Source organism: Tyto alba, unplaced genomic scaffold (genome assembly GCF_018691265.1).
Source record: "Tyto alba isolate M040663 unplaced genomic scaffold, T.alba_DEE_v4.0 Super-Scaffold_27, whole genome shotgun sequence".
Classification (NCBI taxonomy): domain Eukaryota; kingdom Metazoa; phylum Chordata; class Aves; order Strigiformes; family Tytonidae; genus Tyto; species Tyto alba.
In genome coordinates this window covers 32,815,019-32,931,958 of record NW_024881301.1, presented here as the reverse complement: position 1 = coordinate 32,931,958, position 116,940 = coordinate 32,815,019, and the positions used below count along the sequence as shown (strand labels likewise).

Below are 116,940 nucleotides of genomic sequence, written 5' to 3'. Positions count from 1 at the left end.
CCATACTGACTTGAAATAAAAAGTGCTTAATTACAGAGTAGTCAACAACTTCTCTGAAACATGATATCCTCTGCATATAGCCACATAAGACTCTCCATTTTACTGAACAAGTGATGTCTGAAAAAGAAATCTGTTCTTTGAGGAAATTCAGTAAGATTTTTAAAATGGAGTCTACTGTTCCAGAAGGAGTAGAGAAAAGGCATACAGATTAGCTCCACAAGTAAACCAACATAGGAAAAACTCTAGAAATTTGTCAACCTAGTTACCATGGCTGATGTTAGGTTTTACCACTAAACAGGGAGACAGAAAGGCATGTATAAATCATGCAGTGTGAATAGTGAAAGTAATAGATTTAGATATATGCTTACCCTCTGTGATGCCTTCCTTCCTAGTTCATAGAAGCAAACCCCACCTTTTATAAATATGTTCTTGGAGGGTTATATATTCTTTTCAGCCAGAGACTGATGAATGTATATGCTTCCTCTATGTTTGGTGAGATTCTGAATTAACTCTCATAGACACACCAGCCAGGCTGCAGGACTTTCACACTGGTTTTGCAGGAGTAGTGCTGACCGGCAAGGCCAGGTCTCCACTCCCCTGTGACCAGACATATGCACACACCAACTATTTAGACTTAGTTTACCTAGCAATCTTCTTAGCAAATGTAGTCAATGGCAGAGCCTGGTTAGCTAAGTTGCATGCTTAAGCACAATATCCATTCTGTCAACAGACAAAATGAACTGGAAAAAATCCTAAAATCTTCCAGGACCTGGCTGGGATAAAGTAAAAAACCCTATTTTTTCAGCCTTGTAGTGCTGCTTAATAGACCTAACTGAGGATAGCTACTTCCACAGATAAGCATTTGATGGGAAAACTGCAATTCTTGATTCTGGCAGCAGCAGTTATTCTTGTCTGTAGTTAATTAGTCCATGTGAGGGAGGTGTGATGATCTGCTGATACAAATCAGTGGCCTCAGAGCTTGTTCTGGAGGTCTTGACCATAGTTCTTTATACTTGAATTTAATCACATATGGCATGATCATCTGCACACTGTAATCCTCCTGCAGTGTTGCTGCAGATATCTAAGGGAGTTTTCTATTCAGGCTAAAGAAAAGCTGTTTTCAAACTGCAGGAAGTTCCTCATGACTTATTACAGGAATTGATAGCCCTTTAGCTAAAAAGTGGGTGAACAAGTGTTAAGCAAAAAGGATTTCAGGTGTAACGGGTTTAAATTGGAATGTCTGCCTGCTTGACTCAGGAATATTATTGGGAAAGCTGATGCCCTGCCTCATGAGTATATGCTTCAGGGGTGTCATGGACTGAAAAATAGGACAGCTGCTGTGTTATTGCATTGCTTCACTATGGTAGTTACAGTTTATTTTCAGCAGAAATTGTTCAAGTTTTTGTTCTTTATCATTAACTGTCTCTCTGTGCTGCTTTCCCCTTGAAAAAGGGATGATTTAATAGATACAAATATCACACTGAGAAATGGGACAGTAAGAGGAGCCAAAACTGGTTATGCTAGTTTTATTTTCACTTCTTCAGTCTCTGAGTAATAGGTAAAGTTTTCCTAGGCACCAAATAACTTGACTGCCTAAAGTTCTAGTTTTGATTTGACTTCAAGCCTTGTATGCCACTGACTTTTAGTAAAGCTGATTCCTAAGAGCTAGTTTTATAGCACTTCAATGTCTAGCTTGGTTAGTGGACTTTGAATGTGTCACCCAGGATCCTTTCTGTTGGATAGTCCCTTCAAACCTTGAGAATGGTCAAGCACAAAGAAATGTGTAAGGCAAGTCTTTAAGAGATTCTTGGGCCCTACATCTCCTTTGCTGTGAGTTTTCCTCCTACTTTGTTTTAATTATGGTTTTGTCTCCCTTTAAATAAGGAAAAAAAAAAAGGGGGGGGGGAGGAAAGTCACAGTATATAGGGTGAATAGGGTAAAAAAAACCTCATGAAAACAGAGCCTTAAGTGAAAAGTTCACATTGATGAGCAAAAATCTAAATCCCTCAGATTATATTTATCTCCAAAGAACTGTATCCGTCTTGAAATAATTCATGTCTTCCCTTGACCTTTGCAGGTTTCCAGAAAAAAGCTACGCAATCTGGAGAGTTCCAATGCAGGTCATGTAGGAATAATTCAGAGGCTCTATTTAAGGAACATATGCTGCATCCACTTATTTCAAAGAGACACAAGGATAAAAACTTACCATCCTGAACAGAAAGAATGGGAGAAAAAGTATGATAGTGGGGAAAAAATTGAAACTTTCAGGAAAAAGAATACATCACATTAAATTTCAGCAGCTATCATTTTTTTTTTTTTAATAGAGAAAACACTGCTTAAATTAGTAGGCAGTGCTTTCTTATTTTAAAATATGACTAATGTTCTTTCTGTTTGAGAAACAAGAGTTCTCTCTAACAGAAGAATGATTCGGATCCTTTGCACATGTATATAAATCAAGAGAAATAGTTCACCAGGAAGTAGCTGTGCCAGGTTTACATCACCACATATAGGATTGGATCTGTTCTGTTTTCCTCCCTGTCTAGAACTACTAAGGAATGATGAATACTGACTCTTATTTTTTCCATTAAGTGATGTTTAAGAAGTATAATTCCAGCCACTAGTGGATTAGGACAAGGATAGTATGGATAAAAGCAATCAGAGATTATAATATCCATATCCATAAAGAGTTTAGGTTTGTAAAGCCTCCTTGGAAGAGACCTTGTGCAGTGAGCTGCCTTCTAATGTGGGTGTGAATGTGTACTGAAGTAAGAGTGGCAGAAAATTTAAGAAGGGTGGGGAAAATAAACTAGGATTTTCCCCTTTGGTTTTCTCACCTCTTGGTTGTATGATTACAATCTCACCATGTTTCCATAAAAGCAGCAACGCCCAAAGGAAGCTGTGCAGTCTCCAGACAGCTGGACAAGAGATGCTGTAGGGTTCAAACAGGTTAGAAGGCAAGAGAAAGTTTGAAAATCAGTTTGAGAAGTCACCAAGTGCAACAGCTGGTGCCTGAGAGCATTCTGTGATCCATACAGTGCTCCAGCAGCAAGGCTTGGCAACGCAAGCAACAGAGCTGAGTGTAGCGAGGAATGTAACACGTTGAGATGCCACTTAATGCAGCTGCCTTTATTTTGAGACACAAAGGCTTTACCTGAAGGCACTGTAAAAACCATTCAGCGGGATCGATGCTGTCTGTCACCTAATCTGAATCATCACAGTCATCAGTGACTGTGTGCTGTAACTGGTACTTAATGGGCTGGAAAAATCAAGAGAGGATTGGTAGGATCACTCTACCTTTTCTTCAAGTTCATGCAGAACACAAAACACACAGTTTTTAATTTTAATTCCAGTTGCTGCTCTGTGTGTTTCTGAAGGACAAAAGCAAGTCTTACTCATTATATTATTTGTGTGGCATATTTTTTTTCAGTATCTTTCATGCCAAATAATGACTTTTTAATTTTTTTTAAATCCAGTCACACATTAATCATTATGCCTGTACTTTGTTTTGCAGACATACAGGGGAATGTGTATACATTTATGAATAATTTTCATATCTGAAGTGTTTAAGCAGAAACAACAAAGACTGGCTTAGTTTGAAACACCATTATGGAAACAGAGTTGTTAGCTAGGTTACCTTTATACAGTTACTTGAGATCTTTTTTCCATACTAGTCAAATATATACATCACTCAATACGATAAAATACTTTCAGGATGTGCCCAAAGTTTTCTTGTGTAGTGTACATATTTTGGCTCTAAAATGCTTTATATGCACCACAGTTAAATTTTGTGGTAAAGAAGGTTTTATTTTCTTATCCAAAAAGATTTTGTGCCTGGCTGGATTAAAGCTAGTTTATATGGTCTATTAGTGTGATGGATATCATGTTCTAAGGGTAGCATTTGGAAACCATTTGTGTAAGTTTATGCAGTGCCCAAGGGTGACAGTTCAAAATTTCTTAGCAAAACAGCAAATTCATCTTCCCAAAGTGTGCTCTTTAGCCTGAGTCACCTTGTCAAACAGGTGACAGCAGATGAAAATACACTGGTGTTCAGTTCCTTGCCAAACAAAATCATTGGCTCTTTTTGCTGTTTCAGAGTTCAAAGCAAACAGGCTATTTCCTTTTTGCAAACCTCTGCAATCCTACGTGGTCAATAGTCATAACACCTTGCTCTTTGACCATCAGTGGGTTTCTGCCATATCTCCCTGTTGCCAGCATCCAGGGAGAGCACTGGAGGGAGGTAAATCCATTATTAACATAGATTAATGGGGAGGAGGAATTAAAGGTAAATCTGAAAGCATTTAACCATGACTAGAAAAACTACAAAAGCTTAAAACTGTAGACATGGGACAAACCTAATTAGAGGGGTGGACCTATAGCTAACTGATTTTACTAACCTTTCAGCTTATTTTTTCTGTTGGAGAATGACACATTTCTTTTAATACAATGCCTTAAGCAATCTTGTGAAAGGCAATGGCTGGGTTTTAACACAGTCAGAACCTGTAAGTTCTATAACCTCAAGTTCAAATTGAAAAGAAATTGTAGAAGTATTTAATAAGTCTGGTTAGGAAGTATTTGACTTCAGTTTTGGCTGTGTTTTCTTAAGTTGGACTTTCCTTTTTATGGAAAAAAAAAAAAAAGCTGATTTCAGTAGCAAAATATTTTACTTTCCTCTCAGATATGACATTTTTTGTAGAGGACACAAAAAAATGTGGATATTTTAAGGAAAAAACTGTACAGAACTGTATAGGAAAAGGGCGATCCAATATCTTTTGGATATTCTTGAGACAAAAAATCATGATAGCTTAAGATGTTCCTTTTCACAAGGTGCCAGTCTAAGAATGAGATGGTCCTTTTTCACAGTGTTAGAGATTTCCTCAAACAAAATTGTGGACCAAGATTTACTTGCTTGTTGAAGGGCAAACATGTAACTCATATAGCTCCATTATAAATGATAAAAGGATACATGGCATAGATCCATCCACAAATTTCAGAAGGGCAACTCTGTTCATCTGGAGGAGAATTCAACCTTCCATGAAGCCAGAATATAAAATAACAGTACTAAGAAAAGTCAGTAGCAATAGAGTATTTCATCTTTTTCTTTCCAAGAGATTTTTTTTCTCTAATAAATCCCAAGTTCATTTAAACTGCATAGCACTGAGAGTTACAAACTTATATTGGAAAGTTAAAGTACTAGAATGTGGATTTGCCAGATAATCAAAAGCAGCTCTTTATGGTTTAAACAAAATCAATGAAAAATACTTTAATAAGCAGTCAGCAGTTTTAGTTTCAGTAACTTGCCAGATGTTACTGTATACGTATATATTAGCTGCAATAAGCAGCCTGAATCAATGCTTAAATGAGCATTTGCCACAGGCAGTATGGAGAAACCGTACACTGCAAACTATGTTGTCATGGTGGTCTTTGCATGTCAAGATAAAACAGAATCAGAAAGCTTTTCTTCTCATCACCTCATAGATCAGCTATCTGCTCTTCCTTAGCTGAGCTGCATGAAAATCTGCCCTCCCTTTCTATATCTAGAAAATACATGTGTGAGAGTAATCACACTTAAAATCAAAATTTTTGTTGTGTAAAGGTCATTTACAAACTTAAAAGTCCTGGTTTGCTGCTATAAGCAATGGGTGGAAGAGATTTAGATGGTGAATCTTCTACTTCTGTGGGAAAACGGTGAAGCGTCAAACTCATGGTGGATAATCTCTTCCTTCAGAGTAAAATTGCAAATCCCCAGCATTATGACTATGGAATAATAAACTAAAAGCTTATGCAGTTTTCTACCTTCTTATCAGTTCTTCTTGTATTTCTTCCAGAGATTGTTACAGGTTCATTACAGTGGAACTAAGGAGGTTTGCTTCCATCTTCTCCTTTAGAGCACTTGCTTCTGATCAGTTTGTAGCACAGGGCATCAGGAGCTGGCAGCAGTCAGTGCACAGTTAACAGCTGCACTATTGTCATAAGATTACAAATAGTCACAAAAAATGCCCTTTGATCTCCTCAGAGCTCACCTGGGATAAGGATTTAAGAAGTTAGGACTTTTTTCTTTCTTTCTTTCAGGGAGGGGTTTTAGTAATCTGAATTGGTTTTTAATCCGTTACAAGTGTTACTAAAGTCTCCTGTTGCTCAAAGGGATTAGAAAGCAAATATTTATCTCTGTTATTTCAGTTTATTTACTTTGTATTTGACTGAGCTTTGAATATTACCAATTTCACAGAAAATTACTACCCGCTGGCAAGAACCAGGATCAGAGGTACTAGCGATTCCAGCTGTCACAGTTCTCCTGGGAAGCTCTGGGACAATGAAGTTGCTTTTTGCCCTCTTTTGTGAGCTGGGCACATCACATTAGAGAGCCATTGGGATTCCTGTCACTGGCTTCTGTGGTTGCATGGGCAACCCTCCTCCAATCTCACCACTGGGGACATCTGCCCTATGCTCGTACCTCATATGAGAGCAACAGCAGGTAACATAGACAGTAGGAGAAGTGGGCAGAAATCCCCTACAGACTCCTAGAAAAAAGGCTAACATCAGCACTGCCTCTTTGGCTTATCTTCTTTGAGGAGTTTAATGACTACCTTATTCCAACACAGCAAAGCATTTTTCACACAGACTTAACTCTGGGTGCTGGCATAATTCAGTGGAAATCAGACTACTCGTATAAGGGCACACTTGTAGAAATTAGCTTAGAGCTATCTTTGTGTTAAACCAAAGGCAAGCTTCTTGATCAGCCAAATCCTATTTGAAATTCTCAAAGCCTTGTAGATGGTCACAATAGGAACTGCTCACAATAGGCACTAGCCACATCAAAGTGCTGCTGTCTCAGAAGCAAACAGGAAACATTCTAAAAGAATTGAAGTAGTAATAAATAACATCACGATCTTGGGATTTTGCAAGGGCAAAGAAGGAAAATGAGGCACTTCCCTTCTGCAGGAATTATTGCAAGGAAAGAGACTCGTTACATCTCCATTCTTTTTCCTAGAGTCCTCACATGAAGAAAACAAACCTGCCTAATTGCAAAAGTAAAGCTAGGTGTGGCTGGAAGTCTTGGAAGGATTTTGGCTGAAGATACAAAAACCTTAGCAAGTTCTGCAAAGTATTCCAGCTGGAATCTCCTGGAGACATGCTGAATGTTTTGTATTCCGCCACCTGGCCCAAGCCCACCTAACATTTAAACTGAGCTATATTAGTCAAGAAGGAATTAAATTATTTGATTCGAAACCCGGAACACCGAGCACAATAAAATGGAAAAACAGGCAGCTATAGAAATGCTGCTGTTGTCCTTCTCTGCAGACATGCAATGCCTGACTTCAGTGGAGCTACTAGTGAGAGAGAGCAGCACGTTTTATATATTGCCACATCTTAGAGTGTTGAAAATTGAGGCAGCTCCATTGAAGTCAGTCATTGCATAACTGTAAGGTGAGACAAGTGCTTCCTGACACCTGCATGATTAAAAGACAGCCACCTTGTGAGTACTGAAGTCCTAATCTAACACTACCCTCAGCAGAGATGCTGGCAAATATGAGAGATATGGAGTCTTTTGAAAAGGAATGCACAACTGCTAATTACTATCTTGTTGACCCTATTAAGGTGCTATAGCTGTGCAGAAATGTGAGCAAGGCCTTCAAACAAATGCCAAAGAAGTTTGTTGGATGCATATACAGCATTGCTAATTCAGAGATTTATTTTGTTGCCTATTAATTGGGGTTCCTTGTTTTAAAGGGAAAATAAACATTCATTTTTGTAAAATTATGCTTGTTTGCTGGAAATTAATTTTTGTTTAGTTATAACAAAAAGAATTGTTGAGGGCAATACAATAATAAGTGTTGATGTAAGTTTGAATAAAGAGATTGAGACAGCAAATAAGAATTGTAAATTTATCTATTAATTGATGTGGCTATTATAGGTTTAGGGAGTGAACAAGATATGAAATATGAAAAGATATTGAAAGGAGAAATTCTTTGGACCATTTGTCAGTATAGTTTCTGGTATGTGAATTCATTATATTTCTCTCTATCTAGCTAAAAAGACAAACTATTTGGTTTTTTTTGCAATTAAAAGAAAAAAAAAAAAAACAAACTAACTCTCCCTCAGTTTCTACTTAACTAAACCTTTGACTTTATATAATAGTGGTAAAGTGGCTGGTCAAAATTAAGCTAGAAGCTACAACTATAATAGTAAGGTAAATGTGGCAATCATGAAATTTTATCGATGCAACTTTATTAGAACTATAATGCATCTCAGTGCACAAGTTAGCACAAACAAGATGATGAAATCTTATTCCAGTCCTGTGTAGCTGTTTAATTAAAGTCTGAAAAAAATATTTTTTCTCTTTCACACAAATATTGTAAAAATAGTATATATTTTTTTAAACAAGGTGTTATTAAAATTAACCAAGAAGCCAGCTGGATTCCTTCTTTAACACAATTGTTTCCCTCCTTCACGGATGTATTATTTTTAAACATTAATAAAAAGATAAGGATTCTGAAAAAAAAATAATATTCACAATCATATTTTACTCCTCTACTGAGTGGAGAAAGAAATAAAAAAAGGGTACATTATGTCTGAGATGTGCTGTACACACAGCTTGCTCTGAGAGCTGCACTCCATGATAGCATCCTGTGTGTGTACAGCACCAAGACAGAGAGCAGTCTTATGTAAACCCAGCAGCAAAGGTGCTCTACATGATATCTGCTGGGACCAAGCCCAGACAAGCAAACATGCTGGTGTATGGTTTGGAACCTGATTAAACCAAGAGTTTAGAAACCACCTGAAAATCCTGCTGAGCATGTGACATTTGTCAAACAAAAACTCCCCAGTAGCTGTGCCAGCACTGCTCCAACTACTCCCCAGACCAATACCCATATCTGCTTCTACAACATCACTGAACCATAACAAATGACAGCTCTTCATAAATAAATAATGGTAATAAACCAAAGGCTTGCCTAAAGCCAGCTGCCACCATGATACTTACATAGCTCTGCAAGGAGGACTGTGAGACCTAGGAAACACATTGAGATTCAGAGCTCAACCTAGAAAAGAGAAGGTTAAGAGGTGATTTGATCACAAGTTATATGCAAGGAGAGAAGACCTCTTATGCCGGACAGCACTTTGATTTAACAGATAAGCTAGATAAAATGAAAATGAAACAAACTTAAAATGCAGATGTGTGAACATTTTTCATGCTAGTCTACTATTGGAAGAGATCTTGAGGTATGTGACAGTTTACCCAGCTCTTGAATTCTTTAAATCTGAGAAGCTTGTCTTCCTATGAGATGTAATGTAATTCAAGTACATTGTCATTAGGCAGGATGCATGATTCGTTCAAAGGAATTTTATGCCATGCCTTTACAAACTTTAAACCAAGTGATCATAAATGTTCCTCTCTGGCATTAACATCTGTAAATTGAATTGCTGCCCTGATGAAGTCAACAGCAATTTTCACCCTGCTTTCTGTTGGAGCAGGATTTTACTCCACAAATGCATAAATGTTTGCTGTTTGTGTTCTTGACTCCGATGGCTTGATATCACCTAACTATAATTGGTGATTGCTTATCTACTAAATTACAAAGTGACTCTGGTGATGCCTCTTAACCATTACAGAAGCTGATTACTTGTATGCATGGCCCATTACAACTCATTCCTTTTTTACTACGTTCACCCTTTTCCTCTCCCCTTACTAAGATATATGTTAATACGTTGGTGAAGATAAGAGTGGTTCATTGGACCTCATATAAATAGCTTGTAATGGAATAAAATTTACTTAAGAACTTTTGAAATTGTGTTACTATTAAAAATGAAGCATGCCCATTATGTTTACCAACTTGCTGGTAGCTTCACTTGAGATCCAGCTAAATCTCTGAGATTAAAAGTTCCCACTAGCTGATTTGCTCTTGACTTTTATCTCACAGTTCATGTCATTTGCTGTTCTGTGAAGTTCTGAAGTAGTTTTTACAGAACAAAATAGCCCTCCAAGGCAAAAGTGAATGCTTGAAATAATAGACCAACTATGCATTTCTACAGGTGCTAGCTAGGAATAATGTGAAGGAACATCATTAGAAAATGTAGCATGCTTGTGAATGGAATCCCTTCTACCAGTAAGACTATTATTATGGGCAATTAGATTTACAAAGCTATTGACTGGTTGCATGAAAGGTCTGCTTTTTTTCTCTCTCTGACTACCAGGTACATGATGGACGAGGCAGGCGTGCACAAAGCACAATACATCATTAATCTTTGGGTCTAATGGGGTTATAAGTACTGTGTCAGTACATCAAACTCACACATCCATCTGCCTATCAGAACAGATTACACACTCTACAGCACTCAAGAGACAGAAAACCGATACCAACTGATAGGCCATCAGGACATCTTTAAAGTCTGGCATAATTATCTTACCGCCACTTAAGTTATGTTAGTCTGTAGCTTTACTTCTTCAGGAATTTGAGAGGAATAGAGCTAAAAATGAAAAATTCCATAAAATCATGAAGTCCATTCTGCCAAAGAAAGGAAAAATCCTTACTCATAATTTTTATTATTCTGAGGAAAAATAATTCTCACAGGAAGTTTTTGCAGAGTGGTATGAGATCTATCACAGATATACAATATAAACCATATGAATGCAATGCCTTGAGATATGAAATCAATAATTACAGGATAAGCAAACAAAAGGAGAAAGCTTGTATATTTCTTTACTCCTATGTTTTACCATGCGTAAATCATAGAGGTGATTATTACACTTAACAGGAAACCTTAACTTATATTTTAATTTGATATTTTACAACTGTCCCTGTTTAAAATGCCATGTAAAATAAGTGTTATTTGCTTTAAACACTACCAAGATGTTATGCTAGAAATGTACATGATCAGTGTAGTTTTTGCATGTACTTTAGGAGAGATGGCATATGAATTTAAGGTACAAGACAACACAGCAGTGCTTGAGCTACTGTCTGTTATAACAGTGTTAATAGTGCTCCCTGGGCATAGTGCCATAACTCGTAATCATTTTGCTTCCAGTTCATCAAACTGGCTTAAACTGGGTCTTTGAATGCTAACTCGCATTTCTATATATGGCACTGCAATGTGTCACATGCTTTAAGTGGAACTGCTAGATGTTGGAAGGGTAAGAGGAAAAAAAGATGCCAGGTTAGACACAAGATAGTCACAGTGCTGAGTCTGTTAAATATACGGTGAAAAAGCTGACCAGAAAAGTAAGTGGAAAGCAAAGTTTATAGTCAATGGATTGCTATTAATGTCCTTATTTTGATGTAAAATATGAGTATGGGATTTTTTTCATTGATACTTGATTTTTATTATTCTTGAAAATAAAATTGATTGTCAACTAACATATTTCTTTTATTTTGTTAATGAAAAAAATAAATTTGATATTCTCTGTAGATCCCCATGCTGTGTCAGAGATTACAGGTATGTAATCTCTGTGCATACTTTTTTGGATGACATTTTATTTTGGAGGACAGAGTTGTACTTTCTTAAGTTCCTATGTAGTCTAATGCTGAAATTAACTGCATATGTAGAATTTATTTCTTATTGGTCTGTTTTAATAACATATAATATTTTCAAGGTTTTTTTTAATTTTGTTTAAATAATAATAACCAAGGAACATTCTCTTAGGTCTGCTATTTTGGTCTTCTAGATCATATATCAAGCATAAAATTGATGAAGATGAGTGACCTCTAACTTACATACATGCATCCTAAATTCTGCAAGTTAGTCTAGCTGAGTTTTGAATAATAATAAAGATTCTATTCACTCGGGTTTTTTTACTTACTTTTTTTGCTTGTATTTACAAAGTCAATTCCTATACTATGTGCAATCTGGTTTAGCCATATTTAGACACATTTTTCACTTTGTGGGGCTTACTGAACACAAGGGAAGGATGCAGATTCAGGCTGACATTCAATACTGACATTCTTCCCATGTGAAATTTTGGAGATGCATGTTACGCTACACTGAATTTGAGAATTGTTTCTCTGGTTATTCAATGCAGTGAAACTGTGCATTAGAGGACTTGGGAATGAAAAGGAGTGGAAAAAAACCCCCAAAATTTACACATTCCCTTTAGTTCATAATACTTGATGCACCATCTACTGAATATATTGTGCCCACTCCCACCAATATTATATTAACCTGTTTCTTTATTATGCATACCACAGTAAGGATACATGGGAATATGGCATACTCTGTAATATCTTCTAAAAAAAAAATACCTTTTATAGTCAGTCCATCCTAACAGTTACTTTCACAAGTGATTAATATTATGGATACTACATGGTACATTTTTTATCTCAAAAATCTCTTGTTCGTATAGCTGCTTTTTAATAATAATTTTGTTGAAAAATTCTTTCTCTTCTTCACTTTGACTTGTAAAAAACACAGTTTTTTCAAACTTTGTCAAAAATACAATCTTAAAAACTTTCTCACTTATTTCCTGCTGGTCCCAATGTGGAGTATTGACTAAAGCTCAGTAATTTTATTCTTATTTTATGGAAACATAAAACAAATGAATATTAATTAAAGTCCTAAGTGTCACAAAATGGTTGCGGAGAGTAAAACCAAATAATCTTTCACAACCCAGTGGCAATATTCATACTGAATACCACAGTCTTTTGGATCTGTATTCTGAAATCTATTGACAAACAGTGCATTGGAGCTGCCATTCCATGATTTAACTTTTTTTAAGTGGCAATTTAAAGAAATGTATTATTGAAAAACAAATTTTAAAACCTGTCTTTTCACTTCACTATGACACCATCTGAAAGCAATTTTCTAAGCTTCTTTAAAATATTTTGAATTTCTGTGTGGGGTGTATTGTCTCTTCTGCTATTTCTTTAAATGAACTTCACTGTACTAAGTCAGGAAATGATCACTTCAAGTTTCCCAAGCAGCCAAAAAGCCTTTACCTTTACACAACAAAATAATACCTCCCTTGCTGCTGTCTCAAAGTCCTTTGCAAACATAAAATTCCAAACAGCTCTGTGTGAGAGAGATAAGTACTGTACCATAATCAACTCCATTACCTATAAAGCTTTACTGCTCAGCTCTAAGTAGAATTTCTACAAGCCAACAGCTTCAAATTAAAGGTGATCTAATTTTTTTATTCTGTGGATTTCTGTATACAGCATGTGTTGACCTACTCACATTTAACTTGTTTTTATCCTTGTTTGTAATGTTACTTTAAATTATCACTTGTGGTACACAGCAGCTGGTCCCCAGGACAACAGAGAGTACATTTTCTGGTGACTGGGTAGCAGAACTGAATGATCTTGAACTTCCTACGGTCATCCATAGCCTTTCCCATATCCACCAATCTCTCAATATCTGTCACTGTAAGCCCTGTTTTGCTTTTTTCCTAGAGTAATGGAGAACTCAAGTCAGATGTGATTTTCCTTTCTGCACCAATTTCATTGCAGTTAAGAGCCTTCTCTTTTTCCTTTGTTTTTCTATTTTTACTCCTCAAAAACTGTTGGTGAATTATATTGTATGTTGAAAATCATGAGTATGGATTGATCAAAATTATATGTGAATATCCCAAAATTGAGGAAATATTAAACAAACAAGCAAACCACAAGATCCTCACAACTTTCAGTGTTCTATTTTGATATTTTGAAAGTCAACTTTAAAAATTATTTTTAGTTTTGAAAATGTTACTGCTATTTAAAAGTAAAATAAACGTTGGAAATTAAATTGAACATCAGTCTAAAAAAAAACTTAATTTTTAAAATTCTGCTAAGAATATCAGAAATATGATCTCTTCAGGTCAAAGTGAAGGGAGCCAAGGGAAAAAAAAGTCACTATTGTACATCTGTAATACAGGACAGCATATCATAACAGAGAACAATAAGCTCTTTCTACTCAGCTAACCTTTGCTTTCTTTCTTCTTTTGCACTGGACTCACTACGGTAGGGTTTCCAATCTTTATCCCTTGAATTCATTTGTCCAGAATTTAAGTCTATCTGTAATAGAATAAGTGAATCATGAATGTTTCCTATTGTGAGTAATTTTTTCTATCTTTTCTGATCAAGATGTATATGAACAGAAAGTTTCCCCACTCTGTCATATTCATCTAATCCTTTCTTCTACTTTCTGACTTAAAATTTTTAGAAGAGAGAACACTCACTTTCTAACTCATTTTAGGGTCACTGGGTTCATCACATTTCTTTCACATTTGCTTATAACATGATCTCCAGAAGTATAGAGAAATTCCCAGCCTCCTGCTGTGGGTTCCAGTCAGGTAATGAAAGGGCTTTGTTTTCATTTTTGTCCTTCCTGACCCTGGCAGATAGCTTGTATGTGCACATGCTTCTTGTTTTGATTCTTATATAGTTGTTCCAGGTTTTTCCTGTCTTTTCATTAATCTGGAGAATAACAAATCCATCTTTTTTTTTTTTTTTTTTTTTTGTATGTGTATGGAGATTTTGCTCTTTTCCTTTATCCTTTCACTGTTTCTTCATTGCCAAGTCACTTCGATCATGACTGAAGTAATTTCTGACGGTTGTAGAAAGAGAACAAGCGTTGATGGGGAATTATGTTTCTACTGAATCCAATGAAAATGAGCTGACCTGGAAGAACCAACAACTCTTTTCCTCCATTGTTACATTTTTCCCCCCATGCTTCCAACTCAGCATTTCTCTTAAATATCTGCATCTAAGAGAATTTGAGGGCACCTAATGGAAGTGCCGGTAGCTTACAGTTGTGGTCCTTTGGGACTTCCCATACACAACCTCTTGCATAGTGAGTTGTTTGGTAGCCTAAATGCATGGCACTATATCTGCAGTCAAAAGCTGCCCAAAGGATCCTTATTAAAGGCCAAAGGAAATAAATGTACATGGAAAATTTTTGGAAGGTTATCTGGGGACCATGCCATGTCCAAGAATGGTCACATGCCCAAATGTCTCCTACCCTCCCCTCCATATGAATACTTGAGCTTACAGAGGACCCTTCAGTGGGTATGGAGCAAAGGACTGTATTGCTGAGGGTCATGTTACTGATGAGAGGTGGATATTAAACCTAATTCTGTAGAGTGTATATTCCTGTGAAATCACTAATTGCCATTAAAAACATTGAGTCAACACCCATTGAAATCAGTGTATGGATTTCCATCATTATTAGTGGGCTTTGGTTAGGTTCTGCATTATATACTTTAACTTTTGAATCTGTTAGATTTTTTAAAATGTGCTTGTTTAAAAACTAGGGTTTTTTAAAATCTATTTTTCTTTGTTGAAACAGCCTGTAATCTCACCCCCAAGAAGGCTTGTGTGCTTTCGAATCCACACATTATTAAGCATAGATTTGTTTTAGTTTCATAAAACATTAAATAGTCTTCCAGATAAAACTGGTTTTGTTTCCCTCATGTACAGAACTGCTTGGTTGTCATAACAATGAAAGCCAAAATAAAATATGTGAAGTGTAATGAAATCACTCAGTTTATTTGTAGTGCTAATGGCATTATTCAGTTCAAAGGATTTTATTAAATCATTGAAAATTCAGGAACAAATGATGAATAATCTAGGAAGACCTGTTAAGTAGCAGATGTGACTGAAAGATTGACACACATTATGCCAATTAAAATACAATACTATAGCTCACTGGGTAAAGAAGAGATAATGGTGCAGCCCAAACCTAGATTTACTGAACGTTACTTTCAACAAAACTGCGGGTGAAGACAATGAGTTTTGTCTGTGCTAGAAATACAAGATCCATCCCAGAATGACTTCCATGGTCCCAAGCTGACAACAAACTTCTTGGAAATAAGACTTCTGATCAGCACTGTGTTCATTATGACAATCTAACATCTTCCATTTGTTAGTGTTTTGTCCCTCTAAAGCCAGTGAGATTTTTGTCATTTAGTTTAACTGGAGCAGGGTAAAAGCTCTGTTTCTGCAGCCCAGCTACTGAGCAGGCTGGCCCCAAATTGCCAAAGTGTGTAAGCTTGTGAATAGACCTATTGACTTAATTGACATTGCTCATCTGCCAAAAAATAAGAGGAACAATTCCTTCTTGGCTCAAACCTTGCCCACTCATGCACTTCCTGGATCCCAGAGCACATAGTTTACTTTCCAACATGCTCTGGTGCACTGAAGGAAGCCAGGCTATTATTCTGGCCTAAATATTCACAGCTTAATTGAAAAAATTAATTTCTCATAAACTGAGATAAAAATGTGTCACCTGTCAGTTGCTAATTTTATTCCGTGACAAAGCAGGAGGGGACCAGACTGTGGTGGCCCTTAATGAAAGTCAGCAGGGTGGGAGTGGTATATAAGAAACTCTCTCAGTTTAGATAGTCACTTAGGGACACCCTGCAACAAGACGCTTTCATTTTTTCCCAAAGAAGGTTTGTGCTATTTCTACAAGGGACAGTCTGTCACTGGAAGAAGAAGACCAAAGAGCGAAATTCAAAGAGAGTAAAATAGTCAAAGGGATAGCTGTTTTATTCAAGCTGTTTGAACCTGAACAAACTTCCATTTGTGAGCTAAGGGCCTGATATAAAGCTCAGAAAAAATCATTATAATATTTCCGCTGACTTCTGTAACTTTGAATGTAGCCTTTCTCAATTTTTTAAAACTCATTTTACAATCCTATTTGCCCACCTCTAATTCAGCTGTGAAATCACATCCATTACAAGTAGCATCAATTTGAAAGTGTAATTGCCCTACTGTGGAAAATTATGAGAAAAGATTAATTAATATCTTCATATCTCATACTTTATATAATGACTTTGTCATAACTGAAATTGTCCTTCCCTTATCATATTGTCATTTTCTTCAGGTTTTAACTGGATGTTACACTTGAAAAGGTCAATTGTGGTAAGTTTAAAAAAATACATGAATCTGTAGATGAACAACTGACATTTAACCTAAGTGATGATGCTCTGCTTTTTAACTGTGAGTCTGTTTAATTTAAAACCAATTTGGATCCATTCTTTGCTTCATTGCCAGTGCAGTGAAACTCCAAAAATTTGACCCAAGTGAGTATAACTCAAGATGGAATAGATGCTTAGTAGATATATATGTCTCAGTCTCATAAATTCTCTGGAGCAAATGTAACTGAATTAAGGGAGAGGTTTTTTTTGTTGGTTTCTTTTTATTTTTTTTTTTTTTTATATATAATTTACTTCTTTTGTTACTGTGTGATACTTCTAGGTAGAAAATACCCCGTAAGCCTGTTTCCTGAAGAACATCTCCCTCTGATTTACTGACTCTACTTTGTCAAGTGTTTGCTTCCATGGCAATTGACTGCTGTTAAGTGTTGGTGCTGAGTAAACTTTTAGTAAAATCTTAACATGTTCTAATTGAGTCTGAGCTGGAGTGACAGCTTCATAACGCTGTTTTATCCACTGATGATCCATTTAAGGCTTTATTCTGACATCATTGACTGGGAGTAGTATCCTTGCTGAAGTCAGCTGAGCTTTTAACAAAATAAGGGAGTGTTTGAATTGAGCAGGCACCTTAGGATCTACCACTAATCTATCTGTTTCTTTCTTATGTACCTTGCTGTGTAGTACAATGATCTTTGTTCATTGTGGCCATCTGGACAATAAGTGGGAGATGAGTGATGGATTTGGGGGGTTGGGGTTTTTGCTCTGTTTTTAGTGTTTTCTGGTTTTATGCAATGTAGAGGTATGCATTATGGACATGTAGGCCTCCAGTCATTTTTCTTCTCAACTATCTGGGCCTACTTAACTGCCTTCTCACTGGCTGCTTGTCCTACACCTGCAAACAAAAGTCCTTCAGCTTCTCCTCAGTGTCTTCCTGCAACTTCCTGGAATTCCCAATGCAATGTTTCTCTTCCACACAATAAACATCCCACAGAAACACTTTCTAGGGCATCAATATTTCTTCATTACATCAATTTGTCTTTGGGTGTCTCCCCTCTTAACTGTTGAACACATACTGTCATCACCACCTGCCAGGGAACCTGTGCAAGCAGTTGCCCAGGTTGCTTCAGGCTGTCCTCTTCCCTGTTTATGGCATGATGAGGGATAGCACACACACACACACAGAGCTATCATCAGAAAACCTTGTTAGCTTTGAACATTAGACTATGTGAGGTAACAACACAGTTTTTATCACAGTTTGACATCATATTTAGCTTTTGTTCAAAGAAGTATGCAGGTTCTTCCTGTCCCAACAGCTCCCTTGGTCATTACCCTCAATAAGAGAATGACCAGAGAAAACAAGGATAATGGCACAGCTCCAATCAGTTTGGTACTAGGATATTGTGTGGATTGCTTTTATTTATTTTTTTATTTAGTCATACTCATATCTCCTAAATATATCCCAGCAGTGAGCTGCCTACATCTCATTTCAAAATTTCTTGCAATTACAGAAGATTATATGTCACTCAAAGCTGCAGCTGTCCCAGCTGTCTTTTACTGAATGACCCACGGTCTCACCTGTGGTAGATTTACCATGTGCATGTGAGTTCAAGCACTCTATCGTAAGAAAATTATGTAGCAAGTCTGACTCAAATGCAGGTGCTACATCTTATGTGTGCAGAGTTTCTATCCAGATATTCTTTAAGAAATTTCAGATTACTCTCTTTTATCAGATTTTTTTTCTTTTTTTTTTTCTTTTTTTTTTTTTTCAGTGTCTAATTTTCCTCTCTATTTATCTGTGTACTAATGCACTCCGGGATCCTGTTCCCCACTCTTGTCTGTCTCATAGGACCACTGCTTAAGTCTACAGTGTCACAGAGCAGCTGGTAGTATTTAGTGACCTCCTGCTCTATTAGATGGAAATTGATTTTCCTCTTCCAAGCAAGTGAAAAATCCATAATGTTCTCCATCTGCTTCACTTGTGCAGCAGCACTAGCAATTGAAGCTATAGGAGAAGATACAGCTCTTCAGACATCATAAATGGCAGTATCTTTTCTGACTATCAGAGTAAGCAGACTGTGGTAAAGCAGTTGTCTGGCAGTTTGAAGAAAAACTGTTAAGGACCCGCTGGCTGAGGTTTCTTTGGTAATGTTTGTTGCTGAATTTCCCCAATAATGTTTCACCACTGCAAAGTCACCTATAACTAGTTATATTATGTGGCCACAAATATTAAAATCTGAAAGTAATTGCAAACCATAGCCCCACCCAGCTTAATTGGAGAAATACTACCCAAACAACAGTACACAGATGTGCTTCTATGAGTAGAAAGCAAAACCAGATTTTATTTCGGTAGCAGCAATTTACCTACTCTGCCTCAGATTTAAATCATATAAAAATCAGTATTTATGACAAGTATTTGCAAAGAAGTATTCAATGCAATCATGTAGTGCCACATCTTTGGGAACTTTCAGTTACCATCAATCTGGACAGCAGTGCTTTTTGAGCACTCCCTCACGTTAAGGGTGCTGTTCATGAGTTCAGGGTGCATATTTTCATCTTTGTTTTCATCTATGTATCTGAAACTTTGAAATTAATTCCTGTTTGATATAAGAATGACCAAAAATATCAACTCTCCAGCATTACTGTAAAGCATTTTTGCTTGATCTTACTTTTCTTCACAGCAGCTCAAAACCAATTAGTAGCTGAGGAATATGTGCACCCAGATACAATATAACATATTTTTATGTGAGGAGAGGGAATGGAGTAGAAACTTGGTCAACATAGCTCACCTTGATGGGTGCTTAACTGTATGAGGTATTCAGACACCACAGTCTTGGGTGCAGTATAAGAACCTGCATAGAATACAATGAAACTAAAAAGGAGGGAGTATATAGGCACATTAACACTACGGGGAAACATTTTCCAACAATATAAAGAATATATTTTCTGGGAACAATGTCCCGTTTTTTTTTTATAGCAAGCCAGATGGAAATTTTCAAGCAGATATACTCACAGTAAAAGAAATTAACCAGACATTCATATGATAACTACTGAGGTTTGTCACAAGATAGCCAGCCTGCAGTCATCAAACAAGTAGGAGTATTGTTTAAACATAAACAATTCCTTATTTTATCATAATTTCCAGTGAAATCAACACCCACCAGGGGATGAAAAAAAATATAGGGAATTGGTAAACTGAAGTTCCAGTTCATCCAGTCACCTTTTGTGCAATCTAGATATATGATATAGCATCAAGACTGTTTATGGTAGCGTATTTTCATGTAAAATGGGAATATGAATATCGCTCTTCTTTATCCCACAGAAGAGCTATAAAATATCACATAAGCTGTAACTTTCAGGAAAGATAATAAGAACAAAATGTTATGTAGGGTACTATCACCAGTTCGATTGTGTTTTCATTTTACCTATTAATGACCATGCTTTCTTGAAATAGGGACAGGTTTTGACATTGTGGGAGTCAGGTTTTCTCTTGAAGCAGGGCACAAAATGAATGGGCTGCAACCATTCTAAGTGTTATATCTTTGACATTCAAGTTTTTTGAGGAGACCGAGCCCATGGGGGAGCCCTGCAGAGATAGTGGTTCCTATGAGGGAGATCCAACTCTATCAGTCTGGACTTATGCAGAGGCAACTACACAAGCATGACTGAGGTGTTAAAGACCAGACAAAAACTGAAGAGGGAATTGTGGCATGCATGAAATTCAAAAATTCTCCTGCTTTTTAGTGCCTACTGTATCACCTCCAAAGTTACTCTTTAAAAACCTGTGTGCTCATGAATGTATTTATACATATAGAGATGACTATACATGTGAGATTAAAGTAGGCATGGGCTAATACTGTGTGTATCTGGAAAGGCATGGCTAGCATTCAAAAAAAAGGTATGTCCTTTACTATCTGAATTAGATAAAAGTTTAAAATAAAAACAAAGATTATTAGGATTTTGAAATGGGTTAAACTTTGAAATTCACACCTGAAGAAGTTACTTAAGTTAAAAACAAGTATCTCTACTTTTATAGTCTATCTGTGAAAGTGGGCAAGTAAGTCCCCTACTACAATGATTCATCTAGCCCAGCATTCTGCCCTGACAGTAGCAAAAAGAGCCATTAGTCAGCAAGGGGAAAATGAATCTGGGCAGTTTTTCAAATCCATTCACCTGTTCTTACTGACATCCGCAAACACTGTATTAGGCACATCAGAAAGTGCATGCCTCCATATTCCCTTTATATCTGTCTATAGTCCTGTTCATGAATTTGTTCACTCTTTTGCAACCACTCATCCTTCTGTCTCTACAGCCTCCTGTGGCAGCAACACCTAAAGTTCATCAATTGCTCTCTAAAGAGGCATTTTATCTGTCTGTTTTAAACTGATGTCCCACTAGTTTTAACAAGTACCCTTAATACTGCAAGATGGGGTGAATAACAGTCCTGCAGTCACGCAATCCACCACTTCCATCATCTTGTAAACCTCAGTCAGACTGCCTACGCACATTATCCTCATCAAATTTAAGATCCCACAGTGTTTGACCTCTTCACATATGTCGATGCTTCAAAACTTGACTGTGTTTCTTGCCTTTCTCTGCTTCCAACTCTGCTACATCTGTCTTGGGATGTGGAGACCAGGACTGCATAAAATATTCAAGACGTGTTCCAAAGAATTTTACAGAGGCAGAACAGAACCCTCTGCCTTGTTCTCAAAGTCCTTCCTGACAATGTTCAACAGGACACTTCTGTTGGCCGCTGCCACACATGGACGTGACCATTTCAGAGAACAACCATGGTGACTCCACAGCCTCTTTCCTGAGTTGTCCCAGTTTAATTTCAGCAGCAAATGTTTTAGATTATTTAACTGTAGTTTGTCCTGGGTTTGAGTGAGTTGTGGAGTTTTTGGGTAGCAGGGGAGGGGACTACAGCAGTGTCCCCCTGTGAGAAGATTCTTGAAGCTCTCCTGGCTCCAAGTCAGACTCACCTCTGGCCAGGGCCGAGCCAATCAGCTGCTCCTCTGCGATAGCATATTTAAGAAGGGAAACCTGGGAGGAGGAGTTGGACTTGCGAGGAGGAGTTGCAGCAGCTGTGTGAACACAAAGGTCAGTGGAAGAAAAGAGGAGGAAAGAGGAGGGGAGGTGTGCCAGAGCAGAGACTCCTGTATCCTGTGGTGAGACACAGGGCAGCCCCCTCCGCTACCCTTGGAGGTCTACGGTGGAGTGGATGATAGGACCTGTGGGGTCCCCACACAAACAATTAAGGTGGCTGTGCCCGAAGGCAGCTGGGACCCTGTGGGAGGAAGCAGCCCTCGCTGTTTTAGTTCAGTGCTAGGAGGACTTCAGCATGCAGAGATGTCCCACACTGGAGCAGCTTGGGAAGGGCTGCAGCCTGTGGGAGGGACTCCAGTTGGAGAAAGTTTGTGGAGGACTGTCTCCTGTAAGACGGGGACCATGCTGCAGCAGGGGGAAGGAATTCCAGAAGTTCCCCCCCTCCAAGATGGAAGAATTGACATCACTGACTGCACCCCCATTTCCTAACCCTGTGCCACTGGGGGGAGGAGGTATATCAGGAAGAAGGCAGGGTGGGGGAAGGTGTTTCCAAGATGTGGTAATGCTTCTCACTGTCCTACTCTGTTAAGTGTCGTTGTTGTTAGTGTCTGTAATAAATTGATGTTCTTTTTTTCTTCCCCTAACAAGTTTGTCTTTTGCCTGTGACCATAATGAGTGATTCATCCCTCCTTGACCTATCTCAAATCCCAAGTCTTTGCTTTATTTTCTCCTTCTCAATTCTGGGGGGGAAGGGGGAATTCTGTGGCTATGTGGTGTTCTGTTGTCCTCTGAGCTCAAACCACGACAGGCCTAACACGGACACTTTTCTTATTACAGCTGAGATCAGAACTAGTGTGTGTCCTGGTGTGTGTCTTCTGCTCCTCCCAACTACCCCAGACCTATGCAGAGTTTTTTCCTCCTTTCCTGTTGTTGTTAGCTGGACAAATCATACCTGTTATTTCTAATCCCCTGCTGCTAATTTCCTCTGCCTTGCAGTTCACCAATTCCTAGTACTTCCACAGAGGGGAAGAGGATTAAGCTTGCTGTTACTGTTGCATACACATGCAATTGGGATCTAAAATTGACCTTTCTTTTCATTGGCCTTTTTCCCTCTCTCTTTATCCCTCTTCTCTTCAAGCACAAATCTAAAGTAGAAGAGAAAATTTTGTCTCTTCCAGAGTGAAAGCTGTGGCATAAGCGTTCTCCTCCCCTGCCATCTGGGCAGAAGTCATGTCTGTTATGGTTTGTGTTTTATATTTGCTTGGCATGCACCAAACACTGTTCTTCCCTGAAGTACATTCTTTCTTTCACTTACTCATGGGAGAATGATGCTTTACTAATTGAAGGTGAAGCTATGAAGGTCCTCCCTACCCATTTACAGCTACCTGTATTTTTGTTTTCTTAATCAGATCAAACACATTACTTCTGTACTCCAAGAAGGTAATTTGTGGCCTCTGCTTTTCAGACTTTCTTTTTGCCCCAGGGACAGTAATAACAACCCAACAAGTTGTGTATTACAGCTCTCTCAAGGCTAAGATGCTTATTCCATAAATCCTGCTTTGAAATGTTATAATGTCTTGTTTTGTTATTTCCAGCAGTACTGTGCAAATCCATGACAATATCTTTTTAAGGGACTAAGCAAAGTATATTATAAAAAAAAATAAAAAAATAATAAAATCCTTCCAGGAAGTTCCAGCAGACAGGATCTGTAAATGTCTACTCAGATTTCTCGAAATCTGATAGACAATGCCTTTCCTGTTTGTGATCTTGCACAGACAAGAAGAAAAAATGATACTTGTTCAAGAGAACTTGTATAAATAACATTTGTGTTACTAATAACAAAAATAGAATTTAAAGACAATAACCTTCATTAAGATTAATTTAAAGTTGCAGTCAGTGTTTGACTATACGTCTTCATAGATAGATAGATAGATAGATAAAAGTAGTGTTAAAGGTTCGGTAGCCAGATCAGTTCTTGGAGTAGTCCCCCATATAAAACATCCATATTCTACCCCTTTCATTTCAATTTTCTAATTCTTTTCCCTTAATTCTCCCTCAAATAATAGTTTTAATTTTAATATAAACTTTATGACGTTGAAGAAAATCATGGTTTTTACATGAAAAAATCACGGGTTTGTAACCATATGATGGTTAACAGTCAGATCAGGTACTCTCTATTATTGCATGAGCTAAAACCCAGTCTGAAACACCAGTTACAGGCACACTGTACGTAAATTTCAAATCTATCCCACAAAAAGAAAACAGTAACAACTGTAGAAATTAGTTGGACTATTACTAGAATTCACCATACTTAAGAACTTTTAAAAATGGTTAAGTTGATCAGATTATTTAGATAAAATACCAGTGATTCTATGTCAACAGTTATCCGAACCTTATGCCTGTTGTCCTCTACTTTTCAAAATTTGCTTGATTGCAGCACAATTTCAAAATTCCTGAACTTCTGCAAAGCTGCACAGTTAAGCAATATATTTATACAGTGATTTTGTAGTGGATTTTTTATCATTTTGTGATATGAACTGCACTGAAATGAGCAAAAACACAACTTGGCCTATCATCTGGGATGTGTCATCTTGTCTCAGTTTCAAAATACAGGTGACCAGCCTCTCAGATCAATAAGAGGCTTACCACATGTGTCAAAGTGCTGTAGTCTCTCTCACATTCAACAGCCACACAATTCTGTTTCCACACACAAGATGTTCTGACTCTGTTAGAAGAAATGGAGAAGTATGTTTGATTCACAAGAGATTTACATTGTCTTGCATACCATCCAAATAAACAGCCCATTTCTGGAAATAAGGGCACATCCATTCATTGATATATAGATACTGGATTCCAAAAGAAATGCCAGGCATGTTTATCTCTAAGTGTAATGATGTTGTTTAGGAGAAAAATAGATAGACAGACAGACAGACAGATAGTCAGAATGCAAAAACAAGACACAGCAAGTCTGTGGAATTTTGTGACACCAGCCACCAGTTATCCTGTAAGGCAGAATAGATTAAACAATAAGGAACATGACCTGGAACAACAGACCGAAGCCCTGTGCATTGAAAAATCAATCATCTAAGCCTATAACAAGGCATGTGGCTTCACAGCTCCAAGGTTTTTTGTACATTTGAAAGCACCTTAAATATGAAATTCATGACTTGAACCCATTTCTTTAAAATTATGTGTGGTGGTTAGAAAAATCAAACACTTTCTTCTCCCTTCCTGCCTTTGACAAGAAGTCACGGACTTTTTATTTTCTTTGTAATAAAAATATCTTTACAGATGTCTTCCAGACTCTTGTTAAAAGCTGACATTTGGAAGTCTTGTCCATCAATCCCAAAGTAATTTCCAAACTCTTTTTTTCAGACAGAAACATGCTATTTTCATAATGTTCAGTTCCTAATTACTAGTGAAACATCCAAGCTTTGATTTTAAGAGGTTAGCTTAATGAAAATGTTATATTATTCAAAAATGTTACTCTGAAAGACTAATACCCATCATTTCTTTTTATTAAAGTTCTAGATGTGCTAACATATTTAGTGAAATCACTAGCTTTTTTAGCTATGATCACTGTTAAGCACATTTGTTGTTCAAGTATTGTTCCTGTGTATCAGCACTATTTAAATAAAAAACAAGGTGAGCAGTAGATTAAGAAGTAAGAATCTAGAATTAGCAAATACACTTGTACTTCAGTTTCAGAACAACAGTTCCAAATTTATAAGATGCAGGTAACCAGCTCAAGAGAAAATTCAACAGTTTTTATGAAAATAAGTAATCAGTAATATAGGAGTCTAATATTTGATATGAAGCTCTGAAAACTATAGATTTTTAAATTTTTTTTTTTATTCATTTCTAAGTACGCTGAATATCTTTATTCCTATAAGATAAGAGACTAAGAAAAAGTTTAAGAAGAAGTTAAACATTTTATTTCATTCAAAATCCACTCATATATCCCACTTTTACAGAGGCAAAAAATAAAAAATGAATGTGACATACTATTATTACTTTATAACCTTTTTTCTTCAAATTTTCAGTGGAAGAGAGTAGGAGAATCATTTTGCTAATAGAAGAAGATGAGGGCAGTTTGAAAAATGAGAGAAAGTTGGATTTATTTTTTTTCCCATTATTTCTCAATGAAAAAAGCTTGTCAGTAGTTTTTTTGTCTGTATTGACTAGAATATCCATATAAAATTATTTTCTCAAGTGTTTTCTATCACTTTTATATTCATATAGTGTTGCTCAAGATATGTTAACTGCAATGTCTATGCTAACTGAAGGCCATTAGAGACACCTAGTTCTCTTTGTTGACTATGTGGAAAACCCACAAACATAAATTAACCTGCCAGATATTCAGGTGACACAGAGCACATGAGCAGCCAGAGTCTGACTCCTGCCCTTGACCATAGCTCTGCCCTCTGATCAGGTTTACTTGGTGTCCTGGGTTGAGTGAGTGGTGGAGTTTTTTGGTGGTGGGGGAGGGGGCTATCAGGGCGGCCTCCTGTGAGAAGCTTCTCGAAGCTCCCTCAGCTCCAAGTCAGCTCCACCTCTGCACCAAAACTGAGCCCATCAGCTGCGCCTCTGCGATAACGTATTTAAGAAGGGACGTGGTGACGAGCAGTGGGACTTGTGAGGAGGAGTTGGAGCAGCTGAGTGAACACCAAGGTCAGTGGAGGAACGGAGAAAGAAAGGAGGGGGGAGGTGTGTGGGAGCAGAGACCCCCCTGTATCCTGTGGGGAAACGGCAGGGCGCCCCCCCCCCCCCACCACCCATAGAAGGATATGGTTAAGCAAACACTGATATATGGCATGAGGGGGGGCCCACATGACCATTTACAGTGTTTGTGACCAAAAGCAGCCAGGATCCTGTGGGGAGAAGCAGCTCCTGCTGTTGTAGTTCAGCACTGGGAGGATTGCAGCATGCGGGGATGTCCCATGCTGGAGCAGCTCGGGAAGGGCTGCAGCCGTGGGAGAGAATCCAGTCAGAGGAAGTTGGTGACCCACGACAGAGCAGTGTGGGGAACACTGCAGCCAATGGGAGGAACTCATGTCGGAGAAAGTTTGTGGAGGACTGTCTCCTGTGAGAGGGGGACCACGATGGAGCAGAGGGAAGAAGTTCCAGAAGCTCTCCCCACTGAAGCTGGAGGAAGTGGCAGCACTGATTGCATCCCCCATTCCCTGCCCCTGCGCCACTGGGGGAGGAGGTAGAGATATTGGGAGCAGAGCTGAGCCCTGGAAGAAGGGAGGGGTGGGGGGAAGGTGTTCTCAAGATGTGGCAATGCTTCTCATTGTCTTACTCTGCTAAATGTTGTTAGTGCCTGTAATAAATATATGTTCTTTTTTTTCTTCCCCTAACGAGTCTGCCTTTTGCTCGTGCCCATAAAGGGGGATTTTTTCCCCATCCCAGTCTTATCTCGAACCCCAAGCCTGGATCTCTGTTCCTTCTTATTGATGGAAGAGAAGGGAGAGAGACTGGCTGCGTGGTGGTTGGCTGCCAACCAGGTTCAAACCACGACACTTGACTGCTCTAATTTGTGAGATATCGGAGCCCTGAGATACCTGACCTGCAAACAGTCTGGGATGGTCTTTAAAATAACATTTTTTTTTTTTTTTAGTTTAGGTTCATGGGTATTTCAACAAGGAATCTTGAATCCTTGAAAAAATACTACAGCTAAAATGGAGGTTTATGCACTCAACGAGAAGCAGTGCTTTTTGAATACAAGAATTAAATTGACAAGGGTTCAGTATCTTCTGAAGGAAAGATACAGTTTTTCATGAAGGCTGTGTATATGCTTTGTAATGTTGGCGGATTGTCCTGATCAGATCTCAGAAAGAGCCCTATATGATTTTCCCAGGCACACAGTAATTTTGGCACATATCAGGAAAAAGCCTTAAATAGTGAAAGCTATTAGAAATCTACTAATTCAGTAATATGTAAAGTCAGTGAAAAAGTCTGCATAGAAATTGTTCTGCTCTGTATAGCAGAGCTGCATGTATTTTTCAGTTGCACAAAATTTCACTGCACAGTTTCCATTCAAGTCAAAGGGACTTGCGTGTGCCTAATTCCCAGAAAGTTCACAGAAAAAATATTCTAGGGACAGCACTAATAAAATCAGAGTCATTAAAATCTGTACTCACAGTTTGGCATCAATTTTTCATTTACCGCAAGACCTTGGACTGTCTCTCACTGTTTCTGTTAGAAATAATTATGTCGGGTCACAACAAAAAGATTCAGCATGATGTATTTCTTGTCTTCTACAATGTGAGCTTGTTAATGTTTGTCACATGTAAGACCTTTATGACTTTTTTACTGGTTTTATTCAAAAAACATACCTTAAGATTGTCATTTTAATTGCTTCAAATGGATTACCTTTATAAATCCTCTTTCTATGAGCACTGATAAGCTGTTGTTTCCACAGATGGGTTATGGTCATTTTAAAAATAAAGACTCTAAGGTCTTTTGAAGATGAGGAAAAGAGAAACTCCTCCTTACATTAGGTCTAAGCGAGCATCAAAGCAACAGCAAATGCTGCTTGCAAGGTATTCTGTTCTCTGTAGACTCCTCTAGACAACTTATTTTATGTGACAAGTCACCGATAGCTGAAGACACTGAGGAGATCTTTAGGGTATCAGGAAAACAACCAGATGGAATTGCTACTTCCTTGTCTATCTCAGGAAAGACAGGATATTTGCTGCAACTGAGGTTCCTTCCCTGTCTCAGATAGACACCCACCCATGGGAGGTTTTATTTTCAAGTGTCACCTTTTTTGAATGTTTTTGGTTCTGTGTTATTCAGGGTGTTGCATCTCAGAAGAAACATTTTCTGGGATGTTTTATGACTTTTTTTTTTTTTTTTTTTTTTGAGAAATAAAAACACATGGCAGATTATGGATTACCTATCCTTACTAGGTAGCACATCCCACCTTCAGTGGTGTTCAGGAGTTTCTTGTGGACTGTACTCTCTCTGAATTTGCTCTCTGAATCAAGCTTTGGCTGTTCTTTCACATATGGATAAGACTTGTTTGTTTGTGTTTTGTTTTCATCTCTGTAGTCTTGTGATCATCTGGGTATCTTATTTCATCATTTTTCCTTGATAGCTTTTATGTCCCCCTTCACCTTTCTCCCCCATGTTCTTCCCCTTCATCACTTTTTTTCTGCCCTTTTTCTGCTACCATTCTATTCTCTTCTCTTCTCTCATGCTTTTGCTCCTTCTCCAGTTTCAAGCTCTCTTCTTTATTTTCCTCTCCTGACCACTGTATATTAATACTGTCTCTTTAAATGCAAGGAAATGAATTCATGATGGGACTGTGTTTCAGCCTGTATATATTTTTGTATATGTATGCATAAAAGTTACATATTAGCAGTATCATCTAGTATGTATACCATGGTACTAAGGTGTTACTGGTTAACAGGATAGTCTGTGTAACTTACTGAGGCATGGTTTCTCTTTCAAAGTTTGCCAGAAATGCCTACACAACTCTTCTGTCTTGCCCTTCTTAGGGCACTTCACACTCTCACAGCTATAGGACCAGAGGTATGGGGAATGCAGAGCTGTTATGCAAAGATCACTGAAGGACTGACACCACTCTTGTTCTGGACACTGAAGAAATGAGGGGAAATGGCACAAGTATGTGTCTCAGCAGCTGTAGAGTTGCTTGTGTAAAAGTCCTTATTTGCAGAACTTAGGGGTCTCTGGAACACATGCTCTTCATGAAGCAGAGAGGTATGGAGAGATTATAAGAGGATAGAGAAAACCTGTGTCTCCTTGGTCTTGTTTTTGCCACCATCAGAAAATTCCCCTGCTAGCTTTCAAGCAAAAATGGAGTGCAGATATTTAAGGGAGAGGAGGCAGTTCATCTGTAAAAATAAACAGAGTAGGGAAAGCAGTAAATTCTTAAAAGCTTAGAATGAAGTGAAGAATTCTTAGTTTTATTTAAAACTTAATTTTTTTAAGTGTTTTTCCTGTTTCATTGTCATTTCAGTGTAAAGTTATGGCCAGAGTGGGAAGGTGGGGTTGCACTAAACCTGTGAAAACTGATGACACTTCAAAAAGATTCCAGTTCTTTGCAGGAATTACTTTAACAAATGTGATGTCTTGACTCCTCTGCTGTCTCATGATTGCATCTTCTGTCTAAAGTTTGTTCTAATTTACTTTGTGCAATATAGGCTCTTTCTGTTTAGCTCAGAACATGTAGTCCCTATTCCAAGTGCTCATACTCTTCATAGGCAATGAGTTAAATGTCTACTGTTCATCAAACTGATGGCATCTTCAACAGTTCTCCTAGGAGCCAGGGAGAGAAGCACCAAAGAAAGGTGGTGATCAAGAGTAGGATGATGGGTAGCACATGGTAGGTAGACAATTCACTGATCACAGCTAATGACATTGTGTTAAAACATCAGTCAGATTTTAGATACCTCCATGTAAATCTTGACCCTGTCTGATACCACCAGGACCTCTAATCACAATGTTGTGTATTTAAATGGCCTCATTAACAAGTTACTGGCTAATCTAAAATGAAGATCCTACTTCTTATTTAAGTGAGTTCAAGGTGATTGCCACTGCCCATGAAGAAAGCTAGGTTCAGAGTAGTCAAGTCTCTTCATAACTTCTTTTTTTTTTTTTGCAAACTCTACAACTAAACAAATTATGGCATCTGTCTCTCTAACGTGACAGCTAATAAAATTGATTATCTTAGTGAAAAAAATATAGTTGGGAATTGATTGCACATAGAAATGTTAATGAGAATTGAGTTTAGTGCTAATCCTATTCTATGAGTTTTGGAAAGTTGGTAATCTGAACTCAGAAGCCAAACAAACACGGGTTTGGGTTGTGTTTTACCTTCTACATACCCCACAAAGTGTGTAGAATGACTCTGTCCCCACAGAAAATCTGACTCCTTGTAATCCTGAACTGTACCTAGAGCATATACAGCATATTAATTCTGGCCTTGTTTTTTTTTTTTTTTTATTATTTCTTTTATTTGTACACACTCATGTCATTATACTAACAACTAACTATTTTTTAGTAAAACAGGTTTAAGTTCTTTCATCCTGATTCTAATCAGACATGTAAGATTTTGTCAGAGAAGATAATTAGGGTGCATCATTAGCCTCTGTGATGCCTATATTAATTGAACTGTATTTCTCTCCTTCTTTACAAATTATGACCTTATTTATGGATGTTTCTTCCTGGGCTTTTCTCTGTGATGTTCTCAATACATCACATCAGTTACAAAATGCTTTGAATTTCTGTTGACTTTTCAGAGTCTTGAAAGCACTTGGAATCTCATGGGATGCAGGCTCCAGAGCAGACTATAAAAACACATCTACCTTGTTGCTCTAGCTAAAGCTCAGCTGCCTGAAATCATTATGCTGTGATCCAGTAGGTACTTAGCTCCAATTTTCTCTACAAACAGTGCCACATTAATCCAGATGTGATACATGCTGATCTTTGTGTCTCAAGCAGTCCAACCTGCAATTCCACAGCAGACATTGGAATGCTATTTCTAGTCAGAGGAAAGAAATAAACAACAGCAAATATAGATACCAAAAGGATTTGCAGAACTATATTTCTTAGAATGAAACCTCTTGTCTGAAGTTGAAAGTACCAAACTTCATAGGATTTACAAACTACTTTCTCAACAGCCTCTGGGATTTAGGTTCCTCAGGAGGATGAATGATTTCAAGCAATCTCCAACTTTCAAAGGAGTAATACAACACTTTCCTGGTGGTAGATTTTTATTTTTGTTGCTGTAAGATCTGAAGAAGGATTTCTTTCATGCTAGAGACTTTTTGCAAATGTTACAAGGGATGGTCCTTTCTCCAAATAACTTAAATCAATCCTTGACTCAGTTCCCTCTTATACTTTGATTCTTTTAGTTTATTTTAGGCAAATAAATCTAAATAATGTAGTAGATCAATATTTCTGAGAAAAAAACCTGAGTTTCAATGGATCTTAGTGTATTGACTTCCACGCCTGATTATGCTACTTACCTGTAAACAACCTCACTTTTATGATGGTAAGGCAAAACATGCAAGTTTAGTTCTCTTTAAGAGACAAACTTGAAACCATCTTTCAAGTATTAATATAATAAACATCTTTGAAAATTACTATTATAAATATAATATAAAATGTATAATCATGAATATTTATACAACTATGTGTTCAAGGAAAGGAAAACAGTTAGAAGAAAGTGTTTTGGCTTGGTTTTGTTTCTTTTTTCGCACGTGAATAGAGCCCCAAGGAATGTAAAGTCAACTTTTAATTCTGCCTAGCATCAGTTAGCACCTTTCATTGTTCAGTCTGGGGTATTTCTGACTAAAACAGGAGATGACTGAAAGAAGTATAAAATACAGAAAGGCTGCTGCAAAGAGGTAAAGACCAGCCTCCTTTCCATTCACTTTGGATCAGGCAAGAAGCAAAGGGCATTGTCCACATCGAGGCAAGTGGGTTAGGCACTGGGCTGAGTGGGTTCCTCTAAAGGTGAAGCACAGGGACCCATTCCCCTGAAAGGCTGCAGAGGTCCTGTCACTCAAGGTCTCTAACAGCAGTTTACACAAAAGTCTGCCAGACATGCTGCTGCCCTAGAATGGACTAGCTGACCAACTAAGATTAATTGAACCCAGTTCTTATTGCCTCAGTTTCCTTTATGCTTCTTCTCTTCATAAACAGCTGATTACTATTGCAGGTTTCAATCTTACCTCTGCCTTACAGCAGAAAGCAACCTGCCAAAGTTGGAGTGAAAATCTGGGACATCAGAGATTACAAATCCATTTCAGTACAATATCCATTTCAGTAGTTGGGGAAAAAAAAAATAAAATATTGATCTCTCTAAGTATTTTCCAGAAACTTCACTTTTTATAAACAAGACATAAGCTGGAAATTTGGGGAGTTTTCATTGTTTTTTCTCTGCAAAACAAAGGCTATATCCATAGCTTCAATAGGATAGAGAATAAAAGTGACAGCAAGGCTTAAGTGGTGCTGACCAATTTGACATGAAGGAGGGACAAATCTTTCACAATGTGCAGCAATGTTTGTGGGACTTTTCGGAGATGGGAGGTATGGGCATGAGGGAAAAACAAAGAAACCCAAGCCCAGAGAATTTGTCAAAGAGGAAAGGATAGTCCACCTGACAGAGAGATGGAGATGGCACTTTGTTTGAAATAGAAGAAGATGTGAATTTTTGCTTTTGGTGTGCTTGCAACTGTTTCAAAAGTGTCCCAGTCTTCATTCCTGCCGCAGCTTCTCTGCCTGTGCCACTCCGTTCTCTCTCAGCTCGATGTACAATTTCCTCCTCCCTCTGAAGTTTTCAGTAGAACTCATGGCATAATAGACCCAACAAGGCAAATGGGGAAACCTTGCAATAGAGGAAGTGCGTACTAATAATATTCACACAGGTAACACATATATACCCTCTGTCATAAAAAGCAGCAAAACTCTACAATGTTTTCATATTAGGAAAAGAAAAAGTCAAAACAGATGAAGTTCAGTGATGGAAGTAATGTGAGAGAGGGATTGTGAAGGAATGTTAGGATCAATGGTGTCATATTTATGACTGAAAAAGAAGGCATAAATTAAAAAAAAATATATCATTTCATTATTATAATGAAACAAGTACAAAAGGTAATATCTATGTGTTAAGAACATACTGCTTCTCCCTTGTCTTTATCACTGGCTAATGATCAGCAAGTCCATAATGTTTACCTAATTCTTTCTTTTCATGTTAGGTAGCACGTTTAGATGTGCTTTCTGTTCTCTGAAGCCTACCACATATGGAAATGACCACAGAACAATGTTAACCAGAACTTAACCTGGCCTGCCCTTGTGAATAGAACTGATCCCATCTCGCAGCACCCGGCTCCAAGACAAGTAAGCGGGAACACTATTTCCATGTCACTAATATGCGTCATGTATTCTTGCACAGTTGCTCAACGTTCATGCAGAGGGGACACTGAGAGGGAGACTGCTTTTGTTTCATCCTCCCACAGAATTTCAGTAATGTAGAACACCCTAATTTCTGGAAGTATGTTAAAATCCTCACCTAAATCCTTCTAAAAGTAAAGATTATCAAACTATAACCTATGGCCATTATGGCAGGAATTGAAAACTAATTGAATTGGCCATGTTCTTATTTCTTTTGTATGAGCAGAATACAAAATTTTTTTTAAAAAGGTTATAAGTGCTTGTCAAGGGCACCCTGTGATTGGAAAAAGGTTTCCTTTGTCTAGTGTGAACAAAGCTGGTGGCTTGGAAGGATTGAAAACATGTAGGTCACAACAAGCCCTGCACTAAGGGCTCAACTGTTATCCTGAGAGACATAGTATAAAGTTGCAGATGCAATAAAATGCTGATATAAAGCTCCCATTTAAAGCAAGTAGCATTTGGTCTCTAAGAAAGTAGTTGGCCTTGCACTGGATTTATTCTTCTGAAGTAAGAGAATTTTTATTACTTTCTGTTTCATCTTGGAAAGGGAGGTTAACGTTTCATGAAGGAGATAATGAAAACTACGTAGGGAGTCATCAGACAAAGAAAGTTCTAGAAGCTGCATTAAAAATATTTCCATCTCTGCTTGACTCTTATACATGTGAATCACCTTTTTATCACCACCTTTGGAAAACTGACAAATTTAATATGTGTTCAAGCTAAGCAACTGAGGTGTGTGTAACACAGAAAAGTGTGGAGGGAGATTTCTTTGAAATAAAAGTGCTCTGTAGAACAGAAAATATTATAACATAAATTTCAAAGGAAGGTTTGGGCAGATAACATATTTGGACTTTGCAGGAACAGCCTACTAATAATCAGTATTGCTAACTGACACAGGATGATGTAGATATACAGAACTGAAAATAAGTACATTTACAGTTCAGATGCTGCTTTAGTTACAGTATGCTAAGATTCTCCTTTATATTCATCTGTTCTTTATGTTGAATACGTATTTTTTTTTAAATACTGTTAGAGGTTGAGGAACAGAAAAGTTGATTCCCAAATAATATTTAAATTTTTAGCTAAAAAGCATAATTTTATAAAGCAACCAAATGCAACCAAATTTTCTCCTTGCAATATCTAGTAAAATTTTTAATTCTCTAACTTCTTTAACTTCTAATGTCTCTCAAAACTAATACATCTTAGTTTTAAACTCTAATTTTCAGCCTAATAAAGCATATTATTTCAAACTTCAGCTATAATGTTCAGGTTAAATTTCTACCCTGGGCAAACAACCAGTAATTTCTTGATTTAATAACAAAGGGATTCCTGATGTTTCAGTTCCTAAAGCAAGTATTTGGATTTAGATGCCTGAAATACACTTTCTGTGAAATCTGGTGTCCTGGTTGGGGCTGGCATAGAGTTCCTGTTGGTTTGGCAGCGGGAGGAGTGCTGCAGCACACTGAGACCCCAGGGGCTCCCCAGGTCCCAGAGCCCTCACCTGTGTGCGGGGGCGGGGGGAGCACAGCTGGAGGGCTGGGCCCGGATTGGCCGATAGTCCATGTCATGTGACATTATGCTCACTATATAAAGGCAGGAGTGGGCCAGCATGGGCTCTCACTTCTGGGAGTGTGGCTGTGGTGCCTTTGTGTTTGGGATCACTGGCTGGGAGCAGGTGGGTGTGGGTCGGTGGGTGGTGAGCAGCTGTATTGCACATTACCTGCTGATAATGCTGTCACCGTATTGTTCTGTTACCGTTATTAAACTGTTTTTATCTCAGCCCATGAGTCTCCCTTTGCCCCTCCGATTCCCTCCCCATTCCCAAGTGGGGGGGAGGGTGGGTGAGCGACTACGTGGCGTTTAGCTGCTGAGTAGGCTCAAACCACCACATCTAGGGAAACTGAACAGACATGTTTGGTGTTCCAGGTCTTTGTAAGGATGTACCTAGATTGTTATGATCAATGTGACTAGGTTATTTCAACAGAAATCTTAATTTACATTAAAATATTTGTAAAAAGCATATGACTAAGGATTAACTAGTCCATATTTTTAAGTACTGGGCTTTTTGTACTAATGGTAGCCACTAGGATCAATTTTTTTCAGAAAGGTATTACTAATAAATACTTGATGAGAACACTGATTTTTCTGCTTTTGTTTTCTGACTGGTTGTTTTTCTACCACTGTTTATAAAGCAAAAAGATTTCACATGCTACAGAAGTTGAGGCCTGAACTGTTTTCTGTGAAAGAAAACTTAGGAAGCTGCAGGAGATGATACACTTCACCTTGGAAAAATTCTGTTGTCTAAATTAAGTTTTCAAATGGAAGTAGTTCAGTCATACAAATAAGGTTATGCTCTTATTCACATCCTAAATGTTTATTAATACAACTATGTTCTATATTGCCTTTGTTTGGTAGCTAATACAGTTATCTCAAAGAGTAAATTTCAAAGCTGAAAGGTGGTCAATAGTCACATTTTGTGTGAGGCCCGGGTTTCTTTTAGACCCCTGCATCTGCCATGGGTTCAGTGAGATTTTGGGTATAATTCTGGGACTTCACAGTTTGTGGTGGTGGCAAAGTTGTGGATTAAGGAAGAGGATGGACCTCTGTTATCTTCCCTGGGGGAGGCTGGGTGTGCAGTGGTAGCATGTTTGTTGGTCATACTCCTCTGAGTAAGAGAAGGAAGGGGTCAGGTGAACTCCCATGTTGAGTATGCCCAGGAGAGGAAAAGCTGTAACCCACAAAACGTGGTAACAGGGAGAATGACAGCCTCAGCACTGAGGACCCTTTCTGGGAACTGGAGGCCAAGGCAGATTTTTCTCCCACCCAGCTGCTGAGTGGACAAAATACAAACCTAAAAGAAAGGAGCTCTCTTGCTCCAGTGTGCAAGCAAGATGGTTATAAATTTTATTTATTTCCATTGCCTTTAGAATTGATGGATTCCATGTTTTTTTTTTTTTCCCAATTTAATTGTTTTCCCTCATTTCATATTCTAATAAGACTTGTCTTCTGAGTTAAAAAGCCTTTACTTTGGAGGACTTGTAATGAGAAAAGCTTAGGCAGATCCACCACAAAGTTGTGGCCATCTCAGAGGTCTGTCATACCCACATAATGCAATACAGAGTTGTTTGTGGGAAGACAGTTTGGTGACTTTCACACTTCAGGGTAGCATGTTTGACTTGTATACAAATTTCTGTTCTGGCTTAACAAAATTGCACATCTTTAATTGGGCTATACTAAGATGCTTCCAGCTTGGTGGATATAATGTGAACATGTACATCTATGCAGATGAAGCCTATAAATAGTTGCTATTTTCAGTACATTAAACATCTTTCCTCTTAAATCTTCCAAAGACTTGTGGGTGAAAACACACTCTTTTCTTTTTCTACTGCAATGACCTGAGTTATGAATGACATGCAGCCGCTGTGTTGAATATTGGAGTAAAGTTTATTTGACAGCCAGCTGCAAGGGAAAACACTGATTTAAAATATTGTATGGTTGAATTCAAGGATGCTTGCATTGTACTCATTTTACTCATTTTTATAGCTTTTTTTTTTCCCCCTCAAAGCATCAATGACACCCTGGGGTAGTTTTGCTTGAGGAAAAAGTCACACTCTTTGGGATCTTATTACCTGGAATTAACTTTAAATCGAAACAAGCCACCTGCAGCATGGCAACTCTTGAAAGTTCTCTGTGTGTTCATCCGGTACAGACTAAAACAGTCCATCAATTCAACCTTGTTATTCCTCATTAAGCCACTTCCCTTTATAACTGTACCTGTAGAATGCTGTATTTCAAATTAGCATTCAGAATTTTGAGCAGAGATACCACAAAGCATTGCTCAGATGTTAATCTGCATGTGTCTGGAGATCAATTCTTTTTCTTGCTGTACAGGTAATCTTCCATGGAAAGCACTGAAATCACAGTTTAATTATTTTTAAGCCTAATTCCTATAACTCTTCCATCTTCACTGTAACATCCATCTTGCTATTTTATGGTGCCACTTACAGAGTGCCAGTAGGTAGTGTAAAGGAAATATCAGTCAGCGCTGCATTCTTTGTCTAAACAAGTTTCTGCAAATGTATCTCAAGCCATGGAGTGAACTGTGAAGAAGGGTGTTCTTGGGCTCTATGGTGGCTGAAGCTTAATCTAAACAGATGTTATTTCCTCAGCATCCTGGAGTGGCACCATCTATAAATGGCTGCTTTGGGGTTGCTATCAAGCAGCACTGAGCATAAGAGGCTAAAAGTGCTGCAGGCCTGACAGGCTGAGCGCTTGGTAGCATTGTTCTGGACATAAATCCACTTTCCTATTCATGTCCTCAGACATTTGCTAGGAGACCCACCCTGAGTGAGCAAACGTGCACTGCCAGCTCTGTCCAGGAGATTGTTACCAGTAACTACTAACTAAATCACAGAATAGTTTAGGTTGGAGGGCATCTCTGGAAATCATCTAGTGTTTAAGCCAGGTCAGATAGAACAGGTTGCCCTGGACCGTTTGATTTCTCCAGGTTTTGGGGAAACCCAGTTGAGTTTCTGAATATCTCCAAGAATGGAGATTACACAACTCCTCTAATCAGCCTGTTCCAGTGTTTGACTGCCTTCACAGTAAAAAAAGTGTTTTCTTATGTTAATGAAATTTCCTGGTTTTGTGTTTTGTTTTGGGTTTTTTATTTAAATCTGCATCCATTGCCTCTTCTCCTGTTCATATAACTGAAAAGAGTCCATCTCTCTCTTCTTCATTCCCAACCATCAGATATCTGTAAACATTGACAAGATCCCCCCTGATCCTGCTCTTCTCCAGGCTGAATATTCTCACCTCTCTCAGTCTTTCTTCATGCAGAAGATGCTCGAGTCCCGTAATCACTTTGTGGCCCTTCGCTGGACTCACTCCTGTAGTTCCATGTTGGTCTTGCATTGAGGAGCCCACAACTGGATCCTACACTCCATGTGTGGACTCACCAATGCCAAGGAGAGAGGGAGGATCACCTCCCTTGACCTGCTGTAAACATGTTTCCTAATGCAGCCCGAGATGTTCTTGTTTTCTCTGCTATGAGACCCAGTTTGAGGCTAATAGACCTTGTGTCATAATTGAGGTAGAGATGTGAGGTTCCACAAACGTGTTAATATTCATAGTTATAAAACTAGGCAAAACTGGTCAGATTAGAATACCAGAGGAGGTGCCATTAAAAGATCACTTGTGCCTATCTTTTTCTGCCTCTTTCCCACATACCTCAGGCTTCCAGGTCCATCAGTATAAAGTGTAATGCACTGTGAAGTTGAAAACCCTTATTGATGGAATATTGCAATTTCAATTTCATTGAAACATGCAGGAAGGAGTTAAAAATCCATTTGATTTCACAGTTAGGTGGGCTTTTAAGAAAATTTCAAGTCCATCTTCCTGCCCCCAGAGCAATTCTTCATAACTGTGTCATTCCTGATGTGCTCTTGTCATGGTTTGAGCCTGGTTGGCAGCCAAACACAACACAGCTGCTCGCCCACCTTCCCCCACCTGGTAATGGGGAAGTAATCCAAGGGGCAAAGGGAGACTCATGGGTTGAGATAGAAACAGTTTAATAACAGTACTAAAATAAAATGGTGACAGTATGAACAGGTAATGTACAATGCAATTTCTCACCACCCGCTGACCGACACCCAGACCGTTCCCAGCCAGCGATCCTGAAACACAAAGATGCCGCAGTCGCAATCCCCGAAGTGAGAGCGCGCCCCTTCCCACCCACCCCTCCTTTATATGGTTAGCATAATGTCACATGACATGGAATATCAGCCAATCTGGGCCCGGTGCTCCAGCTGTGTTCCGTTCCTGCTTCTTGTGTGCCTGCGCACAGGCAGGACACGGGGAGCTGGAGTGTCCTTGAAATCTCAGTGTGCTATCAGTATTCTTCTAGCTACCAAAAATGAACATGAACTCTATTCCAACCCAAACCAGAACAGCTCTTTTTGTAAAGACCTCCAGAAATTGAGACAGGAACATTTCCCCAGGCAATCTTTACTACTGGTGTTCCTAAACCATTACTATTAATGAGGTCCATCATTTAATGAGATTCTTTTTTGACACATCTTAGGACCATTATTGTCTGTTTCACCAGTAACCCTTCCTTGTCACCAGACTGTTGTATTTGTTTATTTGAAAAGCATATATTTATGGTTTATATTCTTTTCCTTGATACTTCATTTAAGCTAAACAGTAGGCAGGGTCCTAATTAGCTTTGAACTGATAGGCCCAGAGCTCCACAAGCTCATAGTACCTATTTAGACAATAGCATCTGTTTTAAAATAACATGCAGTCATTCTATCTAATAGAGATGTCATACCATGTTGCCATGTAAGGTATGTGAAAGATTAACTGCCCTCAGTCTATGAAAAAGAGATCAAAGGCAAATGCATGCAGTATTTAAAATCTGAATTAATAGATGAAGTAAATTAGGTATGAACTCAAACATGAAGTGTTTCCTTTAAGACTGGTATGTGAATTATGGAAAATAGAAATGGGATGGAAGACATGTGAATCTGAGCACCCCAAAGTGCTAGGACAGACATAGGGGCTAGAGACTTTGGACTAAAGAAGCTGGGAGAAAGATCATAGGGTGGGAGGGAAGATGAAAGAAAAGGCTGTCTTAGGCAATGTGAGAACATCTTTGTCATAGGAAGGAATGGCAGTATTGGAAGATTGACGGTGATTGAGAGACGCGACTCTGGATGGGTGTAAGTAAGAGGTTGAGAGTTCGGAGTTGAAATCAAAGCTGAAGTCGAAGTCATGGTCAAAGTTACTGCCGAAGTCATTGCCAGAGTCATTTATTGTCAACAATCCTTCTACAATTATACAGTCTCTAACAATGCTTGTCAACATTTGATTGGTCACTACTCTCTGTCCATAGTACACCAGACAACTCATTTGCTACAAGTTAGTTACTGCTATCCTAAGCCTATTGGTTAATTAAATCTTACAAACACAAACACAATGTTCTATACACTTTTAGCTCAAAGCAGAAAACTTCACTGTTTAAGAAACGACTAGATGTTTTCCTTCAACTGTCACCTAACATGTTGTCTTCAGACAAAGCTCAGCATCCTTACCTTGTTTTTCTACATTCCTGTTTGCTGCTCCCAAGGCTTCTGGCTGACCAGGGTCAAGATGTCCTCATGATTCATAAGCTGTACAGCTCTCTCAGGTCTTCTTGCCAGCCATCCTGCTACAGATTATCCCACAGAATTTATTTCTAAACAGAATTAATTTTGATTTAAATAGAATTTATTTCTAAAGGAAACAGTTGTGAGTTAAAAGAGATGAGATTTCCTGTGCCTGTGGGGAGGGAGTCAAAATCAACAGTCATGTAACTCAGGGTAATTAAGTATCTGTTAGCTTAAGAAGAGACCAGTCCAACAATGTAGGGGAATGTGTGAAAATTTGATAGAGATGTTCAACAAAAATTTCTACTTTAGATATTTGCAAATATTGCATTTGCTCTAGGCTGAGCCATCTGTGCATGAATGTATGTGTACTTTTATTAGCCAGACTTCTAAAAGGTAACTACTCCCGAAAGATTGCCTTTTGCAGAGTTGTCATTACTATGATGACTATATTCTTATACACATATAAAATATATATTTGTGTGTTCTGTAGGATATATTATTAAGGAAACAGTCTTGCAGATTTCCAAATGTGCCTAATGATACTTTAAGGATTGCAGTTTATTTCACGAGTATTATTTTCAAAGACCAGACTAAAGCATCAGGTAGATAGCATTATTTCAAATACTCAAGAAGTCTCTACTGTATGGGAGGTTGTGTCTGTGAGAGTCTACCTCAAGAGAATCAGAGAGACCAGATGTGTCAACTGAACACAGATTGATCATAAGTTTACAAAAGAAAAATTTTCATTTCAAATTTTGGAACTAGGACAGCCCTTAAATATCCTAATTCCAAGAATAACTCCTACCCTAAAAGCTTTTCTGTCTAAAAGCCAGTATTTTAGAAAACATGAAGTACCTTTCTTCAATGAAAGATCATTTGTCCTAAAACATTTATAATAAAAGGAAATGTTCTGATTCTAATGAAGAGGTGCAAAAAGACGCAACTAGGCAGTATGGCAGTGGTGCTAACAGGGCAAACATTGCTTTTTGCAGACACCAACCCCAACCATTACTGTTGCTTCTGTTGATTTTGCACCCGACAGCAGGACAGCATGTGATGAGCAAAATTACTCCTGGCTTTCTGAAGCCTACATTGGAAAGCAGGGACATCACAAAAGAACTAGAACTGTTTCACGTTACGCATGCATGAATTCAAATAATGCAAGTAGAGCAATTACAGGACATAATCCAGCCAGCTGAAAAACTGTATCTTAACTATACAGTTCTAGCTGAGGTATTCCAGTCAATAAGCACTTAGCTAGAGGCAACTGTGTCTCAAAACAGGACATTTTTCAAAGTTAGTTTTGAAAAATAGGCCCTTGAGAGATACTTTTTTAGATACTTCATGATTTAAATAAGGCAATTTGTAAAGGAATATCTATTGCCCCAAGATTTGCCTACACTCACAAAAGACAGAGCTTCCCTATTTAGGAACTGGAGCCTTTGGCATATTAAAAGAGTTATACATAATTTAACCTTTTAACAGCATATTTTAAATCACCCACATAAAACTATCTGTACTGTCACTGCAGAGCAATCATATTAATTCTAAAGTCATATTCAGACTTGTTTTTCTTTTATCATGTTTTCTGTAGACACTAGTCTTGATTTAAAGTCATTACAAAACACTGCATTTGAAATCCATGGTAAGATTGTTTCCACCAAATCATTAAACCTTTCCTAGTAATTTTGATTTTGGGATAAGAAGGAGAGATCTCCACCTCATTTCTAGTACATTTACTAGAGAGACTTGAGTAAGGAGCATGGAAGACAGGCATAAACAAAGAGAGGGTTTATTTAAAAAAAAAAAAATCTTATTTGTTTGAAACTTCCTTGAAATATTGACTTTGGAAAATTTTTATATCTAGTTAAATTTTTATGCCTAGTTAAATTCTGAGAGTACAAACCATCCTGTACTTCTCTCTCTCTGCAGATCATAATCTGATTTATATGTTCTAATACTGACAATTTGGTGGGATTTTTTTCTTAAAATTAGTTCCTACATACTATAGGATGTATTTATATTAACATTTTAGCTCAGATCAGGAGCTTACTTTTGAAGCCAATTTACCAGCTATCCCTGCCTGCTGGTAGGGTTTTGCCACTGCATGTGCTGTATTCCTTTAAGAGGTGACTAAACTAGAAGATGCACACTTAATGTACTCCAACTATTAAAAGAAGTTTAATTCAACACCACACTAGAGCTACTCTAAAATAAAATCTATTGACATGCATATGAAGTGGTTCGTTGTACTGAACTGCTTGAGTTGGGCTACAAGGTACCATACAGCTAACATAGATACAACCAGAATTTGTTTAAATAAAATAATCTCTTCCTGTGGAATATTTCTACCTCTGGACACAACATTTATATCAGTATGAAATCTTTACTAGCTCTAGAAGGGATTTTCTTAATAGGGAGATAAAGAAATTCTCCATGAATGCAGGACTGTAGGTGCAGAGAACACTCTTTAAAAAGATTTAAATACAAAGTAAAAGAACATTAATCTGTACTGAGCATAAAGTTAGGAACTAAAACTATTCTGAGTGGCATTTACTGATGATGCAAGTAATAGTACTGTGTTCACTTCTTAACATTCAGATATGTTTTCAAAGGAAGAAATTTAAGGAATGGATTCCATATATTTAATTACTTATGTCACAACTCTGCTTTCATTGGGTATACAAACTCAGCATATGTTTCCATGGTTCTGCCCTGCATATCAGTAGATGACAAAATTAGAGGTTTCCTAGAAAACAGTCAACTCATCAGCAAAGTGTGGTTTGAGCCTGGTAGGCAGCCAACCACCCCACAGCCGCTCATCCACCCTCCCCTCACACCTGGAAATGGGGGAAGGAATTGGACAAGGAAAGGGAGACTCACAGGTTGAGGTAGGAACAGTTTAATAATGGTACTAAAATTAAAACAATGACAACAATAGAAAATATAAATGGGCAATGCACAGTGAAATTACTCACCACCCGCTGACCAATACCCAGCCCATTCCCAGCTAGTGTTCCCAAAATACCAAGATCCCTCAATCACAATCCCAGAAGTGAGAGAGAGCCCCCCTTCCCAATCACCCCTCCTCTATATAGTGAGCATGACGTTCCATGATATGGAATATTTCATTGACCAGTTTGAGTCTGGTTCTCTGGCCGTGCTCCCTCCCTGCTTCTTGTGCACTTGTGCACTGACAGGACATGGGGAGCTGGAGAGTCTTTGAAATCTCAGCAGCAGCTGAAAACATCAGTGCGCTATCAGCATTCTTCTCATACCAAACCCAATGCTGAATCCAAAACACAGCACTATTCTAGTTACCAGAAATGACCATTAACTCTATTCTGGCCCAAACCAGGACACAGACATTTGTAATTCATTACATGAAATAGTATTTTACCTTAAGAGGTAAAGTGGATTAGGCATAAATTTGAAGAAGTCGGTCTCTGCCTTAGTTATGACAATCACTTATGCACTTTGTATGAAAGCATCTGAGTTAATCTAACTTTATATGTTCAGTTTCCTCTTCCAGATCAAATATAAGAATTGAATAGTTAATGTTTTTCAGCACCTTGAAAAAATACATGGGACTTATTTGCTATCTTGCATCATTACAAATTCCAAATATTGAAGATTATTTGTGTGATTCAGTTGGCTTTATCAGTATCTAACAAACTTGAAGGACTTAATTTTCATTATTATTCTGTCATACCTCCAAATCTGCTAGCAGTATTGGATCTTAATTACATCTCAGACATACAGAAAGGTCATTCCTAAAGCTGCAAAGGAATGTTAGTTAATGCATGAATCTTCCTCAAAGATCCTGATAGAAGTTCACTGTCATTTCTCTCTGATATCCTCTGCATTGACTAAGCTTCTCTGGCTGCTCCAACTGGAAGCTGGAATGACCAGCTTTAGAGAAATCTTCATTGGTGAAAGGAAGCTTCCCCACCCCTCTTCAGAAAGTCAGGATAAAACATGGTCAGAGGGAAATTGAAGTACCTGACAGAATGAAGTCAAGAATTTTGGTTACAGAATAAAACTGAAAAGCACTGGATGGCTTTTGGGGTAAAAGTCAATCCAGAGATTTTACAATTAAATAAAGGACTGAAATCAATCATATAGCACAAGCTATAAACCATAATGGACATGTAAGAGATCTTTATAGTTTTAGTTAGCACAAAAAGTAGAAAAACATTAAAAAGCAGGATTTAGCCAGAGCTTTTCACCTGGATATGGCCCATTTCATTACTGTTGGATTATGTGATAAAGCTTATCCGCACACCCACAGTGGAGCAGACAGACAATGGCAGGAGGAGGAGCCCAAATAATCCCCTGCCTGGCCACTCTCAGGCACATCACAGGGGCCATCAGTCCAGCAAAGGCCCATCTGCAGAAGCCCAGAGGAGCACAGTGACCCACAATGGCAGGGGGAACCCAAATTAAGGACTCCCAAGGAACGACAGTCTTGTCCAGACACCTCCCATAGTTGTTCAGGAGAGACATCAGCTCCAGAATCCAAGTGTGAAACCCATCTCCATGAGTCATGGGGAACAGCTGTACAGTCACCTTTTGGACTAAGGGTGTTGCTGCCTATATATATGTATATGGTATATGTATTCTCACTGGTGGACCTCCATCCTGTCTAGCCACAGAGGGGATCAGGATGAGGCCATTGGTGTTGCCTGTCTCCACAAGGGTACCGTGGCTTTCTCTCTCTGTGATCTGTGTGTACAGCTTTGTCTACATGTATATACATAGTGTGTATGTGTGCTTTCATGTGTGTGCCTCTTGGGAACATGTCTTCAGTATTGGTGCCAGTAGACCTGGAGCTTTGGAGCAGCAGCAGCCTTGCTGCTCTTTATCTGTTGGATCCAGAATGATATATTTTCTGCTAACAAGTACCTTTTTTTCTTTCTGCTGATAGTGATACAGAAGTTAGAGCATGAATATAGTTAAAATGCACTCTAAGGTATTATTCATGCAAAATATTCCTTATAACTTAAAACCTGATATATTTGTTTAATATTACATAATTTCTCATCTTGCAAGAAATAGAAAACCCCCACCTTGATCGTTAGCTCTCATGAGAAGAAGCAAGGAATCAGGAAGGAGGCATAGCTCTCTACTTAGAGTTTACAGTTAAATTTGGCATGCAGGAATAAAGCTGCTCCAACTTTAAACAAAAAGATTTATCTGAAAAAAAACTAACAAAAAAGTATATTGTTGAGGGGTAGTTCCTGAAAATATGCAACATGCTCAACTTTTACCTTCATGAAAGATCTAGGAAAAAATCAGACTGATTTCAAAGCTTAGGCAGGAATGATACACCAGAGAAGGTAGCTGAAGGATATGATCAGCGACAGTTACTCTGAACTACTGTTTTACAATAAGTTTTGGTTTCAGTTACACTGAGGAATGGAACTTAAGTGGTTTCATCAATCAGTTGTCTAGTGCTATTCTTCTATCAAAATGTTTGTGGGGACATGAAATATGGGGAGATACATAACATAACTCCCACTCCTACTTCTACTAAATATGTTAAAACTCCCTTAACTAGATCAATATATAACAGGTAATATTTACATATCAATTAAAAAAAAAACCTGCCTAATATTAATTTTACTACAGAACCTGTATGCTAAAGTGGTAAAATTACCTTTCTCGCATAGACAGAGCTTATAAGAAAATAGCACTTTTAAGATAATTAAAGTTTACTTGGTTTTAGTCTCCTTGTTAGTAGAGGGGATAAAATAGGGACAGGTGGCAACATGAGTGAATTAAGATAACAGCAATTCATATTTGGAAACTTACTTTAGCATAAATTTTATTGTTAAAGTGACTTCTCAAGCTTCACTGGTTTTATTTGTAATCACCAAAGAACATCTTTTGCACTTACAGAAATTAAGGACAGTTTTGTTGTAAATGTTAAACAAGTGTGTGTTTTCAGGATAGATGTCCAAGTAGCTTCTGAGTGCCTCAGTATGGATTCACCACTTACAGGAGTCTGTAATAAAATGATCTTAGATTGTCTGTACTGTTTGAAATCAGATAATGAAATGGAGGCCTGGAGCAAGCTGCAAGGACAGTTCCCTCTATTCAAGCTGGCCATTACTTTTAGCTACCATTATGCACATGAAGAGATTTTTAGTTTTGGAAAAAATGCAAGCAGGGAAAAACAGGCCCTGAGGATTTTACCTTGACTAAAGTATATCATGTCTGGATATACTGATATACAATAGCTACCTCCTAATAGTGACGTTATATTTAACATGGGAAGAGGAAATGTGATAGCAGGTAGAAACTGTATGCTAACATTGTTTCAAAATCAGGTTTTTGAGAAGGATCAATTAGGTTAAGCTGTAATAAAAGTGCAACTATTATAGATTTCACTTCAGTCAAATGAGTAATATGGATGCTGTAAAAGATGATGGTAATTTAAATACATGCACAATTAAATATTACTAAATACGGATAATAAAATGCATGGAAAATTAATGAATAAGGGAAGAAGATATATTGAAGGGTAATTCTCTCAAATTACTTTTCCCAGGCTGGTGTTCCATAGGTCTGCTTATTGTGTTCTGCCAAACCAAAGCAGCAGACAGTCTGGGAAAGTGGAAATGGAGAAAAACCACTGGCTGATTTGGTACAGTGTTCTGTGCTTTTCTCCTGCGCTGTTACTTGCAGAATGCTAAGCCATGGTTTGGCTTGGCAGTTTTCTCTTAGTTATCTCTAATAAAACTCATGTGGTTGTCCTGGGTTGAGTGAGTGGTGGAGTTTTTTGGTGGCAGGGGAGGGGGCTATCGGGGCGGCCCCCTGTGAGAAGCTTCTCGAAGCTCCCCCAGCTCCAAGTCAGCTCCACTTCTGTTTGGGAAATTGAGCCAATCAGCTGTGCCTCTGCGATAACGTATTTAAGAAGGGACGTGGTGATGGGCAGTCAGACTTGTGAGGAGGAGTTGCTGCAGCTGCATGAACACCAAGGTCAGTGGAGGAACGGAGAAAGAAAGGAGGGGGGAGGTGTGCCGGAGCAGAGACCCTCCTGTATCCTGTGGTGAGACGGCAGGGCGGCCCCCCCCCGCCACCCATGAAGATCTACGGTGGAGCAGACATTGATTTACAGCCTGTTGTTCCTGCTCGGGATAATCAAGGTTCTGTGCCCAAAGAAGGCCGGGGTCTCATGGGAAAAGGTAGCCCCGCTGCTGTAATTCAGTGCTGGGAGGATTGCAGCATGCGGGGGAGTCCCACGCCGGAGCAGCTCGGGAAGGGCTGCAGCCGTGGGAGAGAATCCAGTCGGAGGAAGTTAGTGACCCATGACGGAGCAGTGTGGGGAACGCTGCGGCCCATGGGAGGAATTCAAGTCAGAGAAAGTTTGTGGAGGACTGTCTCCTGTGAGAGGGGGACCACGATGGAGCAGGGGGTAACAAGTTTTGGACATTCCCCTCACCGAAGATGAAGGAAGTGGCAGCACTGGCTGCACCCCGCATTCCCTGCCCCTGTGCCACTGGGGGAGGAGGTAGAGATATCGGGAGCAGAGCTGAGCCCGGGAAGAAGGGAGGGGTGGGGGGAAGGTGTTCTCAAGATGTGGCAATGCTTCTCACTGTCCTACTCTGTTATGTGTTGTTAGTGTCTGTAATAAATGTATGTTCTTTTTTTTCTTCCCCTAAAGAGTCTGCCTTTTGCTCGTGATCATAAAAGGGGGATTTTCCCCCATCCCAGTCCTATCTTGAACCCCAAGCCTGGCTCTCTGTCCCTTCTCATTGCCGGAGGGGAAGGGAGAGAGAGGTGCTGCATTGTGGTTGGCTGCCAGTCAGGCCTAAACCACGACAGTGGTGCATGGAGCTAGAAAGAAAGGGCTAATAATGTGACTATAAAAAATTAGTATGTAAAATAATAGGGAAATCAATACTATAATAAAGTGGTCTGGAGATGGAAGAACAGAATAGATTCTACTAGTAGTCCTCAAGTGGATTGAGCATCATCTTTGTATTACATACCACTGTTCAGCCATAGTTTTACCTGTTTTTCATGTATGGTTTCAAATTCTTGCTATGCATTATATGTTTGCCTCCCAGTTCCTAACAGAAAGTACATGATAGGACAGTGTATAGTTCATTCACCACCCCATGACCTGGATTTTGTTGAAAGAGGAAACTATTATTAACCTGGAGTTTAAAGAGCAAGTGAAGAAAGAAGGAATAGATGGTACGTTTGAGACTTGAAAAGGCAGGAAAAGGAAATCAGAACTGAAGGATTATGTTTTTCCTTAGAGCTGCTCTTCATTATATCTTGTAGAACAAGAATCAACAGGTCTCAACATCACAATTTGCAGTAACATCAGAATCATTCTGTTATTTCATGAATGAGATCTACCTTATGTCCCCCAAAACTCAGATGAGTCAAAACATAGAAAATGAGAATTTATTCTCCTGCCAGATCTTAGAAACTATTTTCCCACTCTCAGTTGCTATAGAAAGCTACAAATTAACAGGCTGTCACCAAAAGTATTGATGGGGGGCAGGAGAGGAGTTGGAGGCCACTGGGCTTATTTCCACGTAACACATTTAGATTCCAGTGGATTTCAAAGAGCACTCCTGAGCTGCAGACCTGTGGACTGAGAAAAGGGAAGAAAGGTCCCGTTTGCTGTTACTTGTCACAGTTCTGCTTCTCAAACACTAGTTGCAGCAGCTTTCTTTGGTGTACAGTGCTGTGTGAAAGCAAAACACACAAAAAAAGAGCTAGTAAAGCTTGTATTTCTAATCTCTCAAGGACTGCTAACCTCTATCTTTTAGGCAATTTAAGCCAGCACTATAGTCCGAACAGAAGATGATTGCCAGGAGATTATTAGGTGTGAGTGCTTTAAAAGAACAGCTACCCTTCAGACTCAGTCCTGGAGTAATATATTAATTATACAAAAAAAATTGAGAATCATTTCTGGACAAACAGCAAAGTTAAGAGAATAGCCTGCACATGATTTTAATGAAACATGTAAGAAACCATGAAATTCCTGCCTAGACATAGTCAGAGAGAGACCAGAATAGAATATTTTCTATCAACAGATACTGTATTTTTTGGCTATCTTGTTTTGCAGTGTATCATACTTTTTCTTACGAAAGTATGGAAGAATGGTAATTAGACTTAGCTAAGGGAACAGGCTGAAGTAGATCCAGCTGAAGATGTTTTTCCAGGCAGGATAGCAAGTTACAGTATTTCTGGCTAAAAATCAGTGACATTATACTGTGTAATAGAGTAGTCTATGTCATCATCCATTTATAAACATCTATAAATATTTAAATTGGATTATTTGTGCCCATCTTACAATACTTTTGGTCAGCTGAGGACTGTGGACAAATCTCATTAACTTCCCAGGTATTGGCATGAATCTTGCAAGTTCTACGAAATACTCATCATTCTGTCATCTCCTGTGTCATTTTTTGTTCTGGTGATTATTCCTAGGAACATGCCCTCTGGAAAAGGCACAGTATCAACTTGATTCTTTTTATTGCTTATTCTGTAACCTTTACATTTCTAAACACATGTATTGACATTGTTTACATATGTCATTATATCCCTAGGAACATTTCATATTGAAGGGTTATTGCATATGAATTAATTTACCTTGTGGCCAGAATCTATCTTAAGGCTGAGATGTCTTTTGTAGTAGAATGAATTCTTTTTTTTTGACCAATATTAGAAAAACAGTAATCATAAAGAACATATGTTATTGTAATGCCTTTAAAAACCCAGCCAGACTCCTTTGTGTTAAATCCATTTGACCCATTATTTATGTCATACACAGTTATATAAAACCATATTTAGTTCCATGGAGGGTATCATCACACTTTACCGCATTAAGCTGTAGTTTTCCAACCTTGTTCAGAACCAGACTAGGAATCTGATAAGATTTGTAATGGATGTGCATTATTGAGACCCTAATAAAAGTTTGTAACTTCTTGTTTAAAAGTGCTTAATTACTCTACTATTTTAGAGTGAATTTTTCAGTAACTCTATCTTTCCAGAAATACTGCATAATTTCATTCATTACCTCTGTGTATTGTAAGCAAAGTCATTGCATTTCTTTTTACTGTTCTGCAGTTTCTTTTAATCTGCATTTTCTCTAAATACTTTAATCTGCAAAGATCCCTTTAGATCTGCATAAGCTCATGCACCTGTCACATCAAATGTTTCTGGTCTGGTTCTTTTGAATAACAGGAATCTCTCTGACACATGCATTGCAAAAATGAATGCAGAAAGAGCTATTCTGTTTTCATTCAACAATTTCCATTCCTACTTCCCAGTGTGATAAAGTACTTTGATATCAAACATTTTTTTTTTTTTTCTCTACCAAATGCTTTCATATTGCTGAAGCTGATATGTTTGTACTTTGGGACACCAAAATAATTGCTAATCCTGTTGATGCTTTATTTCTTGGGATTTGAAAGGCTTTTAAATGCCTTCTGCAAAATTTAGTATTATCTTGTTTATTTGATTTAAATTTGTGTAAGTAAAATAGTTTTTGATTATGTGATTTAGTAATGGACAAGAACTAAATTATTTGGTTCTATTTGCATAAGCACCTAAAAGCTTTTGGACACTTGTTCAAGTTAAATTCTATCTTTATGAAATGGGATGCTCTAACAAGAAGTGATGTTGGCACATGCTTGAAAGCATTCCTCTTTAAGCAAAACTGCTTCCAGCAAGAAGCTGTCTCTAATGGGTATTTCTGTTGCTGAAACAAGAACTTGTAACATTCTGTTTTTTTCCTGAGTGGTATAGGATTACCACTTTCATGGGAATTGGGGCCTAAATTTGGGAAGACAGAATTGTGAAGGGACATAATCCTGAACAAATTTACCAAAATCTGCTAAGCATTTTCTCAAATGTCTAAAGTGGCATGTAGGAATTTCTGACTCCAGTAGCTCAACTAGATAAAAGCTATTATCCTAGATCTTGTTTGTTTAATCTTAGCTAAATCTGATTTTGCCTATTACTTTCTAAATGCATATATAAGATGTAAATGAATGGGGAATTTTGAGGGGAAGTGTGTATTTTTTTAAGGTATGACAGCAATTAAAAGAATTTTTTATGTTTTCAATAAATGAGGCTATAAGAGGTTTATAAGAGGTTCACCTGCACGCAAGAGCAATCCCCAGGGCAACAGAAGCAACATACAGTCACTGGTGTGACACCTATCTGCAAGACAAAGGTTACTGCAGCTGCTTTATGATGGAGCTAAGGGACATTTCTGAAGGTATGACATTTTCTGATAGAAAATAAACTGGAAAATTCTCTTGAAACTTTGCTCAGGGTCAAGCTGTCTCTAGCAGAGATATTTAGCAAGGGTCCTAAGACAAAGCAGAGAGGGAGATACTCTCTCAAGGTTGGCTTGAAAGATGTCAGCCATTCCTTCACATAAATTATGGGATTTATGTGGTCCCTTTTTGGCATATTATTAGGACAATAAAGCCATTCCCTGATCAATAAATGATAATGTAATATAAAAGCTACAAATACCACATCAAAATATTATAATATGTAAAGACATAAAACTCTCCAAATCCCACAGAACTAGAAGATCAAGCAGGTTTTTTTCACTATAAAGACTTCACCTACTCATGCAGTTTATGCACATTGTATTTAATGAGTCTTGGGAATTGAGATTCTCCTCATTTGTTCATTTGGAAGTGTCTGTGTCCATTTATGAAATGCAGTAAAAATATCATGTTTGTCTAAATACTCTAAGTATAAATAATTCATATTATTTCATCTTTATTTTATTGAACTTCCTACTAGGCTTGCCACTTCTAGTTCAGATCAGGAGCTGCTGTGTTAATTGCTCTTTGATGGCCTCTGTTGTCCAGGTGCAGAAATAGGAGAATTAGAAGCAATGTTAATGAGTGAGGCAGCACTGGGATGCAACATATGTATGTGTGTTGTTCATCTTCTGTCTACTGCAAAGTAGAGCCAATATTTAATAAACCACCAGCGGTAATACCATAGTCATGGAGGGAAAACTCTGAGTTTATCCCACCAATCTGCCTGGCTGGGCTGAACCAGATCCAAATGCAGATGCAGGTCTTATGCAAAACCAAATCAACCTACTAATACTCAAATTTTTAATTCTCCTTGTAAGCAAATTTCTGTCTTACTTTCCACCAGGCACAGAAGTTGTGAAGAGGATTATAGCCATTCTCAGGAGCACTGGATGTTGCATAGATTTTTATTTGATAATATACTGATGCAGTTTATTTGTATATAATATCCATGAGCACTGAGAAGTGTACTGAAGTTAAAAGGTTACTCGTACACTCAGAGTGGCCACCTGGACTGGGGTCCTTTCATTTCTGGCTTGCTACTCATAACATCTTACTTAACTTCATTCAAAATGTGCTGCTCTTGTCTGACCTTTACATGCTTTCCATGATCTTTCATTCAATTTGGAAACAAAAGGGGGATGAAAACTCTGATAAAGTTTCCAACATCTAGATTCTAAATGCCCTATAGTGACTTGACGTGCTGTACTTCAGGGATAAGAGAAAAATAGATTTCAGTTCTAGGTCTTTAAAGCACAAAAATATAAAGTCTGTGCATTCAGAAAGCCTTTAATGTTAAGATGGGAGCAAAACTATTTTTTTGCAAGTCTAGCAATTGCTTGTAGCTTTTTACATCAGCTAAGAGACTATTAATGAACCGATTCATCAGACACTACAAAGATATTTTCTGTTCACTGAAGTGCCCCACTGAAATTGTTTATAGTCCAATTCCTTTGCTTGTAAGGGGAATATTTGTCTCTACAGTATAGTTTAAAAGATTATTTTATATTAAAATATCAGCCTTGACTTCCAAAAATTATTTTTTACATTTTTTTTATTTTTTTTTTTGACTGGATGATCCAGAGCACAACATTTGCCTTAATAAATATATTTCAGTTAATATTTAACAGTTCGTGTGTATGGGAACTGAACTTAATTTTTTTTTTAAATGAACTACATGTAAAGAGCAAAATCAACTTTGTTATCATGCACTCTCTGCCCTTGATTGACTATGTTGATTGAGTCTGTTGTTAACAGACTCCCTCTGCTCTTGATTGAGTCTATTCTTGCAGTCCTTGCTCACATTGATATTGTCACTTGTTCATCTAGGGAACAGCATTGCACTAAGGATTACTTGTGTATTTGCTACTGGGAGAAACATCTAATCTGAAAAAAGGCTTACTTTTCAATCCTTCATTCATTGAGAATTGAATTTTTGAAGTTTAATAATTTTGATCAGATTAGTGGTTTAGGTTTTCAGATCAATGGTTTGAAAGAAGGCAATTTTTCAAAGTGATGAAAATGTGAACTCTGGAAATTGGGGATTTTTTTCAAGAGCACAAATGGGTTGCCAAAATTATGGCAAGTGGAATTGCTGCTTACTTTTTGGTTGTTGTTGTGGGTTTTTTTTTTTGTTTTGTTTTAACAACAACAAAACAAACATAATTTTTTGGCCAGCATCCTCTGCCAGGTGCACAGGATAAAACATGACAAAAGAAATGTCCTAGTAAGGGAGGTGTGGTTTTTTGTCTGTATGCTTATCCAGCATAATCCCCTCAAATTGCAGATTACAAACTAATGCTGGTAGAAGAGTGTTAATTCTGTTATTGTTTTCCAGCTCAATGGTGTGTGGAACAGCATTGGACTGTTAGGAGAGAGTCAAATCATCTTCAAAACGGTTTCATTTGTTTTGTTATGAATAAGCTTCCTATGTTTCTGATTCCTATTAAAAATATCTACAGAAATCTGTTAAAGATAATATAGACCTGCAAATTTGGAAAGAAAGGGATTTTGGGGGTTTAGATATGACAAAGTCCAAGTCCTTTTTCACACCCCAGTATATTAAAAAAATGAATTTTGCCAGATCTTTTTAACCCTTCCCTCCTGCCAGTCTGAAATACACTGTTTCCACATTATGAATAATTTCTCCCTTGATTAGTCATATATATTTTCAGCTCATCCAAGTTGCTTGATGAATTTAATAAATGTATTTTTCATTTTATATTCTCTACTAAAAGAACTAGTCACAATGCCTGTAAGCTTGAATCCCTCAAAGGGAGCTTCTTTCATGTTCCCAGTTAATGAAGAGATCCAGTAGACTTGACAAGTTTCACTCATTTGGCACGAGTAACTTTTATTTTGCATGAATTTGAAGTTGTTTCTTAAACATCTTACTTTTCTGTGCCCCTGAGACATTTTTCCACACTCCTATTCCTTTGAAATCTTTTATTCAGACTGTCATTGTTTGGCTGCCCTGGAATCCTTTACTCTCATCCACAAGTACAAGTAACTGTGTCCCCAATGAGAAAGAAGAAGTCTATTTTTACTTGCATTGATTAAAAAAAAAAAAACCTAGACTGATCATCTGCAGTTAAAATAAATTTCATTTGTGGAAGATATCATATAACAATAAAGAACTTTAGCAACAGAGAAACTTAAATTTAGTTACCTTATTATAAATGAGCAGTAATTTCACTGAAATTAGTGTTATTTCTGATTTAACTCTGATGCAGCTCTGATATAACTGCTGCAGCATTATTTTTTTGTCTGAGCAGGCCAATAATAAAGCACAATATAACAGTGAATTGAGACCCTTTTTAAGTACATTTAGATAAATTCTCTATTGCACCAATGTGGTCTGCCTGTTGTTCTCTAGCATGTTGTTTTGGGAGGAGAAATCCTGCTCCTGTATGAACCACGACAAATTTTGTATTGGTAAAGTAATTCTAGAACTGGACCAGAAACAGTTTAGTTAAACTATCTGCAACTATCTGTTCATTAAGCGTATTGTGTCACCTATATGCTTCACATAATTCCAAGCTTCCCTTGTTGGGATTACTCACAAATCTCCCAAAAGGCTTTGGGAAAAGCTGTGAGGGAGTACGCACCCGTACATCTCCATTGTTTTACTGTGGTGGATGTTCTTGTCATTACTGGAGTGGTGGAAACATCCAGTATACACCTGCAGGGAGCATCTACAAACTGGATATTATAAACAGTTTTGCTCACTGGCTCATGACACTGCAAAAGTTGTAAGGCCCGCAAGCCTATGTCCTTCAAGAGAAACACTCTGAATGTAGGGTCAATAAGAAAATAATGCTGATCCATCTGGTTTGCACTATATTCAATAATGCTGATCTACCTTGTTTGCTTAACAGTTGCTATATTCTCAGTGAAAAATACCAAGTAGCTGTGGATAGCACTGAACTTGGCTTAAATATATGTATCCTACCCTGCATCTGTGTTCACTCTGGGTCAGTGATGAGATGTCAGTCCTCATGTACAGGGGCTGGAACAGAAAGTATGCTTGTGCAAACACACATAATGCTTCTTAAAATTCAGGTATATTTAACACAATCAAAACCCTGCAATAAGCCTGAAGATACCTATCTTCTTGATGGTTTAAATTAGGTAAGATCAATCTTATGACCAACATTTTACTGGGGGACTATCTGATTTACCTAGTCTCTCTCATAAAGCATTGGTTATGCTTTGCAGATTCCTGTGGTTCTGAGATATTCTTTCCCCAAAAGTCCACATTCTTTAAATTGTTAACATGCTAGGAATGTGATAGATTTGTCACAGAAGGAGATTGTTTCTTATGTCAATGTATTCTTCAAATTATAGATTTTTTTTCCTTCTTTTTATTTATTTTTTTTTTAAATCAACAGACAGGTAATATATTTTGGGGGCAGGGGTGCTGTTTTGTAATCCTTTAATAACACTGTTCTGTTTTATTAACAATTTCTGAAGTGTCTCTATAGTCAGGTTAACAGTATGAATTGTAACATTGTTTTAGAAATGTTTTAATGTTTGTTGACATATTTGGAGTGTTTTCCATTGTAAAGATAAGTTAATACAGTAATGGCCAAGTTTATTCTGAATTACTGAAGGAGATGCCCAGAACAATATCTACATTCATTTCCCACATTATTACCTTCCCCACTGAATTAATAAGATCTAAGTTTACATCATTCAGTAGTTTTCCACACTCAATACACATGACCATAATATGCAATTCTTGATTCTTCTTGCATATAAGAAATAATGTGTATTTATAAATGTAGCGCTTTCATATTTGACTCCTTCATAAAGTACTTCATAAAACACTAGTGATTTGCTTCATAAAGCATTTATTCACAGTCCATGCGAAAGCAGTCTAGTTTTGTCTACATTATGAGCTGAGGGAGATGTTGAAAAGAGTTTTATGATTTTTCAAGGTCCATCACATGTATACTGTATACCCTCCATACATCTACAGCTGTTCACCCACTGTCTTATCTACATGTCGTGGTTTAGCCCCAGACAGCAACTAAGCACCATGCAGCTGCTCACTCACTCCTCAGCCTCAGCGGTATTGAGGAGACAATTAGGAAAAAAGTAAAACTCAGGTTGAGATAAAGACAGTTTAGTAGGACAGAGAAGGAAGAAGAAGAAAAAGAAGAGGAAGAGGAAGAGGAAAAGGAGGAAGAAGAAGAAGAAAAAGGAGAAGAAGAAGAAAAAGAAGGAGAAGAAGAAGAAGAAGAAGGAGGAGGAGGAGGAGGAGGAGGAGGAGGAGGAGGAGGAGGAGGAGGAGGAGGAGGAGGAGGAGGAGGAGGAGGAGGAGGAGGAGGAGGAGGAGGAGGAGAAGGAGGAGAAGAAGGAGGAGAAGGAGGAGAAGAAGAAGGAGAAGAAGGAGAAGAAGGAGAAGAAGAAGGAGAAGAAGGAGAAGAAGGAGAAGGAGAAGAAGGAGAAGAAGGAGAAGGAGAAGAAGGAGAAGGAGAAGGAGAAGGAGAAGGAGAAGGAGAAGGAGAAGGAGAAGGAGAAGGAGAAGGAGAAGGAGAAGGAGAAGGAGAAGGAGAAGGAGAAGGAGAAGAAGAAGAAGAAGAAGAAGAAGAAGAAGAAGAAGAAGAAGAAGAAGAAGAAGAAGAAGAAGAAGAAGAAGAAGAAGAAGAAGGAGAAGAAGAAGGAGAAGGAGAAGGAGAAGGAGAAGGAGAAGGAGAAGGAGAAGGAGAAGGAGAAGGAGAAGGAGAAGGAGAAGGAGAAGGAGAAGGAGAAGGAGAAGGAGAAGGAGAAGGAGAAGGAGAAGGAGAAGGAGAAGGAGAAGGAGAAGGAGAAGGAGAAGGAGAAGGAGAAGGAGAAGGAGAAGGAGAAGGAGGAGAAGAAGGAGAAGGAGAAGGAGAAGGAGAAGGAGAAGGAGAAGGAGAAGGAGAAGGAGAAGGAGAAGGAGAAGGAGAAGGAGAAGGAGAAGGAGAAGGAGAAGAAGAAGATGAAGAAGAAGAAAAGAAGAAGAAGAAGAAGAAGAAGAAGAAGAAGAAGAAGAAGAAGAAGAAGAAGAAGAAGAAGAAGAAGAAGAAGAAGAAGAAGAAGAAGAAGAAGAAGAAGAAGAAGAAGAAGAAGAAGAAGAAGAAGAAGAAGAAGAAGAAGAAGAAGAAGAAGAAGAAGAAGAAGAAGAAGAGGAAGAAGAAGAAGGAAGAGGAAGAAGAAGAAGGAAGAGGAAGAGGAAGAGGAAGAGGAAGAGGAAGAAGAGGAAGAAAGCAGATGAAGGAAGAGGAAGAAGAAGAAGAAGAGGAAGGAAGAGGAAGGAAGAGGAAGAAGAGAAAGAGGAAGAAGAGGAAGAAGACGAAGAGGAAGAAGAGGAAGAGGAAGAAGAGAAGAAGAGGAGTGCCCAACCAGTTCCTGAGCAGTGGTCTCCAACCAGTTATATACTTTCCCCCTAGTTATATACTGAGCATTATGACATATGGTATGGAATATCCGTTTGGCCAGTATGGGTCAGATGTCCTGGCTGTGTCCCCTCCCAATTTCTTGTGCCTCTCTGGCCTTCTCTCAGACAACGCATGAGAAGCTGAAAAGTCCTTGACTTAGTATAAGCACTACTTAGCAACAACTAAAACCATCAGGGTGTTATCAACATTATTCTCATACTAAATTCAAAACACAGCACTATACCAGCTGCTAGGAAGAAAACTAACTCTACCCTAGCCAACACCAGGACACTATTCAAAACAGACAGTATTATTTTTTGCTATTGAAAAATAAGGCCCAATTTGAAATAAGAAAATTAATATAGGCAAAATTAAAATCTTTTTTTATTGAACTCTGTTTGAATTTTAAACTCTGTTAAAATTTTAAAAAATTATTATAGCAATGTATATTGGGCTTTCATGGCAAGGTTTTGGTAGTGGAGGATCTACAAGGGTGGCTTCTGTGAGAAGCTGCTAGAAGCTTTCCCCTAGTCCAATAGAGCCAACACCAGCTGTCTCCAAGACAGCCCCACCGCTGGCCGCAGCTGAGCCCATCAGTGATGGTAATTGCAGCCAGAGTGAGGAGTGAGAATATGTGAGATAACACTGCAGATACCAAAGTTAGTGAAGAAGAAGAGGTAGGAGGTCCAGGTGCCAGAGCAGAGATTCCCCTGCAGCCTGTGGGGAAGACCATGGTGAGGCAGGCTGTCCCCCTGCAGCCCATGGAGGTTAATGGTGGTACAGATATCTACCTGCAGCCCATGGCGGACTGCACACCAGAGCAGCTGGCTGCACCCAAAGGAGGCTGTGACCCCATGGGAAGCCTGCATTGGATTAGTCTGTTCCTGAGGGACTGCACCCTATGGAAGGGACACACACTGGAGAAGTTTGTGAAGAACTTCAGCCTGTGGGAAACACCCATGCTGGAGAAATTACTGTAGGACTGTCTCCCATGGGAGGGATCCCGTGCTGGAACAGGGGAAGAGTGTGAGACGTCCTCCCCCTGAGGAGGAAGGAGCAGCAGAGACAACATGTGATTAACTGACCGCAACCCCCATTCCCAATTCTCCTGTGCTGTTCAGGGGGAGGAGGTAGAGAAAATCAGGAGTGAAGTTGAGCCTGGGAAGAAGGGAGTGGTGGTGGGAAGGTGTTTTAAGATTTGGTTTTACTTCTCATTATCCTACTCTGACTTGATTGGTAATACATTAAACTAATTCCCCCCAAGTCGAGTCTGTTTTATCTGTGATGATAATTTCTGAGTGATCTCTCCCTGGCCCTATCTCAACCTACAAGCCTTTGTTTATGTTTTCTCTCCCCTGCCTAATTGAGGAGAGGAGTGATAGAGTGGCTTTGGTGGGCACCTGGCATCCAGCCAGGGTCAACCCACTGAACAGTGGTGCAACTATCAATTTCTGAAAGTACAGTTTCAATAATTTTAAATTACCATGTTACATGACTAGGATGCTTTAAATGACATGACCAGACTTAAAAGCTTAATTAAGGTTAAAAGTCCCTTATTTATCTGTGCATTTCCTTTTACAACTTATGTAAACCATATACCTTGTAATAGCTCGCATCTTCGTAAAAAATGTTTATCAAGTTTTGCTGTTGGATCTTCTTTATCAAGAGATCTGTAACAATAAATATACCACAGGAGCACCAAGTCAGTTTTCATATGGTCTCTTATATCAAAAGTAGAAGAAAATCAAAAGCCTTCAAAAGAGTTCTAAATGTAGGAGGAGGTCATCACAGAGCACCCAAGTTACACATAAAGGCTAGTGAAAGTAGATATGTAATTTGTCAGCTAACCTTTTAGTCTTTATGACCTAAGAAAATCTCAAAGGGATGAAAAGGAGAGCTACCTTTTACATGCACATCGAATACACAGTACAGTAGGCAAGAGCAGAGAAAGGTCTGAGCAGCCCTTAAGGTATTGACAATAATAGTTAGTCTTGAGTACGGAGGTATCTTATCATGCACATCTCTTCAGGCATCCCATGCTTCAGGAGAGGTTATACTTGTGCTCTGCTGAAAAGAGTATTAGAATATAGAGAACCCTTCTTCTATTTCTTAATAGAAGTTTCCAGGTTTGGAATGGAAATGGAAAAGGGAATAAAGTAAATCTGAGCAAAATAGATGCATGCAAACTCTTTCCATGTGTCCCAGAAGGAGCATTATGACAGCAGACAACTTGCTAGCTGTACAACTTTCAAATGAAAAGTCCTTTAATGTCGCCAGGATTTGGGTTTGTATTATATCACTGAGAGTTTTCCCATAACTTGGAATGTGAACAGGATTTGAGTCATTTCCTCACTAAATGGCAATGATGAAAATTAAGTGAATAGGTCTCATAATCTCCTATTTGCCAGGATCTGAATACCTAATTGATTCAGATTCTGAATACGTAATTGTAAGCTTGAAGAATATAGTAGGTCGTATTAGGCTAGTCCTAGATGACCTAAAGTCAACATGACCAGTGTCTTCTGAATCCTTAAGGCCAGATGTACTCTATAGTTTTTACTGATCGTGTTTCTCTGCTTGCAGTGCTGGACTAATTGTGTGTCATACCTGGATTCAGATACAAGCAAATGTGGGAGGACTGAAACAGACGATTTATGGCTAACTTCAGGAAATACATTTTTTTGTTTATGTTCTTATATGAATGTGTCTTCTTATGCTTCAGCTGGTTATTGTTCAAGTTATGACCTTTGTTCCATGGGTAGAACTCAGTCAAAATAAATTAGCTAGGACTATACTCTGCTGTATGTTATATATTTTACTGTATTGTAACATATTGCATACAGTCTTGTACCCTTCTGTTTATGATGTGGCAGGAATAGTTCCATACTTAAATGATATGATTCAGGAACACATTCATGTTAAGGATACCTTCTCCACAGAGAGTAGTTAACACTCTCTATCAATATAGCAGCTTAGAAGGGAATTGTAGGCACTCAGCATTTTTTTAAAAAATGGGCTTTTTTTCAGGCACCTAAATGTTAATATAAGCATGTACCTAGAGTTACTGTGTCTTTCAGCTTTGGGGTTTGGCACATTGTTGTTGCTATTGTAACAGATGGTTGCTCCCTGAAGTCCTAAAGTTCTGAGATATTGAGCAGTGCTGACTGAATACTTTATAGAGTTAGGGATATAAATTAAAGCATGCAAAAAAAGCTGCCTATGTATGGTACCACAGTTTAGAAGAAATAATCTCTGTGAAAGGGAATGAAACAATAATAGATAAAGTTTGTTTACCATGAAACACATCCACAGGTGGAAAAACCAATAATGATGAATTTTGGTCTGGTTTAGCCTCAAGGAAAAAAATATTTTTCATAACTGTTATTATGTTTCCATGTTCCCCACCATGCACACAGAAACCAATACGATATTTTCCTTCTGTCTGTTTTTCTCATTTATAATATCTGGTAAACAATTTCTCACTCTTGTGATTGAAGAGTGGTGATGCCACATGAAGTTACGACGCTGTAAATGTGAATGCTGAGTACCATGTGTATGAATTGCACCTAGACTTTTTCTATGAGTAATAATAGGTTTGTTTTCCTTTGTTCCTCCATTTGTTCACAAAAAAAAAAAAAAAACAAACAAAACAAAAAAAAAAAAAAACAAAAAAAAAAAAAAAAAAACAAAAACATATTGCTGAAATTTTTTTACTTAGTCAGCTTATGATTTCTCAGCCTAGACAGATTGGTGTACTCTGTCCTACACAAAAAAACCCTATACAGAACATAACCTAATCTATTTTATGAATTTTAGTTCAGTGCTGCTGGAGAGCTCAGGTTCTTGTTTAAATATAAAAATAAGTATATATTTTGATAATGTTGTATATAACATGAAAAGATTTTTATCTGACAGTATCAAAGAAGCCTTAGATTTCCAGCAAAGCCCTGCAGGCTCATAATAAACATAATAAAAGGTACTGGTTTTGATGCAGAAGTCTCGGACACAACATGCACGATCAATGTGATCAAGTTAATGCCACTTTATTAAAGGATACACAGCAATTTATACACTAGCACAAAGCACATGCATTACGTTTTGGTTGCTAATAGATTAAAGCTGCTTGTTCACACGCCTTGCTCTGCTGTAACTACATTCTGTTTCTCCCTCTTGTTATCTTGTTTCTTACATTCCATCCTCCTTACCTCTCTGCAACATAGACAGTTTCTCAAAACCCCAATTGCATTATCTCTTTCGACTTTGCATATGTCCTTCACAACAGCTGCAGTTGTGAGGCCCCTCGGTCTGGATCGCTCACAAGATGCCTATTTTCTTCCAGCCACTCTACATGTTTTGGGTTTTCTTTTTTCCTTTTTTTTTTTTTTCCCTCCCAAAATAGGCATATTCTTCATACTAATTATATTTTAAAATGTTCAATAGGTCAGCAGACACTAGTACATAAATACTTGTGAAATAGTCAGGACTGAAGCAGTTTTAAAAGGCTAGATTGTATCTTCTCAATGGCTTGTGGAAAACTTCAGTTGTCCTCAAGTTATATTCAAAGGAAAATAAAAAGAGTCAGTGATGGAATGGATATTCTGTCTGGTCTTAAAAAGAGTCTTGGGAAACTTTGTAGCAGTGAATTTAGAGTCATTAAACTTCATTCTGTTCTCTTAATGAAGGAGGAAGCTGCCCTGACTAGATCCTGACCCAAGGCAACTTCACCAAGGCTCAGGATACTTAGGAATGGTGAGGAACCTGATGAAGAGAAAAGCATTATAGATCACAAAGTAGTTTCTTTTCTTTTTTTTTCCAAGTCTTCCCAGTCTGGGTGTCTGTTCAACTTCAAAGACTGTCTGTCTTTGAGACAAGAAACTAGGAATTTACAATTTAAACTAGGGGACTATTATTTTTGTCCCTAGGAATCTTGGAAAGAAGGAAACTGGCAATGGTTCTGAGGGTCTACCTTCAAGACCTAATTTCTGAGAAAGAATAACAGACAGTGCTTAAGACATGGAAGGATCCTAGCATGGGAATGAATGTACTGAAATAATGGCACTCTACTGGGCCCAAGGTGAAGACAAAGAACACGCAGGCCAAGGGTGGTTCAGGGGCCTGTGAAGTCAGTGTTCTGGCCCTGTCTGGTCACTGTGGACTGATAAATGACAAAGAAACAAACTTTATAATATCTGTGTAGTGATTATAGCTGTTCATAAAATTATGGCAAGAAAAAACCAAACCAACAAACAAACCAACAAACAAACAAACAAACAAACAAACAAAACCAAAAAAACTTATTTGGCATATTCCTTCAAGAGGAAGAATGTCTGAGAATTTGACAGCTTTGCTTTTGCATTTAAAATAATAAGGATAAAATTGTTGATCTCTGACCAGGCAAAGTATCAGCCTCTTTAATGTTTGTTTGTTTGTGTTTTTTTCTTAAACATAAGCATAAACAGAGATGAAGAAGATTTTACTTAATTAAAATTGAACACTTCCTTTCCAGCCTTCAGGCCTTAGGTCATGATATCAAATATGCCAGCAATGCATTCTTGTTCCACATGAAGACAGTTGCTAACAAAGTCCCACATTCTATCAGGGAATCTTATGGTGTATTTCAAACCACGTTGAGTTCAGTAGTGAACAATATATGGGCAGCTTTACAGAGAAAGGTAGCGGAAATAAAAGCCCTTTCCCATTCACATGACTTTCAAAAATCTGTAAAGACTAATTCAAAGACTGAAATAGGTGGCAGATGCACCTACATGCTTTCCATTATAGTTTTAATGATTCGTTAACAGAGAGGACTATGTTCAGGACCCTAGAGTCTCCTACCCCAAAGACACTAGACTGAGTTAAGACTAATGACTAGCAGCTGTTAGAACATGATATTATGCTATATTAACAATGACTTCTGAAAGGAGAAGGGAATCTTCACTCAATTACTGCATATTTATTTGGCATCCCTCAGTTTCAAAATGACATGAGAAGAGAATCAAACTTCAACCCAGTTTATGACTAACTGAATTCTTGTTGGAGGCTCCCTGGAAGTGTATTAGTTGATATATGTAAGTTTCAAACACTTGGTCTGTAGGAGCGTAGCTTTGTGTAACCTGATATATATTCATAATTGCTTTGCGAATTTCTTATGAAATTCATATAAATCAATCAAATTCTTACAACTCATGGATATTGTGTATCAATATATAGACTTAAAAGGAAGAGTTTAAAGGCCAAGGTTTAGAATGCAAAATCAGTATTTTCATTACATGTGATATTAATGTTCTGGCTTTGTTGCTATTTGTTACCTGCTAAAGCAGATTTTTTTTCCTTCAAGAGACCAGTGTACTTTTTCTACGTATGTCACCATATTAATTGAGCATTCAAGTTTTCGTGAAAATGTAACCCTTCGTTTATTGGATTGCTTTAATGTGGACATTTTTCACCATGTGCAGAGGCTCTATAGTAGTACTATAGTGTACTACACATATTTTGTAACTATACAGCAATTATTCACTGGCTAAATACACAGAGCAGGCACTTAGGAATAATTAGACTAAACACTAGTATCCTCAGCATTACCAGTACAGGCATCTGATAAGTCTCTTCTGCCCAGACAATCTTTATTCAAGTGGGAAAGTATAAAACCATCCTTGGTCCTTAGAACAAGCTTGATCTTTTTGAGTTCTCATTTTTTGACTTGTTGCTTCTTTTCAGCATTTCACACCCTTTCAGATCAGTATTTTTCTCTGAGTCACTGAGTTGCTACTAACACTTCAACAATTTCACTCCTGTCTTGGTTTTTAATTTTCTCAAGAAGAAAATCTTGGTTTTAGCCTATATTCTCTCTCACAGCTCAACAATTTTTCAGTAAAGCTGAGACAATGCCACATAACTGCCCCATACAAGTCTGGGCCACAGGCTGCAGACAGCTAAACCCCTGTGCCATATATTGCATAGAGTACGAACACAGTTCTGCTGGAAAAAGTTAAGACTGAGGAGTCAGGTATTGCACACACTTCTGAGATAATCTTAAGGTCAAGGGTAAAGTTTTCTGTTTACCAACATACTTCAGCTTTTAATTGATATAATGAAGTCTGGACGCAATCTATGGATAATTAAGTGCAGTACATACATAGAACAGAGAAAATATATTATTATTAAGGTCTACAGGATGGAAAAATTGTTTATCTGAGAGGTTATAATTTAATTTAACTTTTTTTTTACAGTAGTGGCTGCCCAATACTGAAAAAAAATATCTCTAATATTCTTGATAAGTGGTATCTGAAGCATCAAAAACATATTTTACAAATAAACACAGTGTTACTGTATGATTATTAATGCAAAATTATTTGATGTCTATGTATAGAATTGCATGTCTGGCATTAGTTCAATAAACATTTTTTTGGAAGAAGGTTCTGAAGACACACATCCTTAAAGTTTAAGGTCAGTTACTTATACACCAGTTTGAATTGTCTTTTAATGGCTATTTAAAAGTGTTTCTGAAGTGTTTTTCCAGAATAGAAAGCTAATTAGCAGTTAGATTTGCTAGATTAATCTGAGAGTTTAGATTATAAAACACTGATTGTTTTGGACACCCATGCACCTTTGCATGACCTGAAATATTAGATTGAAATCTAGCTCTCTTCCCAATCTGAGAACAGTTATACATATTCTGCATCAGTTGTGAATAACCTTACTCTACCCTGTTCATATTAAAAATATTTTTTAAATAATTAAGTTGGGAACTGGGGTTGTTATCCACTGTCTACATTCAAAAATGAAAGGCCCATAAATAACTAAACTCTGTTTACCTGGAATTTGTGACTCTAATTCTCTTTTATTACTGAATTCAGATTACCCCAGAACCTGTAACAATAATTTTGCCTTTGAAATATTCTTCTAAACTAAAGAGCCTCCATTTTCTTATTTTGCATGTCCTGATTGAAATAATTTTTTCTTTCACTGTCCTCAGGAAAAGGAAAGAGGTAGACTTTGTGACCAATAAAGACCAATTTTTTTTTTATTCTCTGCTCTGCTCTTTATTTTGTCATATTGCCGGCATAATTCTTGAATAACAGCAACAAGATAAAGTAGCTAGATCTGGTCTCATCTTTCCTGTTAACATCTGATGTTCTCATTTTTGTTTGTTACAGTCATAAACAGAATCTTCACTGAACCATTGAAATATACTTTGCATGCAGTTTTGTGGAGAGGAAACAAATATTATGATAGTTATTTGACAAGAGTTTTAACACTAGACCAATCAATTTTGCAGCGTAAATGAGTACAGGATAAATGGAATGGATATTGCTTCATGAAGGAGCACGATATGTTTTCATTATATGTGTAACTTAAGATCATCCATGTTTTCCCCAACTGCTCCTGGATGAGCACTGAAGAGAACACCTTCCTGCACCTTCTTGAATGGGCATGATACATTCAAGACAGTCTGCTGAGACTGTCTCTCAGTGATTCCTCTTCCCTTTTATCACTAAAAGTTCCCAAGATGTAAAGCTATTTGCCAAATTCTTGCATGATTGACATTCACGTTTGCCCTTAAAATTGCACAAGTTATTATTATTTCTTTCTGAGGGAAGACTTGAATGTCACATTATAAGGAGATGCTTATACCACATGCAAAAAAGGGTGTTGCAGATACTGACATTTTTTAGTAAACAGGGAGAGGGCTCATCTGCTGGGAAAAGATAGAATAGAAAATATTGCATGTCAAATTCAGTTCACTGCTCTGTGATTTTAACACTGACACATCCTGGGGACCTTGGGATCAATAATATTCATAATCTGATTTCCCAGAATAATTTTTTGTCATATGCAAACATCACCAAATCAGTTGTCATTTACAATTCAGCACTTCTGCATAATGCCAGAGAATCTGAGCAATAATTAGACAAACTTCCTCTCTCCTCATTTCTGACCTTGAGAATTGATATGAGAGAATCTGGAATGGTGATCTCTGTGGCGAGTTCCTGTTTAGCAGCAAAAGAGCAAACTGATCTCTGATCTAAGGCTGTCGGTCTCTGTTCAAAGACATTAGCATTGGATCTGAACAACATCAGTGCAGTAGCAAATCTTGTTCTAGGGACATTACAAAATCTGAATGATGATGTAGAAAAAAATTGATTAAAATTTTGATTATAAGTTGATTAAAATACCCACAGAACTAAATCTGATCACCTTTCTCTGCCAAGAATACCTGCATTTTATTAGCTTGAAAAGTTGTGATTTTCTTCTTCAAGGTAATGACTGCATTTCAGACAAGAACAAGATGGTAATGTTGATCTGTCTTGGTAGAAGCTGTGTAGTAATACAAAATCACATTTATATGTAGGCTAAAATGAACCTCAGATGTGTAGACACTCTAACCTCTCCTTTGACTTGACATTATTAGGTAATAATGTCATCCAAAGCACTTTCCATATTTCAGAGAAAAGGAGACTTTTCCAGTCTTTTAGAGATATTTCCCCTCCCTGACCATCTTATCAGGGATATCCTATCTAGGAAATCTATCTAACATCCAAAGCCTAGCTAGACTGCTTGTTTAGAGCTAACTTGACTTCTCAGAGCACTAGTGTTTTTTCCAAGATGGTGAAGTAGTTCTTTGTAAAGATTATTGCTACCACAGCTGAAGCTGTTCTAAGCACAAAAACCAGCTGTTCTGGTACATTATATAAAATTTGCTTAACATTTCATTCTAACATAGCTGATTTTGTCTTGGTTTCTTTCTGTCTGAGAGCCTATTTCTGAATCTCTTGCTTTTTAGAAAAGCTTTCTAAGTTCTCTAAAACACAGAAATGACATTTTAAAAAAATCTCAAACACACACAAATGAAAATGAGAACACCTGAGATCTAACAAGTTATTTTTTATATTACATTTTGGTCTTAAAACACTCATGTACCAGTTAAAATACTTAGAACAAATACAGTCATGGATAGCAGAGGATAAGGGACAAATGCTCCTTGTCTTTATAAAGCTGATTTTTTCATTTTTTTGATAGTGGAATGTCAAATATAGAATTGTTGCCCTGTCAAAAGGCTACAAAGAGGAAAAGCACTGTTAATTCATTAATGTCTTGAGGTATTGCTAAGACATTCAGCAATGTTGTGAGGCACAAAATACAAGTTACATTAACAAGCATTGGGTTCACTATTGTCTAGCATCCTTCCCTCAAGAAAATGAGTCACTGTGCCATATAATTGCTATCGTAGACTGACTTCAGGTTGCAGAAAATGGTATTTTGTATGACAGTGGGAAATTTCAGCACTCAGACATCGAAGCAGAAAATACTTTTTCTCCTACTAGGGTTTTAATTTGGAGATTAAAACCATGCCAGTAGAACAAGATCGAGGCTCAGCTTTCCAAAGGGATGACTCTTCTTGAAATACAAATACTGTTACTCTTCAGAATTCCTGCCTATGTGGATGCTAATCATAGATCAGTGAAATTTTGAATGCTTTCATCAGTCATTTCTTTTGAGCTACCATGTGCATTCAGACTGTCTGCTCTTACCCTCCCAAGAAGCATAAATCAGAAAATAATCCCTGCTGCTAATCAGATCATTTTTGTTGTTTCTGACAACATTAGTAATGACCCAGAGTCCATTAAATTACAACACTGAGGTTTTACATATAGTTTTTCTCACTGTTCTTTTTCATTTGGTACTTTGATTTCACCCTATTTAGGTTGAGGGGATTTTGTGGGGATTTTTTTCTCTTTTCTTTTTTTTTCCTCTGTGACAATGGTATATAAAGTCACTTTTCTTAGGTAACTAACATTAAGAAATAATCTAGCAAGATTCTTGCTGTCATGGAATCGATGTTTGTAGACTACATCTTATTTCAGAAGATTAGTAAGGAGTAAGGAAACAATAAATAAGACCTCAGAAAATAGTTTTAATTCATTGAGGATACCCACAAAATCAGGTTATATACAGTCTTATTTCAACAGCTGATTAGTGTCTGATTAATTCAGAAAAAGTTGTCACAGTTTTTGGGTGATGCAGTCAGTCGCCAACTGGTTTCCTCAGCTGTTTTCTAAGGAACAACATCAGTAAACCTGATCTTACTCCATCTCAGTCAGTGGAATTAATAGAAGTTCATTCTAGACTCACAGGTAGCTAAAGCCACAGGAAAATTGTTTCATATCATCTTTCATCTGAGAGCAGAGCTTCAGAACTTATCTTTGTTCATTGGTCAAACTGAGCTTCAGGTTATTTGAACATTTGGTCCACAGATCTTCTCAATACTATTTATTCAAGAAGTTTGTAACCTGTTTACAAGCCCAGCTGGCAGAAGATAAGCCTTGGAGTAAGCTCTAGCATGTGCGTTTTTCTCTCTTCAGTGGTACACAGGTTTGTGAAGTGCATGCCAGATAGTTCTATCTGTTTTCTATCCCAGTATCTGGTGTTTCAAAGACTTGTTAGTTGGATTGAATATGTGTGAAGAAAGCTCCTTCGGACCACCATTAACTATGTACCTAATGATTTCTGCTGGCTGCTGAAAAATCACACAAAAGAGCTATAGCACAGAAGTGCTATGAGAAACCAACGTTTAACATAAACTTTCATAGAAGAGTGAAATCAGACCATTTTGTCAAGAACTTAGTGCCAGTGTAGCCGACATTGATAGTCAAAGAATCAGCGGACTAGCTAGGCAGAAAGTCTTCATTATTCTCATCATCTCATCTATGACCTCTAAAGTCAGAGCTGAACAGTGTTTTCAGAGTGGCAAGTTCCTAGCAACTCTCACTGCATCTGGTAAAAACTAACAGAATCAAGGACTGCTCTGAAGAAGATGTCAGTCAGAGCACCAGACCTGCAGTTTACTTAATCATATAGTCATGTTTACCTGGTATGTATTTTCCCATTGCATCTATCATTTCCAAATCTTAAGAATATACCACATACTTCCACAATTAAAAACAGGATCTCACCAGACAAGTTTTTAAGCTGAGGCACTTGATAGCAGCTAGCTCTTGTAAAAAAGGCTTATTCGTTACTGTAGCGAAACATCTAAGAAGGATGTTTACTAATTCTATGAAATCCATGCATCTGCATTAATTCCTCGAATCTCTTTATAGTAAGGTAAGAATCACAAAAAACTCTGCATGTAAAACCAGAACTGGCTCTTTCCTATAACTATGTCTTTGATTATGCTACATTAATTACATTATATGTAACAACTAGGCATAAATTAAACTATCAATGTTTTTGAAATTAGTCTCATCTCACTCTTTTGGAACACAGCCCTCACTGAGCTAGGACACAAATGCGAAGAAAAGTAACTTCCTCTTGTCGGTACTGGCAGTGCTATAGTTTAAGAGTGTAAGGTTTTTCATAATCACTTTTAAACTTGGTCTGAGTTTCAGAGTATATGTCAGACATCTTCAGAGATGTTTTCTAGTATGATGAAATGAGCCTTATGAAACTTCAGAAGGACCATACAATCTATGAAAGGCACTAGATAAAGAACCTAGACTTTGTCCAGGTCAGCAACAAGAAAGGCATTGAGTTTTAGATTCTTCCAGGAGACTTGAGACCAGCAGGTGTTTGGGGAACCAGCAGAAAGGATGGACAGATTTATTTTTTTAACAGGAGGGAGAGGCAAGGAACTTGTTTCCAAACCTCTGCCCAAATGTTCAAAAAAAAGCAAAATCAGTTGTGGTATTTGTGGACTAGGTACTTATTGGCTCACACTTTACCTGTATAGCTGTGTACTTTATCTTGGAGAAGAACTTACCTGTTCTGTTTTTCCCTTGTATAAACTGAATTAACTGACATATTTCAGGTCATTTCCTAAAACAGTTTTCAGTCAACTTACTTGCACTTTATATCTAGAGATGCAAAAGACTATACAGCATTTCCTTGCCTAGACATGAGACACACTCCAGATTAAACGTAGTATTTCTGTAGGCAAATCACCCATACGTGCAACATGGTGGAGTTGTAGTTCTGTATCCGCATCTGACTGGATCCCTGGAGTATTTGAGCTGCCTTTTGAAAGAAACAGGCTCATCTGTTCTGGAAGCACAGGATGAAAGCAATTGCCTGTTTAACAGCATAGAGAATAACCTCAGCTCCGTGCTACATTCTGAGATCTGTCCTTTGGGGAAATCAGATAGTTATTTCCTCCAGAACTAAAAAGTCCCACTGGCAAGAATGACAAGTCTTACCTTTACAATAAACTGAACTATCAGTGAGAAAATTAGTAAGAAAAGTCTTACACCTGACTCATTAATTTCCTTTCTAGAATAATACAAAGGTTTTAACTACAAACTCATCATGACTCACAAAATACATTTGTGTCTGCTTGGGAAAAATGGGGTGCTGTAGGAATGGCCTCCATGAAGAGAGGCCAGAGCAGCCCCATACTAGGCACAGATGGTTCCAGCCAGCTCCAGCAGCCTCACTGCAGGACACGGCTGAGACCCTCAGCCCTTGGCGGGCACCTCGGGAAAAATGTCCCAAGGAAAGGGCAGAAAATTCTGCACAGACAGAGGAAGGGGGAACAAAACATGTGAGAAACAGCAGTGGGAACACCAAGGTCTGAGGAGAAGGAGGAGGTGCACCATGATGGAACAGATATCCACGCTGCAGCCCATGAAGGACCCCATGCTGATGCAGGCAGGCATGTCTGAAGGAACTTGCAGCATGTGGATAGCTCACACTGGAAGAGAGAAAAAGGGTGAAGAGGAAAGGGGGGCAGAGAGGAGCTGTCGTGTATTGACTGCAGCCCTCAAATCCCCATTGTCTCTGCAATGCTGTGCAGGGTTGGGGGAGGGAGGGGAATTGGGAATGAAGGAATGAAGTTGAGCCTGGGAAAAAGAGGGTGGATTAATTTTCTTGTCTATTTCTGACCACCTACATATATTTTAATTGGCAACAAAATGGTTCATTTTCCCCAAGTCAAGTCTGGTTTTCTTGTGACAGTATATGGTAAAGAAATCTTCCTATCTTTACCTTAACCCATGAGCCTTTTCATGTTATTTTCTCCCCCTGCCCTGTTTGGGAAAGGTGAGAAAGAGTCTAGGTAGGTGATAGCCAAGGTCAGCCCACCATAAGAGAGTTGACAAATGTCCCTGCAAACATCTTTGAAGGAAGATAAAGCTTATGTCTTCCTAGGAGCACCAGCAATATGAACAAAATAATTTCTTGCACTTGCTAAATGGAACACGGTAGAAATGTTTTCTGTGATCTTTTACTTCCTAGATACATCCTACTCAAATTTAAGCACTTAATTGAGGCATCTAAGTTAGAAACTCAGACACCCTTGTCAATGAAAAGGAACCTTCAGAGAATGATTCAGATCTTTAATTGGACAAAATTTCACTCTGGAAGTGTTGGGGTCTCACCATTGATCATAAAAGAAGCCACAGACAAGTGCATTCTTAACAAGGTGTTTCAGTTAAGTGCCTTAAGTTAACAAGGATGAACCAGGGTGTCTGTGGTTGAGGACTTACAGCACTTGATCTTTCTTCTACAAAAGAACAACCTGGTAATAACATCTTATAATCTGCTTTTAATGTATTGTTCACATGAGCCATGAAGTTTATTCTAACCTTTCATACACAATTGAAATGTCCCTTTCCCCTTAGTATATTAAACTACTTTAATATTTGATATTTTTGGACTCATGATTTAACGTAGATGCACATCTTATTGTTACAGTTCTTTTTTCACGCATATGCTGTGCTTCCCAAGTAATACATCTTGCACAGGAAAGCATTACTAAAGTGAACTAAATATCATTAAAAATGGACAGAAGATTAGGACAGAACTAAGTGTATATGTGCAATTTTAAAATCCAAATGACACAGTTTGAACACTGAGCAAATATTATGTAACACCTAAAATCATCCCTATTAAATTTATCTTTGGGGTAAAATATCAATTTCATTTGTTTTCATGTCAATTCTACCAATTGTCACATGACAGTAATCCAAAACTGGAAGTTGATGGCAGACAGATGAATTTTTTGTTAGAGTGATGTTAGTCAAACTACAGGTTTAACTATTTATGAGTTAAATACTGCCTCCTTTCAACAGTTTTCCTTCTCTCCTCCTAAACTGGTGTTTGAGCTGATGCTCTCCTTCCTGAGTGTACAGGAAAGAAATACAATCAACGTCTGTTAAATAAAACTTTTCTTTTGGGTGATTTTAGTGACTTGGGGCAGCTCTGATCAAGCTTAATCATCATGCATGTTAGAGTCACTTCATAAATACAGTAATTGACATGATTGATAAGAGAAGCCTGGGCAGTTGAAAAAAAAAGTCTGTAGTTCTCCAATTAATTTGTAATGACACTGTAACAATTTTGTGTTGGTGGGGTTTTTTCCAACAAGGTTCTTCATAACTATTTTCAGCTTCCTGTCCATCTGCCTCTCATTGTAAACTTCATTTGTTTAGTCCTTGTTGAAATCTCAGACTTTGTATTTACCTCTAATAATGTACTTTCATGCACTTTATCAATTTTTGCCTCATAGAGGATGTTGATGCAGGGTGCTGCATTTTCTTTAACAGCAATACTGATTTTGAATTAACCTCTTCTTATTACAGGGTGCCGGGTTGTTTTTCCTGCGTAAATCTTCACATATAAATAACTTCTGCAGCAGATTATCTTGTGGAATTTGCTTCTTTTTTAAATGATGAAAACTATAAAAATGGGTTAGAGGAAACAGTCTGGTCCCTTGTGGTAACTTGGCTTCTCTCCAGTGCATGCACTCTGTGGCCTTGCCACTAATTCATCTGGTTTGTTTTCAGGTTTTCTCTTGCCAAAACATTATAACTGGAGATTTGCAGTGGATATGCAGAAGCTGGACTTTGTACAGAAAATGCAGAATCCACACCCAGCCTGTCCTCTGGGAAAAAAGAGGTAAAGATAAGTTATCTGATGGTAACTTTGTCAGTATCTTTGACATAACAGAATTTTTACATGCAGCAAAGACAAAATTAAAATAAAAATATGATATTCGTGACTGTATTTCAAATTAAGCCTTACGTGGAGCTATCTTTGTGCTTATCAAGTAAAGAAAATTATGAACTCAAAAGGAATCTGGTTATTGCTGAAAACAAATATGTCAGCGTGAGACATGTACTAAGTAAGATACATACAGTCATACCAGAAGTGCTCAGGTTTTGTGGTGATAGCTAACTATGTTGACTCTGAGATTTACTTTTATTTTGGCAGCTGGGAAAAAAACAAAAACAGTGCTCATGAGCAGTCTTATTTTAATACACTCAATGTGAGGGATGAGCTGATAACTATTATTGCATTTTGTTTTACAATCTCATCATCTACTCACTTTGGAGTATAGGCTTTTGAAAATACATGCTGTTCTGCTACTGGGGTTTAGCTTTAACTAATATAAAGGGTCAAATGGGAGTGCACTTATGAAGAAAGACATAATTACATATTAGAAACATGAAAATGTACATATTTGGTTTGTAAAATTTCAGTTCTCTGTTTTGAGTAGCATAATCTTTTAAATAATATTAGGGAATACAAAATCTGGAGGGTTGTTTTCTTATTGGCTTTCATGGAATTAAGTTTTTTACCCAACGCTTTAAGACTTATTTCTTTTGACACTTTTACAGAATTGAGCTCCCCTGAATCTTTGATTCCATCATTGATTAGATGATATCTTGCAAAAAGGCTCTGACTATGTGTAAGGACCGGAGATACAACTTGAAAATAGTCGCTTAATTCAGTTTTTGTCCCAGTTGTGTACTCTAGTAAGGTAATTAGCAATATGTATGATATTAAAATGAGTCAAATCAGCCCTCTGAATCTGACAAACCAATGTGGTTTTGAGAGCTGGTTGTGCCTCCAAAATTAGGTGCTAATCAATTTTTCAGCAAATGTGCAAATGACTGTGGAATTCTGAGGCCATTGAACAAACTCCTGATAATGAAATAGCAGTACAAATGACTTGTATATAAGTTGAATACTCAGTTTCGTTGAGTATTTCATCTAAAATATAAAACTATAAATATATACCCTAAAAAATATCAGGGAAGTGGTAAGGAGTATTCTGATGAAAGATGTGATCAGTCCCTATTTTGCCAGTGCAGTCATGGTGCTCACAGCCTGTCTACTGATCACACATACAACACCGGAGGGCCTCTTAGTCCCATGTTACAGGTGCTTACACAACCTTGTATGCTGCTATTTTGGACTCCCCTTGTTTGACTTGGAATTATGATTCTGCTGAAGTCCCAATAGTCCTAACGCTCTTAGTTGATAAAAAATTCCAGACCGTCAAAAGTTTTAATCATCCCATGCTGAGACATTTTTGTACAGATTTTGTTTTGTTCCATGACTACAAGAAGATGTTCATAATAATGCAGTGTGATGAGGCACATTTTATTAGTGTTGCAGGTTGCTTGAAAAATGTCAGGTTTTTTGTTCTCCATAATTTTTCTGATGTAGCTGTTTTGCACCAGGCAACAACACTATTTTCACTCTCTAGCTCATCTCTCAATAAGTCTAATCAGTCAGATATACTCTTCCTGATGGCTGAAAGTCTTTTCCTTCACCATGTAGTTGGCTTACACTGTCTAGACTTAAAAATTGCTTCTTTTACACTCTTAAAAGAATAAGCAAAACTGAAACAAGAAAATTACAGCAGGAACATGTTGTACCAGCACTAAAGCTATATTGTAATATAATGAAATTCTATCATCAGGCAAAGAAAAACACAGAACTGATATGAAAAGCAGTTTCAAATTCATGTATCATTACTGCCCTTCCTCAAGTGCTTACAACATGAAAAGAGGTGTAAGAATAAATTTGCAGTGGTTTTTGTGTTCTTGGAACAGAAATTAGCTATAGGAATGTCTTCTTGAGGAACTAAAAATTGACTTGGAGGGCTTAAGAAACAAAATTTCTCTGGTGCAGCTGCTGTCTCATTTTTAGGTAAGGTAAGGATTAAGAATACAGGCTGCCTAATAAAGAGCAAAATCTTTTTTGTTAAACTTGTTTTACTCCCTCCTGTCAAAAGGGAAGCTGAAAATGCTCTAGGTTCCTGTTAAGAAAAAATTCCTACCCATCTTAAAACACATTCCTATTCTAGGAAAATAGCATGGAGTTTTCAACTTCTTGTTGCATGACACTAAATATGGATATGTTTTACCCTTCCTGATCAATGAAACCAAACGTCTACCTATAACAGCAGATTTTCAACAGTGATGAGAAGCAGATGTATGGAGGGAAGTTTAATATTCAGTCCTTCCCCAATGTAACGTATTTCTAGTTTCTATGATGCATCAATATGAAGACCCCTGAATCAAAGAACATTTCTGGATCACTGTGTTTAAAAGCATAAATAACTTTAAATTTAATTTTTCCAGCCTCTATCTTTGAATCCTTTTTAATGCTTTCCCTCTAAAAAATTCCATGGTACTGAGTTCCAAAGTACAAGCCATATGAAAATATACATCCTTTTGGCATTAAATATGTGCCTTAAACCTGATAAGAGGGTCATGGTGTGCTTCCAACTTCTCATATTATGAGTAATAATGAGTTATGATATCACAGGTAATTCCTGAGCCAACTGTGATTTTACAGATCTATATCATATTCCTTCTCAGTTCATTTATTTCCAGAAAGAGGAACCCCAATGTTTAGTTTCTCCTCATATGAAATGATTCACTACAGAGGCATAGTTGGTCTCCTTCTATGTTTCTTTTCTAGCTATATTTGGTATATTTGGTGGCTATCTGAAGTCTGTAAACTACTACTTCCACAGCTGAACAGAAGCTGCCAAAAAGAAAGCCCATTCAGATCTGAGATTTACTTCAGTTTTTCATTTACTTAAAACAATGGTAAGGAGCATCTTTCAACAGTGCCCCTTTATCTTAAACTACTAAAAAGTGTAATTATTTAAAAAGTTAAACTACTGTTCCTCAGCTAGTTCCATATCCCAAAAATTATTTGTTGCAGGAGTGACAATGGGAGAACTTTATTGTTATGCTTCTGAGAGTGAGGTACATGCTGCAAGACATTTGCTGTGAATATTCAATAGCAGCTTTAAAGAAGTTGACCTCAGTTCCATTTAGCCTCCCATTGTTTCTTTGATAGACATTTATCACAGATATATTAGCAAATGTCTTTGTTCCCTATTCTGTTTATTAAAACAGTCTGTGCCTAAGAAGAAATTGTGAAGTTTTGGAATTAAAATTTTGAATTCATTGTTATAAGAAATCACAACAGGCAACATAATGGAATAATTTCTATCTACTGAAGTGTGGGATGATTTATTGATGCTGGTTAATGTAATAATTAAATTACTTCAGGTTCTTGGCAGGAATAAAGGAAGAAACCTTTTAATATGGATAGCTCACACCTGCTGACTTAAAGGTAACATTGGACATTTTTCTTTGTGTTGGTGTTCCATTATTGGCTCTTGTAAACATATGAAATAGGACTTCTTATTCAACAAAGGGATTGCTACCTTCGATGTTGCTGTCACACTATCTCTCTTCTTCTAGAATGAAATTATGCATTTCTTTAAAAGTATTGAAAATCTAAGAGTTGTGTACCAGTTTACACTTGGTTTGTCACGTCAGCTACAACAAATGCAAAACTGTATAAAGTGCTTTCATTTAATGGTTACAGAGGAGATAAATATCAGTTCTCTGAAAGATTTAACGTCCCAGTGTGAAGTACAGAGAGACATAATGGAGTTTGCAGAATGTCTTTTGCAGAGGACAGGGTGCTGAAACCAACATATTCTTGCCACAGAAGGTTTTCTTGTTGCCTCCCACCTGTTTCTTTTAACAAAAATTCTGCAAGAAAGCATTGGAAAAGCCATCCAGAAAGTGGCTATTGAACACATACTGTGCACTCACGTAGGATCAAGCATAGGATGCAGTCAACTTGTTTCCCAGGTAGAAATAGTGTGGGTTTGAATTCCTGTCTTTTTTTTTTTTTTTTTTTTTCTTTTTTTTTTCCTAGATGTCCGAACAGTGACAAGGAAAGAGTAGAGTGATGTTTCTGGAGAAAAAAAAAAAAAAAAAAAAAAAAAAAAAAAAAGAAAAAAAGTAACAAAAGTTACCCAAATAGATAGCCTAAATAGCGCTGAAATCTATTGGAGAGCAGATACATTTGATCCCTTTGTGTAAGAGTCCCTTTCTTTTGTTTCTTCCACATCTCTACAATTCTTTCACCATTTGTTCAAGTAAACACAATGAAAGAAAATTAAGTTCACTACAGGGTATGTAAATGAACAGACAGATGAAAACCTTCATAGAAACCAACTAATGTTCTAAAAAAGATGCCAAAATTGTCTCTTTCCTGGCATAGAACAGATCTTGTTTCCCTGAAAAGGGTGCAATGTGTACCATGATATTTAATAAAATATTGGTGTTCTGTTGTATCTTTTTATGTGTCTGACACTAGCACAACCAATGCAACTTAAAGGACTGTGAATATCTGTGTCTCTCATGAAAGGGTAAATCAGCATTCAAGGGAAATACAGCATTTGCCTTCCAGTCAGTCAGATAACTTTGAGGATCAGGCAGTCATGAGTCCAGAAGCTTGAAAACAAGGAATAGCCATAAGGATATCTCAGAGCAGAGTATGGAAATACCGAGAATCTCTTTAAATATTGTCTGTGAAAGAAGTCCTAAACTAAATATTTTTGTAATAGAGCTTTAACTCTTGAAAAAAATCAAAATGGTAAAAGGTTTTTGGTTTGATGGGCACATTTTTATTTTCTTTCATTTTTAGAGTGAGACAAGCAAATACAGCACAGAGCATGGCTGGGTTTATTTATCTTCATTGGATGGAAGGCAACAAGACATTTGGGAGGCTAAAATGATCCCTAGTTAAAAAGAAGAAGTCTTGTTAATGTTTTTATGTTTAATACCCTGTTTTCAATTGTTATAGAGAAAAAGCGTTAAAGGACCAAATTATTTCTTTAGGGACCTCAGGAATGTGTGTCATATTAGGATAAAATGAAGTGTCTATCTCATGATGCTTTAACAGCACTACAGTGGCTCCAGCTTCCTTGCAAGATCTTGGTTATAAGTTCCCACAGTTGTTTTACCAATGATTTCTCATTTGGAAAGCAGTTTTCCTTCATTTTCCTGGAACCTTTCCCCCATTTTTACCTCACATTCTTTATCTATAAATGGGTTTATTCTTTGCCTGCCTTTATACATTTTCTGTAGATTTCAAGAAAGACTGAAGCTCATCTTAACTGAATCCGAGGTCTATATACCAAGTGTGATCAAGACACTTTCTGTACTTTGAAGTTTGTGCTGGATTTGTGTAGCAGAGTTTTTGGTAGTGGGGGAGGGAGCTACAAAGGCAGCCCCTGTGAGAAGCTTCTCAAAGATCCCTGGCTTCAAGTCAGACTCACCTCTTCACCAAGGCCAAGCCAATTAGTAATGGTGGCTGCATCTCTGTGATAAGGTCTTTAAGAAGGGGAACCTGGGAGAAGGAATCGGAGTTGAGGAGTTATGAGATGGACACCTGCGCAAACACCAAGGTCAGTGGAAGAAAGGAGGAGGAAAGTGGGGGAGGTGTGCTGGAGCAGAGACCCCTCTGTATCCTGTTGTGAGACAACAGGGGCGCCCGCCCTGCCACCCATGGAGGCCCGCTGTGGAGCAGATGCTGACCTGCAGTCCATGGAGGACCCCACATTGACTCAAGTGATTATGCCCAAAGGAGGCTGGGACCATGTGGGAAAAGGTAGACCCCACTGTTGTAGTTCAGCACTGGGAGGATTGCAGCATGCAAGTGTGTCCCACGCCGGAGCAGCTCGGGAAGGGCTGTAGCCTGTGGGATGGACTCCAGTTGGAGAAAGTTGATGTCCCACGCCAGAGCAGGGAGGGAAACCCTGCTGCCCATGGGAGGGACTCAAGTTGGAGAAAGTTTGTGGAGGACTGCCTCCTGCGAGAGGGGAACCATGAGAGAGGAGAGGAAGAATGTGAGGACTTCCCCCCAACCTGAGGAGGAAGGAGCGGTGGGACTGACTGCACCCCCCCGTTCTCTGTCCCTGCACTGCTGGAGCGACAAGGGGGTGGTAGAGAGATTGGGAACAAAACAGAGCCTGGGAAGAACAGAAGGATGAGGGGAAGGTGTCTTTAAGGTGTGGTAATGCTTCTCACTGTCCTACTCTGTCTGTTAAGTGTTGCTATTGTGAGTGTCTGAATTAAATTGATGTTCTTTTGCCTTCCCCAAACAAGTCTGTCTTCTGCCCATGACCATAATGTGTGAGCCACCCCTCTCTGTCCTTATTTCGACTACTGAGCCTTTTACTTTATTTTCTCCCTTACATTGCTGAGGGGAAGGGGTGAGTGAGTGGCTGGATGGTGCTTAGTTGCCCTCTGGGCTCAAGCTACAAGGTTAGATAAAATACTGGTCACAGTTTGGCAACACATACCTCATCAAAGCAATTGACGTCCAATTCATAAGGTGCAATGCCTGAAAAATGGCTTGTGATTGCCATGGACAAGACACCAAGACAAGGATAATGTTAACTGAAAGCCTCTCACATGTTCCTTCATAGGAAATGGGGAATTAGGTGCAGAATCAGATATATTTTTTAAAAAAATGCTCAAGGTCATCACATGACCTTTCTTACAGCTAAAATGCCTTTTTAAAAGAAAAAGAAAAAAAGTAATTTAAAAACTTATACCTTATATATTTCATTTTCAAATTAAGAAAAAAATGTAATTTCTGTTTCAATATATACTATATTCATATCTCTTTCTAAAGTGTGGAGCATGTGAGGAAGTAAAGGACAAGAAAAAGCAAAAAATTCATGTACGTAGTCTAGTAGATATGGTTGCTTAAGTCAGATGGAGTAGATTTGCCTTTGCAGATAAATTTATATAATGCTTCAAAATCAACAGCAGCAGCAATATAGTATTTCAAAATGGCTTTTACAGAAGGTTCAAACACCATGTGTACTTTGTCAGATCTGCCTTGTTTTGTAGTCCCTCATTACTGGGTTACTATTTTAAAAAATGTCAAAGAAATGAAAACTGGAAGAGCTGTCAAATTTCAGAAAAATGCCTTGAAATGAATTATTTGTTTATCTGAAATACTATGGCATAAAAAAAAAAAAAAGAACTGCCAAAGAACTACCAGTTTTTAAAGGAAATCAAGATGTCAGAAAAAAGAAATTTGTTATCAATACAATTTCCATACTAAAAACACAGGATGTGTTTTCAAATAGTGTCACTTTAGATATTCATAAATAAAAGGTAGTTTTCCTTCCTGAAAAAAAGTTGCCTGTTGTGGCTCATTTCACTGTTATAAACTCATTGATGTGCAGTCATTTCATTGTAGTTCTTGTCAGAAAGTTCAGCAGCTTGCTGTTACTCTGTGCTTGCCTGGCATCGGTGACAATTTCCACAGCCTCCTGAAAGTTCAGTTAGCAGCAGATAACTCAGTGTCTTCAGCCCTAAACAAACGGTTTCTGTCTCTGCAGTCAAAGGAGATTGCAATCATGTGCAAAGATATCAATTTAGTTTATCCCAGACTCTTAACAATAAGACCAAAAAAAGTCAAGCAGAGGCAAAGTCTCAGAGTTAGGAAGTGATAGAATTAAGATTGTTAGAGCAATATAAATTTGTCTCCTTTATACACATGCAATAAGAAGCTGTCTTTAGTTTCATGATAGACTCAGCCCCCACCTCATTCTGAGGGTTCCTCCACTGTGCTCCTACTGCTGCTTTTTCAACCAGTCTCTCCCTTTGTTCTCCATGTCTAGGCATGGGTTTTCAATGCCTAATCTTCTAACAAAACTTGCTTTTGCATTTTGTTTCAGAGTCTTCTTCCTTATTGAACCTCAAGCCAGCAGGGAAAATACAGATTGAAAGAGGTGCCTGATATGCCCACTGCTGGACTTGGGATCTGCAAGGAAAGTCCTGCTGTTCAGCAGGCAATGAGGCTTTCTTAATCCACAATTCATCTTTAATGAGATTTCCTAACTGGTAAGACTCTACTCAACATGTGTGAATAACCTGCCTTTTTTCAATGTGATTCTAAAATGGATGAAATTTATAGGTACAGTCAAAAAACATTGTGGGTTCGGGTTTTTTTTCCTTCTGGTCATTTCATTTTTTTCAGTACTTGAATACATTCCATTTGAATTGTGTTTAAATAATAATATTACTATTAGTACATACTATTTATATACTAATGATATATGTTTTGCAACACTAAATAAAAGGACATGTCTAGAATAGGAAATGGTTGTGTTAATGGTTCTAGCCTTAGCAAAATTGTAATTGATTGTAATAAGATCTTATGAGAAACATTTAAAATGTTTAGTAGGCAGTCCTGCTAACACCACTGATCACAAGTTTTGGTTGCAATCTGTTTCTTCACCCCAACAGCTACCCTCGAGTCCCTTAGTCTGAGTTTTGCTTTACTCCTGAGCTCTAGACAATCAAATACATTCCAAATTTATCTATCTGTTGGTGGGTGTTTGTGTACCTGAGTGTGATTTGCATTTTCCTTTCAGATCTGCTAATGTCACAGTTTTTTTTGTGGTATTATCCTGTGAAGTGAACTCTAAAGTAATTTTCATGTTTAAGACTGGTACTTTGTGGTGGAACATTTCCCTGAAGAGCCAGATTTGGATGTTTTATCTGCATGTGGGATTTTTTACTGACTCCAAAAACATTCTTATTGAGATCAATATGTTATTTATGAGGTGAACTACGTTTGGACAGCAGCTTTAGAAACTGGCTTGTGTTTAAAAGCCTTCACATCTGCTGGTACTAGCCTATCACTTTTTCCTAAAGATCTAGAAACAGACAACCTGAACATGAAATATTCCTTACTGTTCCCACACAGAAGGGTCAAGCCTAAACTTTAGCACTTTGCACCCTGAGGCAAAACAACCATGAAGATGGAGTCAAACAGGTGATTAAGTCTAGGCTCATGCTGGGAGTTGCATAAACAGAGCATCATAAACATGAAGCTACCAGAGGATGGACTAAAAGCGTGTCAAGGCAGACCTAGTGTAATAGGGAAGTCAAGCAGGCTGATAAATTTTTGTAAGCACAAAATTCCTTATAACTGAGTACTTTCCCTTGAAATTCTTGTTTCTGTGTTCATGCATTGAAATGTATGAATCATTTTAAAAAAAAAAAAAGAAAACAAACTAAAACCAAAGGAATGTGGTGATAGAATTGTATCCGTACAGAAGATTATATTCAATCTCTTAACCCTCAAAGGTGGCATTACCTCCCCACCTGCATATGCATATATGAAATTAAAAGAAAAAAAGATAGATAGAATAATCTGATCATTGTCTTAGATTTTTTTGGTCATATTATTCTATCAACACATATGCAGCATTCCCAAGTTCGACACATGACATTCTAGATTCTAAAAATAATTTCTGGAAATGTTTTGACCTGCAGTGCATACTTTTGATAAGAAAAACTGATATTTTAACAATTTCACTAGTCATGTAAATTAAATTTATTTCAGCTGCACAGTGGACAGGGCTTTTTTGCCTTTTGGAGGGTTGGATTTTTCTGATTTCTTTTTTTTTTTTTTGAATAATGCATGTTATGGAGTCATAATGTTTTTAATATGCCTCTTCTAAAGGTTACATAACTTCTCTGTCATTTCTGAATAAACATTTTTGCTGTAGGTGTTAGGGAAGTTTGGGAAGTTTACTGTACATCAGGTGCTCTTGAGAGAAGATAACTTTTTTCGGTCCTATTTAGAATGTATTGAATAAGATGATTGCTTACCAACTGGAAATAATACAATTTCACTTCTACAGCAGAATATTTATGTTAGGCTTGTCTGCCTGTCAACATTATACATTCTGTTCACCACTTTCATTTTACTTTTATAAGAATAACTACCACTATAAAATACTGTGGCAGAACCAGTTAAAGAAAAGTGGGAGAGAAAAAAAAATCCAGTCTTAAACCCAGTATTTGCTGCCACTCCTCCCCCCCCCAAAAAAAAAACCCAAACCCAAACAACAAAAGACGAGAAAATCTAACTTCTATCCTTAACTTTGTGCTAGAAAGTTATTTATTAATATAAAAACAATAATGATTTTTACATCTTGAAATTTCTTCACTATGAGCACTCCAAAAATATCCACTATTTGAACTATAGTTTGATGTTAGTTACACCTTTTTTGCTTTTTGCCAATAGTTACTAAATGAAGTAAGAAAAGAGAAGTGGAAGCATGGTGATGCACTCTCTCACAGATTAGATTTTCTGAATATTTGTCAGTCTTTAAATATTGAACAGCATGTGCCATTGGTTCTTCTTGGTGTCTTTAATGGAAAGACATGGTTTGAGAATAAAAAGACGTACAAATAGTCAGTTGTGGGAAAAGTATCATAAAAGGGAATAAACCCTTAAATCTATAATCCTGTGGGAAATGTTTTACAGTTTATGCATAAGTTTTGCAGGTAGTGTTCTCTATAATAAAATTCACCTAGATGTCCTGTCTTTTATCACAGTCCTTTGATTCGTTTTCCTCACTGTTGCTTATTCTTGTCCCTCATCCCATCTGTTGCGGAAACTCCCAAACCACATAACTATAAAAAAAAAAGCAAACTTTATTTTTATACACAATTAATCAACATTCCGCAAACATACAAACAACAGGTCCAAATGTCCATGAGAGGAGAACAAACTATCACCACACAAGCTTCTGGGGTTTAACAACCCAAAACACCAACCAGGGGTTTAACGACAACCCAAAATGCTCAATCACTCAGCTAATAAAAGGTGAGGACTCTCAACCTCGAGGAACATCTCAGGGCAGTGTCCCAACTCATAGGAACCCCGAGGAGTCTCCATGGGTGGTGTCCCAACCCAAGGGGAGAGCCCTTACCTGCAGCACACTGTTCCAGTTGGGACGAGCTCCAAATGGCTCCCCCAGGGACTCCATTGGTACCTGAGCCCAATCTGACCTGTGGTCAGTACCAGCCCTGTAGGCCAAAGACCCCAACTACCCTAAATCCCTGAGAACAAGGGCACAGGAGAGGTTCAACAGCCAGGGAGCCACAATTGCATTGGGTGGGTGCACCTGCCACACCATCAAGTGAAGTACTGATTAACAGGAAGGATAGATATATTTTTCCATTTACTTTTTCTTGTCACGCTACTATGTTGATCTATCTGTACTATCAATACAATTTTAATCCTACAAAAAATCATATATATCCTAAATGAAAAAATTAATTGCAACTTTTACAATAAAAGAAACTTGGTTTGCTCATTTCCTGGGCTATTCAGAAGCTGATTGGTTCTGTTAAGCCAAAAAGTCTCCCTTTCATGTTTTTAAAATAACATAGTCATGACCTCTCACAAGAGTGTGTGGAATGACCAGTAACAAGGAAGCTGAATTGCTCTTCAGAAAGCATACTGACATCCACACTTTCTTATCCTTTTGACTAAACTAAATTGTGGCCTAAACCCCGTAATAGGCACACTATACTGCAGTGAAATTAATCTTTTGTGAATATTTCTTTAGCTTTCTTTTAATTCTAGCATTACAGCCTTGCTTGAAACTAACCATATGTATTTATGTGTATTTGTGTATATATATATGTATATCTATATATGTAGCTGTGCATATATATATGCACACATATGTAGTATGTGTAGAGCCTTAAACAACAGGGGGATAGTAGGAGAGCTCTGTTCTTTGTTCTATTTTATTTCACTCCATTTCTTAATCCAGACTCTCCTGTTTTCAAAGCTTTACAGATTTTTTTTAGCAGTGCATGACACCAATACAAAAGATATTAAGAGACAGAGTTTGAGAACAATAGGGTTGTTCATCGTATCTGAGTATATAGAAATTAATTTGGAAAGGGCACAGGTACTAGTAGATAGAAAATAATGCACTATACTTGAATCCTTCTGTAGTTAGTTAAAAATAGAGACATCTAAACTGTCACCAGTATAGCTACAGAGTTAACCACATCTTGAGATGAATGGCTTCTTTCTGGATGAAAATGTTGTCATCATTTATACTCAGTTCTTATTTTTAAGGTTATCTATGTTGTCATAAGCAGTAAGAACATTTTTTGCTTCAGTGAATGTCTAGAGTCTAGCGTACATTTAATATGATAATATTTTTTTGTTGGAGATTAAGGGGGTAGAAATGCATTACCACTTACGTTTACAAGTGATAATTTAGTAATAATTTAAATAAGGGTAATGTTACTGTGTATATGTGTAAAATTGTAATTTAAGTCCCTTTCCCTAAAGAGATCTTCTTAGTGATTACTTTCAAAGTATGTAATAGCAATTCCATTTATGGGCAAATAATTTTTTATTATACAAAACAGTTTATATCATGTTGATGTCACTATTTTAAAGAAAACAGCAGTTTGAAAATTTGGTATTATTGTCAGTAATAGGGATCTCTCCAAACCAGTAGTAAGATTCTGGGATTATATACATACATAGCTAGTATGTCATCAACTTGTTGTTTTAACCTGGAACTAATTCTTATATGAATATTCATTAACAGATACTTAAAATATAAACACAAGTAAGAGGATTCATATTCTCTCATTAGCTTTTTTGAAATTGAAATTATCAGACTTTTTTTTGCATTACTTAATAGAGATGTTTCTGAACTAGGACATTTACCACTTTTCTTAATGTATCATTTCTTTTCCAAGATATCTCTTTTCTTTAGTTAGCTCTTTTCAAAACTTGTTAGCTGGAAGATTTGTGCTGTTCATGCCTATTTGTCATATTAGATTCTCAGAATCTCACCAGAACCATGTCAAATTACATCAACCCAAACTGTGTTCCGGGCTTCTGATAAGAGTGTTATAGAGAAAGCATGGCTTGAAGGTTGTTGGAAAACAAATAGCTTTATCATTATCACAGAAGTACTATAAGAGATGCAATAATTTGTTGAATGTTCATGCAATATGATTTTCTGTTGTACCATAGTAATTGAAAATTTTCAGTAGACTATGCTTTACAAAAAAATGTACAGAACACTGGGCTTAATTTTATAGGGGTATTTGTAACCCCTGCCATGGGAAGGATTCTTTCTCCAAAGAACGACAATAATGAACTAGAGATAACTTTCATTCTGGCCCCAAAAAAGAGCCAAATACTGAAACAGGAAATTAAAAAACACTCCCTGAAGTTAAGTATGTTACAAGATATCCCTGCTCCAGCTATAAGGCTAGGAACATAACAGAATCACATCCTCTGGCTGCACCAGCTCTACCAGAAAATCTGGCATAGATGCAGATAAACCAGACAGAATGCTTTTCCACTTCTACATTATGTAGTACATGAAAAAAGACAGTCTATCAGAAAAATATACATTAACATACGCTGCTGTTACCATTACAGTCAGGTGACTCTACTGTTTGGACAAGCCCAGGCACACAGACGATGAACCTTTCTCATTCCTTCCCTGGACTAGTGAAGCACAGAACTTAAGTCTGTTAGAATCAAAGAGGAATTGGCCTGTTTCTTGAAGTGTGCTATGGCTTTCTCTGGCAAAGTTCATCTCTTTCAGAGAAGAAAGCTTAATTCCTTTATTTAGCATTTTGTAAATGATTGAAAAGATCTGGCAGGAGATTTCATACACTGCCCTAAATTTTCTCATGAGGAAGAAGGAGCTTTGAAGGGGCAGGTCTAATTTTTTTCTCTTACCTCACCACCCTCCCAAAGGCTAGCTACTGTTGTGCGAGGCTTAACTTGCATAAATCCCTTAAATCATTCAATATCCTTTTGGGACTGAGATTAGAAAAAATTTCAGGAGGCAATTACCAGCTCATTGAGGGAGGGAAAAAACCCAAGATACATTCCTGAAAGTTCTTGCACAGTGACGGGCAACAATGTCATCTCAGTCAGTAGTTTCTGTTTGCTCAAGCGATTCACTCAGTGAGAATGATACCTTACCCAGCATGTATGATCTTGCTATTCCTTTCCCGTATGTCTTGTCCTAAAGAGCCCCCTCACCAGTGGTACACAGTGTAATAGATTGCCTTTTTTATATTGCAGTTTTATTGATGCTCTAGAGTAAATTACATTTAACTGCTGTTGCGAATCTGATGCTGGGAACATGTTTAAATGACAGTTTATAGGATTCTCTAGCAGTGGCTTCATCTAACTCTAAGAGCTGGAAGATTGACTCTACTGTATTTAGTAATAACAGAAAACTCAATTTCCTATAGGTCAATCCAAAATACTGCCCACTTGTACACCAAAGCTCTGTCAACTCCTTTGAGCAATTCTAATTGGGGATTCCCTATGCAAATGTTGTCAATTTCATTGTGAGTCTTATAAATATGGGTGCTTTTAGCCTTCACAGTCAGAAGAAAAGTTTTAGATATAGTCAAAATACCAAAGGCAAAGAAATATCTAGCATTTATTGATTTCTTATAAATCATAGAACTTTGATTCCAGTTGTGACTTTAGTGAGACAGACTAATAGATTCTGAAAAAATAAACATCAACCACATTGGATTCCAAACAAAGTGTTCTTTTTGATCCCTCCTACACTGCCCTTGTAACAAAAGTACTCTCTGACTTCTGTGGGGTTTGACTTAGACTCGGGAAGCCATGTGTATAACCATCAAGGGAGTGAGAGATAGAAAATTCATATAATTCTTGCTTTGGGGCTCTGTCAGGTACAGCCTAGGTTTAACATATCCGTGTTTATTACATACCACTTCTCTAGTGTCACCACTGCTGCAAAATGTGACAGTAAGGTTCAACATAGGGAGGATTTCTCACCTCTGAAAATGTATCTTTGAGGTTATGTCTCCTCTGCCAACTTAGCTTATGTTAAGGTAGTCTAGTCTCAATGGCTGCACCACAGTGAAATAATAATTGAATTACAATGTCCAAAGTAGTGTCACTAGTTCACTTATAACTCTAAGACCTTTTACTGAAACATCTCATTATTTTCATTGCTGCAATAATATGATCTACATTAGAAAATCGTTTGTGCTAATATGGAGAAGAAAATTTTCTCTCCTGTTGGATACACATAGGAGTTGTGAGAAGCCATCAGGAGTCTAATAGTATTTGATTACTTTCATCTGCACTGACACAGCACTGTAGTCTTTTTAAACTATGATGAGATCAAAATTCAGCTCGTATCCCTGGACAGGCCAGCAAAGTAAGACAGTCACAATGTGTTCACATTTTAAAGGGTGCATGGACTCCAGATAGGATCAACTGCCAAGCTGTATCTTGAGTCATCTTTAAAGCAAATACAAGACTTGGAAATGGTCAAGTTGGGTGGATAGTTCAAGTTCTTTATATTGCTAGACTTCCAAAGTTTGAAAGTTATTTCTGACATGCCATATGTTACGCAACATTGTCATCAAATATATTGCATTGACAGGGAAGGAAAAATTAGTTTGGGAACCAATCATGAGCATTTGGCTGGTTCTGTGGAAATCCCAGCTCTTCAGTGCACACAGTGGGCTTTTTATCAGTCCATTATTTTTTTGATTGTAAACTGAAGTCATAAGGGACAGACTCCAGTGAAATCACTATCTCCAAGCTGGCTTTGAGATAGCCAGAAACCCCTCAGCCAGGGAATAGAATTCTCTTTCTCCAGTATAAATTTGCATAGTTTGCTAAATAAATTATGACCTACATTGGCCCAGTTTCCAGACTCTTGTACAGCTTAGTCTGATACCAGGAAATTCATTAATAATTAGGAACTAGTGTTCCTCTGACTGTAAACTGGTTCCAAAATTCCTATTTATTTTACTGGGAACAGGAGAAGGTCTTTTTCACTCAACACTGTCTGCTAGTAAGGAAAATCAAATTTCTTCTCAGGCTAAAAATGCGCTAACAACTCCATATTTTTGTGGTAGCAACAGTAAATAAATTTAATGTTGCAGTTCTTCAGTTTTGCCAAATTGTCGTCTCAAGCAACAATATGAGTCCAGTTTGTTCTGCCAGTTTCCAAAGATATCATAGAAGTTAAATAACAAATACCTAATGTTTCTGCTTTGGATGGTGTTATAAAGGAAATTGGATAAACACTGGGACATAAATCAAGAAAAGGTGCTAGAAAATGATGCCATCAGTTAGAAAAACGTGCCATACTAATACCTCATCTCTCCTCTTTCTTGCTGAAAGTAGAAAAGGAAAAGCATTTAGTATCTTGGGTAGTCCAGGCACTGATTGATTGCATCCCATAATGTTTTCTAATGCATCTTCCAGAAAACCTTATAAATCATATGCAGGCTTTTCCTTTTTAAATGCTACTTTATCAATTCTCAATAGCTCAACTTTCAAAATAAAGAAAGAAAATTAGGGTCTGAGAGGTTGGGGTTTCTCTTTCTACCGAAGGCCTTGCTGCTGATGGGTATCTAAGCACATGTATAGCCTGAAGCAGGTGTGCAGTCCCATTAAAAATGTGTGTTTAAGTACTTTTGTGAATAAAGACCAGTTTTGGTCTTTCAAAACACTGTGACATGGTGCATGTTAGAAAATCATCCTAAAGGATAAAGGTCACACAAAGAAGAAAGCCGTTCTTTTCATGAATATAATTATGAGCTTGAGTTTCAAATCCATGATACAAGACTTTTACATAGCTTTACATTTCACTACTGGCGTGTGTGTATGTGTCTTTTGCACTTGTTTCTGTATGCAAGTTGACTAGAGAGTTCTAACCACCCTGATGAGCCCCAAATCACAAGAAAGTTGTGAAACTCTTATGCTGTGAAAATTGTTCATAGCACAAACTAGAGAAGGCAGTTGTGTTTGTTCCACCCTGATCTTTGCAAACCTTTTATTCAGCAAAAGGAGATGGGGAGATCTTGAGAGGTTTGAAATACAGATGTGGTACTGATGAGCATCTGGATCTCATGACAAACAGTGTCTGAACAGAATCTTTAATCTCTCTGATCTGTGTAACCCTGCTGAAAATAAGTCTAGGAGTAGCCCAGTACAAATCAGCTTTTCCCATCAAGCAAGAAAAAAAAAGAGCAAGAGAAGATGACAAAAAGTAGGTCACAGGGATAAGAGGTAGCACATTTACAGAGGAAAACTAACTAACAGGGCCTTGGCCACTCGAGCATTATCTACACTTCTATGATGTTTATTTTGATTTATTTCAGGCTCCTGGGCACTGTCATCTCCTTCTGAGCTGCAGTTGAATTCACACCTATGCTTTCAAACCTGGAAAACTGTTCAAGCTTGAGTCTATTTGTAACTTCTTGTGGGGAATATCTTGCAAAGCCTTCTTTAGGCAAGAGCTACAATTTGCACTTCTTCAAGCATAGATGTACACAGGGTTTTGAAACATATTTGGAAATATATAGTGATGGTGGAGAATGACATAACTCTGGTTAAAAGAATGGTTCAGCAAAATGTTGATTATTATGGGGTTTTACAGAAGCTGTCAGTCTTGTTGAAAATAGATGAACTAACTGCTTTTATTACTCACTTTAGCCCACTTTTTAAAAGGATGTAGCAAATAAGGCTGAGAGGTTATGTAAAATAGCAATAGAACAAGTCTGTATCTGAGCCTGGAAACTCAAGTTCAAGGCATCTTCTACCATCACCTCCCTTCCCACCTGCTGATGGAAGAAAGCAGAGCACTATATCTCAGATAGTATTTGGATCTGTTCTAAATTGCAACCAACTGATAAGGTGTCCTGGTATACACTAGTAGAATTTTCTTCTGAAAATATTCTAATGCTGCATTTCATATATGGTTACAATAATATAAAATGATATTCTGATTTTCTATATAGGCATCTTTTGATGTTCTCCTTATTTTTCCATCAAAAAAAAAAATATTATTCAGGGAATCAGAAGTCATAAATGAAAAACAGCATATTAGGTCATTCAGTTCATCTCCCATCAAGGGGAAAGAATAATAAACATAAGCTAATGTTTTTATAAATATTCATCAAGAATGATGCAGAAAATTGTAAGCAAAGCAAGTCCTTGTGTAGCATACAGTAGTTAACTATAATGACAGGGAATTTCAGAGATTTGTAGATCCCTGTCTTAAAACTCTGCCCTCATTTTCTAGCTAATATGTGCATGATTTTCCAGCTTCTGACAGAAATCATCTCTCCTTCAGATATGAGATACTTTTCCTGCCAGACTTATTTTGGAGGTTTTGAAGATCAACACAAAATGTATTTGAAAGTGTTTCCAGAATCTGACTTCAAACTGAATGATCTACCCTTCAGTATAGGACCAGACTGAGCTGAAACCTGTTTATAATCTAGTTCAGGGTGTTTATCATACTTGCAGAGCAGGACTGCAACAGTTGTGTTCGTCATGGGGGCTATGTATGTGAGAGCAGCCCATCACACCACGGTTGCAGACTTACTGGTACCTGTGCCAGAGTCATGCAATCTGCCCGAGTCTGTCAGTTGCCTCTCCTGATGTAAAGCCTTGGAGGTCTTGACAGTTTTAGTCATCACAGTACAACATCAATTTCCCAAGAAAAAATAAGATCCTTACAGTAAGAAGGAGAGGGAAAAAGAAGGAAATGGGATTGTTCAAGAGTAAAGAGCAGCTTTTAAAGCGTATCTGTCCAAAGTAAACTTCCCTATGAAGTAACACTTCTTTCCTGCTAAGTTATTGTTGAAAGGATTTACATTTAATGGGAACAATGAATAATCCTCCTCGTTCTTCACTCATCCTGTCAATGAGCTCATGTACTATGCAGGACTTAAGGCTTATCACAAAATGCTAGAGGATCAGGGGACTGCAGGATAAAGTGACTGTCAAGTTCTGCTGAAATTAGAAAAAACAGAGTTGTGTTGACTTGCCAGACCTGCTCAGATTATCAAGGCTGAAGGTTAGTACCGCACACAGTGTTGTGTGCAGCCTCCTTATAGCAAGACGCACCACCTCAGTTAGTATGCTGTGCTCAGGAGTGAGATAGAAGTCTGAAAGTGAGGTTGGAGAGTGAGGAGCTCATTCTTTTCCATATTGAACTGACATCGATCAAGATTAGTGCCTTATAAATCACTGGACTAACAACAACATAAAATAGATGAGACAAAAAAGAGAGACCGTTGCTTATTTTCTGTTATGTCGTGGTTTTCTTCACTAGCTCTCTACCTCTGAAATATCTACTTATTTGAGAAGGTGAGGATTATTTGATGCATGTGGTGACAGTTTTCTCCAAGGTCAGAGCTGATACCAGATGCATTGTGTGAACATGAACGAGGCTTTCTCTTCTAAAAACTGTCAGATTAGCAACATATGTCAGAAAGAAATACATGTTAAAATGCTAAGTAACAAAGAAAGTAGCCTTTTTACATGCCTTATGATACAAATTAGTATATTATTTATGCCAAGTACAGTAAAACTACAGCACTGATGCCTTGTTTTTTACTCCAATAATTTTTTCCATGTGCAAGAAATGAATGGTCAAAAGGACAGATTTCACGATTTTGCTAAACACTGGTCCAAGGATCATGCACCAGACTGAGAGTAGGTCTATCTGCACTGTTCTCCTGACTGTGTGGAATATGAATTCCATTATATTTCTCAAGCCAATTATTTTTCTTTTCCTCAGAGGCATTATGGTAAATTATTTTTGCTACCCACATCTGGTCACAGTGATATTAATACGTGACATTAGCCACACACAGCTGGATGCACAGAGGTCTGTTGGCATTCTGGTAGAGTAGAGAACCTGCCTTCTTTAAGGTCTGTGGCTCAAATCTCCCTAGCTTGGTTACATCTGACACATCTTTGATGCTCTTGATGTTCTCTGAGCAGTTTCCTGCAGACAGCTATCCTTGTCATAACTGACATGCTGGACAGCAGGTTTAACAGAGAGACAACGGATTTCAACAGCAGCACAGAGGCTGAAGTTCTGTCCCTTTCTCTTCTACCTGACATATTCTGCAAATACTAATTTCTGTTAAAAAATCAAAATAAAATGACATAGTCTTCCCAAGGAATCCTCCCATCATAGAAAGGGACCCATTGATCAGGGCAGTAGAGAGCTCTGTGACAGCAGCAGCCCTCAGGGCTTCCTGGTGCTTACAGCATCAGCCCTCCCCTGCCCCACCTCGAAAATTCACCCTCTCTCTTGCTGAGCATCAAAACTGTGAGTGATTCGTTGAACACAGCAGAAATAAAGGAAGAAGTCAGGGAAACTAAAAATGAGGAGGGAGGACAAGAAATATATCAATATTCTCAGCATCATTCCCTAATAAAACACTAAGAAAAATAAAAGTTAGCTATAAAATTAAGCCACTCTGAGAGGAAAATAAAGATGCTGTGAACTACTGTTCCAAAATATCAGATCTTTGATATGAAAATGCTGCGTATTATGAAGAAAAGTGCTTTTTAAAAAGATATTTAGGTTTCTGGAAACAGGAAAATTTCCCCTCATGACAAATGAAAATTATATAGTGATACTTACACTTATTTATTAACTTCCTTCATTAATTTAATCCTCCTTGTACATATTTTCTGCACAGTTTTTTTCTTTAAATTACAAATGCATTTATTTTTAATATTGTAAGCACTGGAAAATATTTTTTATGTTTCACCTAAAATATTCACATATGTTTAGCTTGACAAATTTGGTTTCCTGTGCTCATATGATCAGTCACAAGATCCACATTTTAAAATGTCATCAAGGGTGAAAAATATTGCTGCTTTGAAAGAAATATTCTTCACAGAGTGTACAGAATTTGTTCAAACAAGCATCTGACAGAAAGAAAGACTACAATACAAGAGTGCTGTGATTTAGAAAATCAATAGAAAAAATCAAACCTTAAGTAATCTGAGCAAGTACACAACTACAGATGATACAGAAATCTTAACCACAAAGGGTTAATCTCTGGATTAATATTCTTTAAGATATGTGTGTTATTAGAAAATTGAACCATGTCAAGGAGGAAGTAGTTACATGCTAAGACTTAGAAAAAAATAGCCTGAGAGAAAATGTAAGTGGTGAGAAAAGTGAGATGTGAATCATTACATCAGTAAAAAAAAAACATAAACTACAAAATTGTGTTAATTTATGCTGGTTTGAAATGGGAAAGTATCTGAATTTAGTTATTTTATTTTCCAGTTGTTCTGAAAGATGGTATGAACCCTACAGTACAAGGTGAGAGAGATGTTATAAGACATATAAGTATGTAAGGTTGTTTAAAATAGTAAATAGATACTGTTTGTAATAGTAAGCAGCCTTAGTTGTTTGCAGACAGGGGTCTAGAAGTTTAAGAGTCAGCAAAGTACCACACACAGTGCAGGATGAGGAGCAGCACAGTTGTTCCTCTATTAAAATTTTACTTCAACCTGAGAAGTTGTGGTGCTGAGACAGAGGACTTATAAATAACTTTGGAAAAGGCAAGCTGCCACAGCCTCTGCAGTCATTGTAGAAAATGCTCATCAGCAGCGCCCAAAGGCTGGGTGCAGGAGGCTAATCACTGAAGCTGTCAAGATGATATGGGAGATGCAGAATCACAAGAGCTGACCTGGAGAAGACCCTGAGGGTTCAGTAACACATGCAAACATCTGTCACCCAAAAACCTCCAGGGAGAGTCACATTCAAAGTCCTCCAATCTCAGCTGAGGAGTGCTAAGCAAGCTTATATTGTCGAACACCAAGCAAAACAAGGTTTAATTTGGAAGCCTCCATTAGCTAGTGTTCCAGTGTAAGAAAATTTTTGAGTCATCTCTCAGCTGTAATGTTGAATATATCCTAATATGCTAATGGCCTCTTCATAAAGCAACTTTTCAACAGTTCTGCATACTATAAACTTTCTTAAATTGACGCAATCCCCTACAGTATCAGGACACAGAAGTAAATTTTACTTTATAGTTGTGCAGATGTATATATATGGAAACTAGATCAAAACCTAAGAGAGTATATAGTTATCTCTATTCAAGGAATGGTGTTGCATTTTCTTACACTTTCTCAGAAACTTTCCTTCAATCATATTGATTATAGACAACATTTGAAATTATACCTGGCCATATGTTTTGGGCCAACCACCTTTCCAGCAATACATTTTATGTAAATAACTTTGACATTTTTAACATTTGATGAATTGTTATAACAAGGAGAAAATGCACTGATTTCTACTACTGCGTTTGTTACATGGTTCACGGAAGTTATGTCTGTGAGTTATTTATACGCTGTAGTTCCACTAATTGCTGTGGGTGGTGCGATCCTCTAAATCTGATAGTTTGTTTCTTCTCCTATTAGGGAGTCTGAAATGTCTTAAACAGAAGTACAACAAGTATTGATTGACAGATATCAGACAATGAAATACCCTTCTCCAGCACAAACTAATAGATGAACGATTATTTGTTCTGTTATTCTTGAAACATGCTGGACTTAGCAGGGCAAATTCACTGCCTGTTGTCTGCAACATCTTTTGGAAGAATTTGTTTTAAATCATGGAAAAGGTCTAATTTCAAGTATAATATCTTCTGTTGCACAGAGTTTATAAACCAATATTGTTGACTGAGGGTATCTAAATAAGCAGAAGCACATATGTGACTATTTAGATCTGGTAAACAACTTTCGTTTAATTTTAATCACATTTCATTCTTTAAAACTGCTCAATTTTTTCACACTAAAGGATAAGATGAATGAACTTCTTGACATGACTAGATCTGTTCTTTAGTATAAACATTATAAATGCTTGGTCTCTACGTATAATTTAAAAAGGAGCAATTTTGGTCTATTTATTGTCCCATTTATATCTACCCCAAAGAGAAGAGACAGGGATGAGACATGGATTTCAGCTTCTGAATGTGCATAGGGCAGATCCTCAAATAGGGAAGCTCAGAAATATCTAGTGGGAGATGCACATGACTGAGGTATACTCCTACTGGCAGGTACAACTAGTAGGACCCGTTCTCTCAAGTTCTGAGAATCAAAGATGAGAAATTTTTTTTCTTATGTGCATATCACAAGTGCCAAAGAGTAAGGCATTGAAACTAATGTGCTCTGATGGAGCAACATCTCTCCAAGGGTCTCCTTTGTCACTAGGTCACGACATGATTTGGCAAATTCACTTGCTTGGAAGGAGATTCTGTTCATCACTTTATCTGCTGAAGACAAATAACACAGAATATATGATATAATCTTATGATATGGGGAAAGAGGAAGAGACTCATGAAGCCAAGATACTGAAAAAACAACATTCTTTTTGGATTAAAATGATGTGACAGTTGTTCTCATAAGGGAATTTGCCTTAACAGTCAACCAATATTTTAGTTTGTCCTTGTGATAGCTGAAGTTGCTGTTTTGCCAGCTTCTTGACCTCTCAGGTATGGCTGAATCTCAATGTCGATAGAAGTGAATCCAGTTTGTAAAATGCTGTGAGATCATTTGGGTTGAAAGATGATATACAAATATGATTTTTTTAAATAAATGTACTGTAAATTATGGGACAGCTTTGATTTACAGCTACTTAAGAGGTTTTAAATGTTACATTTTGTACAGTCACTTTGACAATTTGGATGCTACAAGACTTAGTAGCCCCAGAGCAATACAAAGCCAGAGGGAGGGGAAATTAAAGGCCTGTGATTTTTCTTTCTTTCTGTTTGAGGATATGGTTCAGCAAAACTTACATTTAAAACAAAATGGCTTTTTCATTGGTCAGTCATTTGAGGAAATAAAAGCAATTAAATGGCACATTGATTTTAAATTTCCTTCTTCCGCACTTCAATTGTAACTTCTCTAGGAACTAACAATGAAATATAGTTATTTTACATCCACTTCTATCTATGGCGCAGTACTTCACAAACCATGCTTGTACAGCATTATGAGGCGAATTAAGCTGACATCCTATTCACCTTAAGCAAATAAAGTAGTGAGGGGTAAGATGACATTTTAAGGATAATTGTGTTTGGGTTAAGCTAGGGACAGGCAGCTCAGGTAGCTTAAATGTTGTGTTGAAAAATTTGTTGAAACAGATCTTCTAAATAATGATGTGCACTAGACTTCATCTTTTCTCTCCTGTAGCAAGGAAAGTATCTATATGGACCCTGCCTAGATTAACCATAAGGCCAGAGAACAGCTATATGCAGTCCAGAGGGAGCACATGGGTGTGCCCAAAGGAGGCTGTGACCCCGTGGGAAGCCCACACTGGAGCAGGCTCCTGTCAGGACCTGTGGGCCCATAGAGGGAGGAGCTCATGATGGAGCAGGTTGGCTGGCAGGGCTTGTGACCCCATGGGGGACCCACGCAGGAACAGTCTGTTCCTGAAGGACTGCACCCCATGGGAAGGACCCATGCTGGGCAGTTTGTAAAGTACTGCAGCCCGTGGGAAGGACTCACATTGCAGAAATTCATGTAGGACTGTCTCCTGTGGGGGACCCCGCACTGGAGCAGGGGAAGAGTATAAGGAGTCCTCCCTCTGAGGAAGAAGGAGCAGCAGAGATGTGTAATGAACTGACTACAAACCCCATTCCCTGTCCCCTGCACCACAGGGGGGAGGAGGTAAAGAAAATCAGGAGTGAAGTTGAGCCCAGGAAGAAGGGAGGGGTGGGGTAAGATTTATAAGATTCAGTTTTATTCCTCATTATCCTATTCTGATTTGATTGGTAATAAATTAAACTATTTTCCCAAAGTCAAGTCTGGTTTCGCTTATGAAGGTAACTGGTGAATGATCTCCCCCCTGTCCTTATCTCGACTCATGAGCCTTTTGTTATATTTTCTCTTCTCTGTCCAGCTGAGGAGAGGAGTGACAGAACGGCTTTGGTGGGCACCTGGCATCCAGACAGGGTCAACCAATCACAGTGATAAACAAAATTTAACTTTCCTTAGATATAAGTGAACTATGATCTTCAGGTTATAAAAACAGCTTCCAACTCATTTGCTTCTTATGTGGATGCACCCCTGAACTCAGATCAGTTCGAACACTGGAGTGCAATCATAATTGACAGACTTGTGATGGATACATGTCTCTGCATTTTCAACCGCAAAGGTTGCTCTGTCATCAAGTATGATACCAGCTTGCACTCTTTGACAGACTACTTTGGGGTATTCACTTCCACTGTAGGTAGACAGCTCAGATGATTAAGGAAACGCTACTGTGTGTGAGCTATCAGTAATCAAATCCTTCATGTGCCCTTATTGAACAAAAATAGATTTTTAAATTCAAAGTTAGACAGGAGGAAATAAAAAGGAGCAATGAAATCTCCCCCATCCTCATAGTCAGAAATTCAAGTTTAGAATCATTATTTTGTGTTTCCTTTCCCATAAGAGAGAGGAAAAATATAGTTATCATCAATAAACACAACAGTAAATCCAAGGAATTATACAATGCTCTTCATCTCAAGACCCTGAGTAGCTTATAATCACTAATTAATTAAGCCTTGCAGCATTTCTGGAAGGGATATGCAACTTGAATAATGCATTTCTCAGGGGAGCTAAATTGTAGGATTTTTGTGTGGCCCACAAGTTAACTGGAAAATTCTGGATCCAATGTATCTCAAGACCTAAGATGTTAATGTATTTTTAAACTCTTTCAATTCCAGTGAAATAGTCCCACTGTGACACCTGCCCCACAGAGGTGGAGGAAACAGAGTACAAACAGGGCTGTGCGGTTATAGCGACTGCAAAATAATAGAGAAGGAAAGTGATGGGAATTTAGAACTCATTTCACTTTACTCTACATGCTCAGAATTTCGTTTAAGGTTTGGTTGTCAGGTGTGTTATTCCAGAGAATTTCTTATCGTGCAAAGCAGCCCTGTAAAAATATCATATGATGATTATATGTGTCCCACATTCATTACTTGCTTCCATAGATAATAAGGTATAACACAGCAACTTTGCACCTAAGGGTCACAAGTACTCTTACAGATAGCATGTTTGCGATATCAAAACTCCAGTCTGATGTAGAGTCTTCTGTCACTTACATGATCATTAATCTAGAATTACTTTGGTGAAGTCATTAAGTGGGTTCAGATCACCACATATGAAGTCTAGTCCAAGTGTAAACTGACCATATGAAATAATAATAGTCTCTGAGAGAGAGGCAGAAAAAATATGAGTATTTGTGGCCTAAATACCAACAAAGACATTCAGTAAACCAATCTCTGATGCCCACTCAACAACTGGATTTTTTTCCTTTCACGTATATCCAAAGCACAAACATGCCTCTAAGGTTCTTCGTCTATCAATACATCTAAATTCTGCTGATGATTTCTAAAATACTTCCATATAGTTTAGACTACTTACAGGACTATAGATCCAAAAGTGTACAGAAGATTCCCTGAGCTGCTGTTACAGTAGAAGTAGACATCTCTTTCACTTAAAATATTATCAGATCTATCATCAGAATTTGAATTAGAGTGTTAAATGATATAGTGATGATCAGTTTGTAGTATTGATTTATAAAAACTTGAACGACCATCTCAGAGGCTGGCAGAGTAGTATTGGAAGATTATATAAAAATTATTACTGTTCTAGTAAAATGTGTGCTAACCAGGAAGAAGACAATACACATTTTAAACACTGCACTGATTAATACATTACAGATTATAAAAGGGAAAAATAAAGCAAACTGTGAAACTAAAGGAGTGATCTGGATTCTTCTCAAATTAGATACATGACACTTGAATGGTATTTTCTCCAGGTTAGCAGAAGGAAAGTATCCTTCTCTGGTTTTATACCTGGTCCTCACCAAAACTGATTAACCTAAGGAAAACTCATACTTTGAGGAAGCGATTGAAAGTTCCAAGGTAATTAAAGGTAAAAACAAACAAAGAATCAAGGATGTTGACTGTTTATTAGTTTATTATTTAACAGTCCACCAGTACATAAGTAGGTGAGATAATCGGTTGTGTTTGTTCTGTTCAATATATCTCCATTTTGCATGAATCCAACTATGATCTGTAGGTCTCTTGGATTCATCTTATGATAAACTTAAAATTTGACTTTTTTCTTTAATGTATGTGTTAGCTACATGCATGGCTGCATCACTATGCTTTGTAGAAGCATTAGCTTGAAACTGTCCCAGTCCTAATACACTTTCATGTTAAGTAATTGGTATACAATTACTGCATGCAGTCTAGTCAATCTATTTGATAATCCAAACATCATCCTAATTTTATTACTCTCAGATCGGGATACCTTCTCTGCATATCCAAAACGATATCAGCCTCTTGGCAAGTGTTCGGTATGCTCCTGTCCCCCTCCCTCTGTTTTAAACTAAGACCAGACAAAGTGTCTTAGTTTGGGCTGAAATAGAGTTAATATTCCTTTTCAAGGACAAGATGAGTGCTGTGTTTTGGATTTAGCTTTGGGTTTGGTATGGGAAGAATGCTGATAGCACACTGATGTTTTCAGCTGCTACCGAGACTTCAAGGACTCTCCGACTCCCCATGTCCTGCCCATGCGCAAGGGCACAGGGAGCAGGGAGGGAGCACGGACACAGCACCTGACCCTAACTGGCCAGTGAAATATTCCATATCATGGAACGTCATGCTCACTATATAAAGGAGGGGTGGTTGGGAAGGAGCTCTCTCGCTTCCGGGATTGCGACTGTGGGATCTTGGTATCTCGGGGTTGCTGGCTGGGAACGGGCTGGGTATTGGTTAGCGGGTGGTGAGCAGTTACACTGTGCATTGCCTGTTTATATATTTATTTTTGTTTTTCCCCCCATCATCATTATTGTTCTCGTTTTATTGCCATTATTAAACTGTTCTTATCTCAGCCTGCGAGTCTCCCTTCACCCCTCTAATCCCCTCCCCCGTTCCCAGGTGGGGAGGGGGAAGGGAGGGTGATTAGCTGCTGCATTGTGGTTGGCTACCAACCAGGCCTAAACCATGACACAAAGAAAACCACAGATATGTACTTTGGAAAGGTCAAGTTCTGCTCTCCATGACAGCAGCATACTGGAATATATATTTAGGACCTAATGGCTGCTGTCTGTCAGACTCTCTGTTGTCTAAAAATGGCAATAATTTCTCCCTTTCAGTAGTTACTGAGTTATAAAAAATAACATTACAACAAGAAAAGTGCTGCTGCTGAGTGAAGCTTTGATTATAAGGACATAAATATGTTCACATTGATCTAAATAAAAGTAGTAGAAGAACAGTGATAGTGAGTATACCAACACAGATGATGCCTCATAGCTTGCATAGCATATCTTTGACATGTATATCCCATAGTATATTTGCATAAATAGAAACAAACACATATCATTGTACCTCAAATTTACTCTGAACTAGACCACTTAAAGGCCACCACATCGTGATATGGTTGTGACTGAGTTAAACCATCATCATCACAAACCTCTGTAGAAGACATTTAATGACTTGCTTTATGCAAATCTATTAATTGACTTCGTTGCATAAAGATTTTTCTTCTTGTTATTGCTGATATTTTGCGAATTCAGATATGATTTATTTATTTACTTCTCCTTAGTCTTGCAATATTGAAACAGATTTAGGTTTTCTCTATGTCTGTGTTCTGTAGAAGCTTTTGTTCTAAACCAGTACATTTCCATAGGCCTCAGAGCACCATTCAGACAAGAGACAGCCGTGCCCTCTGCTAAAATGAAATCATACATGTCAGTGCTTTTTCAATGAAAGTCAAAATAAGTAAAAACTAAAACTGTGAATTCTTTTTTATTTTTGCTGGGTCTGGCATTTATGCATACAAAGCTTAGAAAGTATCAGCTAGGGAAAAAATGTGAATAATCAAAAAAATCAACGTCTATTTTCTTTTAATGTCAGCTAAATGTGAAATGCATCTTCTGGAAGTAACTCACAACAGGTGAAAAAGGTACTTTAAATTCTGTGAAAGAATCAGACATGTAACCTGAAACTTGGGGCTGTGAGATGAAACCAAATGGAAAGAAGGGATGCATAGGTCTGATTCTAGATGGGGGTAAATTAATGAAGCTCCTTTGCAGTAGGCCTATACCAGAGGAGAGCAATGAGGAATGTAATGACATGATGACATATGGGGTTTGCTATATGACTTCTTTCTATGCAAGATTTTTTATAGAATTTTATGTATTCTTCTGTATTCTTCAATTGAGATATTTTTAAATATGGTTATGCTACTATTTTATTATTCTTATTTATGTCATTGTTTGTATTATGTATTACCAGCAAGATCCAGATGGGTTGGGACATCACTGGTTGCAGGCACTTCAGGTTTCATAAACCTGAACTGCTGTTTTCATTCATAAGAGCTGTTCAGACAAGAACAGTATTTGGTTTGGGGAAAGGTATATAAGGTATATCCAGAGTAAAAACTATGTCTTGGCAATGGAAAATTAATGCTTCTCTGCTCACGCAATTAGTGGTATTGTTATGCTGTCTCTACTCAATTTTTTCTATATTTTGATTGGCAGCTTCTAGAATTTTTTTCTGGGCATGTGATCACACTATTTTTGAGGTAGGCTGTCTGGAAAAGCAGACTGCACAGTCTGAAAGGGGTTTCTTGGATTTTATTTCTCAATTACAGAGAACAGTACCTCTAGTAATATCAGGATTGTGAATATGGATTCCTAATCACTGTTTATGTTTAATGTTTTGTATTACCTCTTGATGTATCTACAGGTTTCAAAGTGCATTGCATCCAGGATGCAGGAGTAGCTCAGTGTGCAGGAAGTAGGAGCAAGCAGACCCACTTATAGCTGTCCTGTGCCACCTTGCATCTACCCAGAATGCACACGCATGAGCACATGGTACTTGCCTGTGTATTTATGGTAAGAACCCATGGCTTTGCTCAGTAATTGGGGTCATAAAATGGTTTAAAAACACTCTTTGAGGGCCTTCAAAAAGTAAAAAGAGAAGTCTTTCCCACTCATTAAGTCTTTGTTTTCCAATCTCAGCAGGATGTTGGTGCAGAAAGCTCAAAGAAAGAAGATGAATACTCCTGCTTGATACTGTGTATGGTTTGGGTATTACATGGTCAAGGAACAAAGGTAGTTGCAGCCTTTAGAGCTTGAGTATGCATCCTGCATGATTTTAGGTACTTCCAGTAAATCCACAGTGCTGTTCAGGTTCTCCTGTGTATTCACCTACAGAATATTCTTTTGCTTCTGTTTTGATCAAACCTAGGTGTGCTTCTGTAGGGTCATCTGCAGACCCTGACTGACTGCAGGATTTCCTATGTTTCAGACTTTGGACTTTCTACCTGATGGACTTTCTACTATATATTGGTGCTGGAAAATTAAGAGGAATGTAGCCCCGATATTTAAATGTCTTGATGTTGCATGCACACTGTCTACAAGTCAGGGAGGAATTGAAGCACACCCAGTATCACCAATATTGTGAAGCTGAGTATTTATTCAGAAGAAAGACTTATATTCCTGAAATTGCCAGAACAGCATTTTCTCACCCCTAACTAACTTAGTTCCAGGAAAAACAGAAGAGTTTTTGATCAAACTTTGCTGGTGTTGAAAACAACATATAAAGAGCAAATTTGAAAAATTCAAATTAAGCAGGTATACTGTGATAAATTTACAAGCAACTGAAACAAGGGTAATAATGGAAAGTGATGGCCTCTTAATGTATCTATTTCTACCAGCTTCAGACATACTCTAAAAAAAACCCCAAAACAGATAAACAGATAAAGTCACTCAGACAGCTTTGGTCTCCATCTGGGCTTCCTTCAAGTTCTCTGAGCTCTAATTGAAACAACAAACAATTGCGTTAGTTTCCAATGTGTCACTTATCTGAAGTCACAGAAACATCATCTTCACTCAACAAACTGTACTTTGCTTTTGAAAATCTGTTAATTGAACCAGATGATCTGTTGCTGGCAAGACTAGATGGAAAAGGATTTCATGTGCACAGTATCTAGTTGTTCAAAAATACATAAAAACTCATTTATTTCTATTGCTTAAACTGTTCCAAATATTTCCCATTCACAATAACATTTGAAATGTGGAATAGAAAACATAAAACTTCAGCTTTTTCCAGTTTTCATAATTTGGTGTAAGCCTCTGTATTGCTTGCCTTACTAAAAATAGAAAATACTGAAATGATGTGCATTACAGCATCATGGATTTGTCAAAAGGCCATGAAATCTTTCATTGATTTAAACAAAGGGAGATTATTTGATATGGGTATTCTTTAGGCACAATACTATTTGCCTAAAATTGCATAGAGCCTGAAAAGCAATTCCATAGAAGCAAAGAATTTATAATCATAATTACAAAGCCATACCTCAGAACATGATTAGTCCTCAAAGTGAGTTGCAAATTGAAAAAAGCAAATATACGAAAGGCATATTTATTGATTATATATTTATTTTATATTGTGTTTTAAATCTTATACAAAATTGTTCCTTAAAGTGTATCTGACAGTAAGAGATCAAATTTTTGTGTCTTCTTTTATAAACTATATTTGTGATAAAGTCTTGCCACAGCTGATAAGAAGGAACATTGAAAAGACCTTAGTACCTAGAAATAAATTCAGCCCTGTTGTATGGAGTAGCATATTTCATGTGGGAGAAATAATACTCTATTTTTAGTTCAGCTGTACTCCTAAGAAATGCACTTTTCCTCCCACAGCAAAAACTTATTGTACTTTCACACCTCAGTGGACTGTTAGTAAAACATTTCAAGCACAAAATCCAGTAAGATTCAGTCAAGTGTACTACAGACTTGAAAGTCACTGAAACTTGCAGATGCTCTGTATGAGTTAGTTAAGTCCAGTTCCTGATTAGTACAAATACTTCATCTCTTTCTTCTCATTCTTTGGTCAAATCCCTCATGTTCAGTATAAATCCCTTTTTGTTTGTTTGTGTTTTGTCTTATGATATTAAAAAAAATCATTCATTCAAATTCTGCTTGTTTCCAACAGCTTTCTGTAGATAATATGTAGCTCAAGCTAAGCTTTCACATACCATGTTATATCTGATGAATTTTATACAGAAATTTTTCTACTTCTAGCAATAATATTCTCTCCTCAGATTAAATTAGGCAGTTATTTTTCACATTGGAAAAAACCCAGTAACATCAAACATTTTCATCATATTAACTCTTTCTGAATTGCTTATAATGGGCATAATAACTATTTGAAATGAAAACTTATGATTGCATCAAGTTGGTTTTGGGGGTATTTTATTGAAAGTAGTTTCTCCATGGTGAAATATACAACAATACAGTTCTGTCAAAATTTAAGATTTCTTTAGCTGTTTTTTTGAAGAAGATAAGCAACTTTATGCTTTGGAAGATGTGTTTTTGAAGCTGGCACAAGCGTAATCCTAGAGAAAGTGGGAAGATAATCAAAAAGATTTGGTCAGGCTGCACTTCTAGGAAAAACATCCATTTGCAGAAGTTCAGTACTTGACCACATGTTTTTTGCTGAAGTTCTCTTCAGGTTTAACCAAAATCAGACAATCTGCATGATCTTACCAATGTTAAAAATTAAAACAGCACTAGACTACATCTGAGCAGCAGCAGGCAATGGCTGTGTCCTCTCATAACCCACATTCTTACAAGAAATTCATAGGAATGGCTGAGTTTAGCACAGGTCAGGGATGAGTCCCATATATATAGAAAAGTTGGTGTTACTCTGTCATGCTTCTCCAGACAGATTCCCCAGACATATCTTAGCAGGCCTTGCCTGTTCACATGCACATGCAATCCCAATCCACCTGTGGGAGTGCCGGACATGCCCTCATTATTTTCCATGGCTGAGCAGGCAGGGAAAATGTATGATCAAAGGAGACCCTCTCCTCATCATGGAGGCTCTCCACTGGGCTTGTTCCAGGAAGTCACTGCCTGGCATGGTGTCCTGGGTTGAGTGAGTGGTGGAGTTTTTTGGTGGCAGGGGAGGGGGATATTGGGGCAGCCCCTGTGAGAAGCTTCTCGAAGCTCCCCCAGCTCCACATCAGCTCCACTTCTGTTTGGGAAATTGAGCCCATCGGCTGCGCCTCTGCGACAACGTATTTAAGAAGGGACGTGGTGACGTGCAGTGGGACTTGGGAGGAGGAGTTGCTGCAGCTGTGTGAACACCAAGGTCAGTGGAGGAATGGAGGAAGAAAGGAGGGGGGAGGTGTGTTGGAGCAGAGACCCCCCTGTATCCTGTGGTGAGACGGCAGGGTGGTCCCCCCCTGCCACCCATGAAGATCTACGGTGGAGCAGAAATGATTTATGGCCTGTTGCTCCTGCTCAGCTGATCAAGGTTCTGTGCCCGAAGAAGGCCGGGGTCTTATAGGAAAAGGCAGCCCCCCTGCTGGTATTCAGTGCTGGGAGGATTGCAGTATGCGGGGGAGTCCCACGCCAGAGCAGCTCGGGAAGGGCTGCAGCTGTGGGAGAGAATCCATTCAGAGGAAGTTAGTGACCCATGACAGAGCAGTGTGGGGAACGCTGTGGCCCATGGGAGGAATTCAAGTCGGAGAAAGTTTGTGGAGGACTGTCTCCTGTGAGAGGGGGACCACAATGGAGCAGGAGGAACAAGTCGGAACTCCCCCACTGAAGATGAAGAAGTGGCAGCGCTGACTGCACCCCTCATTCCCTGCCCCTGCGCCACTGGGGGAGGAGGTAGAGATATCGGGAGCAGAGCTGAGCCCTGGAAGAAGGGAGGGGTGGGGGGAAGGTGTTCTCAAGATGTGGCAATGCTTCTCACTGTCCTACTCTGTTATGTGTTGTTAGTGTCTGTAATAAATGTATGTTCTTTTTTCCTTCCGCTAATGAGTCTGCCTTTTGCTCATGATCATAAAAGGGTGATTTTTCCCCATCCCAGTCCTATCTTGAACCCCAAGCCTGGCTCTCTGTCCCTTCTCATTGCCGGAGGGGAAGAGAGAGAGAGGTGCTGCATTGTGGTTGGCTGTCATCAGGCCTAAACCACGACACATGGACTGGCTGGGAAGCCTAAACTGGATATGGTCCTCCCAGCAAGGTCTCAGATCAGCCAAAGAGAATCAGCTCGCTTGAGTTGCTGGCTACACCCTAGTCACCCACAGTGCGAGTATCCTCCATCATCATAGAGGTGCACTGTTAACTTGTGGTCAGCTGCTTCTCCACCAGGACCCAAAGGTGTTTTTTCTGCAAGGCTGATTCCCACCCAGTCTGTTCACAGCCCACAGTGCTGCATGAGGTTGCTTCATCCCAGGTGCAGGACCCTGCTCTTGCCTACCCACCTCTTTCATTCATGTGTTTTCAATAGTCTGCAGCCCAAACTTTTTTCAGTCTTCCACAAAACCACAACTTCCATTGCCTTCTCCCGTACCTGATACATACCTTCCCCTACACCCAGTTCTTTTTTTTTTTTTTTTTTTTTCCTGGCATCTGCCCAGTTACCACTCTCTAACAGAGCTTTGTAGAGTCCATATTTGCAAGTTAGGCAGCAGGCCTCTGTTTCATCTGTCATTTAGGGCTCAGGTCCTCAGACCTTCGGATAGGAAAGGCTCAGGGTCCAGAAATGAAGAGCAGGAGAGGTAAATTTGATTGTGGACTCTTCCATTAACACATGGACTCTCCTCTGCACCCTCCTTTTCTCATGAATCATAGTATTCATTGTTATTTATAGAATAACAGCCCTCTCAACAGCCCCAGGAATTCAGAGGTGCTCTGAGGTGTGTTGGCAGTGACAGTGAGCAAGGTTCTCAAAGGGCAGCCTCCTAAACCTTACAGGCAGGTTGATGTGTCATCAATGGGACAAACAAGAAAGGAATATATACTCTTAAGATGTAGGTGTCAAGGTCAATGACAACTAACAGAGTTATGACAGGTCAGTGACTTCAAGGAATAATGATTTTAACAGCCCAGGTGTGAGCTATCAGCTGCACCATGCCAATTAACTTCAAGAGCAGAGAACCGTTTTGGACACGTTTTATTTACTAGAGTAAACATAGCGGGAGAGTTCCCATCCCCAGTAACTTTCCTTTATGAAAACACTGGTTCAGGGCATATAACAGCAGAAAACATTTTGTTTTGAAGTTGTACTTGGTTGCACGTCTTGAGGACGCCTGTTAGTCTCAACTTGTACAGTAACTATTCTTTACTTTGTGCATTTAGTTGTCCTTTTTCTAGTAGTAAGACTTCACATCGCTGCCTTATAAAACAAATAAGAATGTAATTTATGTGTTAGAAAGAAGGTTGAAAATTAATAAGAAAGTAAGACAATCAGTAGTTTGTGCAAAATTATACTTTCTAGTGTAGAAAATCTAGGGCTCACATAGCCTCAGTGCCTTTTGGGATGAATGGGGCACAGTTTGGAGATTGACTCTGTTCTCTGGAGTAACATAGTTCATTCCTTCCACAGGTTCATTCCTACCCACTTTTCAGTGTTTCTCTGATCTTTCACCAGTAGTTTCTACATGGTTAGGAAAGTGGGGCATGTCCCCCTCGACTAGTTAGTACTGGTTAAAGGTAATACTACACCTACTATGTATTTGAAGGGGATCTGTGCTGTATTAGGGGCTTGCACTCTAGTCAGCTGATAAGAATGTGTTAGGAAATTAAGGCAAAAGAGACTTCCAAGTTCAATGAATCCAGTCTCCTGATATTTCTGGCAACTATGGTGATAATTTGCCTAACTTGTCATTGATAACCATTAAATTAATTGATTTTTTTTTTTATTTTTTTTTTTTTTATTCTTGCTGCATTTTTGGTTTTGGTAATTTCCTGTGGATGTAAGTTCCTCAGCTTACAGTTAATGAATGAAAGTTTCCTTGAATAATTTTTTAATTGACAGCTTTTTAATGTCATCATATTTCTTTGCATTTGCATTATGAGACAAATTAATAGAATTTTCTAATTTCTAATGCTTTTCTCATATAATGTACTTCTATCATGTCTCTTTCTTCTGTTTCTTCAGTGATCAGTTTCTAAATGCTCAGTTTCTTTTCATATGCAAGCACTTCCAGTCCACTGGTCATACTTCTCAATATCCTAAGAAGTAACTGAAATTCTGCAATGTCCCTTTTGGGACAGGTGATCAGCACTGTGCACTCCAAATGAGGTCATATCATTAATTATAAAAAGTCATTATATGCCAATGTTAATTACCCTATTAGTCTTCATGTAACCTAACTTCTTGTTAGACTTCCAGCTACAGCTGCATATCAAGCAATCTATAGCAATTTCCAGGTCTGCTGTAGGAGTTACTTCCATAAATTTAGAGCCCTCTGAGGAGTTGAAGTATGAACTTTTCTTTTCAATGTGAAATGAAACATTTATTAAGTTGATAAGTAAACTACTTGAATTAGTTTTCCCTAAAGTTTCTTTCAACCTCTGTGACCTTTCCTGACTTAAATGACTTAGTGATATCTGCAAATTTGAGTAAGTAGAATCACTACCATCCTACAGTTTTTTTGAAACTACTGATAGACATTAGACAACAAAAGTTTGAGTGCGGTAAAGTGCTTGCTGTGTTTGGGTGTTTGGTTTGGTTTTTAACTGGTCACTTGATTATGCTCTTTGGCCTTTTCTTCATGACAATGTTGCCACTCCTCTCAAGATTATTCTGTTTCATAGAATCATAGAATATCTGAAGTTGGAGGAGACCTATAAGGATCATCGAGTCCAACTCCCTGCTCCCTGCAGGACTACCTAAAACTAAACCATATGACTGAGAGTGTTGTCCAGATGCTCCTTGAACTCTGACAGACTTGGGGCCATGACCACTTCCTTGGGGAGCTTATTCCAGTGTCCAACCACCCTCTTAGTGACGAACTTTTTCCTGATGTCCAATCTGAACTTCTCCTGATGCAGCTTCATTCCATTTCCTCATGTCCTGTTGCTGGTCACCAAAGAGAGGAGATCAGCACCTCCCCCTCCACTGCCCTCCTTGGGGAAGCTTTAGACTGTGATGAGGTCACCCTTTAGCCTCCTTTTCTCCAAGCTGAACAAACCAAGTGAGTTCAGATGCTCCTCGTAAGTCTTGCCTATGAGGCCTTTCACCATCATGGTTGCCCTCTTCTGGACACACTGTAATAGTCTGATGTCCTTATATGAGGTGCCCAAAACTGCACACAGTACTCAAGATGGGGCCACACCATGCAGTGTAGAGTGAGACGATCGCCTCCCCTGACTGACTAGCTATGCTGTGCTGGATGCACCCCAGGACATGGTTGACCTTTTTGGCTTGTTTCTTCTATAGAATCTTATTCAGGACCATGTCAAAGGCTCTTTAGTAGTTTTTTTAGTAGTTAATCATAAATGTGAACTGGTTCTCCTTCATCTATCCCTTTATAGATTGTTCAAAGAAAGAAAAAAAAATATATTAAAAAAGATTTTCCTTTGCAGAAACCATGCTGGTTTTATTCTACTACATGATCTCCTAGAGACTTTACTTTTCTCCTTTGGTAAGAGTCATTTCAACTAATCTGCTAGGTACAGACTTAGGCCTTAATTCTCTAAATATTTTTAAGAGCTTTTGAAGAGTAAAATTCTTATTATGAATACAGTCGTGCGGCTAGTCTAAGAATTCTACTGAAAATAGAGGCTCTACCAATATAAGACAATTCAGGTAATTCCTAAAAGAGTAGTAATGATGTGATGGCTTTAATTCAAAATAGAAGAAGACTAATTAACCTAGAGAAGGCTCTGTGCTAGTAAGTACACTAACTCAGGCCTTATTCTCTCTCGCATTGCTTGGAATAGTTGTACCCTGAGATTTCCACTACTTAATATGCTTTTATCTCTGAAGAAGAAAACAAGGACAAGAAAATCATTGTCTTAAAAACTGTAAATACCTTTTTCCTAGTATAAGAATTGATCATACCAAAGGTTTATTGAGCTGAACAGCTATGACCACGGTCAACAGAAGATATCTAACACAAAGTATAAGGACAGGACAAATAAGCAGTGATATTTCTCAAAATACTTAACAGCTTTCAGAAATTTGTACTTACAGATTTCTTCAGCTAGATAGCATAACTGTCTGTTTAATAACTCTCAGTGGAATTTTCTATGATATTGTTCAGTCATCCTAAACTTCTGTAAACTTTTAGCATCCATATCATCCTTACTAGCTAGAGATTAGGTGCTAAGTTCATCAACTCTGCACTTTTAAGTTCAACCCTTCAGTGAATCTCACAAAAGTAAATTAAGTTTTGTTTTGCAGAAGATGTTCAAACCACTTTATTGATGCTAGAAATAATTTAATAAAAGAAATACACCTTTTTTCCAGCACAGAAAAGACCTTAAGATTTACAGTGTAAGTCTGCCTTGTAGGAGGGGTGGCTTCTTCTGCCGTTAATGACTATTTTGCACTTGGAATCAGCACAGAATCAGTCCATTAGACATCAAGGCTTCTGCAGAATAAATTATAAGATTTCATTATTTGACCATTAGAGCCAGTATATACACAGAGGTGCTTATACTCTTTTTAGCATCAATTTGCATATATTCCTCCTGCCTGGTATAGTTCCAAAGGTGATTAGTCTTCAATATAGGCACTGAGTAGCAATTTTAGCAAGGCAGAAGAGGCCTCTATCATATTCACAAAGCAAACCTTGTACAAAAGGAGAAAGAGTGGAAGAGCTCAAAGCTGAATATTATACTGTAATAGCATCTGGTATAGTTTCACTGCAAATAAATTTTCCAATTTTAGGGTCGTGTTGCCCTCAATTAGTATGTGAAACTTCAGTTGACACTTTCAGTGGTGTCAAGAATGTCACCTTTGAGGTATCAAGAAGCACTTTCAGTTATGTAATGACAGCTTCACTTGGCATCAAAGTTTTGTTAACCAGAATCCCTCCTGTCCTTGCTTCATAAACAGACAATCAAATCAGACAGTTCTTGACTTTCTGAAACTGAGACCCACAGATTTCTTCCTTTTTGAGAACAAGAACATCTTCTAAGATTTGACCTCATTTTTGATGGAGGCGATAACAAACAAAAGCAAACATTTAGTTAAAAATAAAAGATCCTGACATGCTCTAGAGAAGTGCTACCAACATGATGGCAAATCATTTCACTTCTTTTGCCTTCTAATTTGAAACCTACAAATTGGCAAAGCTGTTGCTTAAGACATCTTTCCATGTAAATTGCTTTAAAGTAGCTACATGTAGAGATTCACAGAAAGAATAAATAGTAATTATCGTTGCAGACAGCTCAAGCTGAAGAGAACTCTGCACTTCACAGCAGCAATTAAAGAAAGCAAACTTGGTAAGATGGATAATGAACAGGATATAAAGCACACAAGTATCACATTGGAAATCAATGGACCACTCTCTTAAGATTTGATCCTAAAAAGGATGAAGAAACAGAGAGTGTTCAGAAACAGTGAGAATTATTAGGTGTATGGCATATAGAAAACTGTTTTACAAAGAGACATTATGAGATCAAGAATGAGTAATTTGGGAAGCTGATTCATACAAGCTGCCCATTTAAACGTATATCACAGAGAACCATAGAATAATTTAGGTTGAAAGGATCTTTGGAATAATCGCTCAAGACCCATATTCAATCAGGGTCAGCTAAAGCAGGTTTCCCAGAAGCACATCCAGTCAGGTTTTAAATATGTCCACAGAAGGAGACTCCACAACCTCTTCAGGTAACCTGTTCCAGTGTTTGACAAACGTCATTGTAAAAAACAGAGGGGAGGAGTGAGAGAAAGATGTATATAAATAGATAGACATAGGTAGATATATATATAGATATAGCTATATAGATACATACACATCTAATATATCTATTCATCCTTCAGTCCCACGCGAATAGGAATGGTATGTGTGGGCAGGCAAGATGAAAATAAATTTATGTAATAATTCCTACTTACTGAATCTTTGTTTCTTCCTGCTATTTTATATGTGAAATCAGGCAAAGAGGTTATCAGAGCCTGTGGGTTTGCTAAGAATTTACTTTCAAGTTCCAGTACCTATAAAGAAATATGAATTGGTTGAGGTGTGTATTAACTACATGAAAATGTGATTGCTTGTTTAACTAATTCTCGAAAGATAACTGAGGTCAGAAGCTTAGTAGGACACTAAGTAAAGTAATTGCTGATGTTCTTATTTTAAATGGACATTTAAACTTATAAAGAATATGTCTTTCAGAATCATATGTAGAATGTTTTTCTGTTAAGTATGAAAATATTTTTAAGGAATACTTCCAAAGATAGGAATATTTTAACGCTAAAGCAGATTTCTCTGTAACCAATTATTGAATGATTTCAAAATCTTTCCCTAAAATATCAGCTACACTTTAGGACCAGAGATTTGCCACTGTACCGTGAAAATGCTGTCTCTGCTCTGTTGTAGTCATTCCTGGGTAAGCACAAACATTACTGGATTTTTCCAGAAAAATGTTTTGAAAATTTTAACATTTCTCTTGATTTCTGCCTGTAAATAGTAATTTTAAAAATATAATTGTAAATTTTACATAATGTGAGAAATATCCCATGTCCACCTACCAGCATGTTTTCTCACTAAATGACATAGAATGGTTTACCAAATAATACAAGGAAAGTGTGCTTTTTTCCAGAATATTTAAAAAGAAAATTTTACAAATCCTTTTCCTTTTTTGGTTTAGGTTTCTTAGCTATCCAAATTTATCTGGCCAAAATTAATCTTTGCAGCCCCTTCTATTATACCCATGTTCTATTCTGATCCCAGAGAAGTGAACATTTCTCAGAAAACAAATGCTTTGTTTACAGTGCAGAAAAATAGGAAAGTATCTTGGGGCATTTCCTGTATATTAATTATAGCCCTGGTTGGTTTCCAGGAACAACTGTTTTAGAAAACTGCCTGTGGAAAGCAACATTGATGAAAGAATTTGTATTGAAAATACTTATTAAAAAAAATCAGATGGATTACTTTCAGACAGAAAATAGAGTAGTGGATGCAGGATTTAGACATAATAGTCATGGAGAAAAAAGAAGGAAATAAGCAAGTCAAACACTTGAGACATCTTTAGTGACATAGCAGGAGATATATAGACGTAAAACGTATACATAGACACACACAAACACACACACACACATCCTTCCACTTGTTTTATTCTCTGGGCATTGATTATTATCTTGTCAAACATTACCTGCAAATCTAATACAACATATTGAGTACTAACCTATCCTCTGGTACAGAACTGTGCTACGTGACTTGGTCACATATTAAAACTTTTCCAGAGCAGCTTCAATTTTTACATCTGTCTCAGATTTTCAGTATGATGTTTGAGTCTGATTTCAAAAAAATTGAATATTCTTATCCATAGCTGGAGAGGACAGCAGCTGCAGAACCCTAGAGGTGGATGAGAAGTAGACTTTTATTGGGCATCAAACACAGGCTGAGAAAGAAGAGCTTCTTGACCCACTGTGCCACGGTACTTGAGGAGTGCATGCAAAAACCACTGAGTTATCAGCTGATATTTACGAATTACGGATTATGTGGCATAGCTAGACATAAGAAAGATTTAGCTCCACCACACTCAGAAATTGCTCTTAAAACATCGAATCAACTATTCTTCCCTAATGTAATCATCAGGTTAACTGGGAAAGGTTATCCCTTTAAAGTGCTTCCCATTACAACAACCACTAAAATATTCATCTCCTTTGATACCACACTGTTTATTAAAATAGTGGTTCCCTGGTTTGCAAAGGGATTTGTACAAGTTGCAGTTTCCAGCATAAAGCTATGAGACCCATTTAAACTCTGTCTTGACTGTTGTATGTTCTTGTGCAAAAGAAAATGGCATGATCTTGCCATGTCAAGGTAGACATAAAACCACAGACTTGCCCAGAAGCTGCAGAGTGTAGTGCGAAAGGATTACTGACACTGTCCCATAGGCTCTTTCTGAAGAACTCAAACATTTTATGCTTCACTCATGATTGTTCAAGACTTTTTTCTGGGATTCAGAATAACAATTAGCTTTCATTTTAGGAAAAATTCCCAGTCTCTCACAACTGCTGGTTTCAACATTGCTGGATTAACACCATTGTTGCAAGACAGTTGCAGTCCATGAAACCTCTGGTGACAGAAGGACCACAAGGATGGTGGTTTACCATAGTCAGCTCTGCTGCAGTAGCATGCACCTAGCCTGTAGGTGCTTATTTTCTGTAACTCACAGTTTACAATGGAAGTACCAAGTTCCCAATTGTTCAGTTTGCTTTTTGTCTAAACAGTTAAGAACAGAGTACTTTTAATCACCTTATACAAGTAAAAAATTATGGCCATCTTTTGTTCTGTTTTCACTTCCATCCTATGAAAAAAAAAGTCTTGTCTGCTTCTTTGAGGGAGGATGAAAAGGCATTTTAGTAATTAGTGTTTGCAAAGTTCTAAGAAGTAGAAGTCCTAAATTTCAGTCACCAGGATCAAAAGAATATGAAAAATTCTGTTACAGAACTTCTCTAAATGTCCCCAAGTATACACAGCCTTTGATCAAATGATCAAGATGGTTCTGATACCATTAC

General features: G+C 37.8%; 1 long non-coding RNA gene across 1 annotated transcript; it reads left to right on the top strand.

Annotated features, from left to right (window-relative positions):
• The first annotated feature begins 11,104 nt into the window (after window positions 1-11,104).
• Window positions 11,105-82,780, top strand: LOC116963245. Its single transcript, XR_004408047.2, has 6 exons — window positions 11,105-11,216; window positions 16,792-16,829; window positions 33,622-33,763; window positions 74,467-74,578; window positions 78,001-78,064; window positions 82,488-82,780. It is a non-coding gene; the product is annotated as an uncharacterized LOC116963245 (long non-coding RNA).
• Window positions 82,781-116,940: the final 34,160 nt, after the last annotated feature.